General features: G+C 39.8%; 1 protein-coding gene and 1 non-coding gene across 2 annotated transcripts; one reads left to right on the top strand and one right to left on the bottom strand.

Moving 5' to 3' along the window:
- Positions 1-8610: 8610 nt before the first annotated feature.
- On the top strand, positions 8611-89057 carry LOC128697694 (osteoclast-stimulating factor 1; the record flags this gene model as incomplete). The annotated part of the gene is given in 4 exon segments (XM_070080327.1): positions 8611-8725; positions 14396-14601; positions 63912-64015; positions 87227-89057. Coding segments are annotated over 4 exon segments (564 nt in total), but the record flags the coding sequence as incomplete, so codon positions are not given.
- A 28409-nt stretch (positions 89058-117466) lies between these two features.
- LOC128697695 (E3 ubiquitin-protein ligase pellino) lies at positions 117467-126297 on the bottom strand. The gene is made up of 2 exons (XR_011391142.1): positions 126177-126297; positions 117467-119184 (listed from the first exon to the last, which is right to left on the bottom strand). It is a non-coding gene; the product is annotated as an E3 ubiquitin-protein ligase pellino (transcript).
- Positions 126298-127002: the final 705 nt, after the last annotated feature.

Raw genomic sequence — 127002 nt, 5'->3', positions numbered from 1 at the left:
AAAAAAAGGAAAAAAAAAAACAACTAAAACAACAAAAAAAATATAATCGTATGTTTTCGATGTTCCCCAAACCCATCATTTTCTCAAATTTTGGCACTGTATCTCTGAAGTACTGATCAGATTCTTTTTTTTTGTTTTATTACCTTCACAAAAATATGCTTTTTAATTCTTGAAAAAAAAAATTTTTTTTTTAAAATTTCTTGGACACTTGTGCAGATTTTTTTGGCCCCTAAAAGGGGTTTAAAACTTTTATTCCCCCAATCCCGGGGTTTTCCTGGTGCCAAAATTTAAAAAAAAAAAAAATTTTTTTTTAAAAAAATTTTTCCCCGATTAATGACCCCAAAAAACTTTGATGGAAAACTGGGAATTGCTCCGAAGTTAGCCCGGGCTGTTTACAAATTGGCGTTTTCCCCCTTTGACCCTTTTTTACTAACCCCTTTTCCGTCCCAAACTCTGCTATTTCTTTAGAACTCCATTTTTTCTATCATTGATACAAGAAACTGCCCATTCCGTTTAATACCAAATTTGTGGTCAGAAATTTTCAATTTGGCCAATTTCACGAAAACTAAAAAATATGACAATTTCAAAATAAGGTCCAGAATGAACAATGCAGACATTTCTGGCTCTAAAATAACATTTTCTTTGTTCATCAGTCACGTCTCCAGGCCCCTCTGATATTACTCTTGCTTTCTATTTTGAATTTTTATTCAAACAAAAAATAGAAGACTTACTATTATGCAGACTACTGCAATACTGTAATGATTGTATAAATAACATCAACCAATTCATGACTGCATATTAGAATGGCTAGTTGGACATTTGTTGGACAATGGCATCATTTGTTTACTTTTGAACATTGGCAAAAATCAAACATTTCCCCTATTTTGCGCTCCATTTCTAGGTTCTTTTTATAGTAAAATCAATCAAAATCACCTCTATTTCTATAATATGTTTTCCATTCTATCAAATGAGACCAAGAAAGCGAGAATACAACCATAAATACTATACGAAAATAGACCACAAAGTCTGCATTTTAATTAAAAAAAACGGTCGGAGTTTTTTTTTTCTCATTATGCACTGCGTGCTTCAGGATTTGTTTTATATAGTGCACACTGACCACACAGACCCATTCTCTCACATGTGGGCCTACCAGCTTTCTCCTGCTTGATTTGAAGCCGCTAGAATTTATGAGTATATATACGTCAAACACGGCACCTCGTAAGACGTATATATACGGCCGCGGCAGTCAAAGGGTTAATGTGTACCTGTATGCCAGCACAGTGTGTAAGTTTATTTAGGTACAGGTACACATAAGTATAATTATCAGAGTATGTATATATAAAACATGAAATAACTCTAAATCATTTGAAATTTTGGAAAGTTTCCAAACATAATGGAGAGACGTGGTGCTCACAGAGCTCACAGAGAATGTAAATAAACCAGGTGGGGTGCAGTGACCATATTAGCAACTCAGGTGGGGGAGCCATATTTCAAATTACGGTCATAATTTGAAATGTCTGTATTAGCGGAACATTGTAAGGCAAAATGCCATAAAGTGGGGCCCAACTGTACTGTATATCTTGGCAGAGCAATTTGATGCTTTTACAGCAGGCCTTCCTGTCCTGAGACTGACGAAAACAAAGGCACTGAAGTCTCTTGAAGCAGTGTAATCACACAAGCTTAGATTTTAGCACAGGTGCTTGCTTCCCAAAAGTGGCAAGCCAGGAATAAATGTCTTGAATCCGGCTCAGCATGTTCACTAGGGTGACCCAGCATTGAAATATTTCCTAATAAATCACTTGTATGCCAGAGGGGCAATGGTTCATGGTAACACATTTATGGAAGGTCCCTCTACATTCTTATAATTATTGTATGCATACTGAAAATAACATTGCAATATTTTGAATGCTTTGCACTATATTGGGTTTTAGTAGTGTGCATATTTTGTTCTGGATGTTTGAGGATTATGAAGATTAATTTTTGAAAACAAGACCTGAATAAAATGTTATCTTCAGAGCTCTCCTATAACGCTGCAAACTAGAGCAGTATTATAAGCATAAATTGTTAGCTTATACTAGTACTGTTAGGTTGTAGTACCGAGTATTGTAAAATACACCTTATAATCCTGTCAGATTTTTTTTTTATATTCATATAGTACGTTGGTAGACAGCAACCACCCAGGGAAGTACTACCGTCCTGCCAGATGACTGTGAAACAGAAACCTGTAACTGTTTTGCATGATGGTAGGATTGCTGGTTTCATTTTCTGTCTCATAAACACGCTAGATAACAGGGATATCTTGCTACTCCTACTTACACTTTGGTCACACTTCACAGACACGCACATGCATATATATATACATACATCTAGGTTTTTCTCCTTTTTCTAAATAGCTCTTGTTCTTCTTTATTTCTTCTATTGTCCATGGGGAAGTGGAAAAGAATCTTTCCTCCGTAAGCCATGCGTGTCGTATGAGGCGACTAAAATGCCGGGAGCAATGGGCTAGTAACCCCTTCTCCTGTAGACATATACTAAAAAAGAGAAGAAGAAAAACTTTATAAAACTGGGATGCTTAAATGTGCGTGGATGTAGTGCGGATGACAAGAAACAGACGATTGCTGATGTTATGAATGAAAAGAAGTTGGATGTCCTGGCCCTAAGCGAAACAAAGCTGAAGGGGGTAGGGGAGTTTCAGTGGGGGGAAATAAATGGCATTAAATCTGGAGTATCTGAGAGAGTTAGAGCAAAGGAAGGGGTAGCAGTAATGTTGAATGATCAGTTATGGAAGGAGAAAAGAGAATATGAATGTGTAAATTCAAGAATTATGTGGATTAAAGTAAATGTTGGATGCGAGAAGTGGGCCATAATAAGCGTGTATGCACCTGGAGAAGAGAGGAATGCAGAGGAGAGAGAGAGATTTTGGGAGTAATTGTGGTAGGGGACCTGAATGCTAAAGTAGGAGAAACTTAGAGAGGGTGTGGTAGGTAAGTTTGGGGTGCCAGGTGTAAATGATAATGGGAGCCATTTGATTGAACTTTGTATAGAAAGGGGTTTAGTTATAGGTAATACATATTTTAAGAAAAAGAGGATAAATAAGTATACAAGATATGATGTAGGGCGAAATGACAGTAGTTTGTTGGATTATGTATTGGTAGATAAAAGACTGTTGAGTAGACTTCAGGATGTACATGTTTATAGAGGGGCCACAGATATATCAGATCACTTTCTAGTTGTAGCTACACTGAGAGTAAAAGGTAGATGGGATACAAGAAGAATAGAAGCATCAGGGAAGAGAGAGGTGAAGGTTTATAAACTAAAAGAGGAGGCAGTTAGGGTAAGATATAAACAGCTATTGGAGGATAGATGGGCTAATGAGAGCATAGGCAATGGGGTCGAAGAGGTATGGGGTAGGTTTAAAAATGTAGTGTTAGTGTTCAGCAGAAGTTTGTGGTTACAGGAAAGTGGGTGCAGGAGGGAAGAGGAGCGATTGGTGGAATGATGATGTAAAGAGAGTAGTAAGGGAGAAAAAGTTAGCATATGAGAAGTTTTTACAAAGTAGAAGTGATGCAAGGAGGGAAGAGTATATGGAGAAAAAGAGAGAGGTTAAGAGAGTGGTGAAGCAATGTAAAAAGAGAGCAAATGAGAGAGTGGGTGAGATGTTATCAACAAATTTTGTTGAAAATAAGAAAAAGTTTTGGAGTGAGATTAACAAGTTAAGAAAGCCTAGAGAACAAATGGATTTGTCAGTTGAAAATAGGAGAGGAGAGTTATTAAATGGAGAGTTAGAGGTATTGGGAAGATGGAGGGAATATTTTGAGGAATTGTTAAATGTTGATGAAGATAGGGAAGCTGTGATTTCATGTATAGGACAAGGAGGAATAACATCTTGTAGGAGTGAGGAAGAGCCAGTTGTGAGTGTGGGGTAAGTTCGTGAGGCAGTAGGTAAAATGAAAGGGGGTAAGGCAGCCGGGATTGATGGGATAAAGATAGAAATGTTAAAAGCAGGTGGGGATATAGTTTTGGAGTGGTTGGTGCAATTATTTAATAAATGTATGGAAGAGGGTAAGGTACCTAGGGATTGGCAGAGAGCATGCATAGTTCCTTTGTATAAAGGCAAAGGGGATAAAAGAGAGTGCAAAAATTATAGGGGGATAAGTCTGCTGAGTATACCTGGTAAAGTGTATGGTAGAGTTATTATTGAAAGAATTAAGAGTAAGACGGAGAATAGGATAGCAGATGAACAAGGAGGCTTTAGGAAAGGTAGGGGGTGTGTGGACCAGGTGTTTACAGTGAAACATATAAGTGAACAGTATTTAGATAAGGCTAAAGAGGTCTTTGTGGCATTTATGGATTTGGAAAAGGCGTGTGACAGGGTGGATACCTGGAGCTTACCTGGAGAGAGTTCCGGGGGTCAATGCCCCCGCGGCCCGGTCTGTGACCAGGCCTCCTTAGGTCAGTGTCCCAGGATGCGACCCACACCAGTCGACTAACACCCAAGTACCCATTTTACTGATGGGGAACATAGACAACAGGTGGAAAGAAACACGTCCAATGTTTCTACTCTGGCTGGGAATCGAACCCAGGCCCTCACCGTGTGAAGCGAGAGCGTTAACCACCAGGCCATCAGAGGGGGGCAATGTGGCAGATGTTGCAAGTGTATGGTGTAGGAGGTAGGTTACTGAAAGCAGTGAAGAGTTTTTACGAGGATAGTGAGGCTCAAGTTAGAGTATGTAGGAAAGAGGGAAATTATTTCCCAGTAAAAGTAGGCCTTAGACAAGGATGTGTGATGTCACCATGGTTGTTTAATATATTTATAGATGGGGTTGTAAGAGAAGTAAATGTGAGGGTCTTGGCAAGAGGCGTGGAGTTAAAAGATAAAGAATCACACACAAAGTGGGAGTTGTCACAGCTGCTCTTTGCTGATGACACTGTGCTCTTGGGAGATTCTGAAGAGAAGTTGCAGAGATTGGTGGATGAATTTGGTAGGGTGTGCAAAAGAAGAAAATTGAAAGTGAATACAGGAAAGAGTAAGGTTATGAGGAAAACAAAAAGATTAGGTGATGAAAGATTGAATATCAGATTGGAGGGAGAGAGTATGGAGGAGGTGAATGTATTCAGATATTTGGGAGTGGACGTGTCAGCGGATGGGTCTATGAAAGATGAGGTGAATCATAGAATTGATGAGGGGAAAAGGGTGAGTGGTGCACTTAGGAGTCTGTGGAGACAAAGAACTTTGTCCTTGGAGGCAAAGAGGGGAATGTATGAGAGTATAGTTTTACCAACGCTCTTATATGGGTGTGAAGCATGGGTGATGAATGTTGCAGCGAGGAGAAGGCTGGAGGCAGTGGAGATGTCATGTCTGAGGGCAATGTGTGGTGTGAATATAATGCAGAGAATTCGTAGTTTGGAAGTTAGGAGGAGGTGCGGGATTACCAAAACTGTTGTCCAGAGGGCTGAGGAAGGGTTGTTGAGGTGGTTCGGACATGTAGAGAGAATGGAGCGAAACAGAATGACTTTAAGAGTGTATCAGTCTGTAGTGGAAGGAAGGCGGGGTAGGGGTCGGCCTAGGAAAGGTTGGAGGGAGGGGGTAAAGGAGGTTTTGTGTGCGAGGGGCTTGGACTTCCAGCAGGCATGCGTGAGCGTGTTTGATAGGAGTGAATGGAGACAAATGGTTTTTAATACTTGACGTGCTGTTGGAGTGTGAGCAAAGTAACATTTATGAAGGGATTCAGGGAAACTGGCAGGCCGGACTTGAGTCCTGGAGATGGGAAGTACAGTGCCTGCACTCTGAAGGAGGGGTGTTAATGTTGCAGTTTAAAAACTGTAGTGTAAAGCACCCTTCTGGCAAGACAGTGATGGAGTGAATGATGGTGAAAGTTTTTCTTTTTCGGGCCACCCTGCCTTGGTGGGAATCGGCCATTGTGATAATAAAAAATATTGAAGTTTTGTAAGCAATATAATGATAAACAAATTAGTGCAGTTATTGTGTTGAATACAATGAGTGTACACTTATACAATATACATTATATTGGTCTTACAGACCACAAATGTTACTAGAAAAAGAAAAAAAATAGAATAGAAAAAAAAGTATAAAAAACTAAAAAAAAAAAAAAAAAGTGATTTTGCGGAAGTCGCTGATGTTGCCGCCACCCGATCATATTGGGTCAACTTCCCACCACTTTATCTTGGTAAGTATTGTTCAGAATTTTTTGTTTTTGTTTTATTACCTTCACAAAAATATTATCTTAACCCCTTGACTGTCGCAACCCCCAATACAGTGGACCCCCGCATAACGATGGCATCACATAGCGATTATTTCGCATACCGCTTACTTTAATCGCAAAAATTTTGCCTCACATACCGCTTAAAAACCCGCTTACCGATTTTCATCCGAGACGCGGCCTGAGCCACGCTCACATGTTCCGCCGGTGGCATTGTTTACCAGCCAGCCTCCGCGGTAACATCCAAGCATACAATCGGAATATTTCGTATTATTACAGTGTTTTCGGTGCTTTTTCTGGAAAATAAGTGACCATGGGCCCCAAGAAAGCTTCTAGTGCCAACCCTACAGCAATAAGGGTGAGAATTACAATAGAGATGAAGAAAAAGATCATTGATAAGTATGAAAGTGGAGTGCATGTCTCCGAGCTGGCCAGGTTGTATAATAAACCCCAATCAACCATCGCTACTATTGGTGGTACAGCTGCTGCTGCTGCTGCACTGTCAGCTGCTGCTGCTGCTGTAGCACCGTTGTTGGTGTGGCTTATTGAGAATACCAAGAAACAATTAACCCCAGAGGATTTGCCACCCAGGATAACCCAAAAAAGTCAGTGTCATCGAAGACTGTCTAACTTATTTCCATTGGGGTCCTTAATCTTGTCTCCCAGGATGCAACCCACACAAGTCGACTAACACCCAGGTGAACAGGGAAAAATGCCTGGAACTAGTGCTCATATTGGTGAACTTAAAGCCAGCAAAGGTTGGTTTGAGAGATTTAAGAATCGTAGTGGCATACACAGTGTGATAAGGCCTGTTCTGGAAGAAAATGCCAAACAGGACCTACAGTACTCAGGAGGAAAAGGCACTCCCAGGACACAGTGTCTCATCAGTCATTGCTGCATCTTCAATAAAGGTAAGTGTCATTTATTCTTCATTTAGTAGACTAGTACATGCACAATACATACTGTGCATGTACTACTCTACTATTGTGCATGTATCCTTCTCTTTGTGTGTGGGAAAATGTATATTTCATGGTGTCTCCTGGTGTCGCAAAATTTAAAAAAAAAAAACATAGCGATATTTTTTCTTATGAAATGATAGAGAATCTTTTCCCAATTGTAAAGACACCAAAAAAAAAAAAAAATTTGATGGAAAGCTGACGGAATTACGCTCTCGCGAAGTTAGCGACCTCGGCGATATTTACAAATCGGCGATTTCGCCCACTTTGAGCCCTATTTTCGGCTAATTCCATTATTCCAGTCAACCAAACTCATAGCTATTTCTTCAGAACTCCATTTTTTTATCGATTGAGTACAAGAAACTGCCCATTTACCGATTTCAACTGCTCAATAACATGGTCAGAAATTTGCAATTTGGCCAATTTCATGAAAATTAAAAAAATATGACAATTTCAAAATAAGGACCAGAATGAACAATGCAGACATTCCTGGCTCTAAAATAACATTTTCTTTGTTCATCAGTCATGTCTCCAGGCCCCTCTGATATTAGTCTTGCTTTCTATTTTGAATTTTTATTCAAACAAAAAATAGAAGATTTACTGTTATGCAGACTACTGCAATACTGTAATAATTGTATAAATAACATCAACCCATTCATGACTGCATATTGGACAATGACATCATTTGTTTACTTTTGAACATTGGCAAAAATAAAACATTTCCCGTACTTTGTGCTCCATTTTCAGGTTCTTTTTATAGTAAAATTAATCAAAATCACCTCTATTTCTATAATATAGTTTCCATTCTATCAAATGAGACCAAGAAAACGAGAATACAACCACAAATACTATACGAAAATAGACCACAAAGTCGGCATTTTAATTAACCCTTAAACGGTCCAAACAAATCGACGTTCAAATTCGTAGTGCTACAAAAGTAGATCTACTTTTTTCTAACATATTTTCAAATGTAACAAAAAAAAATATAGATAAAAGTTTTTTTTTACACGTTTTCAAATGTAAAACAAAAAAGATCTACATTTTTTTACATACTTTCGGATGTTGAAAAAACGTATATATACGTTTTTACCATTTAAGGGTTAAGAAAAAACGGTTGGAGTTTTTTTTTTCTCATTATGCACTGCGTGCTCCAGGATTTTTTTTATATGGTGCACACTGACCACACAGACCCATTCTCTTACATGTGGGCCTACCAGCTTTCTCCTGCCTGATTTGAAGCCGCTAGAATTTATGAGTATATATACGTCAAACACGGTACCTCGTAAACGTATATATACGGTCGTGACAGTCAAAGGGTTAAAGCAGCATTAGCTTATGTACAGTTCTGTATCAGGATGTTAATGCTAGTTCATTGTGCTTTAATGGAAATGCAGATACACAGTTTTGTATCTTGTGTTCTAAATGTGTTTCAGGACTGTGAGTTGTCCTTTGAGGAGGGTGACCTGCTCTTTGTTGTGGACCGAAGTGACCCAAACTGGTGGCTGGCAAACCTGGATAACAAGAAGGGTTATATCCCTAGTAAATATGGTAGGATAACTTTGGGGTGTTAATGTTGCAGTTTTATAACTGTCGTGTAAACATGCCTCTGGCAAGACAGTGATGGAGTGAATGATGATGAAAGTTTTTTTCTTTTTCAGGCCACTCTACCTTGATGGGAAGCAGCTGATTTGTTAATAAAAAAAATAATAACTTCAGACCTTGCACTTTGTGTTATACTTAAGAACATCTAGTGTGTTATGCTTAACAATGTGTTATACTTGTGCAGTATAACATGTGGAGAACATTTAGTGTGTTACTGAAAATCTTTAGATAGTTATTCTTTAGCAGTGTAGAAAACCTTGCTATAACAGCCACATATATAATGGATTTTGGATACAATGAACAGAAAATTTGTTTGTACTTAAATTCGATACAATGGGCTAAGTTTGTTCTACCAAGGTTGTGTCTGTTAGTGAGAGAGAGAGAGAATGAGAGTATGAGAGAGAATATTAGAGAGACTGAGAGAGAAAGAGACTGAGACATTCTATCAGTCTCTGTCTTACTGTCTCTGTCTCCATCTGTCTAGCAGGCTTTCCATACAATGGAGCAAGACCTTAGCCCTTTCAAGGTCTGTGCCATAGTACAATAGCTTTGAGGTCAGGATCAGTGCCAGAAAACTACATGATAAGAAGAGAACATAAGAAAGAAGGAACACTGCAACAGGCCTACTGGCCTGTGTGAGGCAGGTCCAATTCTCCCACCGGCTTAAGCCAATGCCTTGACCTAGTGAGGTCAGACACGTCACTTAAGGGAGGAGCACGGCATCCAACCTAGTAGCACAAGCTAGTCAGGTCCAACTCACACCCACCCACACCCACTCATGTATTTATCGAAACTATTTTTAAAACTACACAACGTCTTAGCTTCTATGACGGTACTCCGGAGTTTGTTAAACTCATCCACAACTCTATTACCAAACCAGTGCTTTCCTATATCCTTCCTGAATCTGAATTTTTTCAGTTTAAAGCCATTGCTGCGAGTCCTGTCTATGTTAGATATTTTTAGCACGCTGTTTACATCCCCTTTATTTATTCCTGTTTTCCATTTATACAAGTCAATTATATCCCCCCTAATTCTACGTCTTTCTAGAGAGTGCAGATTCAGGGCTCTCAGTCTATCCTCATAGGGAAGATTTCTGATACATGGGATTAACTTTGTCATCCCCTTTGTACATTTTCCAGTGCGTTTATATCCATTCTGTAATACGGTGACCAAAACTGCGTAGCATGATCTAAATGAGGCTTAACCAAAGATATATAGAGTTAAAGGACAACCTGAGGACTTCTATTATTTATATTTCTTGCTATGAAGCCAAGGATTCTGTTCGCTTTATTGCGAACACTAATGCACTGTTATCTTGGTTTTAGATTACTGCTAACCAGGATTCCTAAATCCTTTTCACAATCTGTAATATTAAGAGCTACATTATTTATTATTTGTGTGTGAGTGAGGTGAAAGTGTTGAATGATGATGAAAGTATTTTCTTTTTGGGGATTTTCTTTCTTTTTGGGTCACTGTGCTTTGGTGGGAGACGGCCAACTTGTTAAAAAAAAAAATGTGGCATGGTTATTTTCCTGTCCAACATTTAGAACTTTGCATTTGTCTATATTAAACTGCATCTGCCACTTCTCCGACCACTGCATCAGTCTATTCAAATCATCCTGGAGTGCTCTAATGTCCTCATTAGAATGAATTGGACGGCCTATGTTGGTGTCATCAGCAAATTTGCTTATGTCGCTATTTATTCCCTCATCTATGTCGTTTATGTAGATTGTGAACAACAAGGGGCCCAACACTGACCCCTGTGGAACACTGCTTGTGACGTGCCCCCATTCTGATTTCTCCCCATTTATGCAAACTCTCTGCTGCCTATTTGTCAACCATACCTCTACCCAGGAAAAAAATTCTCCTCCTATTCTGTGTGCCTTAAGTTTCCTCAGTAGCCTCTGATGTGGAACTCTATCGAAAGCCTTACTGAAGTCCATATACACAGTATCATATTCAATACCATGATCTACCTCCTCAGATACCTTAGTGAAGAAAGTTAGTAAATTCATAAGGCAGGAATGCCCCTTTGTAAAACTGTGCTGAGATTCATTAACCCTTTCAGGGTCCAAGGCCCAAATCTGGAGTCACGCACCAGTGTCCAAGAATTTTCAAAAAAAAAATTTGTTATTTTTTCTTATGAAATCGTAGAGAATCTTTTTGTGAAGGTAATAAAACAAAAAGTACGAAATTTGGTGGAAAATTGACGAAATTATGCTCTCGTGAATTTTGATGTGTCAGCGATATTCTATCGATTGAGCACAAGAAATCGCCAAGTCAACTGTTTCAACTACAAAATAAAGTGATCGGAAATTGTTAATTTGGCCAATTTAACACAAAGTTCAAAATATTCCAATTTCAAAATAGGGTCCATAATAAACAATGTAGGCATTCCTGGCACTAAACTAACATTTCCTCTGTTCATTAGTTATGTTTTGAGGCTTTACAAATAAATTCCATTTTGATTTTTTATTCACATAATGAATTTTTATTCACACCAAAAAATAGAAGATTTACTGTTATGCAATACTGTAATAATTGTATAAATATCACCATATTTGTGAATGTATATTAGACCCACCAGCTGACGTGTATTAGATGTGTGAGGTCGTTTGTTTACTCTTGAATATCGGCAAAAATTTAACATTTCCGCTACTTTGAGCTCAGTTTCAAGCCATTTCCAGTGCTAAAACCAATCAAAATCATCTCTATTTCTGTAATATGTCTTCCATTCTATCAAATGAGACCAAGAAATCGCAAATACAACTATAAAAAACATACGAAAAAACACTGCAAAGTTGCTGTTTTAATCGAAAAATCATGATTTCAGTTTTTTTCTCTCATTATACACATTGTGCTGCAGGATCTGTTTTATGTGGTGCACACATACCACATAGATGTATTCTCTCATATCTAGGCCCAAATGTACCACTCACAGTTTATCAGAGTGAGCTGAGCTCATGGCGTAGATCTACGGTTTGGACACTCACCGTAAAGCCGTAGATCTACGGGACGGACCCTGAAAGGGTTAATCAATTTATGCCTGTTAAGATGGCTATGAATTCCTTTGGCAATTATTGATTCCATTAATTTTCCTACTGTGGAGGTAAGGCTTAATGGTCTATAGTTCAAAGCTAAGGACCTGTCACCTGCCTTGTTAATAGGTATTACATTTGCCATTTTCCACTTTATCAGGCGCTATGCTGTCTTTCTTGATCTGATCCGCCTCTGTGTGGACTCTAACTCCTTTTCCTTCCAAGGGAAATATTATTCCCAAACCTTCGGTGCCGCTATGGGCTCTCCTCTCTCTCCTGTCCTTGCTAATCTTTACATGGAATACTTCGAGACTGTTCTTCTTCCTACCCTCGATGTGCAACCTTCACTCTGGCTCCGCTATGTGGATGACATCTTTGCTCTGTGGCCTCATGACTCCAGTCTCTTCCAACCTTTTCTTGAAGCTCTTAACAATCTTGCCCCTTCCATTAAGTTTAAAGCTGAATGGGAATCTAATTCCTTACTTCCTTTCCTTGATGTCCATGTCCACCGCTCAGATACGGGTTTTTCCTTTTCCGTTTACCGTAAACCTATGCACAGTGGCATGTACATTCACTACTTTTCCTATCATGCTTCCCCTGTCAAGAAAAGTGTTCTTATCTCCCTCTTTCTCCGTGCCCTCCGCATCTGTGATCCTCAGTTCCTTCCAGCAGAAATTTCCACTCTTTATAATTCGTTCTCCCGTCTTGGCTACCCTTCCCATTTCATAGACTCTGCCCTCTCACGTGCTAAACGCAATTTCTTCTCTCCCAAACTCTCTACTCATGGGAACTCTTCTATCCTCTGCCTTCCCTACATTTCCGGTCTTTCTAATCTCAACAATTCTCTCCGTCCCTTAGACATCAAGCTTACCTTCCGCCAGACTAACACTCTTCGCACTAATCTCGTTCATACCTCTCCTCCCTCTACAGATGTTCCTGGTGTCTACTCTATTTCTTGCTCCTCCTGTCCTCTTCAATACTTTGGAGAAACTGGTCGATCTCTTTCTGACAGACTTAGGGAGCACAAAAATAGTGTTAGGCTTGCCGACACTAACAATGCTCTTTTCTGTCACGTCAGAGATCATAGCCATCCTATTGACTGGTCTTCTGCTAAAACTGTCTTCCCTACTTCCAACTCGAACAGTCGCCGTTTAGTTGAATCCTCTCTTATACACAACTTTCCTTGTATGAACCTTAGCCCTGGCTTCGTCTCTGTAGATGCCTTCCTCTCCCACTACATTGTAAAATGCTCCAAACTTCAGAACACCCGTGACTTAACCTGAATCCTCATTTTTTCTTCTTCTTCTTCTTTTTCTTCTTCCTCTTCCCCTTTCCTCTCTCCTTTTCTCCTCTGGGTTGTCTTTCTCTCTCCTGTCTCGTGTTTCTGTTCCTTCTTTATTTTATTTCACCACTTCCCCTTTCACGCACCTCGGTGTGCTTGCTCTCCCTCTGTGGGTTTCTAGCTCTCTTGCAGTGCTCCCCTTCCTTTGTATTTGACTGGCTCGTCTTCCTTATTTCCCACTTCTACCACTACCACTACTACTACCTCTTCTTCTTCTACTACATCTACTGATGAAATTAGACACATGTGCGGCGTCTGGTTGTCTTTGTTGTGGACGTTTCGCCATCCAGTGGCTGGCTGGATGGCGAAACGTCTACGGTGGGGATGCCCGGGTGTTGTGCATGTGTCATTTCATCCTGTCGGTATTATATACAATTCTTGTACTACTACTACTACTACTACTACTACCACTACTACTACCTCCACCTCTTCCTGCCTATATATAGCCGTCCTGCTCCTCCTCTGTTAGTGTGACTTTGTCAATGGTCCAAGTCGGACCGAAACGTCGTCGTAAGCTTCTTTTATGTGCGGGTTATTTGTGTATCATTCCAGTCACGGTATTGTGCCTTTTTGTTATTTACCTGGATAAGCTGTGCAAAAGTATCACTACCATTGGCTATTGCCTAATTTTGATAGTATCAAAATTGGCCTAAAATTGAGTATCAGTATCAGCAAAAATTTTGGTACTGTCCCATCTTTAAACATAATAATAGCTACAAAGTTACAAACAAACCCACTTAAAGAACGTGACACACAAGATCAGAGTACAGTACTGTACTGTATATTTTAATCTTTAACTAAGGCTTCCAGTCTGCTAAACAAGATAGTGATGGGTTCTTGAGACAAAGAATTGGGGATACCCTGTCTTTCCTTGGATTGAATCTGATTGCTTCCCATTCTCCAATGTGTTGTTTGACCCCTGTGGGTTTAGTGTTACCCCATAAAATAAATTTTGATGACATTTTGCTGTTTGAAGCTTTATCAAGTTAGTGACGATAAAGCTCTGCATAGAACTGAAAGTCACAATAAACCTGCCTCTGTACTTGTGATGTGATGTTCCATAATATTGGCATTACAGTATGTTTTTTGTATCTGGGACCTGAGTTGTGGTTCAAGAAATACAGTACTTCCTCCTAACTTCTGTGTCATTTGCTCCATGTGGTTTTGCTTGTTCCAGTGACCAGTGTTTATTATACTCTTGTATATAGCTTCAGAATTTCTTATTTTTCTTTGCAGTTAGTCTTGACAATGTAAAGGTGCCTATTATTGATGCTGCAAGACGTGGGAATCTGGCATTGCTGGAAGAATGCCTGGCAGCTGGTGTGTCAGTCAATGCCTTAGACAAGTCTGGTGCATCATCTCTGCATGCAGCAGCGCAAGGTGGACACATAGACTGTGTTCTAAGGCTGCTGAAAGAGCCCAAACTGGAGATTGACCTGCAGGTAAATGTCATTCTCAGTATCTTTGTAGCTGGTGGTAACCTGGTGTATTATACCAACAATGGACATAAATGGTATAAAATACAGACATGAAGGAAAAGTAGACAGAAATGCAGTACAGTATAATGCAATCCTTTATTGACTACGTCAAGTCATGAACAGATCTGTTTGTGACTTGATGAAAGGCCACTGTGTGGGCAAAACATAGTCAATAAAGGATTTCATTACAGGTACTCCTCACCTAACGACCTACCTATTTAACCCTTAAACTGTCCAAACAAATTTACGTTCGCATGCGTAGTGCTCCAAAAGTAGATCTATGTTTTTTTACATATTTTCAAATATAACAAAGAAAAAAAATTAGATCAAAGTTTTTTACACGTTTTCCAATGTAAAAAAAAAAAAAAAAAGATTGTTTTTTACATACTACAGGTCCTCCATCACAAATCCGGCATCATTGGGACCTGTAGTGTGCCGGATTACTGAGTTTGCCGAATTACAGAGTGGTTAGTTAGAATACACTTAATAAAATTAACCAGCTTGACTTACACAGTTCATTGAACATCGGCAAAAATCAAACATTTCCGCTACTTTGAGCTCAATTTCAAGGTACTTTTCGTCATGAAAGCAATCAAAATCATGTCTATTTCTGTAATATATCTTCCATCATAGTAGTAGGTTGGTAGACAGCAACCACCCAGGGAGGTACTACCGTCCTGCCAAGTGAGTGTAAAACGAAAGCCTGTAATTGTTTTACATGATGGTAGGATTGCTGGTGTCTTTTGCCTGTCTCATAAATATACAAGATTACAGGTATGTCTTGCTACTTCTACTTACACTTAGGTCACACTACACATACATGAACACATTTATTTATACACACTCATCTGAGTTTTCTTTGATTTTATCTTAATAGTTCTTGGTCTTATTACTTTTCCTTTTATATCCATGGGGAAGTGGAATAAGAATCTTTCCTCCGTAAGCCATGCGTGTTGTAAAAGTCAACTAAAATGCCGGGAACAATGGGCTAGTAACCCCTTTTCCTGTAAAGATTACTAAAAAGAATAAGAAGAAGAAAATTATCAAAGTGGGAAGTCTGAATGTGCATGGATGTTGTGCAGATGATAAGAAAGAGATGATGGTGGATGTTATGAATGAGAAGAAGCTGGATGTCCTGGCTTTAAGTGAAACAAAGCTGAAGGGGGTGGGAGAGTTTCAGTGGAGAGGAATAAATGGGATTAGGTCAGGGGTTTGAAATAGAGTTAGAGCTAAAGAAGGAGTAGCAATAATGTTGAAGGATAAGCTATGGCAGGAAAAGAGGGACTATTAATGTATTAATTCAAGGATTATGTGGAGTAAAATAAAGATTGGATGTGAAGTGGGTTATAATAAGCGTGTATGCACCTGGAGAAGAGAGAAGTGTAGAGGAGAGAGAGATTTTGGGAAATGTTGAGTGAATGCATGGGGAGTTTTGAATCAAGTGTGAGAGTAATGGTGGTTGGGGATTTCAATGCTAAAGTGGGTAAAAATGTTATGGAGGGAGTAGTAGGTAAATTTGGGGTGCCAGGGGTAAATGTAAATGGGGAGCCTTTAATTGAGCTATGTGTAGAAAGAGATTTGGTAATAAGTAATACATATTTTATGAAAAAAAGGATAAATAAATATACAAGGTATGATGTAGCACGTAATGAAAGTAGTTTATTAGATTATGTATTGGTGGATAAAAGGTTGATGGGTAGGCTCCAGGATGTACATGTTTATAGAGGGGCAACTGATATATCGGATCATTATTTAGTTGTAGCTACAGTTAGAGTAAGAGTTAGATGGGAAAAGAGGAAGGTGGCAACAACAAGTAAGAGGGAGGTGAAAGTGTATAAACTAAGGGAGGAGGAAGTTCGGGTGAGATATAAGCAATTATTGGCAGAAAGGTGGGCTAGTGCAAAGATGAGTAGTGGGGGGGTTGAAGAGGGTTGGAATAGTTTTAAAAATGCAGTATTAGAATGTGGGGCAGAAGTTTGTGGTTATAGGAAGGTGGGGGCAGGAGGAAATTGGAGTGATTGGTGGAATGATGAAGTAAAGGGTGTGATAAAAGAGAAAAAGGTAGCTTATGAGAGGTTTTTACAAAGCAGAAGTGTTATAAGAAGAGCAGAGTATATGGAGAGTAAAAGAAAGGTAAAGAGAGTGGTGAGAGAGTGCAAAAGGAGAGCAGATGAAAGAGTGGAAGAGGCACTGTCAAGAAATTTTAATGAAAATAAGAAAAAATTTTGGAGTGAGTTAAACAAGTTAAGAAAGCCTAGGGAAAGTATGGATTTGTCAGTTAAAAACAGAGTAGGGAAGTTAGTAGATGGGGAGATGGAGGTATTAGGTAGATGGCGAGAATATTTTGAGGAACTTTTAAATGTTAAGGAAGAAACAGAGGCAGTAATTTCATGCACTGGTCAGGGAGGTATACCATCTTTTAGGAGTGAAGAAGAGCAGAATGTAAGTGTGGGGAAGGTACGTGAGGCATTACGTAAAATGAAAGGGGGTAAAGCAGCTGGAACTGATGGGATCATGACAGAAATGTTAAAAGCAGGGGGGGATATAGTGTTGGAGTGGTTGGTACTTTTGTTTAATAAATGTATGAAAGAGGGGAAGGTACCTAGGGATTGGCGGAGAGCATGTATAGTCCCTTTATATAAAGGGAAAGGGGACAAAAGAGACTGTAAAAATTATAGAGAAATAAGTTTACTGAGTATACCAGGAAAAGTGTACGGTAGGGTTATAATTGAAAGAATTAGAGATAAGACAGAATGTAGGATTGCGGATGAGCAAGGAGGTTTCAGAGTGGGTAGGGGATGTGTAGATCAAGTGTTTACATTGAAGCATATATGTGAACAGTATTTAGATAAAGGTAGGGAAGTTTTTATTGCATTTATGGATTTAGAAAAGGCATATGATAGAGTGGATAGAGGAGCAATGTGGCAGATGTTGCAAGTATATGGAATAGGTGGTAAGTTATTAAATGCTGTAAAGAGTTTTTATGAGGATAGTGAGGCTCAGGTTAGGGTGTGTAGAAGAGAGGGAGACTACTTCCCGGTAAAAGTAGGTCTTAGACAGGGATGTGTAATGTCACCATGGTTGTTTAATATATTTATAGATGGGGTTGTAAAGGAAGTAAATGCTAGGGTGTTCGGGAGAGGGGCGGGATTAAATTTTGGGGAATCAAATTCAAAATGGGAATTGACACAGTTACTTTTTGCTGATGATACTGTGCTTATGGGAGATTCTAAAGAAAAATTGCAAAGGTTAGTGGATGAGTTTGGGAATGTGTGTAAAGGTAGAAAGTTGAAAGTGAACATAGAAAAGAGTAAGGTGATGAGGGTATCAAATGAATTAGATAAAGAAAAATTGGATATCAAATTGGGGAGGAGGAGTATGGAAGAAGTGAATGTTTTCAGATACTTGGGAGTTGACGTGTCGGCGGATGGATTTATGAAGGATGAGGTTAATCATAGAATTGATGAGGGGAAAAAAGGTGAGTGGTGCGTTAAGGTATATGTGGAGTCAAAAAACATTATCTATGGAGGCAAGGAAGGGAATGTATGAAAGTATAGTAGTACCAACACTCTTATATGGGTTTGAAGCTTGGGTGGTAAATGCAGCAGTGAGGAGACGGTTGGAGGCAGTGGAGGTGTCCTGTTTAAGGGCAATATGTGGTGTAAATATTATGCAGAAAATTCGGAGTGTGGAAATTAGGAAAAGGTGTGGAGTTAATAAAAGTATTAGTTAGAGAGCAGAAGAGGGGTTGTTGAGGTGGTTTGGTCATTTAGAGAGAATGGATCAAAGTAGAATGACATGGAAAGCATATAAATCCATAGGGAGAGAGGGGGTAAAGGAGGTTTTGTGGGCAAGGGGTTTGGACTTCCAGCAAGCGTGCATGAGCGTGTTAGATAGGAGTGAATGGAGACTAATGGTACTTGGGACCTGACGATCTGTTGGAGTGTGAGGAGGGTAATATTTAGTGAAGGGATTCAGGGAAACCGGTTATTTTCATATAGTCGGACTTGAGTCCTGGAAATGGGAAGTACAATGCCTGCACTTCAAAGGAGTGGTTTGGGATATTGGCAGTTTGGAGGGATATGTTGTGTATCTTTATATGTGTATGCTTCTAAACTGTTGTATTCTGAGCACCTCTGCAAAAACAGTGATAATGTGTGAGTGTGGTGAAAGTGTTGAATGATGATGAAAGTATTTTCTTTTTGGGGATTTTCTTTCTTTTTTGGGTCACCCTGCCTTGGTGGGAGACGGCCGACTTGTTAAAAAAAAAAAAAACACAAGTACAGTTACATAGAATTATCATACATAGCAGCATATGTGTAGAGAACCTAGGATAACCCAAAAAAAGTCAGACAGTGACTTATTTCCATTGGGGTCCTTTTACCTTATTATAATATAAATGTTATAATATTTTCTTATTATTCTATAATGAAGATAACATCTTATTATCATACTAAAAAGACTATCTACTACACGAGGGTCATTAACCCCTTCAGGGTCCAAGGCCCAAATCTGAAGTGGTGCCCCAGTGTCCAAGAATTTAAAAAAAAAAATTTTGTTATTTTTTCTTATGAAATGGCAGAGAATCTTTTTGTGAAGGTAATAAAACAAAAAGTACGAAATTTGATGGAAAATTGACGAAATTATGCTCTCGCGAATTTTGATGTGTCAGCGATATTTACGAATCGGTGATTTTGCCGACTTTGACTTCCATTTTAGGCCAATTACATTACTCCAGTCAACCAAATTCTTAGCTATTTCACTAGTATTACTTCTATTCTATCGATTGAGCACGAGAAATCGCCAAGTCAACTGTTTCAACTACAAATTAAAGTGATCGGAAATTGTTAATTTGGCTAATTTAACACAAAGTTCAAAATATTCCAATTTCAAAATAGGGTCCAGAATAAACAATGTAGGTATTCCTGGAACTAAACTAACATTTCCTCTGTTCATTAGTTACATTTTGAGGCTTTACAAATAAATTCCATTTTTATTTTTTATTCACATAATGAATTTTTATTCACACCAAAAAATAGAAGATTTACTGTTATGCAATACTGTAATAATTGTATAAATATCATCACCATATTTGTGAATGCATATTAGACCCACCAGCTGGCGTGTATTAGACGTGTGAGGTCGTTTGTTTACTCTTGAATATCGGCAAAATTTTAACATTTCTGCTACTTTGAGATCAGTTTTAAGCCATTTCCAGTGCTAAAACCAATCAAAATCATCTCCATTTCTGTAATATGTCTTCCATTCTATCAAATGAGACCAAGAAATCGCAAATAGAACTATAAAAAACATACGAAAAAACACTGCAAAGTCGCTGTTTTAATTGAAAAATCATGATTTCATTTTTTTTCTCTCATTATACATAGTGTGCTGCAGGATCTGTTTTATGTGGTGCACACATACCACATAGATGTATTCTCTCATATCTAGGCCCAAATGTACCACTCACAGTTTATCAGAGTGAGCTGAGCTCATGGCGTAGATCTACGGTTTGGACCCTGAACGTAAAGCCGTAGATCTACGGGACGGACCCTGAAAGGGTTAAGACTATCTACAATACGAGGGTCACTATCTACAATACGAGTGACATACTACTGTATAGAAAGGCACTTGTTATGCTGAGTATTTCAAGAAAATTAGGTCAGTGTCCCAGGATAACACCCACACTAGTCGACTAACACCCAGGTACCCATTTACTGATGGGTAAACATAGACAACAGGTGTAAAGAAACACGCCTAATGTTTCTACCCTGCCTGGGAATCGAATATTTACCAAAAATCATGTATGGCTAATCCAAGCCAGGTACTAAAAATAAGCCACGTTGACTTTTTTTGGGTTATCCTAGGTTCTCTACACATATGCTGCTATGTGTGATAATCTATAGAGAGAAAATAACTTTTTTGTTTCATGTTTATGGTGGAGTACGAGTGTATATCACAGTTAGCCCTGTGCTACACTCCGTTTTCTCTAATATAAGCCCCCAAGACAAGGATAGGAGAATGGTATTTGTTTACCATATCCTCTTCATACCTCCGTCGAACTGCTCAGTGTTATGCCAAATATTATTCATTCTGGAGTATTTAACATGTTTTATGTTATTTATATTGTTTATTATGTCATATTAAATCAATTGTGATAGGCAAATAAGCTGTAGTGTTGATATTAGCATAATAATAAAGCATATTCTTCTGCTTCATGAGACTGAGCTCATAGTAACCGACAGAGGCTTCAAAGCCACCTTACTTTTTATGAACAATGTACGGTGTATGTGCTTTACACAACGAGAAGGATTTCTTTTATTCATTGGAACTATGGGTAGGGCTAAAAGTAAGCAGGTTATAACAATAAATGGAGAAAAATAAATTGGAATGACTTATGCAGCAAGTAGCACCACCAAACAGTACCAGCAGGTTGGTGTGGCGACCCTGGAAATTTGAAATTATGCTAGCCAAAATTAGTGCCGAATAACTGATTGCCAGATTTGTGATGGCGGACCTGCACTTTCAAATGTTGAAAAAATGTAGATCTACGTTTGGACAGTTTAAGGGTTAACGACCGCTCGAACTTACAATCAGCCCTCCGTCCAGTGTACTGTATGTGTATTTTACCTTTTTATTGTTTTTAATGCCTAGTTCTGTTTTTAACCCTTTGACTGTCGCAGCCGTATATATACGTCTTACGAGGTACCGTGTTTGACGTATATATAAATTCTGGCAGCTTCAAATCAAGAAGGAGAAAGCTGGTAGGCCCACATGTGAATGAATGGGTCTGTGTGGTCAGTGTGCACTACATAAAAAAAATCCTGGAGCACGCAGTGCATAATGAGAAAAAAAAAACTCCGACCGTTTTTTTTTAATTAAAATGCCGACTTTGTGGTCTATTTTTGTATAGTATTTATGGTTGTATTCTCGTTTTCTTGGTCTCATTTGATAGAATGGAAAACATATTATGGAAATAGAGGTGATTTTGATTGATTTTGCTATAAAAAGAACCTAGAAATAGAGCTCAAAGTAAGGGAAATGTTTGATTTTTGCCAATGTTCAAAAGTAAACAAATGATGCCATTGTCCAATAAATGTCCAACTAGCCATATATGCAGTCATAAATGGGTTGATGTTATTTATACAATTATTACAGTATTGCAGTAGTCTGCATAAGAGTAAATCTTGTATTTTTTGTTTGAATAAAAATTAAAAATAGAAAGCAAGAGTAATATCAGAGGGGCCTCGAGACATGACTGATGAACAAAGAAAATGGTATTTTAGAGCCAGGAATGTCTGCATTGTTCATTCTGTACCTTATTTTGAAATTGTCATATTTTTTAGTTTTCGTGAAATTGGCCAAATTGCAAATTTCTGACCATATTATTACTTGACTTAAGAAATCGTAATGACACGATTGCAAATAAACCATACCCCCGGCCGGGATTGAACCCGCGGTCATAGAGGGGCTGGAGTTTTGAGACTCTATGACCGCGGGTTCAATCCCGGCCGGGGGTATGGACCATATTATTAGTTAGTTGAAATCGGTAAACGGGCAGTTTTTTGTACTCAATCGATAGAAAAAATGGAGTTCTAAAGAAATGGCTATGAGTTTGGTTGACTGGAACAATGGAATTAGCCGAAAATAGGGCTCAAAGTGGGCGAAATCGCCGATTTGTAAACAGCGCTGAGGTCGCTAACTTCGCGAGAGCATAATTCCATCAGTTTTCCATCAAATTTCGTTTTTTTGGTGTCATTACAATCGGGAAAAGATTCTCTATCATTTCATAAGAAAAAATAATTTTTTTTTTTTTGAAATTTTGCGACACCAGGAGACACTTCAGGATTGGGGATTGCGACAGTCAAAGGGTTAATATACAGTGGAACCTCTGCTTGCGAGTTTAATCCGTTCTGTGACCTACCTCGTAACTTGATCTGCTCGTATGCTTAGTCAATTTTCCTCATTTAAATTAATTGAAATGCCTTTAATTCATTCCAGCAGAATTCCTGCTATCTGGAGGCATGACAAAATACTTGAATATGATGATAATATCAACTCTACAGCTATATTTATCTATCACAATTAATCTAATATGACATGATAAACAATATAATTAACATAGAAACCTGATATATACTCTAGAATGATTAAAATGTGTCATTATGTGACAAGCGGTGGCGGCCATTCCCACTCCTGTTGTTGTGGTGTTCACTTTGCCATCTTGTGGCGGCATTTGTTGTTTTGTTGCGTTCTGAAGCTCACTTGTTATTATAGCACTATTACTATTATAATTATGAAGGGATTCAGGGAAACCAGCAGGCCGGACTTGAGTCCTGGAGATGGGAAGTACAGTGCCTGCACTCTGAAGGAGGGGTGTTAATGTTGCAGTTTAAAAACTGTAGTGTAAAGCACCCTTCTGGCAAGACAGTGATGGAGTGAATGATGGTGAAAGTTTTTCTTTTTCGGGCCACCCTGCCTTGGTGGGAATCGGCCAGTGTGTTAATAATAAAAATATTATAATTATTATTATAGTATTATTGTATTTCTGTTATACGTATTTTTTTTTTTTTTTTTTTAAACAAGTCGGCCATCTCCCACCGAGGCAGGGTGACCCAAAAAGAAAGAAAATCCCCACTTTCACCTCACTCACACATAATCACTGTTTTTTGCAGAAGTGCTCAGAACACAACAGTTTAGAAGCATATACGTATAAAGATACACAACATATCCCTCCAAACTGCTAATATCCCAAAACCCCTCCTTTAGAGTGCAGGCATTGTACTTCCCATTTCCAGGACTCAAGTCCAGCTATATAAAAATAACCGGTTTCCCTGAATCCCTTCACTAAATATTACCCTGCTCACACTCCAACAGATCGCCAGGTCCCAAATACCATTCGTCTCAATTCACTCCTATCGAACATGCTCATGCACGCCTGCTGGAAGTCCAAACCCCTCGCCCACAAAACCTCCCTTACCCCTTCCTTCCAACCTTTTTGAGGACGACCCCTACCCTGCCTTCCTTCTCCTACAGATTTAAATGCTCTCCATGTCATTCTACTTTGATCCATTCTCTCTAAATGACCAAACCACCTCAACAACCCCTCTTCAGCCCTCTCACTAATACTTTTATTAACTCCACACCTTCTCCTAATTTCCACACTCTGAATTTTCTGCATAATATTTACACCACACATTGCCCTTAGACAGGACATATCCACTGCCTCCAACCGCCTCCTCGCTGTTGCATTCACAACCCAAGCTTCACACCCATATAAGAGTGTTGGTACTACTATACTTTCATACATTTCCTTCTTTGCCTCCATAGATAACGTTTTTTGACTCCACATATACCTCAATGTACCACTCACCTTTTTTCCCTCATCAATTCTATGATTAGCCTCATCCTTCATAAATCCATCTGCCGACACGTCAACTCCCGAGTATCTAAAAACATTCACTTCTTCCATATTTCTCCTCCCCAATTTGATATCCAATTTTTCTTTATCTGAATCATTTGATACCCTCATCACCTTACTCTTTTCTATGTTCACTTTCAACTTTCTACCTTTACACACACTCCCAAACTCATCCACTAACCTTTGCAATTTTTCTTTAGAATCTCCCATAAGCACAGTATCATCAGCAAAAAGTAACTGTGTCAATTTCCATTTTGTATTTGATTCCCCATAATTTAATCTCACCCCTCTCCCAAACACCCTAGCATTTACTTCTTTTACAACCCCATCTATAAATATATTAAACAACCATGGTGACATTACACATCCCTGTCTAAGACCTACTTTTACTGGGAAGCAGTCTCCCTCTCTTCTACATACCCTAACCTGAGCCTCACTATCCTCATAAAAACTCTTTACAGCATTTAGTAACTTACCACCTATTCCATATACAGTGGACCCCCGGTTAACGATATTTTTTCACTCCAGAAGTATGTTCAGGTGCCAGTACTGACCGAATTTGTTCCCATAAGGAATATTGTGAAGTAGATTAGTCCATTTCAGACCCCCAAACATACACGTACAAACGCACTTATATAAATACACTTACATAATTGGTCGCATTCGGAGGTTATCGTTATGCGGGGGTCCACTGTACTTGCAACATCTGCCACATTGCTCCCCTATCCACTATATCATATGCCTTTTCTAAATCCATAAATGCAATAAAAACTTCCCTACCTTTATCTAAATACTGTTCACATTTATGCTTCAATGTAAACACTTGCTCTACACATCCCCTACCCACTCTGAAACCTCCTTGCTCATCCGCAATCCTACATTCTGTCTTGCCTCTAATTCTTTCAATAATAACCCTACCGTACACTTTTCCTTGTATACTCAGTAAACTTTTTTTATTTATTTTTTTTATTATCACACCGGCCGATTCCCACCAAGGCAGGGTGGCCCGAAAAAGAAAAACTTTCACCATCATTCACTCCATCACTGTCTTGCCAGAAGGGTGCTTTACACTACAGTTTTTAAACTGCAACATTAACACCCCTCCTTCAGAGTGCAGGCACTGTACTTCCCATCTCCAGGACTCAAGTCCGGCCTGCCGGTTTCCCTGAATCCCTTCATAAATGTTACTTTGCTCACACTCCAACAGCACGTCAAGTATTAAAAACCATTTGTCTCCATTCACTCCTATCAAACACGCTCACGCATGCCTGCTGGAAGTCCAAGCCCCTCGCACACAAAACCTCCTTTACCCCCTCCCTCCAACCCTTCCTAGGCCGACCCCTACCCCGCCTTCCTTCCACTACAGACTGATACACTCTTGAAGTCATTCTGTTTCGCTCCATTCTCTCCACATGTCCGAACCACCTCAACAACCCTTCCTCAGCCCTCTGGACAACAGTTTTGGTAATCCCGCACCTCCTCCTAACTTCCAAACTACGAATTCTCTGCATTATATTCACACCACACATTGCCCTCAGACATGACATCTCCACTGCCTCCAGCCTTCTCCTCGCTGCAACATTCATCACCCACGCTTCACACCCATATAAGAGCGTTGGTAAAACTATACTCTCATACATTCCCCTCTTTGCCTCCAAGGACAAAGTTCTTTGTCTCCACAGACTCCTAAGTGCACCACTCACTCTTTTTCCCTCATCAATTCTATGATTCACCTCATCTTTCATAGACCCATCCGCTGACACGTCCACTCCCAAATATCTGAATACGTTCACCTCCTCCATACTCTCTCCCTCCAATCTGATATTCAATCTTTCATCACCTAATCTTTTTGTTATCCTCATAACCTTACTCTTTCCTGTATTCACCTTTAATTTTCTTCTTTTGCACACCCTACCAAATTCATCCACCAATCTCTGCAACTTCTCTTCAGAATCTCCCAAGAGCACAGTGTCATCAGCAAAGAGCAGCTGTGACAACTCCCACTTTGTGTGTGATTCTTTATCTTTTAACTCCACGCCTGTTGCCAAGACCCTCGCATTTACTTCTCTTACAACCCCATCTATAAATATATTAAACAACCACGGTGACATCACACATCCTTGTCTAAGGCCTACTTTTACTGGGAAAAAATTTCCCTCTTTCCTACATACTCTAACTTGAGCCTCACTATCCTCGTAAAAACTCTTCACTGCTTTCAGTAACCTACCTCCTACACCATACACTTGCAACATCTGCCACATTGCCCCCCTATCCACCCTGTCATACGCCTTTTCCAAATCCATAAATGCCACAAAGACCTCTTTAGCCTTATCTAAATACTGTTCACTTATATGTTTCACTGTAAACACCTGGTCCACACACCCCCTACCTTTCCTAAAGCCTCCTTGTTCATCTGCTATCCTATTCTCCGTCTTACTCTTAATTCTTTCAATTATAACTCTACCATACACTTTACCAGGTACACTCAACAGACTTATCCCCCTATAATTTTTGCACTCTCTTTTATCCCCTTTGCCTTTATACAAAGGAACTATGCATGCTCTCTGCCAATCCCTAGGTACCTTACCCTCTTCCATACATTTATTAAATAATTGCACCAACCACTCCAAAACTATATCCCCACCTGCTTTTAACATTTCTATCTTTATCCCATCAATCCCGGCTGCCTTACCCTCTTTCATTTTACCTACTGCCTCACGAACTTCCCCCACACTCACAACTGGCTCTTCCTCACTCCTACAAGATGTTATTCCTCCTTGCCCTATACACGAAATCACAGCTTCCCTATCTTCATCAACATTTAACAATTTCTCAAAATATTCCTTCCATCTTCCCAATACCTCTAACTCTCCATTTAATAACTCTCCTCTCCTATTTTTAACTGACAAATCCATTTGTTCTCTAGGCTTTCTTAACTTGTTAATCTCACTCCAAAACTTTTTCTTATTTTCAACAAAATTTGTTGATAACATCTCACCCACTCTCTCATTTGCTCTCTTTTTACATTGCTTCACCACTCTCTTAACTTCTCTCTTTTTCTCCATATACTCTTCCCTCCTTGCATCACTTCTACTTTGTAAAAACTTCTCATATGCTAACTTTTTCTCCCTTACTACTCTCTTTACATCATCATTGCACCAATCGCTCCTCTTCCCTCCTGCACCCACTTTCCTGTAACCACAAACTTCTGCTGAACACTCTAACACTACATTTTTAAACCTACCCCATACCTCTTCGACCCCATTTCCTATGCTCTCATTAGCCCATCTATCCTCCAATAGCTGTTTATATCTTACCCTAACTGCCTCCTCTTTTAGTTTATAAACCTTCACCTCTCTCTTCCCTGATGCTTCTATTCTCCTTGTATCCCATCTACTTATTTCTCTATAATTTTTACAATCTCTTTTGTCCCCCTCCCCATTATATAGAGGGACTATACATGCTCTCCGCCAATCCCTAGGTACCTTCCCCTCTTTCATACATTTATTAAACAAAAGTACCAACCACTCCAACACTATATCCCCCCTGCTTTTAACATTTCTGTCATGATCCCATCAGTTCCAGCTGCTTTACCCCCTTTCATTCTACATAATGCCTCACGTACCTCCCCCACACTTACAATCTTTTCTTCTTCACTCCTAAAAGATGGTATACCTCCACGGACGGGATTTGAACCCGCGGTCAGAGAGTCTCAAAACTCCAGACCATCTCGTTAGCCACTGGACCAGCTAGCCACAATAAGATTCGTCCAACTTGGTATATTTCTACACCATAGGAAGGTTAGCATACGCACCACTGTGACCACAAGTGCAAGTTTTTACAGACGAATCTCCAGCTAGCGTGGCCGTGATGGAACTCTAGCTCAAGTCCCCTCAAAGCTGTTAACATGACTCACAAAGTCTCTCTGACCGCGGGTTCAAATCCTGTCTGTGGTATGGTTTGTTTGCAATCGTGTCATTACAATTTCATGAGTCATGTTAACGGCTTTGAGGGGATTTGAGCTAGAGTTCGTCACGGCCACGCTAGCTGGAGATTCGTCTCTAAAAACTTGCACTTGTGGTCAGAGTGGTGCCTATGCTAACCTTCCTATGGTGTAGAAATATACTTAGTTGGACGAATCTTATTGTGACTAGCTGGTCCAGTGGCTAACGCGACGGTCTGAAGTTTTGAGACTCTGACCGTGGGTTCAAATCCCGCCCGTGGTATGGTTTGTTTGCAATCGTGTCATTACGATTTCGTGAGTCATGGTATACCTCCCTGGCCAGTGCATGAAATTACTGCCTCCCTTTCTTCCTCAACATTTAGAAGTTTCTCAAAATATTCTCGCCATCTACCTAATATCTCCCTCTCCCCATCTACCACTCCCCTACTCTGTTTTTAACTGACAAATCCATACGTTCCCTAGGCTTTCTTAACTTCTTTAACTCACTCCAAAATTTTTTCTTATTTTCATTAAAATTTCTTGACAGTGCCTCTCCCACTCTATCATCTGCTCTCCTTTTGCACTCTTTCACCACTCTCTTCACCTTTCTTTTACTCTCCATATACTCTGCTCTTCTTATAACACTTCTGCTTTGTAAAAACCTCTCATAAGCTAACTTTTTCTCTTTTATCACACCCTTTACTTCATCATTCCACCAATCACTCGTCATTCCTCCTGCCCCCACCCTCCTATAACCACAAACTACTTCCCCCACATTCTAATACTGCATTTTTAAAACTCATCCAACCCTCTTAAAACCCCCCCCCCCCCCCACTACTTATCTTTATACTAGCCCACCTTTCTGCCAATAGTCGCTTATATCTCACCCGAACTTCCTCCTCACTTAGTTTATACACTTTCACCTTCCCTCCTACTTGTTGTTGCCACCTTCCTCTTGTCCCATCTACCTCTTACTCTAACTGTAGCTACAACTAAATAATGATCTGATATATCAGTTGCCCCTCTATAAACATGTACATCCTGGAGCCTACCCATTAACCTTTTATCCACCAATACATAATCTAACAAACTTTCATTATGTGCTACATCATACCTTGTATATTTATCCTCTTTTTCATAAAATAAGTATTACTTGTTACCAAATCTCTTTCTACACATAGCTCAATTAAAGGTTCCCCATTTACATTTACCCCTGGTACCCCAAATTTACCTACTACTCCCTCCACAACATTTTTACCCACTTTAGCATTGAAATCTCCAACCACAAGTACTCTCACACTTGGTTCAAAACTCCCCACGCATTCACTCAACATTTCCCAAAATCTCTCTCTCTCGTCTACACTTCTCTCTTGTCCAGGTGCATATACGCTTACTATAACCCACTTTTCACATCCAACCTTTATTTTACTCTATATAATCCTTGAATTAATACATTTATAGTCCCTCTTTTCCTGCCATATCTTATCCTTCAACATTATTACTACTCCTTCTTTAGCTCTAACTATATTTGAAACCCCTGACCTAATTCCATTTATTCCTCTCCACTGAAACTCTCCCACCCCCTTCAGCTTTGTTTCACTTAAAGCCAGGACATCCAGCTTCTTCTCATTCATAACATCCACAATCATCTCTTTCTTATCATTTGCACAACATCCACGCACATTCAAACTTCCCACTTTGACAATTTTCTTCTTATTCTTTTTAGTAATCTTTACAGGAAAAGGGGTTACTAGCCTATTGTTCCTGGCATTTTAGTTGACTTTTACAACACGCATGGCTTACGGAGGAAAGATTCTTATTCCACTTCCCCATGGATATAAAAGGAAAAGTAATAAGACCAAGAACTATTAAGATAAAATCAAAGAAAACTCAGATGAGTGTGTATAAATAAACATGTACATGTATGTGTAGTGTGACCTAAGTGTAAGTAGGAGTAGCAAGACATACCTGTAATCTTGTATATTTATGAGACAGACAAAAGACACCAACAATCCTACCATCGTGTAAAACAATTACAAGCTTTCGTTTTACACTCACTTGGCAGGACGATAGTACCTCCCTGGGTGGTTGCTGTCTACCAACCTACTACCTACATATTATTATATTACTATATTATATTATTATACACCTACCATCCGACTTATGACCGAGCTTGGTTCCGACCAACTGGTCGTAAGTCAGAATGGACGTAAGTCGAACCTTAGATGATTGTCGATGTACTGGGTAGTAGTAGTAGTTATACATGTGGTGGAAATGTCAGCAGGTACATGAGAAAGGTAGATTACAAAAGCTATGGCTTGGGTAGCATAAAAAAATAGGTTGGGCAAATGTATATGGATATATTTGAGAAGGCATGTTTCAGTGTCCCTTATAGAAAAGGTAGCTTGTCATTGGACTCTTAATTCAGCATTAATAAGAACATAAGAAAGGAGGAACACTGCAGCAGGCATAATGGCCTATACTAGGCAGGTCCTTCACAAATACATACCACTAACAGAACATTTGTCCAACCCACCTTCAACGCTACCCAAACAATAAGCTTTGATAATTCTATTTACTAACGTGCAAGTCCCACTCAAATCCAACCCCTCTCACTCGTATTTATCCATCCTAATTTGGAAACTACTCAAGGTTATAGCTTCAATAACCCTACTAAGCAGGTCCTTCTTAAACACATCCTATTAACAGAACATCTGCCCAATAACCCTACTAGGCAGGTCTTTCACAAATACATCCCACTAACTGAACATTTGCCCAACCCACTTTCAATGCTACCCAAGCAATAAGAATATAAAGGAGGAAGAGGTAGTGGTATAATGATACCGCCAAGATGTGGAAAAACACACTTATGTACAGTTCAGGACATTTATTAAAGGAAACGTTTTGCCACGAGTGGCTTCTTCAGTCCTAATACAGAGAAAACTAAGAAAACGCGATTATATACTGGCAGGAGTCAGGTGAAGTATCATGTGGGTAGAGGTGGTAGTAGTAGTAGTAGCAGTGGAACAGAGGAGGCGAGACGGATGGCTACAGAGGGACCTGTTGTCATCATGTAACAGGAGTTTCCAGAATGGGTAATATCCTGTTGATTAGCAATTTTGAGATACTGTGACTACCGGACTTTTGCTTTATAGTGTTACTGACAGCAATTAGTGCAGCTTCTATGCATTTTCTCCGTCTTAAGTCGTCGTCTTTAATCACTAGTTTAGCCTCACTGAATTTCATGAGGTGCCAAACATCATCTCTATGTTGAACACATGAGTTTTTGCGGTCATCATTTCTGCAAGCATTTTTGTGTTCAGTGATCCTAATGTCCAGAGATCTGGCTATTTCCCCTACATATACCTTGTCACACCCCCCACCATGGTATAGTGTAAATTCCTGCACTTGTGCCAGAATCATGGTTGGGTCTTTGTATCAGGTTCTTAATAGTAGTTGAAGAGCTGGTAGATATTTTAGCCAGTTTTCTGTCAAACATTTTTGAAACGCTAGTGGCAACATTGCTGACCGGTAAAATGATGTAACTTGGAGACTTTTCTTCAACTTGATTGGTGTTGCTCTTGTTGAGAATATGTGCCGCACGTTTCCTGCAGTCACGTATGAAGTGTAGGGGAAAGTGTAGTGAACTAAAAGAATTGATGTATGTGCATTCTTCTTCGAGGAACTGCGGACTGGAAATTCTGTAGGCTCTCAGACACACGGTCATAAGTCGAGTTTACATATGTCGAGCAGGTCGTAAGTCGGATGGTGGGTGTATTTATATTATATATTATTATTATTATAATGGGGAAGTGCTAAACCTGTAGGATTATACAATGCCTGTAGGGGGGATGGAAGGTATTCAGGCTTAATTTAGGGAACTGGAGCACAGATACAATTCCCTAGATCAAGAGCCCCTCCAGCGTTAAGGAACCTCCCTTGATGGGGAAGCTTGCAACCTGAATTTTGGCTCGTATCCAGGAGTAAAAAATCAACCGAGCGACAGCTCGTATCCTGAAAAACTCGTGTGGTGGGGCACACGTAAGCAGAGGTTCCACTGTACTAAAAATGTTATAAATGGTGCGGAGGTGACATTGAAACAATATCTGAAGATGGTTGACACAGACTACCAGTACAGTATGCTTGAAATATCAGTAAGGGGCAGCTCTTCGCTTAGTGACCAATTCGCTTACCAACCTGCTCTTAGGAACAGAACTCGGTCATTAAGTGAGGAGTACCTGTATTCTTCAATTTTGCCTACTTTTCCATAATACCAACAAGTTGTCATTGAAGATACATGATCAAATGCTTAGGACACTTTATTATGTAAATGTATGTAGTAAACAAGATCCCAGGACTGAAATGTTTGATGATAGTGTCCTAAGTGTTTGCTCATGTGTTTATAATCACATCTTTGTAGCTGTTAGTGTGCAGAACTTTTGTAATAATAAGAGTACATCTAACTATTGATTTAACTAATGGGAAACTGCAAGTGGGCAGTAATGGCAGTTGTGGTGGACACACACAAAATTGTTTTGCTGAGATTTTAACAATAACTAACAGTTCTAGACTTTGTCCATTTTTTCCTAATCAGTTGACCCTGTAGATTTTGTTTCTTTTCCCCCTTTTCACTTAGTGAAACATAAGTGTCAGCAAAAAGTGGATGGAACAGTTCACAGGTAACCCAAATGAAGAATAAAAGTCAGAGTATCATGGCTAAAACAATTCACAACTAACCTATAGTTTGAAAAGAGTGTAAGAATTATAGGGAAATAAGCCTGTTGAGTATACCAGGTAAAGTGTATGGTGGAGTTATTAACCCTGTGAGGGTCCATCCCGTAGTTCCACGGCTTCGAAGCCAGGGTCCAAGCTGTAGTACTACGTTATGAGCTCAGCTCACTCAGATAAGCTGTGAGCTGTAAATTTGGGCCTAGATATGAGAGAATGCATCTACGTGGTAAGTGTGCACCATATAAAAGAAATCCTGCAGCACGCAGTGTATAATGAGAAAAAATGCGACTGTTTTTGGATTAAAATAGTGACTTTTCAGTGTGTTTTCGTATGGTTTTTACAGTTGTATTTGCTGTTTCATTTGATAGAATGGAAGATATATTACAGAAATAGAGATGATTTTGATTGGTTATAGTACTCAAAATTTTAAGCTTGAAATTGAGGTCAAAGTAGCAGAAATGTTTGATTTTTGCCGATGTTCATGGGTAAAAAAAATCACATCACACATCCGATACACGTCAGCTGGTGGGTCTGATGTGCATTCGTGAATGTGCCAATATTATTTATATAATTATTACAATATTGCATAACAGTAAATCTTCTATTTTTTGGTCTGAATAAAAATTCTTCATGTGAATAAAAAAATCTAAATGGAATTCACATGTAAAGCCTGGAAACATAACTAATAAACATAGGAAATGTTATTTTAGTGCCAGGAGTGCCTGCATTGTTTATTCTGGACCCTCTTTTGAAATTGGAATAGTTTGTGTGACATTGGCCAAATTACCAATTTCCAATCACTTTATTGGGTAGTCAAAATAGTTGATTGGGCAATTTCTTGTGCTCAGTAGATAAATTGGAACATATACTAGTGAAATAGCTAAGAATTTAGTCTAATGGAACAATGTAATTGACCAAAAATAGGACTCGGTGGCCAAAATCTCTGATGCATAAATATCGCTGACACAGCAAAATTTGTGAGAGTGTAATTTCGTCAGTTTTTGATCAAATTTCATACTTTTTGTTTTAATACCTTCAGAAAAAGATTCTCGACCATTTCATAAGGAAAAAATTTTTTTTTTTTTTTTAAATTCTTGGACCCTGTGGGGAATTTGCAGATTAGGGGTCTGGACCCTCAAAGGGTTAATGAAAGGGTAAGACAGAAACCAGGATCGCAAATGAACAAGGAGGCTTTAGAAAAGGTAGGGGATGTGTAGACCAAATGTTTACATTGAGGCATATAAATGAACAGTATTTATATAAGGGTAAAGAAGCCTTTGTTGTATTCATGGATTTGAAAAATGCATATAATAGGGTGGAAAGGGAAGCAATGTTGCACATGTTGCAAGTGTATGGAATAAGTGGTAGATTACTGAATGAGTGAATGCTATTAAGATTTTTTATAATAATAGTGAGGCTCAGGTAAGGATATTTAGGAGAGAGTGAGATTATTTCCCAGTTAAAAGTAGGCTTTAGCCAGGTATACGTGATGTCACCATGGCTGTTTAACATCTTTATAGAAGGGGGTTTGTAAAAGAGGTGAATACTAGGGTGTTGGGGAGAGAGATGGAATTAAAATGTGCACTCTAATACAAATTGGGAATTGACACAGTTGCTTTTTGCTGATTTTGAAGAGAAGTTGCAATGGTTGCTGCACAAATTTGGAAGGGTATGTAAAAGAAGGAAATTAACCCTTTCAGGGTCCAAGGCCAAAATCTGAAGTGGTGCCCCAGTGTCCAAGAATTTTCCAAAAAAAAAAATTGTTATTTTTTCTTAGGAAATGGTAGAGAATCTTTTTGTGAATGTAATAAAACAAAAAGTACGAAATTTGATGGAAAACTGACAAAATTATGCTCTCGTGAATTTTGATGTGTCAGCGATATTTACGAATCGGCGATTTTGCCGACTTTGACTCCCATTTTAGGCCAATTACATTATTCCAGTCGACCAAATTCTTAGCTATTTCACTAGTATTACTTCTATTCTATCGATTGAGCACAAGAAATCGCCAAGTCAACTGTTTCAACTACAAAATAAAGTGACCGGAAATTGGTAATTTGGCCAATTTAACACAAAGTTCAAAATATTCCAATTTCAAAATAGGGTCCAGAATAAACAATGTAGGTATTCCTGGCACTAAACTAACATTAACTCTGTTCATTAGTTACGTTTTGAGGCTTTACAAATAAATTCCATTTTGATTTTTTATTCACATAATGAATTTTTATTCACACCAAAAAATAGAAGATTTACTGTTATGCAATATTGTAATAATTGTATAAATATCATCACCACATTTGTAAATGTATATTAGACCCACCAGCTGGCGTGTATTAGACGTGTGAGGTCGTTTGTTTACTCTTGAACATCGGCAAAAATTTAACATTTCCGCCACTTTGAGCTCAGTTTCAAGCCATTTCCAGTGCTAACACCAATCAAAATTATCTCTATTTCTGTAATATGTCTTCCATTCTATCAAATGAGACCAAGAAATCACAAATACAACTATAAAAAACATACGAAAAAACACTGCAAAGTCGCTGTTTTAATCGAAAATCATGGTCTGTTTTTTTTCTCTCATTATACACAGTGTGCTGTAGGATTTGTTTTATGTGGTGCACACATACCACATAGATGTATTCTCTCATATCTAGGCCCAAATTTACCACTCACAGTTTATCAGAGTGAGCTGAGCTCATGACGTAGATCTACGGTTTGGACCCTGAACATAAAGCCGTAGATCTACGGGACGGACCCTGAAAGGGTTAAAAGGAATATAGGAAAGAGTAAGGTGATGTGGATAACAAAACACAGTGGAACCTTGACTTACGAGTTTAATCCATTCCAGGAGCTAGCTCGTAACTCAGTTTACTCGTATATCAAATTAATTATCCTCATTTAAATTAATTGAAAAGCCATTAATTCATTTCTGGACTCTAGAGAGACAAGAAAAAATACTTGAATATGACGCTATTATCAACTGTATGGCTTATTTATCTATCACAATTCATCTAACATGACATAATAAACAATATAATTAGTACAGAAACATGATATATACTCTAGAATGAATAAAATAGGCCATAATATGGTGGCAGAGGCAGCGGCAGAAGCGTCCGCCATTTCTGTCCCAATTTGACTATAGTATCTTCCCATGTTCTTACTGTAAGAGAAAACAAAGTATTTTTGAGGCTAACTGCAGTAGATTACTAGTTTTCTAAGGAAAACACTGAAACTATTTATAAATAAGAAATATCATATAAAAACTGTTTATATAAAGTGTGGGTGGGGGATGCTGAGGATGGGGGATGTTGATGGAAATCATCGTCCTTTTCTTCTTAGCACTGTCCTTTACACTTATTTTCGTAGGACCCATGGTTAGAAAAAAAAAAATTGGCCAAATGACTGTAAAAAATGCAAACAAGCATGAGAGAACTGCCCCCACAGGGATGTAAACATGTATACTACTTACCAGCTGTGCCAACTAGGAGAAGCAATCTGAATTATTATTACGTACGTATTATGCATTATTATTATTAATTTAGGGAACAAGCTCTATTGTTACTATAATTATTATTAATTTAGGGAACTGAAGCTCTATCGTTATTATAATAATACGGTAGACCGACATTGAAGAATTGCAGCACAATTTTATGTAACATGTTGTATAATTAATTTAACATGGTTCAGTTTGTGCGAAGGAAAAAAAAATTCTCATTTGCTCAAGCTGCTGCCGTGTTGTGGAGCAGCTGGGGAGACCTCCCACCATCCTCTACCACTCCCCGACACAACCCCACCATTCCAGCGTTCATAATTCATACGTGCCCTGTCCAGTCTTTCTCTGCTACAAGGCAGCTGTGTTTATGAATTGTGTTATGATATTTTATTTACTGTATCTTGTATCTGCCAAGCAATCATGACACCCAGTAGCCATACCACTGTTGCTGAAAGTGGCAAGAAGTGGTATAAGCACTTAAGTCTTAGAATTAACAAGAAACAAAGATATTAGACAAGAGATAACCTGTAGCCATAATGAAGTGTTACTTTGCACACGGAAAAAGAGGTAAACATGAGTTTTGTGTGACTGACTTACTGAATGATTTGACTGACTTACTGAAATACTTGATTGACTTACTGAAAGACTTGACTGATTGACTGAATGACTTGGCTGACTTACTGAGTGACCTGACTGACTTACCACTGCATTAGGTAACGAAAGATTGGATATCAAATTGGAGGGAGGGAGTATAGAGGAAGTGAATGTGTTCATATATTTGGAGTAGACTTGTCAGTAGATGGGTCTATAAAAGGCAAGGTAAACCATAGAATTGATGAAGGGAAAAAGGTGAATAGTGCACTGAAGAGTCTGTGGAGACAAGGTGTTTTGGACATTTAGAGAAGTTAGAGCAAAATAGGATGACTTGGAGGGTGTATAAATTTGTGGTGGAGGGAAGGTGGGGTAGGGGTCACTCTAGGAAAGGTTGGAGGGAGGGGGCAAAGGAGGTTTTGTACAGGCATGTGTGAGTATGTTAGATAGGAGTGAGTGGAGGCAAATGGTTTTTGGGATTTGACGTGCTGTTGGAGTGTGAGAGAAGGTAACATTTTGTGGAAGGATTCAGGGAAATCAGTTAGCCAGACTTGAGTCCTTGAGGTGGGTAGTACAGTGCCTGCACTCTGAAGGAGGGGTGGAGATATTTGCTTTTTGGAGGAGCATCAAAACTGTAGTATCAGTGCACCTCTGGCAAGATAGTGATGGAGTGAATGAGATGGCCAGTGCGTTAAAAAAATATATTTATAAATAGAGAAAATCCTCTCATAATACTACCCTACATAGTGAAATTTTGATTCAGTGTCTTTGAAAAAAGCAACGTTTCTTTCATAATACCATAAAACTCTTGATATTACACTACATAAATCTAAAAAATTTAAATATGAAATTTGTGCAGTAACTTCACAACTTGCACCTGTGCTGGCATGCAGGAACACATTAAAATCATTAAGAGTTTGTTATTAGTCATGAAGATGCCATATTAATTAATTAATAATAATAACACGATAATAATCACTCTGAGGTGCATTAAATGCATACGACATTAATATGGACATTTTGCTTAATCCAGCTATGATATTTTTTCAAAATTATTTAATAAACATGCTATGTAACATATAAACATATAAATTAACATAAATATGAGATGTTTTTCCAGTCGGCTTGAGGAAGTGAACAAAAACCATTCGTGTCCAGGTTGGTATCAACAACAAAAACTGGTTTGTTTACAAAACTCACGAACATGGGGGTTACATACCTACCACACTTTTCAAATTCAAATTCAAAGTTTATTCTCTATAAGGATTACAATGCTGAGTTTACAGAATTTCGTTATTGTGTGGTTTACATGTAGTAAAATACTAATTACAGAGGGGGCCACTAGAACACCTAGCATGGCTAGGCATTTCGGGCAGACTTGGATTAATTCTTAACTTTAAAAAATTACAAATTATGAGGTAAGTTGGTATTATGGCTAAGTGACTAAATACTTGTTTGTGAGTTTAGCAATGTGAATGCTTTTGTTTTGGCACAATACATAGTTTCAGTATTGGAGTATCACAGGCCAACTTATGACTAGTTGGGATTCATTATTTTAAGATTGAGATTGGTATTTCTGTTTATTATTCACCTTATTCACCTTATTCTGCCTTATTATTCACCTTGCACCCTATATTAAGACCTTTAAGACTACAAATATTTTAAGTAATGAATGTACTGTATATGCATTTTATCGCTCTGGGGCACTTTAACCCCTTGACTGTCGCAACCCCCAATTCTGCAAAATTTAAAAAAAAAAATATTTTTTCTTATGAAATGATAGAGAATCTTTTCCCGATTCTAATGACACCAAAAGATCGAAATTTGATGGAAAACTGACGGAATTACGCTCTTGCGAAGTTAGCGACCTCTGCGATATTTACAAATCCGCAATTTCGCCCACTTTGAGCCCTATTTTCAACTAATTCCATTGTTCCAGTCGACCAAACTCATAGCTATTTCTTTAGAACTCCATTTTTTCTATTGATTGAGTACAAGAAACTGCCCATTTACCAATTTCAACTACCCAATAACGTGGTCAGAAATTTGCAATTTGCCCAATTTCACAAAAATTAAAAAATATGACAATTTCAAAATAAGGTTCAGAATGAACAATGCAGACATTCCTGGCTCTAAAATAACATTTTCTTTGTTCATCAATCATGTCTCCAGGCCCCTCTGATATTACTCTTGCTTTCTGTTTTGAATTTTTATTCAAACAAAAATTAGAAGATTTACTGTTATGCAGACTACTGCAATACTGTAATAATTGTATAAATAACATCAACCCATTCGTGACTGCATATTAGAATGGCTAGTTGGACATTTATTGGACAATGACATCATTTGTTTACTTTTGAACATCGGCAAAAATCAAACATTTCCCCTATTTTGAGCTCTATTTCCAGGTTCATTTTATAGGAAAACCAATCAAAATCACCTCTATTTCTATAATATGTTTTCCATTCTATCAAATGAGAACAAGAAAATGAGAATGCAACTATAAATACTAAACGAAAATAGATCACAATGTCGGCATTTTAATTAAAACAAATGATCGGAGTTTTTTTTTTTTCTCATTATGCACTGTGTGCTCCAGGATTTTTTTTATATGGTGCACACTGACCACACAGACCCATTCTCTCACACGTGGGCCTCCCAGCTTTCTCCTGCTTGATTTGAAGCCGCTAGAATTTGAGTATATATACATGAAACACGGTGGCTTGTAAGACGTATATATACGACCAAAACAGTCAAAGGGTTAAATGCCTACTATATAATGTGTGGGGTGGGGTGGCCAGATCACACTTTTATACCTACCTACTTTACTGTTCACCTTGCACCCTATATTAAGACCATTAAGGCTACAAATATTTTAAGGTAAGTAATGCATGTACTGTATGTGCATTTTATTGCCTTAGGGCACTTTAACCCTTTCAGGGTGGACAGGCTCTCTCCCAAACTTGTTCTCAGGATCAAAAATTAAAAAAAAAAAAAAATAGTTTTTTTCTCATGAAATGATAGAGCATATTTTTGTGAGTATTATAGGCCCATATTTTTTTTTTTTTTTTTTTTTTTTTTTTTGTGAGCAATACCTATCGAGATATGGAGGCTTGAAGTTGACAAAGTGAGTCACTTATGGCAACATCGCTGACTGCTGGTCATGCGGAAATATTCTTTTTTTCTATGTTTTTCTTTTATTTTTTAACTTTTTATTTTTTCAAGTAACTTTTATGGCCTGTGAGACCAATATAAGCCATGTTTTGGATATATACACTCATTGTATGCTACACATGGAGCAGGGAGAGTGAGGACCTTGTAGCAATCAATGAAAAGGTGGGGCCAGGAGCTGAGTCTCGACCCCTGCAACCACAATTAGGTGAGTACAATAACTGCACAAACATTGACAGGTGAATATTTTCATCTATTGCAGTCACATATTATTGCCTAGAAATATATACATAGTATTTATAGGTCCCAGCAATGTTTGGTGGGGGAAAGTAGCGTGGGTTTGTGTAAACAACATGACCTGCTGGCCGGCTGACCAGCTGGCCGGCTCTGGCCAGCAGGCTGGCTGGTTGGCTGTCTGTCTGTCTGTCTGACAGGTACACATAAATACAATTATACATAGTGTAAATTACAGTGGAACCTATACTTACGAGTTTAATCCGTTCCATGACCTTGCTCACGACTGGATTTGCTCGTTTGCAGAGTAAATTTTCCTCATTTAAATGAATTGAAATGGAATGAATTCGTTCCAGTGGAATTCCAGGCATGAGAAAATACTTTAATAATTTCCCTAATATCAACTTTACAGCTTATTTATCTATCACAATTCATGTAATATGACATAATAAACAACATTAATAACATAGAAACATGATATATACACTAGAATGAATAAAATACATGTCATTGGGTATGTGGCTAGTGGTGGTGACAGCAGCCATTAGGGGCTCTGGTGGCCTGGTGGCTAACGCTCTCGCTTCACATGGCGAGGGCCTGGGTTTGATTCCCAGCCAGAGTAGAAACATTGGGCGTGTTTCTTTCCACTTGTTGTCTATGTTCCCCATCAGTAAAATGGGTACCTGGGTGTTAGTCGACTGGTGTGAGTCGCATCCTGGGACACTGACCTAATTTGCCCAACATGCGGAGCATAACAAGGGGCTTTATATATAGTAGTATGTCATTGTTGTCAGCTAGGCCTGTATACCATGTACATGTACGTGTAGTAAATAAAGATATTATTATTTCTTCTTTCTTTCAATGCACCAGCTGTATCCCACTGAGGCGGGGTGGCCCAAAAGGAAAAACAAAAGTTTCTCCTTTTAAATTTAGTAACATATACAGGAGAAGAGGCTACTAGCCCCTTGCTCCCGGCATTTTAGTCCCCTCTTACGACACGCATGGCTTACGGAGGAAGAATGCTGTTCCACTTCCCCATGGAGATAAGAGGAAATAAACAAGAACAAGAAGTAGTAAGAAAATAGAAGAAAACCAAGAGGGGTGTGTATATATATGCTTGTATGTACATGTATGTGTAGTGTGACCTAAGTGTAAGTAGAAGTAGCAAGACATACCTGAAATCTTGCATGTTCATGAGACAGAAAAAAAGGACACCAGCAATCCTACCATCATGTAAAACAATTACAGGCTTGCGTTTTACGCTCGCTTGGCAGGACGGTAGTACCTCCCTGGGCGGTTGCTGTCTACCAACCTACTGCCTAGGGATATTATTATTATTATTATTATTATTATTATTATTATTATAGGGCCACCACAGCGGCCATTCCTGCTCCTGACTACATGTGTGGAGAACCTAGGATAACCCAAAAAAGTCAGACAGAGTGACTTATAAGTGCTACACTCTTAATGCTTCCCTTAATTACTACACTCTTAATACTACACTTAATTACTACACTCTTAATGCTACACTTAATTGCTACACTCTTAATGCTACACTTAATTGCTACACTCTTAATGCTACACTTTGCCTCTGCTGCTTCATGTTGTCTGCCACTGCTGCTTCATGTCTGTCACTGTTGCTTCATGTTGTCTGCCACTGCTGCTTCATGTTGTCTGCCACTGCTGCTTCATGTTGTCTGCCACTGCTGCTTCATGTCTGTCACTGTTGCTTCATGTCTGTCACTGCTGCTTCATGTCTGTCACTGTTGCTTCATGTTGTCTGCCACTGCTGCTTCATGTTGTCTGCCACTGCTGCTTCATGTTGTCTGCCACTGCTGCTTCATGTTGTCTGTCACTGCTGCTTCATGTCTGTCACTGTTGCTTCATGTTGTCTGCCACTGCTGCTTCATGTCTGTCACTGCTGCTTCATGCTGTCTGTCACTGCTGCTTCATGTTGTCTGTCACTGCTGCTTCATGTCTGTCACTGCTGCTTCATGTTGTCTGTCACTGCTGCTTCATGTTGTCTGCCACTGTTGCTTCATGCTGCCTGTCACTGCTGCTTCATGCTGTCTGCCACTGCTGCTTCATGTTGTCTGTCACTGCTGCTTCATGCTGTCTGTCACTGCTGCTTCATGTCTGTCACTGCTGCTTCATGCTGTCTGCCACTGTTGCTTCATGCTGCCTGTCACTGCTGCTTCATGCTGTCTGTCACTGCTGCTTCATGTTGTCTGCCACTGCTGCTTCATGTTGTCTGCCACTGTTGCTTCATGCTGTCTGTCACTGCTGCTTCATGCTGTCTGTCACTGCTGCTTCATGCTGTCTGTCACTGCTGCTTCATGCTGTCTGTCACTGCTGCTTCATGTTGTCTGCCACTGTTGCTTCATGCTGTCTGTCACTGCTGCTTCATGTTGTCTGCCACTGTTGCTTCATGCTGTCTGTCACTGCTGCTTCATGTTGTCTGCCACTGTTGATTCATGTTGTCTGCCACTGTTGATTCATGTTGTCTGCCACTGCTGCTTCATGTTGTCTGCCACTGCTGCTTCATGTTGTCTGCCACTGCTGCTTCATGTTGTCTGCCACTTGCTTCATGTTGTCTGCCACTGCTGCTTCATGTTGTCTGCCACTGCTGCTTCATGTTGTCTGCCACTGCTGCTTCATGTCTGCCACTGTTGCTTCATGTTGTCTGCCACTGCTGCTTCATGTTGTCTGTCACTGCTGCTTCATGTTGTCTGCCACTGTTGCTTCATGTTGTCTGCCACTGCTGCTTCATGTTGTCTGCCACTGCTGCTTCATGTTGTCTGCCACTGCTGCTTCATGTTGTCTGCCACTGCTGCTTCATGTTGTCTGCCACTGCTACTTCATGTTGTCTGCCACTGCTGCTTCATGTTGTCTGCCACTGTTGCTTCATGTTGTCTGCCACTGCTGCTTCATGTTGTCTGCCACTGTTGCTTCATGTTGTCTGCCACTGCTGCTTCATGTTGTCTGCCACTGCTGCTTCATGTTGTCTGCCACTGTTGCTCCATGATGTCTGCCACTGCTGCTTCATGTTGTCTGCCACTATCATGTGGGAGTTAGAACACGTGGATTGGGTAAAAATACTCACGTAGGCTGGTAGTACGTATAATTACAGATAATGTGGGGAGCGCCCAAACAGCCTGCCTATCTCCTTGCTCACTCTCGTATAACTGACTGGCCGCCCACAGTACCCATATGTGAGGGGGTCTTTGAATACTGCTGTGGTCAGCACAATATGAATACAGACAGTGACTCAGGCAGAGACGGTTGGTAGTGAGTCATCTACTGGTACACTGGTTACTGAAAACAATTACTTGCAACTAGTAATGCCATCTCTTGTTGATGTCACATGCCGTCTGCAGAAAGACGTTTCTGTCGCAGCTAGTGCCCTCACTAGAGTGTCTGTAGTTGTTCCTAGTGTTCCAGATGGTGATAACGTCCTAGTTGACAGTGATTCTTGCAAAGTAAAAGGCCTATTTGTTGAACCATCCTTACATGTTGTAAGAGATAGTAAGATCCATTTCTTCCTAGCCAACACTTCTGGTCACAGTGTTCGCCTCAGAGGAAATACCAATCTTGTTGACCTTGTTCACTATCCTTACCCTGTTCAGGTAGAGGATGAGTTGTCACCTGACCAGTGGGTCGGTGCTATTTCTGCCGGGGAGACCTCATCCACTTCACTGGATCAATCTGTTCCACCAGTTGAGGAGAAAGACTTAGCTCCCACTGACTTCCCAGATGAAGTCAAGCGTTTGTTGACTCTGTTGAACAAACGTCGTAAAGCCATTGCCTTACCAGGTGAGAAGATGGGTATAACGAACTTATTGTCCCATCGTATTCCACTTGAACCTGGTACTAGACCTATCTACATACCTGCGTACAGAATGCCTCATTCACAAGTTGCTGTCGCAGAAGAATTGATCAATCAAATGCTCGATGATGGAGTTATTGCACCTAGCAATTCACCTTGGAATGCACCCTTGATCCTAGTACCTAAGAAGGATGGTACTTGGCGCCCAGTAATTGACTTTAGGAAGTTAAATGCGAAAACCATTCCAGATCGCTTCCCACTTCCTGTACTGGGTGATCTTTTACGTAACATCGGAGATAACAAAGTCTTTTCAACCCTGGATTTGTTACAAGGGTTTTGGCAAGTCCCTCTTCACGAGGACAGCCAAGAGCTAACTGCGTTCTCCACTCCTACAGGTCATTATCACTTCCTCCGTATGGCGTTTGGATTACGATCTTCCCCTATCACGTTCTCAAGGCTCATGACTAATATCTTTAGAGGTCTCATAGGTAATGCACTTATGGTGTACTTAGATGACGTAATCGTCATGTCTAAAGACGTGGATACACACTTGAAAAGACTTGATGTAGTACTTGGTAAGCTTGAAGAAGCCAATTTAAAGATCAAACTGTCTAAATGTCAATTTTTCAGATCAGAAATTAAGTTTCTTGGTCACGTAGTCACTCCTAGAGGGGTTACGACTGACCAAAGTAAAGTAACTGCAGTACTAAATTTTCCAACACCCAAAACTGCTGATGCCGTAAGATCCTTTGTGGGCTTAGCAGGTTTTTATAGATCTTTCATTGCCAATTTTTCTTCCATAGCTGCTCCTCTAACTGAGTTGCTTAAGAAAGATGCTCCTTTTGTTTGGACCTTCCGTCAAGAAAGAGCATTCCAAACTCTAAAAGAAAAGCTAACATCTGCTCCAATTTTGAAATTTCCAGATTTTTCTAAGCCCTTCTATCTGACAACTGATGCTAGTTCCATTGGCATAGGTGCCGTACTAGCTCAGAAGACCGATGGCAAGTACAACGCAGTTGCATTTGCTAGCCGAGTCCTTATGAAGGCTGAACGTAATTATACAGTAACTGAGCAAGAAGCTTTAGTAATAGTATGGTCTTTAAAGCACTTCCGAGACATTATTTATCAGTACTCTGTTCATGTCTTGACAGACCATGCTCCACTGATACCTTTATTCCAGAATAAACAACCTACTGGAAGGTTAGCCAGATGGACCTTGACTATCTAAGAGTTCAATCCCACCGCTGCCACCATTTATCATGTGGGAGTTCGAACACGTGGATTGGGTAAAAATACTCACGTAGGCTGGTAGTACATATAATTACAGATAATGTGGGGAGCGCCCAAACAGCCTGCCTATCTCCTTGCTCACTCTCGTATAACTGACTGGCCGCCCACAGTACCCATATGTGAGGGGGTCTTTGAATACTGCTGTGGTCAGCACAATATGAATACAGACAGTGACTCAGGCAGAGACGGTTGGTAGTGAGTCATCTACTGGTACACTGGTTACTGGTAACTGGTTACTACTACTGAGACCACTTCTGCTTCATGTTGTCTGCCACTGTTGCTTCATGTTGTCTGCCACTGCTGCTTCATGTTGTCTGCCACTGCTGCTTCATGTTGTCTGCCACTGCTGCTTCATGTTGTCTGCCACTGCTGCTTCATGTTGTCTGCCACTGCTGCTTCATGTTGTCTGCCACTGCTATGTTGTCTGCATGATGTCTACCACTGATGTCGCCAAAGAATTGAACATTTCTGCTATTTTGAGCTCAATTTCAAGGTACTCTTCATTATGAAGCCAATTAAAATCATATTTATTTTTGTAGTACAGTGGACCCCCAGTTTGCTATATTAATCTGTTCCTGAGAGCTCATCGTAAACCAAAACTATTGCAAACCAAATCAATTTTCCCCATAAGAAATAATGGGAAATCATATTAATCCGTGCAAGACACCCAAAAGTATGAAAAAAAAAATTTTTACCACATGAAATATTAATTTTAATACACGCAAACTGACACCTTTATTGAAGATCTGGTGATGATTGATGGGATGGGAGGAGGGGAGAGTGTTGCTGGTGTTAGTGTTTAGAAGGGGAATCCCCTTCCAATAGGACTTGAGGTGTCAAGTCCTTTTCCGGGGTTACTTCCCTTCTTCTTTTAATGCCACTAGGACCAGTTTGAGAGTCATTGGACTTCTGTCGCACAACATATCTGTCCATAGAGGCCTGTACCTCTCGTTCCTTAATGACTTTCCTAAAGTGGTTCACAACATTGTCATTGTACAGGTTGCCAATACGGCTTGCAGTAGCTGTGTCAGGGTGATTTTCATCAAAAAAGGTTTGCACGTCAAGCCACTTTTCACACATTTCCTTAATCTTTGAAGTAGGCAACTTCCTCAGTTTCTCTCTCCCCTCCTCCGAAGCAGTTTCCTCAGGTCTGGCCTCTTGCTGTTGAAGATGATCTAGCAGCTCATCAGTGGTTAGTTCATCATTGTCCTCCTCCACCAACTCTTCCACATCCTCCCCACTAACCTCCAACCCCAAGGACTTCCCCAATGCCACAATGGATTCCTCAACTGGCATACACTTCTCAGGGTTAGCCTCAAAATCCCTTTTGTCTACACATTCTGGCCACAGTTTTTTCCAAGCAGAGTTCAATGTCCTCTTAGTCACTTCCTCCCATGCCTTACCTATAATGTTTACACAATTGAGGATATTAAAGTGATCCTTCCAAAACTCTTTTAGAGTCAATCGAGTGTCTGTGGTCACTTCAAAGCACTTTTGAAACATAGCTTTTGTGCACAGTTTCTTGAAGTTGGAAATGACCTGCTGGTCCATGGGCTGCAGGAGAGGAGTGGTATTAGGAGGCAAAAACTTGACTTGAATGAAGCTCATGTCCATAGAAAGTCGCTCTGCCAAGTCTGAAGGATGACCAGGGGCATTGTCTAATACCAGGAGGCGCTTAAGGTCTAATTTCTTTTCAACTAGGTAATTTTTCAAATGCATGGTGTAACCAGTCATAGAAAAAGTCCCTAGTGACCCATGCCTTACTGTTTGCCCTCCACAGCACACACAAATTAGCCTTGAGGACATTCTTTTGCTTGAACGCTCTGGGAGTTTCTGAGTGATACACCAATAAAGGCTTCACTTTGCAATCACCACTAGCATTAGCACAATAAAAGAGTAAGCCTGTCTTTCATAGGCTTATGTCCTGGGAGTGCCTTTTCCTCCTGAGTAATGTAGGTCCTGCTTGGCAATTTCTTCCAAAACAGGCCTGTTTCATCGCAATTAAACACTTGTTCAGGTTTCAAGAATTCACTGTCTATGTAATCCTTGAATTCCTTCACATATGTTTCAGCTGCTTTATGTTCTGAACTGGCAGCCTCGCCATGCCTAATCACACTATGTATGCCACTATGAATCTTAAATCTTTCAAACCAACCTTTTCTGGCCTTAAATTCACTCACATCACTAGTTGCAGACATTTTTCTAATTAAATCGTCATGCAACTTCCTAGCCTTTTCACATATGATCGCTTGAGAGATTCTATCTCCTGCTATCTGTTTTTCATTTATCCACACCAATAACAGTCTCTCAACATCATCTAACACTTGCGGTCGCTGTTTTGTAATCACAGTTGCACCTTTTGCAACAACAGCTTCCTTGATTGTCGTTTTCCTGGCCACTATAGTAGCGATGGTTGATTGGGGTTTCGTATACAACCTGGCCAGCTCCGACACACGCACTCCACTCTCGTACTTTTCAATTATCTCTTTCTTCATTTCAATAGTTATTAGCACCCTTTTTGTCGAAGGGTTGGCACTAGAAGCTTTCTTGGGGCCCATGGTGACTTATTTTGCATAAATAAGCAAAAACACTAATATGGAATGTACCAAATGTATGCTTAGATGCTAGCACACTGGCTGGCTCACTTGTAAACACTGGCATGCACGGGGCAGTTCAGACCACATGTGGACGCGTCCCGGACGAATCGCGTATACCGGGTTTTTTAACGCGAACCAAGGCAAAATTTTTGCGTTAAAATGTATCATATACCGGATTTAGCGTATACCGATGCCTTCGTATACCGGGGGTCCACTGTATATCTTCCATTCTATCACATGACACCAAATAAAACGAGAATACAACCATAAAAACCATACGAAAATATACCGCTAAGGGGAAGCTAATGACTGAGAAGTGAACCCTGTTATTTATGGTCCGATTTCTTTCATTTTTGGTGTACATTAAGAAACATCTTTTCATCATACATTGCCCAAGTTTCAATAAGATAGTCCAACAAGCAACTGAGATCCAATTCCCTAGATCAAGAGCAAGAGCCCCCTCACCCGTCTCAATTAACTCCCTTGAGGCCAGCTCGCATCTGGAAATTTTGCTCGCGTCTAGAAGCAAAAAATCAACTGAGCAGCTGCTCGTATCTGGAAAAACTCGCACGTGGACGCACTCATAAGTAGGCAGCCGCACATACGCATACATAGAGGTGTCAGAGTGGGCACCTGTGACCAGCAGGGTTCCACATGGGTCAGTCCTAGGACCAGTGCTGTTTCTGGTATTTGTGGACGACATGACAGAAGGAATAGACTCCGAAGTGTCCCTGTTTGCAGATGACGTGAAGTTGATGAGAAGAATTCATTCAATCGAAGACCAGGCAAAACTAGAAAGGGATCTGGACAGGCTGCAGACCTGGTCCAGCAATTGGCTCCTGGAGTTCAACCCCACCAAGTGCAAAATCATGACGATTGGGGAAGGGCAAAGAAGACCACAGACGGAATACAGTCTAGGGGGCCAGAGACTACAAACCTCACTCAAGGAAAAAGATGAAAATAAATGGTATAAAATACCGACACAATGGAAACATAAACACACATGCAGTTTAATGTGATCCTTTATTGACAACGTTTCGCCCACACAGTGGGCTTTTTCAAGTCACACACAGATCTACCAGGGGTGGAAGGTACGAGAGTATTTATAGTCAGGTTCAGAATGTTGAGGTCAGGTGGAGAATGCTGCATCTGATGATCTACCGGGTGGGGTTATAGAGTCTTGGGTAGCTTGGCAGGGGTATTGGACAAGTTGTCAGTAGACCTTCTGCAGTGTTCTTTGTTCTTATGTGGGATAGCGATGAAGAAGTTTCTTGGCGAGTGGTTCAGCTATGTTATAGAAGCCGTTGTTCTGATTGAAATTGTTGATTATAGAGATGAACGATGATTCCAGGATTCTTCGGTATTGAGTGTTGTCTTCTGTGGCGATAAGTCTTGAGTTTCTGTAGTTAATTAAATGGTTGTGTGAATTGCGATGTTGTACACAGGCATTCCTTGTATCGTCAGTCCTGTGTGCGTATTGGTGTTCTGAAATACGTGTTTGGAGGTCTCTTGATGTTTCGCCCACATAATTTGTTGCAGTCATTACAAGGGATTATGTATACTCCTGCAGAGGATGGAAGCTTGTCCTGTCTACTACTGGTGATGTCCTTGATGGTCGTGGTTGTGGGTGTAGATACTTGGAATGATGCATTGGAAAAGATGTTGGAAACATGTTTGGCAATGGAGTTGGTGGGGAGGACTATGTATCTCTTCTCGGCAGTGTCTTCTCTGGGTGTGTTGAAGATGTTTAATGCCCGCCGTCTGCAGTCTGATGAAGTGACGAGGATAGTCGAGCCCTCAATCCAGTTCACACTTGAAGTCGACAACACTCTTCCTTTCTTTGATGTTCTTCTCTGCAAAACTGACCATGAACTTCGTTTTAAAGTCTATCGAAAACCAACCAACCAAAACGATCTTCTCCACTTCTACTCACACCATGATACCAAAACTAAACGTGGTGTAATTATAGGCTTCTTCCTGCGCGCACTCAGAATCTGAAGCAATGAGTTCCTTGAGGAAGAATGCACTATAATTGAACAAGTATTTTCTAAACTCCACTATCCTTGTCATTTCATCAGAGACTGCAGATGGCGGGCATTAAACATCTTCAACACACCCAGAGAAGACACTGCCGAGAAGAGATACATAGTCCTCCCCACCAACTCCATTGCCAAACGTGTTTCCAACATCTTTTCCAGTACATCATTCCAAGTATCTACCTCCACAACCACAACCATCAAGGACATCACCAGTAGTAGACAGGACAAGCTTCCATCCTCTGCAGAAGTATACATAATCCCTTGTGGGCGAAACATCAAGAGACCTCCAAACACGTATTTCAGAACACCAATACGCAAGCAGGACTGACGATACAAGGAATGCCTGTGTACAACATCGCAATTCACACAACCATTTAATTTACAGAAACTCAAGACTTATCGCCACAGAAGACAACACTCAATACCGAAGAATCCTGGAATCATCGCTTATCTCTATAACCAACAATTTCAACCAGAACAACGGCTTCTATAACATAGCTGAACCACTCGCCAAGAAACTTCTTCATCGCTGTCCCACATAAGAACATAGAACGCTGCAGAAGGTCTACTCACAACTTGTCCAATACCCCTGCCAAGCTACCCAAGATTCTATAACGCCACCCAGTAGATCATCAGGTGCAGCATTCTCCACCTGACCTCAACATTTTGAACCTGACTATAAATACTCCCGTACATTCCACCCCAGGTAGATCTGTGTGTGACTTGAAAAAGCCCACTGTGTGGGCGAAACGTTGTCAATAAAGGATCACATTAAACTGCATATGTGTTTATGTTTACAAGGAAAAAGATCTTGGGGTGAGTATAACAACAGGCACATCAACCAAATAACTGCTGCAGCATATGGGCGCCTAGCAAACCTCAGAACAGCATTCCAACATCTTAATAAGGAATCGTTCAGGACCCTGTACATCGTGTATGTTAGGCCCATATTGGAGTATGTGGCACCAGTCTGGAGCCCACACCTAACCAAGCACGTAAAGAAACTTGAGAAAGTGTAAAGGTTTGCAACAAGACTAGCCCCAGAGCTAAGGGGTATGTCCTACAAGGAGAGGTTAAGGGAAATCAACCTGACAACACTGGAGGACAGGAGAGATAAGGGGGACATGATAACGACATACAAAATACTGAGAGGAATTGAGAAGGTGGACAAAGACAGGATGTTCCAGAGATGGGAAACAGCAACAAGGGGACACAGTTGGAAATTGAAGACACAGATGAATCACAGGGATGTTAGGAAGTATTTCTTCAGCCACAGAGTAGTCAGGAAGTGGAATAGTTTGGGAAGCGATGTAGTGGAGGCAGGATCCATACATAGCTTTAAGCAGAGGTACGATAAAGCTCATGGTTCAGGGAGAGTGACCTAGTAGCGATCAGTGAAGAGGCGGGGCCAGGAGCTTGGACTCGACCCCTGCAACCTCAACTAGGTGAGTACGTACACACACACACACACACACACACACACACACACACACATACAGAGAGAGAGAGACAGAGACAGAACACAAACAGAACGACAGCAGCTGAGGGAGAGGACAAAAAAGTGAAAGGAGCTAAGAAAGGAGACAAGGACAGAACCAGCAGAGGTCAATCAGAGCAGGACAGAGCAGCAAGGGCAAGCACACACAGAACCATCCTCAGAACCCCACAACCTATCACACCATCCCAACACTACAATCTACAATCCATACAGCTTCCACCCAACACCCAGCTATAGAATCCCACAGTATGCTACCAGGTTTCCCACCCTCACAGGCTCCCCAAACCACAAAGTTGGAGAGGAAACTGAAGGTATGGTACACAAACGCTGATGGAATAACAAATAAGTGGGAGGAGTGTCACGAAAGAGTCAAAGAGGCATCACCAGACATCATAGCTCTCACAGAAACCAAGCTTACAGGTATGATAACAGATGCCATCTTTCCAACAGGATACCAGATCCTGAGGAAAGACAGAGGGAATGGGGGGGGGGTGGAGGAGTGGCACTGCTGATCAAAAACCGATGGAATTTTGATGAGCTGGAGAGAGGTGACAGCGGAGAAGCTAGTGATTACATAGCAGGAACACTTCACTCTGGAGGTCCCAAAGTGGTAATTGCAGTGATGTATAACCCACCACAGAACAGCAGGAGGCCAAGGCAAGAGTATGATGAGAGCAATAGAGCGATGGTTGACACACTGGCTGCAGTGGCCAGAAGAGCTCATGCATGCAGGGCAAAGCTCCTGATCATGGGTGACTTTAACCACAAGGAAATCGATTAGGAGAACTTGGAGCCACATGGGGGCCAAGATACATGGAGGGCTAAGATGATGGAGGTGGTACTGGAAAACTTCATGTACCAACACATAAGGGACACTACAAGAGAGGAGAGGTGAACCAGCAAGACTGGACCTAGCATTCACCTTGAGTAGTGCACATATTGAAGACATCACATATGAAAGACCCCTTGGGGCCAGCAATCATGTGGTTTTAAGCTTCGAATATACAGTAGAGCTACAAGTGGAGGGGGAAGCAGGAAGGCCAGGGCGAATGAAGCCAAACTACAAGAAAGGGGACTACACGGGAATGAGGAACTTCCTGAACGAGGTTCAGTGGGACAGAGAACTGGCAGGGAAGCCAGTTAATGAGATAATGGAATATGTAACAATCATGTGCAAGGAGGCTGAGGAGAGGTTTGTACCCAAGGGTAACAGGAATAATGAAAAAGCCAGGATGAGCCCATGGTTCACCCAAAGGTGCAGGGAGGCAAAAGCCAAGTGTGGTAGGGAATAGAAGAAATATAGAAGGCAAAGGACCCAGGAGAATAAGGAGAGCAGTCATAGAGCCAGAAATGAATATGCACAGATAAGAAGGGAGGCCCAACGACAATGAAAACGTCATAGCGGCAAAAGCCAAATCTGACTCTACAGCCACATCAGGAGGAAAACAATAGTCAAGGACCAGGTAATCGGGCTAAGGAAGGAAGGAGGAGAGACAAGAAATGACCGTGAAGTATGTGAGGAACTCAACAAGAGATTCAAAGAAATGTTCACAGAGGAGACAGAAGATGCTCCAGAAAGACGAAGAGGTGGGGTACACCACCAAGTGCTGGACACAGTACACACAACTGAGGAAGAAGTGAAGAGGCTTCTGAGTGAGCTAGATACCTCCAAGGCAATGGGGCCAGATAACATCTCTCCATGGGTCCTGAGAGAGGGAACAGAGATGCTATGTGTACCCCTAACAACAATATTCAATACATCTATCGAAACAGGGAGATTGCCTGAGGCATGGAAGACAGCAAATGTAGTCCCAATCTTTAAAAAAGGAGACAGACATGAAACACTAAACTACAGACCAGTGTCACTGACATGTATAGTATGCAAAGTCATGGAGAAGATTGTCAGAAGAGTGGTGGAACACCTAGAAAGGAATGATCTCATCAACAGCAGCCAACATGGTTTCAGGGATGGGAAATCCTGTGTCACAAACCTACTGGAGTTCTATGACATGGTGACAGCAGTAAGACAAGAGAGAGAGAGGGGTGGGTGGATTGCATTTTCTTGGACTGCAAGAAGGCGTTTAACAGAGTTCCACACAGCTTTAAGCAGAGGTATGACAAAGCTCATGGTTCAGGGAGTGACCTAGTAGCGACCAGTGAAGAGGCGGGGCCAGGAGCTTGGACTCGACCCCTGCAACCTCAACTAGGTGAGTACAACTAGGCGAGTACATACATATACAGAGCCAGCCAGCCAGTTAACCAGCCAGCCAGCCAGCCAGTCAGTCAGTTAGCCAGCTAGCCTGCCTGCCAGCCAGCCAGTTAGCCAGCCAACCAGCCAGTTAGCCAGCCAACCAGCCAGTTAGCCAGCCAGCCAACCAGCCAGCCAGTTAGCCAGCCAGCCAACCAGCCAGCCAGTTAGCCAGCCAGCCAGGCAGTTAGCCAGCCAGCCAGCCAGCCAGCCAGCCAGCCAGCCAGCCAGCCAGTCTGTTTGCCAGCCAGTTAACCAACCAGCCAGCCAGCCAGCCAGTCAGTTAGCCAGCCAGTCAGTCAGTTAGCCAGCCAGTCAGTTAGCCAGCCAGCCAGCCAGTCAGTTAGCCAGCCAGCCAGCCAGTCAGTTAGCCAGCCAGCCAGTCAGTCAGTTAGCCAGCCAGCCAGTTAGCCAGCCAGCCAGTCAGTCAGTTAGCCAGCCAGTCAGTAAGCCAGCCAGTCAGTCAGTAAGCCAACCAGTCAGTCAGTAAGCCAGCCAGTCAGTCAGTAAGCCAACCAGTCAGTCAGTAAGCCAGCCAGTCAGTTAGCCAGCCAGCCAGCCAGTCAGTTAGCCAGCCAGCCAGCCACTCAGTTAGCCAGCCAGCCAGTCAGTCAGCCAGCCAGCCAGTCAGTCAGCCAGCCAGCCAGCCAGCCAGTCAGTTAGCCAGCCAGCCAGTCAGTTAGCCAGCCAGCCAGTCAGTTAGCCAGCCAGCCAGTCAGTTAGCCAGCCAGCCAGTCAGTTAGCCAGCCAGCCAGCCACTCAGTTAGCCAGCCAGCCAGTCAGTTAGCCAGCCAGTCAGTTAGCCAGCCAGCCAGTCAGTCAGTTAGCCAGCCAGTCAGTTAGCCAGCCAGCCAGTCAGTTAGCCAGCCAGTCAGTCAGTTAGCCAGCCAGTCAGTTAGCCAGCCAGCCAGTCTGTTAGCCAACCAGCCAGCCAGTCTGTTAGCCAGCCAGTCTGTTAGCCAGCCAGCCAGTCTGTTAGCCAGCCAGCCAGCCAGCCAGCCAGCCAGCCAGCCAGCCAGTCTGTTAGCCAGCCAGCCAGCCAGCCAGTCTGTTAGCCAGCCAGCCAGCCAGCCAGTCTGTTAGCCAGCCAGCCAGCCAGTCTGTTAGCCAGCCAGCCAGCCAGCCTGTCTGCCAGCCAGCCAGCCAGCCAGCCTGTCTGCCAGCCAGCCAGCCAGCCAGCCTGTCTGCCAGCCAGCCAGCCTGTCTGCCAGCCGGCCAGCCTACCAGCCTGTCTGCCAGCCAGCCAGCCAGCCAGCCTGTCTGCCAGCCAGCCAGCCAGCCAGCCTGTCTGCCAGCCAGCCAGCCAGCCAGCCTGTCTGCCAGCCAGCCAGCCAGCCAGCCTGTCTGCCAGCCAGCCAGCCAGCCAGCCTGTCTGTCTGTCTGTCTGTCTGTCTGTCTGCTACCACCACCACCACCACCACCACCACCACCACCACCACTGCCTCCCACCCCATCCTTACTGCCTATCCCTACCACTCAGACTGCTGGAGAGTGAGGTATTCCTTAGCTTGGCGTAGTTGCAAAGGTGCACTGAATTACTACTCCCACAATGCAATACGCGTGTATAGATTTTTTTTCTACTGCGCACACTTACCACATAGACCCATTCTATCACATGTACGCTTATCAGCTCTCTCCTGCTCAATTTGAAGGCGCTAGAATTTGTGCGTACTAGTACGTCAATAACCCTGGCACGTACCCTGTACTAGTATGTTGGAAATCCTGAAAGGGTTAAATGCCTAGTATGTAATCTTCACTTGATAAACAAAGCCAGACTGACTCATGACACCTGTGCGGGGAGGCGCGCAGGCGTGGGGCAAGCGGACGTGTCTGGTTCATGGTTCGAAAAACGGGGCACGTTCGATACCCGGGACAAAATTGGTACAAAAAAAAGCAGTTGAAACTCAGTGTTCCACTGTACTCTAGAATGAATAAAATATGGCATTAAGTATGTCACAAGTTGTTACGGTTCAAATCTTAATCTTTAGCCAGGTTAGTGCACTCCGTAACAACACACTTCATAGAATGAGAGGATATGGTTCCAAACTTAGAAATGTAAGGCACAAATAATAGTTACTCAGTCTTTTCAAGTTTCTTTTTATTTAAAAGCTTAAGTACTTTAGATATTCATAAATATCTATTAAATATCAATGTCAGAAACTTTCCTTCACACAAGAAAACTCTTAAATAGAATGTACATGTCAATATGGTCACTACACTTGATAATGATCAGAGGAATATTACCGCTTCCTCAATAGTAACATTACTTGTGTGCAAGTACATATATTGAGAATTAACACTTCCACTGAGTAACTCCCTGGCATAAGGAATATATCACAAAGTTCTAAGCTTGACACTGGTCGTCACATCGTAACCTGAAGATAACAGTATATGATTGTCAGAAGACTTCACAATAAACCACAAGCTGGATCAGGAGTTTCTATAACCCAATTCTCTATCCAAGTGAGAATAAGGCGGAGTACTAGGAGGGTAGCTCAGTCAATGCACACTGAGTCAGCAGAGAGAGTGAACTGCCATATACAGTAAATTCCTTCATGACATCAACTCATCAAAAGGGGGAGAGGGTAGAGCGGTGCAAACTACCCACCAATGGAGATACCTTGTTATAAACCTTAGCCAGGTGTACCTACCTAACACATTACTCAAGATATATATATATATACATCATACCCGGGTATATTCCTAAATCAGATAATATTATAAACTAGTGGAATCTTTAATTTAGCTAATATTAAAGAAACCCAGAGTATAATATTAAGTGGATAATACATATAAATTAATCACATTATGACCTTGGTCATAACACAAGTGTTGTTGAGTTGTTGTTGTTGTTGGGTGTATAAGAGCCACTGAGAGCATAAGCCATATATAGTGGTGGTGGAGGCGGCAGCAGAGGTGGCAGAGAAGGCAGTATTGTCAATCGCCGTACATAATTCCAACAACATTGGAGGAGTTAGGTTTGTGCTGTCCTTTTTCTATTAATTAAATGTTTAACTTACTTGATACACTGTTAATGCTACACTTTATCACTGGCTGGCACTATAGCCATTATTGACTCACGCTGCTTTAGTATCGTACATATCGTAGAATCACTGAAGAAGGCACGTTCTCCCCTTTCTTCCTCTTCCACTTTGGTACCCTGCTACAAGTTCTTTCTTGAATTCTATGGTCTTTCTCACCTTCTTTACCAAAAGGCTGGCACTAGTACAATATTTTATGATGTTTTCATGTGTTTTATGATTATTTATGGTTCAATAGGTTAACCCTTTGACTGTTTCAGTCACATATATATGCCTTACGAGCAATGTGTTTGACATGTATATACTCAAAAATTCTAGCAGCTTCAAATCAAGAGGGAGAAAGCTGGTAGGCCCACATGTGAGAGAATGGGTCTGTGTGGTCAGTGTGTGCAGTTTAAAAAAAATCCTGCAGCACGCAGTGCATAATGAGAAAAAAAACTGATCATGTTTTTGGATTAAAACACTGACTTTGAGGTGTATCTTCATATAGTTTTTATGGTTATTTTCTCATTTTTGTAGTCAGATTTAATAGAATAGAAAACAAGTTATAGAAATGGTAGTGATTTTGATTGGTTTTACTATGAAAAGACCCTTGAAAGGGAGCTCAAAGTAGGGGAAATGCTTGATTTTTGCCGATGTTCAAGAGTAAATAAATGACGTCATTGTCCAATAAATGTCCAACTAGCCATTCTGATATACAGTCATGAATGGGTTGACATTATTTATACAATTATTACAATAGTCTGCATAAAAGTAAATCCTCTATTTTTTGTTTGAATAAAAATTCAAAATAGAAAGCAAGAGTAATATCAGAGGGGCCTGGAGATGTGACTGATAAAGAAAATGTTATTTTAGAGCCAGGAATGTCTGCATTGTTCATTCTGGACCCTATTTTGAAATTGGCATATTTTTTAATTTGCATGAAATTGGCCAAATTGCCAATTTCTGACCACTTTATTGGGTAGTTGAAATCAGTAAATGGGGAGTTTCTTGTACTCAGTCGATAGAACAAATGGAGTTCTAAAGAAATAGCAATGAGTTTGGTCGACTGGAACAATGGAATTAGCCAAAAATAGGGCTCAAAGTGGGCGAAATCGCCGATTCGTAAATATCGCTGAGGTCGCTGACTTCGTGAGTGTAATTTTGTGTTTTTCATCAAATTTCATGCTTTTGGTGTCATTACCACCGGGAAAAGATTCTCTAACATTTCATAAGAAAAAAATTTTTTTTTTTTTTTTTCAAATATTTTGCGACACCAGGAGACATCTCAGGATTTGGGGTTGCGACATTCAAAGGGTATTATTAGGCTAAGTATTATTAGGCTAGGCAGTATTATTAGGCTAAGTAAATGCTATTATTATATTTCCCCGCAATATATTTGTGCACCAAATATTCGCAATTTTTCAACATTCTTGAGGTTGTGACGAATGGTTTGAAAAACCGACAAGTTGAAGATTGAGACACTTATGCAGCATATGGGAATATTTATTCAGGAAACGTTTCGCCACACAGTGGCTTCTTCAGTCCAATACAAAGAGGAAGGCATAAGGAGAGGAGGAGAATGAGGTAATCAGTCCCTCAACCTGGAGTCGATTGATGGACTGAACACATCGACTCCAGGTTGAGGGACTGATTACCTCATTCTCCTCCTCTCCTTATGCCTTCCTCTTTGTATTGGACTGAAGAAGCCACTGTGTGGCGAAACGTTTCCTGAATAAAGATTCCCATATGCTGCATAAGTGTCTCAATCTTCATTCTTGAGGTTCTTGATCCCCTAACCCTCGCAAATGTGGAGGGAGACCTGTACAGTGTGCCCTCGGGTAACGATTTTAATCCATTCCAGAGAGTTTGTCCTTAACCGATTTTATCGTTAGCTGAATTAATTTTCCCCATAAGAAATAATGGAAATCCCATTAATCCGTTCCAGACACCCCAAAGTATTATTATTATCACACTGGCCGATTCCCACCAAGGCAGGGTGGCCAGAAAAAGAAAAACTTTCACCATCATTCACTCCATCACTGTCTTGCCAGAAGGGTGCTTTACACTACAGTTTTTAAACTGCAACATTAACACCCCTCCTTCAGAGTGCATGCACTGTACTTCCCATCTCCAGGACTCAAGTCCGGCCTGCCGGTTTCCCTGAACCCCTTCATAAATGTTACTTTGCTCACACTCCAACAGCACGTCAAGTATTAAAAACCATTTGTCTCCATTCACTCCTATCAAACACGCTCACGCACTCCTGCTGGAAGTCCAAGCCCCTCGCACACAAAACCTCCTTTACCCCCTCCCTCCAACCTTTCCTAGGCCGACCCCTACCCCGCCTTCCTTCCACTACAGACTGATACACTCTTGAAGTCATTCTGTTTCGCTCCATTCTCTCTACATGTCCGAACCACCTCAACAACCCTTCCTCAGCCCTCTGGACAACAGTTTTGGTAATCCCGCACCTCCTCCTAACTTCCAAACTACGAATTCTCTGCATTATATTCACACCACACATTGCCCTCAGACATGACATCTCCACTGCCTCCAGCCTTCTCCTCGCTGCAACATTCATCACCCATGCTTCACACCCATATAAGAGCGTTGGTAAAACTATGCTCTCATACATTCCCCTCTTTGCCTCCAAGGACAAAGTTCTTTGTCTCCACAGACTCCTAAGTGCACCACTCACTCTTTTTCCCTCATCAATTCTATGATTCACCTCATCTTTCATAGACCCATCCGCTGACACGTCCACTCCCAAATATCTGAATACATTCACCTCCTCCATACTCTCTCCCTCCAATCTGATATTCAATCTTTCATCACCTAATCTTTTTGTTATCCTCATAACCTTACTCTTTCCTGTATTCACCTTTAATTTTCTTCTTTTGCACACCCTACCAAATTCATCCACCAATCTCTGCAACTTCTCTTCAGAATCTCCCAAGAGCACAGTGTCATCAGCAAAGAGCAGCTGTGACAACTCCCACTTTGTGTGTGATTCTTTATCTTTTAACTCCACGCCTCTTGTCAAGACCCTCGCATTTACTTCTCTTACAACCCCATCTATAAATATATTAAACAACCACGGTGACATCACACATCCTTGTCTAAGGCCTACTTTTACTGGGAAATAATTTCCCTCTTTCCTACATACTCTAACTTGAGCCTCACTATCCTCGTAAAAACAAAATAATTTTTTTACATGAAATATACATTTCCCTACACAAAAAACAATGATACATGCACAATAAACAATACTGAAATGACACTTACCTTTATTGTGGACTTGTTGATGAGTGATGAGACGGGACATTGTTTTTCTTGAACACTCTGGGACGTGCAGGGAGTGTAGCAGGCATGCAGGGAGTGTAGCAGGCATGCAGGGAGTGTAGTGGGCATGCAGGGAGTGTAGCAGGCATTCTACACTCATTGTAAGCATACTTTCACCTTTTGCAACAACAGCTTCCTTGATTGCCTTTCTGTTGGCCAGGATAGTAGCGATGGTTGATTGGGGTTTGTTATGCAACTTGGGCCAGCTCGGAGGCACACACTCCACTTTCGTACTTGGCGATTATCTCTTTCTGCAGTTTGATAGTATTTCTCACCCTGTTTACCACAGGGTGGCTTATTTAGCAGTTACAAGCACTAAAAACAATGAAATAATACAAAATGTATCGAATGTATGCGTGGAACTGTCTGCCCTGGCTTGTAAACAGTGGCATACTGGCTCTACATAGTGGCCCGGCAGCCCAGGTCATGCGGACGCGTTCAGGATGAATGTCCTTAACTGAATTTTTCATCGTTGGCCGAGCCATTATTTTTACGCAAAAACGCATTGGTATCCGATTTTATCGCTATCTGATGGCATAGTTACCCGAGGGTCCACTGTATTAGTATTACATTATGTTTCCTCTCCACCTGGCAACCTCACCTCCATGTAATGTTTCTTTTGTAATTTGGAAGAAAATATCGAAGTTGGATTAATGAAAATGTCTATAGTGACATAGTGGGACATTTAATGTGCCCAAGAGTTATTATTATTACTTAGTATTACTATGCCATTAAGACTAGAGGGACACTTCTAGTGATTTTAATGTGCACCTGCACGCTAACACAGTGTGTAAGTATATTTAGGTACAGATACACAAATATTATTATCAGAACACACATAAAATATGCAATAACTTTAAAACACTTGAAATTTTGGAAAGTTTCCAGACATAATAGAGAGATGTGCTCACGGAGAATGTAAACAAACCAGGTGGCACGCACCGTATATGAAAGACTGCTCGCCATATAGAAAGTTTTGGTCATAATTTGAAATTGCCATATTAGCAGAAAGCCATAAAGCGGGGCCCTACTGTACAAACATGCATCATGCTGAAATAAAATATTATTATTACAGTGGTACCTTGACTTAAGAGTGCCCCAGTTTACGAATTTTCTGAGTTACGAGCCATTGCTCGGTCGATTTTTTACTTTGAGCTGCGAACCAGAATCTGAGTTACGAGTGAGCTTCAGATACACTACCACTAGTTGGCGGTGTATCTGAAGTCAAATCCAACTCTCTACCCAGAGGAATGTCAGGTACTTCGTCCCATCCCACATGCTCTTCCAAGACATAACTGGAAGGATAATACTCTCGCAATAATCCCAGATTGTAGTGAGGCACCTCGTCCCTTGTTAGATTCTCGTATAAATCCGGGGAAGAGGGTTTAGTACTGATAGTGGTGGGTGGAGTACTCATGGTGGTCGGTGGAGTAGTGATGGAGGTGGGTGGAGTAGTGATAGTGGTGGGTGGAGTAGTGAGGGTGGTGGGTGGAGTAGTGAGGGTGGTGGGTGGAGTAGTGAGGGTGGTGGGTGGAGTAGAGATGGTGGGTGGAATAGTGAGGGTGGTGGGTGGAGTAGAGAAGGTGGTGAATGGAGTAATGATAATGGTGGGTGGAGTAGATATGGTGGTGGGTGGTGTAGTGAAGGTGGTGGGTGTAGTATTCAATATTTCTTAATTATAAATACATTTTTCTTATTTAAAAACCTGTAACAAAAAAACTGGAGTGGTTTTTTGGGGGCTGGAACAGATTAATAACATTTCAGTTAATTTCAATGTGGAAATTTGATTTGATATATGAGCAAATTGAGTTACGAGCTCGGTCACGGAACGAATTAAACTTGTAAGTCAAGGTACCACTGTATTATTATTATAATTGTGACCCAAGTAGATATTTCAGCAAGTTCAACATTTACTAAGTTGTTGATTGCTGCCAGATCTGCATTTGCAATGGCAAAAGTTGTCATAAGCAAACAGAATTGGTTTAGGTTCCGTGAAACATTTGAAACTTCTTAATGTAGAAAAGGAATAGCAGAGTGGAGCCCCTTTGTTGATCAGTCAGGTTGCTGAGAAAGTCATTAATGGTTACATGTTGGTGTCTGCCACTCAGGTAATATTTCATGTATGAGACAACATGCCCCCTAATTTCATAATGTTCTAATTTAAACACTAGAATGTTATGGTCTCCTGTATGGAAGTTTTTTTCATATATCAACAAAGAGGTCCATTGGATATTCATTATTTTCATAAGAGTAGATCGAGTTGATCATTTTCATTATCTCATCATTGGTACATCGTCCCAGCCAAAGCCAAACTGATGTGGGTCAAGGATATTGTGTTTGGTTATGAAATCATATGCAATATTTGTTTGAACTATATTATTTTTGCAAAGATATTAGACAGTAAAGGCAAGTTTGAAATTTGCCTGTTATTATTGACTTATGTTGGGTTACCACTTTTGTAGACTTGTTACTTGCTGGTTTAACCCTTTCAGGATTGAGACCCCAGCTCGCAAACTTGCTCTCAGAGTCACAAAATCCCCCCCCCCCCCCCAATCTCAAGAAATGGTAGAGAATCTTTTTGTGAAGGTAATAAAAGAAAAAGTTCAAGATTTGATGGAAAACATGAAATTACACTTTTGCAAATTTTGGTGTGTCAGTGATATTTATGCATCAGCAATTTCGTCCACTTTTGAATCCGATTTTAGGCCATTTCCATTGTTACAGTTGACCAAATTCTTAGCTATTTCACTAGTATGTCTTCCTTTCTATTGACTGAGTGCAAGAAACTGCCCGTTCAACTATTTAAACTACCCAGTACAGTGATCAGAATTAGGTAATTTGGCCAATTTCACACAAAATTCAAGAAATGCCAGTTTCAAAATAGGGTTCAGAATACACAGTGCAGATATTACTGGCACTAAAATAACATTTTCTTTGTTCATTTGTCATGTCTCCAGGCCCCTATTATATTATGCTTGCTTTCCATTTTGAATTTTTATTCACAAAAAATAGATATGTTATTGTTATGCAGACTATTGTATTTTTGTAATAATTGTATAAATAATATCACTGCATTCCTAAATGCACATTAGACTGGCCAGTTGGACACGTATTGGACAAGTGACATCATTTGCGTACTCTGGAATATTGGGAGAAATTAAACATTTTTGCTACTTTCAGTCCTGAAGCCAATCAAAATCATCTCTATTTCTGTAATATATCGTCCATTCTATCAAATGAGACCAAAAAACAGAGACTACATCCACAAAATCATACAAAAATACATCACAGATTTGCTGTTTTAAACCAAAAACATGGTCCCATTTTTTTTCTCATGCACTGCATGCTGCAGGATTTTTTATATGGTGCACGCTTACTGCATAAATCCATTCTCTCATATCTAGGCCCAGATTTACTGCTCACAGCTTATCTGAGTGAGCTGAGCTCACTGGCTTCAAAGCTGTGATACAATGGCACTGACACTGAAAGGGGTTAAATGAGATTTTACCACTTTCATGGGGTAATTTTGATAAGCTAGTTACTAGGAAGGTTGAGTAGTGATCAGTAGTATTGTTTGTGATGAAGCCTGCTCTTTGAGGAGCTGGAATATTTGTCCATATGTGGTCAAGTGATGTTGCAGTTATTCTTGTAGGCCTGGTTATCAAGTGTATTAGTAAGCAGTTGTACATATTATTCAGGAAGTCTGTAAATTGTTCCACCTTTGGTAATGTGGGTTGTGAATTGTTCCAGCTATGGTATTGACTTCCATTATTCTTTGGGTCAGAATAAAATGGTTTTAATTTATTTTTATTGGATCTCCACAGAACAAGCTCGGGGACACACCGTTGCACTGTGCGGCATACAGAGGTCACGGTGAAGTGGTGCAACTGCTCCTCAAACATGGAGCAAATACAAAAATTGTCAACAGGTGAGAGACTGTCATCTTCTTAACTAACATACAGAGTAATACAGGTACCTTTTTTTTTTTTTTTACCGAAAAATTTTCAACCCCGAGAACAAGTTTAGGAGAGGGCCTCTCGACCCTGAAAGGGGTTAACACCATAGTAATACTACTAATACAGTAGACCCCCGCCTTACGATATTAATCCATTCTTGAGAGCTCATTGTAAGCTGAAATTATCATTAGCCGAATTAATTTTCCCCACAAGAAATAATGTAAATCAAATTAATCCGTTCCTGACACCCCAAAGTATGAAAAAAAAAATTTTTTACCACATGAAATATTTTAATACACACAAACTGAAGAAGACATGCACAGTTACTACTCTACTAAGAATAGAATACATGACACTTACCTTTATTGAAGATCTGGTGATAATTGATGGGATGGGAGGAGGGGAGAGTGTGGAAGTTATTGTTTAGAAGGGAAATCCCCTTCCATTAGGACTTGAGGTAGCAAGTCCTTTTCCGGAGTTACTTCCCTTCTCCTTTTAATGCCACTAGGACCAGCTTGAGAGTCGCTGGACCTCTGTCGCACAACAAATCTGTCCATAGAGCTCTATACCTCCCGTTCCTTTAAGACTTTCCTAAAATGGCCATAACATTGTCATTGTACAGGTTGCCAACATGGCTTGCAGTAGCTGTGTCAGGGTGATTTTCATCTGTAAAGGTTTGCAGTTCAACCCACTTTGCACACATTTCCTTAATCTCTTTTTTCAATAACATACTAATTCTTGCCCTTTTTACCACAGGGATGGCACTAGAAGCTTTCTTGGGGTCCATAGTGACTTATTTTGCAGTTTCAAGCACCAAAAACACTGGGATAATGTGAAATGTACCGAATGAATGTGTAGATGCGACCACATTGGCTGGCTTGTAAACACTGGCGCTGAGGCCACACATGGGACGAATCACGTAAGGCGAGTTTTTTATCGTGAGGTGAAGCAAAATTTTTGCGTTCAAATGCTTCGTATGGCGGATTTAACATAACGCGATGCGTTCGTAAGGCGGTGGTCCACTGTACGTAATAATAATCACTCTTGGATCCAACACATTAGCCCTTTGAGGGTCGAGAGGCCCCATTGTAAACTCGTTCATAGGGTCGCAAAATATTCGAACAAAAAATGATTTTTTCTTATGAAATGATAGAAAATGTTTTTACTTGTGCTTTAGGCCAAACAAAAAATTTTTGTGATCAATACTTACCGAGATATGGAGGCGTGAAGTTGACAGAAAATGAACCGCTTATGGCAACATCACTGACTGCCAGTAACGTGGTAATGTTTTATTTTTTCTACTTACTTTTTTATTTTTTTTTTCCAAGTAACTTTTATAGCCTGTGAGACCAATATAAGGCATATTGTTGTATGCTACACAATAACTGCACAAACAATGTTGTCATTATATTGTTTTACAAAACATGTTTACACAAACCAACAATAGAAATTTTTTTTATTACTATTTTTCCATATTATATATACACATAGTCACTGGACATGTTCCTAGAAGTTCTGAAGCTTATGGAACTCTTTGAAACATGGTTTCAGGCACAATGGTGTTTTACACTCCTCACACATAAAACAAGTGTCTGTGTTTTTGTAGGAGTTTTTTTGTATGTGCATAGATAAAACACCTCTTCTGAGCAGTTTTCTTCAAAGTAGTAGCAGGCAGTTGTGTTAGGTAGTGATCACCAGGCCTCAGAAGAGAGGGTAGTTGTTGATCAGTTCGCAGGTGGTGTTCTATTGCAGGTGTTGTTACTTGGTACTTGAATAATATTCGTCTGATGACAGAAGGAAAATTTGCCATGTGGTGGTTTTTCTGGTTCTCACCTTATAAGCATTGAGCATGAAAATGTCCAGAAGATGGAAAAAGAGTTTTATGTACCACTTACAACTCTTGCAAATACAATCAGCAAACCCAATTTTCATGTCACATTTGTCCACTGAGCGCATATTGAGGGTGTACTCCATCACAGCTGTAGGTTTTAGAATGGGTTCATTGGTCTCTGTTCTGCCTGCCAGTGTCTGTCATTTCGTTACGGTGAACTGATGACAACAGTGTGACATCTTGTTTGTCATGCCCCCAAAATGCCATGATGTCATTGGGAGCAAACACCTGGACCTAACCTATACGTGTGCCTGCGTTGAACGAAGGCATATGTTTACGATTTGCACACACTGTACCACACACATCTGTTGTGTTCACTCGCAAAAAATCACTGAGTAAGGGGCTTGTGTACCAGTTATCAGTATACGTATAATATATGCCCCTTACCAAGATATGGTTCCATCATTGTTTTAACCACATCACCAGAGATACCCAATAACTTTCTGGTATCTTGCAGTGTATTAGTTCCAGTGCACACAGTACTATCCAATACAAGACTGCTGTAGCAATCACAAAGTACAAACAACTTTATACCAAAGCGTTTCCTCTTGCTTGGTATATACTGCTTGAACAACAGTCTACCTTTGAACAACATCAAAGACTCCTCAATAATAAGCTTCCTGAAGGGATAAAAATACATATTGAATATCTGTTTCAGACACTGGTTTCAGGCCTGGTTTTGTCTGAGAAGTGTAGCATACGTAATAGTAGCACAAATCGATTCACTGGTATATCACTGACAGCTGGGGTTGAAATCAGGAGGTCTCTTTACCAGTATGATTTGACACTGTGCTTATACACATATGGCATAAGCATTATTCTTTCTTTCTCTCAACACACCGGCCGTATCCCACCGAGGCGGGGTGGCCCTAAAAGAAAAACAAAAGTTTCTCTTTTTAAATTTAGTAATTTATACAGGAGAAGGGGTTACTAGCCCCTTGCTCCCGGCATTTTAGTCGCCTCTTACAACACGCATGGCTTACGGAGGAAGAATTCTGTTCCACTTCCCCATGGAGATAAGAGGAAATAAACAAGAACTAGAAAGAAAATAGCAGAAAACCCAGAGGGGTGTGTATATATATCCTTGTACATGTATGTGTAGTGTGACCTAAGTGTAAGTGGAAGTAGCAAGACATACCTGAAATCTTGCATGTTTATGAGACAGACAAAAAAAGGACACCAGCAATCCTACCATCATGTAAAACAATTACAGGCTTTCGTTTTGCACTCACTTGGCAGGACGGTTGTACCTCCCTGGGTGGTTGCTGTCTACCAACCTACTACCTAGGATAAGCATTATTGTGGCAAACAAAAGATACATCTCAGCCACAGTTCTCTCTCTCCACTGATGTAGGCGTGATCAATGGTGAGAGAATTGTGTTTGCCATTGTGTACTCATAGTATGTGTTGCTTTCCCTGACAATGTCCATCAGGGGTTTGTCAATGAATAACTCGAAACATTCCAGTTCAGTAGCATTGTTCCCAAGTGTACAAGATGGCTGTATTCCACTTTGACTTTCATCAAAGTAATGGGAATTGGGAACAAAATTGGCAGCTTCTTGCCAATCCCAGGTGTGGTCTGCTGGTAGATACTGGATATTGATAGGTGGTTGTGGTTGTGAAGGTTGTTGTTGTTGAGCTTGGTGTGGTGGGTGGGTGAGGGTGGGCTCTGTTGTAGCTGAGCTGACTCAGCTGTGTGGGTACCAGCATGGCCTGCTGCTGGTGCCTCATGGCGCATGGCACTGCTACTATCTAATGATGCGTGCCCATTTTTCATCCCCATTGTAACATTATTATCTTCATTTCCACTATCTGTTTCTGTTGTATGGCCACTGGATGTACTCTGCAATGTACTCCTTACCCTTGGAATAGCACATGGCACACTACCAGAGCGCATATAGTGTCGTATATACTGACGCCTCACTGGAGAACATTTCACTTCACTCTTGCTACTGGAACTGTTTTCAAGAGCTTGAAGCTCATATTCACTATCACTATCATCAGTATTGCTCACATCTGAGTCCAGGACATGGGAAAATACGAGTTTCCTCTTTTGCTCTGGTACAACTGGACGTGAACAAGACTGCCCAGCACCAGAGGTGGAAAGTTTAGGGTCGTCTGGGTTTTCATAACTATTACCACTATTATGTTCATTATTTTCAGTCACAAATTTCTCAGAACCCTGAAATTCTTCTTCACTGACACTTTCATCTGAGTTTGAACTGTCACCTGGGAACAAGAGAGTCCCAATTCACCGAGGAGTGAGGTGTTTCTTACCGCGAGGCATGGTGAACAAGGCTTACTAACGTGGCGTTCCCACAATGCACCACTGCTCCACGATTTTTTTTTTTTATACTGCACACACTGACTGCGTAGACCCATTCTCTCTCATGTAGGCCTACCAACTTTCTCTTGCTTGATTTGAAGGTGCTAGAATTTACGCATATAAGTTTGTGACCGACCCCAGGTGTAATGGTGTACATGTACATAACTGACCCTGAAAGAGTTAAATGTCTTATTTTACGTTAATACAATGGACCCTCCCTTTTCGTCGATCGTTATCGCTGATTTCCGTTTTCGCCGAGTTTTATTGTCAAAATATTGGTTCCGTTTTTTTGTCGATTTCCTTTGTTTACATCGATGGTATGGAACCTGTCCAGTGCCCAGCGCGCGCACAAAGCCGCATCCCACACACATTCTCAGGCAGTGTCATGTTGTTTTTCAGTGAGTAAACATATCCTGTGAGGTCATACGGAACATTTTGTAATAATGCATTGTTTTTGGCACTTGTTTATTGTGTGTGACTGCTAAATAAGCCACCATGGGCCCAAAAAAAAAGCTCCTAGTGCCAGTCCTGTGGTAAAGAAAGTGAGGAACATGATAGACTTAAAGAAAGAAATTGTAGCACAGCACCAAAGTGGAGGAGGAAGTGAGAAGAGAGAATGTGTCTTCTTCAGTGATTCTACAATATGTACAATACTAAAGCAGCACGAGTCGATAAAGGCTATAGCACCAGCCAGCGATAAAGTGTAGCATTAACAGTGTAGCAAGTAAGTTAAACAATTAATCGATGGAAAAAGGACACCATGAACCTAACTCCTCCAGTGTTGTTGGAGTTATATAGGGCTACTGACAACACCTCTGCCTCCACCACCACTATGTGCGGCTTTATGCTCTCATTGGCCTTTATACACCCAACAACAACACAACACCACTTGTGACATACGTAATGACATATTTTATTCATTCGAGAGTATATATAATGTTTGTGTGTTATTAATATTGTTTATTATGTCATATTAGATGAATTGTGATAGATAAATAAGCCGTAGAGTTGATAGTGTCATATTGAAGCATATCGTCCTGTCTCCAACAATAAGCTCACCTTCGTCCCATCTGCCATACACCAACGAGAGTCTTCAGTAAAGATAAGTGTGATGTTAAATGTTCATTTATACATTTTATTAATGCTTTATATTTATTTGTCATTCTTTTCTGCATGTAAATCTATATTTATGCTAATAAAAATTTTTTTGTTAATACTTCTGGGTGTCTGAAATGGATTAATTGGATTTATGTTACAGTAGGGCGCCGCTTTACAGTGTTTCGCCTTACAGCATTCTGCTAATATGGCGATGTCAAATTATGACCAAAATTTGCTATACGGCAAGCAGTCTTTCAAATACGGCACACCCCACCCGGTTTGTTTACATTATCCGTGAGCACGTCTATTATGTCTGGAAACTTTCCAAAATTTCAAGTGTTTTAAAGTTATTGCGTATTTTATATGTACTCTGATAATTATACTTGTGTGTACCTGTACCTAAATATACTTACACAATGTGCTGGTGTGCAGGTACACATTAAAATCGCTAAGTCTCTCTCTACTCTTGACACCAACACTATGTAATAATAATCACTCTTGGGCACACTAAATGTCTTATTTTACATTAATATAGGCATTTTCATTAATCCATCTATGATATTTTCCTCAAAATTATATATGAAACTTGTTACATAGCATATAAACATGATATATACACTCAAAGAATAAAAATTGATGTAAATATGAGATTTGTTTACAAAGCAGCTGTGTAGGGAGTCGGAAGAATTACGTTTTCTCTAGTCAAACAGGAAATAACTGTAGAAAAATATTCTTTTTGTGTGCCTTTACTCTATATATAGCAATTCATGACAGTTGTGGGTTTAGTGCTTTTTATAATAATATTATTATTATTATCTTCACTCTAAAAATGGTGTGTTGCTGTTTGTTTACTCTGTACTAACTTCTACACTATGTAAGAGTATTTGTATTGTGAGGTAATTATTATTATAATAAAAAAATATTGAGGTAAATGTTTCAAACTCTTACAAACGTACATGAATGAAATAAAAGTAGACACATGTTAATACGCATTTATTTCGCCTGACCGAGTGATCGCCCACTACCTGTTCAGTTGTGTTCTTACATTGTCTGAACTCTGTATCTCGTTCTCTCTCTCATTTACTCTTTCGTTAACTAGTTGGCTCTCATTGACGATGGCGTCTAAGGTTAGCTGTGATAAAAAGAGAAGTCGTAAGCCTCTTGCTTTAAGTGCCAAGTTAGAGGATGATGGTGTGCCATTCTGATTTTATTCAATAAACACCCTGCCACTCACCTCTCACACATTAATATTAATATTTTAAGGTAAGTAATAAGTGTACTCTGTGTGTATCTTACCTTTTATTCTGTTTTAATGCCTATTTCTATTGCTAACTTAATATAAGTTAGTGTAAACTTGTTGTCTGGCATTTATTGCATATTTTATATTTTATTTTTTTATTATCACACTGGCCGATTCCCACCAAGGCAGGGTGGCCCAAAAGAGAAAAATTTTCACCATCATTCACTCCATCACTGTCTTGCCAGAAGGGTGCTTTACACTACAGTTTTTAAACTGCAACATTAACACCCTCCTTCAGAGTGCAGGCACTGTACTTCCCATCTCCAGGACTCAAGTCCGGCCTGCCGGTTTCCCTGAACCCCTTCATAAATGTTACTTTGCTCACACTCCAACAGCACGTCAAGTATTAAAAACCATTCGTCTCCATTCACTCCTATCAAACACGCTCACGCACGCCTGCTGGAAGTCCAAGCCCCTCGCACACAAAACCTCCTTTACCCCCTCCCTCCAACCTTTCCTAGACCGACCCCTACCCCGCCTTCCTTCCACTACAGACTGATACACTCTTGAAGTCATTCTATTTCGCTCCATTCTCTCTACATGTCCGAACCACCTCAACAACCCTTCCTCAGCCCACTGGACAACAGTTTTGGTAATCCCGCACCTCCTCCTAACCCATGCTTCACACCCATATAAGAGTGTTGGTAAAACTATACTCTCATACATTCCCCTCTTTGCCTCCAAGGACAAAGTTCTTTGTCTGCACAGACTCCTAAGTGCACCACTCACCTTTTTCCCCTCATCAATTCTATGATTCACCTCATCCTTCATAGACCCATCCGCTGACACGTCCACTCCCAAATATCTGAATACATTCACCTCCTCCATACTCTCTCCCTCCAATCTGATATCCAATCTTTCATCACCTAATATTTTTGTTATCCTCATAACCTTACTCTTTCCTGTATTCACTTTTAATTTTCCTCTTTTGCACACCCTACCAAATTCATCCACCAATCTCTGCAACTTCTCTTCAGAATCTCCCAAGAGCACAGTGTCATCAGCAAAGAGCAACTGTGACAACTCCCACTTTGTGTGATTCTTTATCTTTTAACTCCACGCCTCTTGTCAAGACCCTCGCATTTACTTCTCTTACAACCCCATCTATAAATATATTAAACAACCACGGTGACATCACACATCCTTGTCTAAGGCCTACTTTTACTGGGAAATAATTTCCCTCTTTCCTATGTACTCTAACTTGAGCCTCACTATCCTCATAAAAACTCTTCACTGCTTTCAGTAACCTACCTCCTACACCATACACCTGCAACATCTGCCACATTGCCCCCCTATCCACCCTGTCATATGCCTTTTCCAAATCCATAAATGCCACAAAGATCTCTTTAGCCTTATCTAAATACTGTTCACTTATGTTTCACTGTAAACACCTGGTCCACACACCCCCTACCTTTCCTAAAGCCTCCTTGTTCATCTGCTATCCTATTCTCAGTCTTACTTTTAATTCTTTCAATAATAACTCTACCATACACTTTACCAGGTATACTCAACAGACTTATCCCCCTATAATTTTTGCACTCTCTTTTGTCCACTTTGCCTTTATACAAAGGAACTATGCATGCTCTCTGCCAATCCCTAGGTACCTTACCCTCTTCCATACATTTATTAAATAATTGCACCAACCACTCCAAAACTATATCCCCACCTGCTTTTAACATTTCTATCTTTATCCCATCAATCCCGGCTGCCTTATTCCCTTTCATTTTACCTACTGCCTCACGAACTTCCCCCACACTCACAACTGGCTCTTCCTCACTCCTACAAGATGTTATTCCTCCTTGCCCTATACACGAAATCACAGCTTCCCTATCTTCATCAACATTTAACAATTCCTCAAAATATTCCCTCCATCTTCCCAGTACCTCTAACTCTCCATTTAATAACTCTCCTCTCCTATTTTTAACTGACAAATCCATTTGTTCTCTAGGCTTCCTTAACTTGTTAATCTCACTCCAAAACTTTTTTTTATTTTCAACAAAATTTGTTGATAACATCTCACCCACTCTCTCATTTGCTCTCTTTTTACATTGCTTCACCACTCTCTTAACCTTTCTCTTTTTCTCCATATACTCTTCCCTCCTTGCATCACTTCTACTTTGTAAAAACCTCTCATATGCTAACTTTTTCTCCCTTACTACTCTCTTTACATCATCATTCCACCAATCGCTCCTCTTCCCTCCCGCACCCACTTTCCTGTAACCACAAACTTCTGCTGAACACTCTAACACTACATTTTTAAACCTACCCCATACCTCTTCAACCCCATTGCCTATGCTCTCATTAGCCCATCTATCCTCCAATAGCTGTTTATATCTTTCCCTAACTGCTGCCTCTTTTAGTTTATAAATGTTCACCTCTCTCTTCCCTGATGCTTCTATTCTCCTTGTATCCCATCTACCTTTTACTCTCAGTGTAGCTACAACTAGAAAGTGATCTGGTATATCTGTGGCCCCTCTATAAACATGTACATCCTGAAGTCTACTCAACAGTCTTTTATCTACCAATACATAATCCAACAAACTACTGTCATTTCGCCCTATATCATATCTTGTATACTTATTTATCCTCTTTTTCTTAAAATATGTATTACCTATAACTAAACCCCTTTCTATACAAAGTTCAATCAAAGGGCTCCCATTATCATTTACACCTGGCACCCCAAACTTACCTACCACACCCTCTCTAAAAGTTTCTCCTACTTCAGCATTCAGGTCCCCTACCACAATTACTCTCTCACTTGGTTCAAAGGCTCCTATACATTCACTTAACATCTCCCAAAATCTCTCTCTCTCTCCTCTGCATTCCTCTCTTCTCCAGGTGCATACACGCTTATTATGACCCACTTCTCGCATCCAACCTTTACTTTAATCCACATAATTCTTGCATTTACACATTCATATTCTCATTTATGTGCTCTGATAATAATACTTGTAGAGCTGTGTGGTAGCCGGGTGGAGGGACAACATTACGTTTTCTCTGCTCAGCCATCAGAGAAAACGTGTATGAATCTACGTTTGGCCCAGCCACTCCCCCACTCCGCTTTTGTTTACAATTTTCGGCATGAATTATTCATTACGTCTCCCTTCGTTTATGATGGCATCTAAAGGTAGTTGTTAGAAATGATTAAATTCAGTGAACAAGGTATGTCGATGTTAATAATATGGCTCTGGGCCACAGTGTAGGTAGCCTGTAGGTGTAGCCCAGACGGGGTACACCTACCAGCTACCTACACTGGCTTCCTACAAATAAATACTACTCGCCTCTCTTCCTATATTAAGACTACACATATTTTAAGGTAAATAATGAGTGTACTGTATGTGTATTTTACCTCTGGGATGTTTTAAATATCATATATTAAGCATGAGACGGGGAGCCAGGGCTACCTACACCTGACTTCCTACAAATAAGTACTACTCACCTCTCTCCCTACATTAAGATTACAAATACTTTAAGATGAGTAATGAATGTACTGTGAATGTATTTTACTTTGTGTGTTTTTAATGCCTAGTTCTATTACTAACTTAATATAATTTAGTGTAAACTTGTTGTCTGGCATTATATGCATTTATAAATGGAAAAAATGGCGTTCTGCCTTCCGGCGATGTTTGCTTTCTGGCGACAGCCTGGAACCTAACCTGCTGTATAAGTGGGGCCCTACTGTATACACAGACTTTGCAAAAGCCTTTGACAAGTGCAATCAGAGTGTAATAGTGCACAAAATGTGTTCTAAAGGTATTATAATCTGCTAAACCTGCAAGGATCATACAGCGCAGCGGGGCAGGGAGGGATACAGGGGTATTGGGTGACAAGAGGGAGAGGTATTACAGTGGACCCCCGGTTAACGATATTTTTTCACCCCAGAAGTATGCTCAGGTGCCAGTACTGACCGAATTTGTTCCCATAAGAAATATTGTGAAGTAGATTAGTCCATTTCAGACCCCCAAACATACACGTACAAACGCACTTACATAAATACACTTACATAATTGGTCACATTCGGAGGTAATCGTTATGCGGGAGTCCACTGTATTATTAGGGTCATATAGTACAGCAGGGCAGGGGAAAGTGCAGGGGTATAGGGTGCTCTGATGGCTAAAGCTCTCGCTTCACACACACAGGGCCAGGGCTTGATTCCTGGGGGGCTGAAAACATTTAGACGTGTTTCCTTACACCTGTTGTCATGTTCACCTAGCAGCAAATAGCTACCTGGGTGTTAGTCAACTGGTGTGGGTCGCATCCTGGGGGACAAGATTGAGGACCCCAATGGAAATAAGTTAGACAGTCCTCGATGACACACTGACTTTCTTGGGGTATCCTGGGTGGCTAACCCTCCGGGGTTAAAAATCCAAAGAAAATCTCATCTTAGCAAGAGGGAGAGGTAGAAAAGGCTTTGAGGAGTGTTAAAGACAGCATCATCAAAGTTTGTGCAGTAAATCAGTTGGTCTCAAAAAGTCAACAAGAGTGTTTGAATTAAAGGTGGGTCCATCAGTAAGGAGGGAAGATAAAGTAAAGGCATTAAAGTGGTGATGACATCAGAGATAAATTCTGCATGCTCGTTGATAGAGTGGACAGTCCAACAGAATATGGCTAACGGAAACTGGAACCTGACAAGTCTCAGAGTGGAACAGGTATGTGTGTGTGTGTCTTTTGTGAAGACAGGAGAGAGTAGTTTCCCAGCCATGGTATCAATGGCAAGATGGCCAGAAACCTATACTTTGTTTAATAGAATGTAATTATGTAACAAATCAGGCCAGTGTTGTTGCCAACGCTTGCGAAAGTGAGTAGCAATTAAAGTAAAATAATCTGTGAATGGAACACCTCTATATGAAACTGGGATGTCATGTATTGTTGACTGCACAGCCATTTCTGCCTGTTCATTGCCCTGTATGTCAACATCACTGGGGACCCAACAAAAAACTATCTTTGTGCTTGCTAGAGACATGGCATAACCAAAGTTGAATACAAAGAACCAGGGGATGAGGCGAATCTAATTTTCTTATAGCCTGTAAAGCACTAAGGGAGTGACACAGGCATAGATGCAATACGGACAAGTGCTACAAGGATGGCATACAATTCAGCCATAAAAATGCTAGCCGAGGATAATAAATGCCCTCGCACAATGCTGTCCGGAAATGCTGCTGTGAATCTGACGCTGTCAGAAGACTTGGAACCATTGGTGTACACTGCGATGGTATGAGAATGAGATCGGAAGTGGTTAAGAAAAGTAGAGCGAGAAGCCACCATAGGCAGTTAGGATTTCACGCATGGCAGTGGGGAAGAACAGACATGAACTGTTGAAATTTCCCAAGGGGAAAGGGAAAAGTTAGATGCTACATGAACATAGAAAGGTGGCAATTGAAGAGAAGGCAAGACGTGCTAAAGGAATAACTTACAAAGTGGGGAGATGGATCTTCAGCTTTCTAACCATTCGAACACAGTAGTGGTAAACAAAGTTAAATCGGAAGCTGCCACAGTGAAAAGCTCTATCCCACAAAGCACAGTACTTGCCCCCATCCTGTTCCTCATCCTCATATCAGACAGAGATGTAATCCACAGCACCGTGTCATCCTTTACAGATGTTACTAGGATCTGCATGAGACTGTCATCTATTGCGGACATGGTTAACTTCCTAGAAGGTATAAACCAGGTTTTCCAGTGGGCAACGGAAAACAATATGATGGTAAGTAAAGACAAATTCCAACTACTCTGTTATGGAAACCTGGAAGAGATAATCAGAACTGAGTATACTACAAACTCTAATCGTAAAATAGAGCAAAAAAATAATGTGAGGGACCTGGGAATGGTAATATCTGAGGATCTTACTTTCAAGGATCACAACTGCGAAGAAAATAATAGGATGGATTATGAGAACGTTCAAAACAAGAGATACCAAGCAAGTGATGATCCTTTTCAAATCGCTTATTCTTTCTAGGCTGGAATATTGCTGTGCATTACCATCTCCATTCAAGGCAAGTGAAATTGCAGATCTAGAGAATGTATGGAGAACCTTTACTGCACATATAAGTTCCATCAAACACCTTAACTACTGGGAACGCTTGGAAGCACTTGTACTCACTGGAACGCAGGTGAGAGAGAGAGAGAGAGAGAGAGACAGATCATAATCTAGACTTGGAAAATCCTAGAAGGAATGGTCCTGAATCTGCACACAAAAATTACTCCCTACAAAAATAAGACTGGGCAGGCAGTGCAAAATACCCCCAGTGAAAAGTAGGGGCACCATTGGTACACTAAGAGAAAACACAAGTGTGTGGGGCCTAAGACTGTTCAGCAGCCTCCCACCATGCATAAGGGGAATTACAAATAGACCCCTGGCTGCCTTCAAGAGGGAGCTGGACAGATACTTAGTGCTGGATCAGCTGGGCTGTGGTTTGTATGTTGGACTACATGCAGCTAGCAGTAACAGCCTGGTTGATCAGGCCAATTTACTGGCATTCATCCCCAGAATACCCTCCAGATTTATTTTATTTACCAAAAAATAGAAGATTTCTCTTATTCATTATTGCAATGATAGTATAAATATCAATGCATTCATGAATGCACATTAGACCCACCAATTGACGTGTATTGGACGACGTGTGATGTGATTTGTTTACTCTTGAACATGGGCAAAAATTGAACATTTCTGCTACTTTGAGCTCAATTTCAAGCTGTTTTCATTCCTAAAACCAATCAAACTCGTCTCTTTTTCTGTAATATGTTTTCCAATCTATAAAATGCGACTAAGAAATCACAAATACAACCATAAAACCATACAAAAATACACTGCAAAGTCGCTGTTTTAATCCAAAAACACATGCACTGTGCTGCAGGATTCTTTTCATATTTTGCATACTTACCACATAGACCCATTCTCTCATACCTGGGCTCAAATTTACTGCTCACAGCTTATCTGAGTGAACTGAGCTCATGACATAGTACTACAGCACTGATCCTGGCTTCAAAGCTGTAGAACTACAGCACAATCCCTCAAGGGGTTAATTACTGGCAATGCTCAGTCACTTTACCTGTACTCGGAGTGTAGGCGAGAGAGATACATCATAATCTACACCTCAAAGCAAAAGACTGGGCATTATTATTATTGTAATCAAAAAGAATCACTAAACCACAAGGGCTTTACAGCACAGCAAGGCAGGGAAGCATGCAGGGGTAATGGGTAGCAAGAGGGAGAGGGATGATTATTAGGTTATGAAGTGCAGCAGGGCAGTGGATATTGCAGGGGTAGAGGGTAGCTAGAGATTAAGGTAGAAAGGATTGAGGAGAGTGGTAGAGACATCAGAGGTTTTGTAGTAAATCAGTTGCTGTCAAAAAGTTAGTGAGAGTGTCTGGATTAAAGGAGGGTCCGTCACCAAGAAGGGAAGGTAAGGAAAGGGCAGCAGAGCGGAGACGACGTTGGAGGTAAATTCTGCATGCTCAGTGATAGTGGGCAGTCCAACAGAATGTGGCTAACAGATACTGGAACTTGACAATTCTCAGAGAGAGGAACAGGGCACCTCTCCATGAGATTATTATAATCGGAAAGAAGCGCTAAACCACAAGGGTTATACAGTGCAGCAGGGCAGGGAAGAATGTAGGGGTAATGGGTAGTAAGAGGGAAAGGGATGATTATTAGGTTATGAACTGCAGTGGGGCAATGGATAGTGCATAAGTAGAGGGTAGCTAGAGATTAAGGTGTAAACAGCTGAGAAGTGCCAGAGACATCATCAGAGTTTGTGTAGTAAATCAGTTGCTGTCAAAAAGGCAATGAGAGAGTCTGGATTAAAGGAGGGTCCATCACCAAGAAGGGAAGGTAAGGAAAGAGCAGCAGAGCAGAGACGACAACGGAGGTAAATTCTGCATGCTCGTTGATAGTGGGCAGTCCAACAGAATGTGGCTAACAGAAACTGGAACTTGACAATTCTCAGAGAGGAACAGGGTGCCTCTCCATGAGATACCCATGAGTAAGATGAGTGTGGCTGATGCGAAGACAGGAGAGAGTAGTCTCCCAACCTTGACACCGATGACAAAAAGACGGCCAGAAACCTACACTCGGCTTAACAGAATGAAGCTTATTGAGCAGATCAGACCAGTGTTGTTGCCAACGGGTGTGAAGATGGGTAGCATTTATAGCAAAATAGTCTGTGAATGAAACACCTCTACATGAAACTGGGAGGTCATGTACTGCTGACCGCGCAGCAGTGTCTGCCTGTTCATTGCCCTGTACGTCAAATGACCAGGGACCCAACAAAAAACAACATCTCTGTGTTTGCTAGAGATACGGCATAACCAGAGTTGGATACAAAGAACTAGTGGGTGAGGTGTATCAAATTTCTGTATAGCCTGTAAAGCACTAAGAGAGTCTGAAACGACCACAAATGGTGACACAGGCATAGATGCAATATGGATAAGTGCTACAAGAATGGCATACAATTCAGCCATAAAAATGCTAGCCAAGGATAATAAATGCCCTCACACGACACTGTCCGGAAACCTTGCTGTGAATCCGACGCCATCAGAAGACTTAGAACCATTGGTGTACACCGCAATGACATGAGAATGAGAGCGGAAGTGGTCAAGAAAATGAGCGGGAAGCCACCGTAGGTAGTTGGGCTTAGAATCATTGGTGTACACTGCAATGGCATGAGAATGAGAGCAGAAGTGGTCAAGAAAAAGAGCAGGAAGCCACCATAGGTAGTAGGAAAAAAGACTGGGCAAATGGTGCAGTGTACCCCCAATAAAAGGTAGGAGCGCTATTCGTACACTGAGAGAAAACACTGTCCACGGCCCAAGACTTTTCAACAGCCTCCCACCAGGCATAAGGGGAATTACCAATAGACCCCTGATTGTTTTCGAGAGAGCTGGACAGGTACCTAAATTCAGTAACTGATCAGCTGAGCTGTTGTTTGTACGTTGGACTACGTGCGACCAGCAGTAGCATCCGGGTTGATCAAACTGATCCTTCGGGAGGCGTGGTCAGGGACTGGGCTGCAGGGGCATCGACTCCCCCAGACACCCTCCAGGTATACAAAATTTGTTTGGCTTGGGGAGAGGCCTAATGAAAGTAACCCCATTTTTCCTACATGTTCTTCTTCAGTTCAGTTTGCACTCATTTTTATTACAAGCCATTTTCAGGAATGTAATTTCCTTGTTATTCTATCAACTGTACTTGTGTATTAGATTTGGCTCTGCTAAAACATATTGAATTTGTTCATTAACGCTTTCAGGGTCCAAAGGCAAAATCTGAAAGGGTGCCTCAGTGTCCAAGAAATTTTGAAAAAAAAAAGAAAAAAGTGTTTTCTTATAGAATTAACCCTTTGACTGTCGCGGCCGTATATATACGTCTTACGAGGTACCGTGTTTGACGTATTACCTGGAGTTTACCTGGAGAGAGTTCCTGGGGTCAACGCCCCCGCGGCCCGGTCTGTGACCAGGCCTCCTGGTGGATCAGAGCCTGATCAACCAGGCTCTTACTGCTGGCTGCACGCAAACCAACGTACGAGCCACAGCCCGGCTGGTCAGGAACCGACTTTAGGTGCTTGTCCAGTGCCAGCTTGAAGACTGCCAGGGGTCTGTTGGTAATCCCCCTTATGTATGCTGGGAGGCAGTTGAACAGTCTTGGGCCCCTGACACTTATTGTATGGTCTCTTAACGTGCTAGTGACACCCCTGCTTTTCATTGGGGGGATGGTGCATCGTCTGCCAAGTCTTTTGCTTTCGTAGTGAGTGATTTTCGTGTGCAAGTTCGGTACTAGTCCCTCTAGGATTTTCCAGGTGTATATAATCATGTATCTCTCCTGCCTGCGTTCCAGGGAATAGAGGTTCAGGAACCTCAAGCGCTCCCAGTAATTGAGGTGTTTTATCTCCGTTATGAGCGCCGTTAAGGTTCTCTGTACATTTTCTAGGTCAGCAATTTCACCTGCCTTGAAAGGTGCTGTTAGTGTGCAGCAATATTCCAGCCTAGATAGAACAAGTGACCTGAAGAGTGTCATCATGGGCTTAGCATCCCTAGTTTTGAAGGTTCTCATTATCCATCCTGTCATTTTTCTAGCAGATGCGATTGATACAATGTTATGGTCCTTGAAGGTGAGATCCTCCGACATGATCACTCCCAGGTCTTTGACATTGGTGTTACGCTCTATTTTGTGGCCAGAATTGAGCGTAACACCAACGTCAAAGACCTGCGAGTGATCATGTCGGAGGATATATACTCATAAATATATACTCATAAATTCTAGCGGCTTCAAATCGAGAAGGAGAAAGCTGGTAGGCCCACATGTGAGAGAATGGGTTTGTGTGGTCAGTGTGCACTATATAAAAAAAAAATCCTGGAGGAGCACGCAGTGCATAATGAGAAAAAAAAAACTCGGACCGTGTTTTTTTTTTTTTTTTTTAATTAAAATGCCGACTTTGTGATCTATTTTCGTATAGTATTTATGGTTGTATTCTCGTTTTCTTGGTCTCACTTGATAGAATGGAAAACGTATTATAGAAATAGTGGTGATTTTGATTGATTTTACTATAAAAAGAACCTGGAAATAGAGCTCAAAGTAGGGGAAATGTTTGATTTTTGCCAATGTTCAAAAGTAAACATATGATGTCATTGTCCAATAAATGTCCAACTAGCCATTCTAATATGCAGTCATGAATGGGTTGACGTTATTTACACAATTATTACAGTATTGCAGTAGTATGCATAATAGTAAATCTTCTATTTTTTGTTTGAATAAAAATTCAAAATAGAAAGCAAGAGTAATATCAGTGGGGCCTCGAGACATGACTGATGAACAAAGAAAATGTTATTTTAGAGCCAGGAATGTCTGCATTGTTCATTCTGGACCTTATTTTGAAATTGTCATATTTTTTAATTTTCGTGAAATTGGGCAAATTGCAAATTTCTGACCACGTTATTGGGTAGTTGAAATTGGTAAATGGGCAGTTTCTTGTACTCAATCGATAGAAAAAACGATGTTCTAAAGAAATAGCTATGAGTTTGGTCGACTGGAACAATGGAATTAGCTGAAAATAGGGCTCAAAGTGGGCGAAATCGCTGATTTGTAAATATCGCTGAGGTCGCTAACTTCGTGAGAGCGTAATTCCGTCAGTTTTCCATCAAATTTCATTTTTTTGGTGTCATTACAATCGGGAAAAAGATTCTCTATCATTTCATAAGAATTTTTTTTTTTTTTTTTTTTAAATTTTGCGACACCAGGAGACACCTCAGGATTGGGGGTTGCGACAGTTAAGGGTTTAAAGATTATATTTTTGTGAAGGTAATAAAACAAACAAGAAAATTTTCTGATTAGTACTTACCGAGATACAGAGGCGAGAAGTTGACCCAAAATGACCGGGTGGTGGCAACATCACTGATTTCCACAAACTCTCATTTCATTATTTTACGTTTTTAATACTTTTTTCTTTTCTAATTTTTTTCTTTTTTCAGTAACTTTTGTGGCCTGAGAACAATACTGTATATATATATATATATATATATATATATATATATATATATATATATATATATATATATATATATATATACATACTGGTCTCCCTCAACATTCACGTTTTCAGCTTTCGCGGGCTTCACACATTCGCGAATTCCCAACCTCCAAATTCCCAGCCACCAAATTCCCAGCCGCCAAATCATATTCAAGTTTCCCGCCACCTGCGAGTCCCTACTACCCTCCCTCCGACCCCCGCAACTGGCAGCCAGCCCTCCCACCACTCAGTGTGGTGAGTGTTTTGTTTGTTCATTATTTGCTATTAAACTACAGTATAAATAATGTAAACACATTCATGACTGCATATTGGAATGGCTATTTGGACAGGTATTAGACGGTGACATCATGTGTTTACTCTTGAACACAGCAAAGAATCAAACATTTCTGCTACTGCTAATAATAACAGTAGTAATAATAATAATAATAATAATAATAATACGATATAATTGAAGAAGGAAATTGTACAAAAATACGAGGGAGTGGTTGACACATCGTCAGTGTGGCTTTGTTTATGCTGGAGTGAACATTAGTCTCCCTGCTCTTCCAAACATTTCACAATAATTCATTGTTTGGTGCTTGTAGATTGAGTGCGACTGGAGTGGTAGAGGCAGTGGTAGAGGCAGTGATATTTACTAACATATATGTTATAAATAATAATAGTACATTATGAATAACATTTATTATTATTATAAATGTTATTAATATTAACATGTACTATTATTATTTATAACATACGTATATGTTAGTAAATACCACTGCCTCAACCGCTGAATTATTGTGAAATGTTTGGAAGAGCAGGGAGACTAATGTTCACTCCAGCATAAACAAAGCCACACTGACGATGTGTCAACTACTCCCTCGTATTTTTGTACAATTTCCTCCTTCAATTATATCGTATTATTATTATTATTACTATTATTGTTATTATTAGCAGTAGCAGAAATGTTTGAGTCTTTGCTGTGTTCAAGATTAAACACATGATGTCACCGTCCAATACCTGTTCAAATAGCCATTCCAATATGCAGTCATGAATGTGTTTACATTATTTATAGTGTAGTTTAATAGCAAATAATGAACAAACAAAACACTCACCACACTGAGTGGGGGGAGGGCTGGCTGCCAGTTGCGGGGGTCGGAGGGAGGGTAGTAGGGACTCGAAGTGGTGGAGGCAGTGGTGGAGTCTGTGGTATTTAATAACATACATGTTATTAAAGCATGACATGTATATATTTAGTACAATTTATGACGTTTTCATGTATTTTATGATCATGGTTCAACAAGTTAAGCAGTATTGTATTATATTTCCCTACAATATATTGGGGCACCAAACATTCACGGTTTTTCAACATTCGCGAGGATCTTGATCCCCTAACCCTCGCGAATGTTGAGGGACACCTGTAGTATGTTTGTTGAAATCTCCTGTTAGTCGTAGGTGGTCTTTATTCATGTGTGCATCAGTAATCGTGTTTCCTGGTTTTTCACTAAAGTGGTAAATGTTTGACTGTGGTACTCTGTAGATGTTTATAACTGTGAGGGTAAAAAATTGCAGGTCTTTTGATTTAAATTTGGCTATGATATATTCTCCATGTTCGTCCCTTGTGCAAGATTTATTGATACATTCGAGTTGATTTGAGTAGTACATAGCTGTTCCTCCCCCTTGCTGGTCTGTTCTACAGTTGTGTATGGCCATGTAGCCAGGAATGGTATAGACTTCTGTAATATCAGGCTTAAGCCAGGTTGACCCAAAATGACCGGGTGGCGGGAACATCGGTGATTTCCACAAACTCGCATTTCTTTATTTTACATTTTTTATATTTCTTTCTTTTCTTTTGTAATTTTCTTCTTTTTTTTCTAGTAACATTTGTGGCCTGTGAGACCAATACTGTATATAATGTATATATATATATATACACTCACTGTATTGAACACAATAACTGCACTAAAGTTATTATTATAATATTGTTTACCACTTTTGTTTATTACAGTAAACATGCACAAATCTTGTATAATACTAATGTTCTATTATATATTTATGTATGTACAATCACTGGACATGTTTTTAGAACTGCTGCAACTTCTGGAACTCCTTGAAACAAGGTATCATGCACAGAGGTACCTTACATTCCTCGCACATAAACTGAGTGTCTGTCTTATTTGCTGTCGTTTTGTACACAGACAACACATCTCTTTTGAGTAAATTTCTTCTTAGTTGCAGGAAGCTGTATTATGAAGTGATCACCTTCCCTCCTCAAATGCTTGGGTATTTCCCGAGGAGTTTGAGGATGGTTTTGTATAGCAGGTGTTGTTACCTGGTTCTTCATTATGAGTTGTCTGGCAACAGACAAACAAAATTCACCATACAGTGGTCTGTTGCCAGTCTTCATTTGGCACATATATGCATTGAGCATTGAAATGCCCATGAGATGGAAGAAAAGTTTCATGTACCACTTGTAACTCTTACGAATACGGCGTATGCTGTCAGTGGCCCTGAAACCCAACAGAAGAAGAAGAACTCTTACTAACACAGTCAACAAAGCCAATCTGCATGTCACATTTGTCAACCAAGCGCATGTTTTGTGTAAAAGCAATCACTGTCACTGGTTTTCGAATACGTTCATTAGTCACTATCAACTTTACCACTGTCTTGCATTTCGTTACGGTGAATAGTTGTCAACAATGTGACATCTCGCTTGTCATGCCACCATAATGCCATGATGTCGTTGGCAGTAAACACCTGCACCTCACCACTACGAGTGCCTACGTTGAACCTGGGCATATGTTTACAATTAGAGCGCACTGTGTCACATGTCATGTTCACTTGCAAAAAATCACTGAGTAAAGGGCTTGTGTACCATTTATCAGTACATAATGTATAACTCTTACCAAGATAAGGTGCCATCATGCTTCTCACTACGTCACATGAGATACCCAGTAACATCCTGGTATCTTTGTGTTTTACTTCCCGTGTATACAGTAATATCCAATACCAGGTCACAGTCACAGAGTACAAACAGTTTTATACCAAAGCATTTCCTCTTGCTCAGTATATACTGCTTGAATGACAGTCTACCTTTGAACAAAATCAAAGACCTGTCAATTAAAAGATTCTTGAATGGATAAAAGTACATGTTGAACTTTTGTTTTAGATACATAAAAACATTTCTAATCTTGTTTAACCTGTCACTTCTGTCAGACCTGGTTTTGTCAGAGAAGTGCAACAACGTAACAGTAAGATAAACCTGTTCACTGGGATGATTTCACTTAAGGCCGGGGTACAAAGTAGCTGATCTGTGGACCAGTGCGATTTTATATTATGCTTATAGACAGGCATAAGCATTATTGTTGCAAAAAGCAAATACATTTCTGCAACAGTGTAGTCCACCAGTGTAGTCTTGACTATGGTGATATGATCGTATTTGCCATGGTGTACTCAAAATACTTGTTACTTTCCCTGACAATAGTTTCCATCAAGGGCTGGTCAGAGAATAGTTCAAAGAATTCCAGTTCATTTGCAATGTTTCCAAGGGGACAAGTAGGTAAAATTCCACCGAGAGTCATCAAACTGGTGAGGCTTGGGAACAAAATTGGGATTTTGCTGCCAATCCCAGATACAGTTTGCTGGTGGATACTGGACATCATAAGCTGGTTGTGGTGGGCTGGTGGCTGACGCTCCACTTAGTCCTTGAGCTGAGGAGTCAGCGGCATGGGTCCCAGCCTGGGCTGGCGAGTCATGCATGGCCATGGCACTACCATCACCAATACCACCACCTACTGATGCCTGTGGTCTATCCATGCCAAGTGTAGTCACATCATCCTCACTTTCACTGTCTATTCCTGGTGTAGGGCCACAGGATGTACTCCGTCCCCTGGGCACTGCATAGGGAACACTACCCGAGTGCATGTGGCAGCGTATATACCAACACTTCACTGGTGAATGAGATTCCTCACTATCACTACTCGAATGATCGTCAAGAGCAATAAAATCACAATCATCACTATCATCATCATTACTGAAGTCAGAGGCCTGGCCACGTGAAAATACGTATTAGTTTTCTCTTATGACGAGGTACAACTGAATGTGACTGAGACGTGCCCACACCAGAGGTATAAGGTTGAGGATCGTCAGGATTTTCGATATCCAGGTCATTCCATTCAGTCATTAATTGATCAGAGCCATAGAATCCATCTTCATTTCCACTTCCATCAGATTCAGAACTATCAGATAGGAAGAGGAGAGTTCCAATTCGCCTTGGAGCGAGAGCTGCCTTGCCACGAGGCATAGTGACCAAAGGTAACTGAGCCGGCGTTCCCACAATGCTCTGCGGGCGCCTAGAATTTTTCTTCATAGCGCGCGCACACCACACACCCATTCTCTCACATGTAGGCCTACCAGCCTTCTTGCGCTAAATTTGACACCGCTATAATTTTGGCATAGATCTATGGTTTGGACCCTCAGCGTATAGCCATAGATCTATGGCACGGACCCTCAAAGGGTTAATTATTAAGATGCTCATTTGGCATTTGTGTTATTAATTTTGGTAAGTCTCTGGCATTTTTTTTGTTTTTCATTTAATTTTATAAAATATTGACTCAGTGCAGTATCAGTACTGACACTGAATACAGTGGTACCCTGAGTTTCGGCCATAATTCGTTCCAGAAGGCTATTTGAGTGCCGTTACCAAAGGAATTTGTTCCTATGAGGAATAATGTAAATTGATTAGTCTGTTTCACTCCCAAAAATACACGTACAAAAGCACTTACAATAATACACTTACATAATTGTTCGAGTTGGGAGCTGTACAAAACTCGGGGTACCACTGTATTAATCAATGTGCGTGATTAAAAAAAAATATTCTTTCTAGTGTTTAATAAATTAGTGTGCAAATATGCTGTAATAATACAGCAACATGCAGTATGGCATTTTATTGACACGTTTCATCCACCAGAAACTATATTCTCAATAAAATGCCATAAACCACATATTGTGTCTTATTAACATGTCAACATTTAAGACCATTGATATGCCTGTAAATACTGATGTTTGCAACAGGGAGCAGTGCACACCAAGGAACCTTGCACGGAGACCAACCATCATCTCACTCTTAGAAGAAGAGATCCATACAGGGGATAGAAAATCTGGCTTTGATGACAAAGAATATGGCGCTAATGATTCTGAAGATTCTGATTGATTTACATATACATACAGTATAGTTGTGCCTTATATATCACGTTTGACATATGTTTCCTATCAGGAAAATTATGTAATGAATATTGGGTAGTGTTATTAAGTAAAGGTGATAGGTATTTGATAAATTGTGATAAATACCTAATAAGATTACATAGGTATAGTTAAGGAAATAAAAGTTGCATCTTATTCCACTTTTTTTATGTACACACTTATACTGCAGTGCCATCATTTACTACAGTTAGAGAGCTTTTGCATTAACATTTTTTTTTTTTTGTAAATGTTTACATATTGTTTGTAGTTTAGTATGTGCTGTGAGTTTGAGAGGGTTTATATTTTCACATTTTTATATACCTGAGGTTCTATTAGTTCTCTGAACATATTTGCTTTACTTATAATTAAACCATAGTACTGCTTGTGGAATCCTTAGAATCTGCATCAGGACATCACCTTTCAATGAAGGGGAGCTTTAAGATTAAGAATTATTTTTATATCAAATATATAGAAACATGCAAATCATAGGAATACTTTCCAAGACTTTGCAAATTCCATATTTCTTGACAAATGTTTGTTCCTAAAATCATTATGCTATACAATACATATATTTTCCAGCATATAAGGTGCACGACAGAAGTATTATAATGATCAATCAGTAATATTCAAGGGTTAATTATACACTTACCTTATGTTAGTGTAATCCAGTGCCTACCCTTGACCCTGACATTGAGCATACAAGGTGCAGGGTGATTTTCAAAGAGTTTGCAATTGTGTCATTATGATTTTGTGAGTCAAGGGCATACCTTATATGCCAGAAAATACTGTACGTACATATATCTAATGGTAAGGCAGCATCAGCTGTTCTAGACCCCAGACAGTACTTTGACCCTGGTGGGTTTAGTGCTTAATTTTTATTATAATAATCTAGACCCTAGAAGAACGTGTGGGAAAAAGGTTATATTCATTACCCCTCTCCAAAAAAGCCAACCAATTCTTTTTTCAGAGCTTTGTAATTCAAAAATAAAACCTGGTTTTCTGTTCACAGTAGTTATTACTTGTCGATGTGGAAATGTGGGGATGGTTGATATGACCCTATACAGTACATGTATCTGTACAAACATATGACAGGCAGTCCCACAGCTATTGTCACTATCGATAATCTGCAAACATCAATAAAAAAAAAAAAATTTACCATATTTTACCAGCCAAGACAAGAGTCTTGGCTGGTAAAATATGTGAGGTATCCAAGACAAAAAAAAAAAAAAATGAAGCTTCTCAAGTCTTGGCTAATATTGTTATTGTTGGGTTAAGGTCTATGACAGTCCAAGGCTCATTGTGTCCATCTCACTGCTGTTAAATTAACTACCAGAATGCTTTTGCAAATATAAACCCTACCATCCGACTTACGACCGAGTTCAGTCGAAATGGTCGTAAGTCGAACTTTACTACTGAATATCAACAAAACATTTTTGTAATGGCTTTATTTTATTGTTTTATTTTGGCATTTCATGTTTTACTTTACTTTTTATGATGTTAGTACTGTATTTTATACTGTAAGGTTTAGGATAAACACTGTGTACAACACAAATAGTTGTTTATTTCCCAGAAATTTGGCATAAAAAACACGGTCGTAAGTCAGATGGTAGGTGTATTTTAGTATATACTAATAAATTTATTACAATAAAGGAATAAAATAAAATCATTTCTCTTGTATTTTCAACAATAAAGACTATGGTGATAAATTACACACGTGCAACTCTTGGGTATCTTTATTGAGGAAACGTTTCGCCACACAGTGGCTTCATCAGTCCATACAAAGGAGAATCTTGAAGAACAGGAGGAGAATGAGGTAATCAGTCCCTCAACCTTGAGTCAATGTGGTCAGTCCATCAGTCTTGAATAGATTGATGGACTGACCACATCGACTCAAGGTTGAGGGACTGATTACCTCATTCTCCTCCTGTTCAAGATTCTCCTTTGTATGGACTGATGAAGCCACTGTGTGGCGAAACGTTTCCTCAATAAAGATACCCAAGAGTTGCACATGTGTCTAATTTATCAACATGTCGGTTCTCTGAACCATTCATCTACAAATAAAGACTATGTAGAAGAGGGTGGGCGAAGGCTTCAGCATTGGGAGCCCTCAACACCACCCCCCAATAAAACTTGTCCTCTAACATATCCTTGTTAATCACAATATACGAGTATACCAACTAAACTGATGCACAAATATGTATGAAGTACTGTACACGCATTACATTATTCTAATGAAAAAGTGCTAAACCCACAAGGGTCATACAGCACTGCAAGGAGGGGGGGAGTTGGAGCAGAAAATAACTAGGGATGGAGAGGATAATAGAGGTAGAGTTAGAAAGGGCTATGAGGAGTGCCGAAGGAAGTGTTAAAGTTTGTGTGATAAATCGGTTGCTGTCAAAGGGAATCTGAGTCAGAGGTGGGGCCGTTGGCAAGGATGATGACGGAGGTAAATCCAATGTGCTCAGTGAAAGACAGGACAGGTCTATAGAATATGGCAAACGGAAATTCGAATCAGACAATTTTCAGAGTGGAACAGGGGCGATACCCATAAGATGGGTGTGCCCGATGTGAAGACGGGAGAGCGTTGTCTCCCAACCTAAGCATCGATAAGGCCAGAAACCTAAACTTGGCATGATGGAATATAATTTGTTGAGTCATATCGGTCTAATGGGGTTGCAAAGGCGGTTAGAGATTACAGCAAAATAGTCATTTTGGTATCTCTGTGAAACTGGAAAGTAATGTGCCACTGACCACACAGCAATCTGCTTGCTCATTACCCTGAACATTCAGATGATTCCGATTGATTTACATATACAGTATAGTTGTGCCTTGTATATCACATGTTTGACGTATGTTTCCCATCAGGAAAATTATGTAATGAATATTGGGTTGTAGGCGAATCAAATTTTTTAATAGATTGCAAAGCACTAAAGGAGTCTGAGACTACTACAAATGTTGAGGTAGGCATAGATGCAATACAGATAATTGCAATTAGAACTGCATACAATTCAGCTGTGAAATTATAATAAAAAAGAAGCGCTAAGCCACAAGGGCTATACAGCGCTGCAGGGTAGGGAAGGAAGCGAGGGTATCGGGTGGCGGGATGAATAGTAGGTTACAGAAAACAGCGGGGCAGGGGATAGTGCGGGGGTAGAGGGTAGCAAGAGATTAAGGTAGAAAGGGCTGAAGGTATCAGTTTGTGGAGTAAGTCAGTTGTTGTCAAAAAGTCAATGAGAGAGTCCGGATGAAAGGTGGGTCCATCAGCGAGAAGGAAAGGTAAAGAGAGCAGCGGAGCGAAGACGACAGAGATAAATTCTGCGTGCTCGTTGATAAAGTGGGCAGTCTAACAGAATGTGGCTGACCGATAATGGAACCTGACAATTCTCAGAGAGAGGAGCAGGGTGCCTCTCCATGAGATATCCATGAGCAAGACGAGTATGGCCAATATGAAGGCGGGAGTAGTCTCCCAACCCCGACACTGGTGACAAGAAAACTGCCAGTAACCTATACTCGGTTTAATAGAACAAAGTTTGTTATTGAGCAGAGCAGACCAACGTTGTTGCCAACGGGTGTGAAGGTGGGTAGCTATTACAGCAAAATAGTCCGGAAATGGAACACCTCTTTATGAAATTGGTAATGTACTGCTGACCGCGCAGCAGTGTCTGCCTGTTCATTGCCCTGTACGTCAACATGACCAGGGACCCAACAAAAAAACAATATCTTTACGCTTGGTAGATTATTATTATAATCAAAAAGAAGCGCTAAGCCACAAGGGCTATACAGCGCTGCAGGGTAGGGAAGGAAGCGAGGGTATTGGATGGCAGAAGGGAGGAGGGATGATCAGCAGGTTAAAGAAAACAGCGGGGCAGGGGATAGTAGAGGGTAGTAAGAGATTGAAGTAGAAAGGGCTGAAGGTATCAGAATTTGTGAAGTCAGTCAGTTGTTGTCAAAAAGTCAATGAGAGAGTCCGGATGAAAGGTGGGTCCATCAGCGAGAAGGGAAGGTAAAGAGAGAGCAGCGGAGCGAAGACGACGACAGAGGTAAATTCTGCGTGCTCGTTGATAAAGTGGGCAGTCCAACAGAATGTGGCTGACTGATAATGGAGCTTGGCAATTCTCACAGAGGAGCAAGACGCCTCTCCATGAGTAAGACGAGTATGGCCAATGCGAAGACGGGAGAGTAGTCTCCCAACCTCGACACTGGTGATAAGACGGCCAGTAACCTATACTCGGTTTAATAGATTGAAGTTTGTTGCCGAGCATAGTAGACCAACGTTGTTGCCAACGGGTGTGAAGGTGGGAAGATATTGCAGCAAAATAGTCCGTAAATGGAATACCTCTAAGAAACTGGTAGGTCATGTACTGCTGACCGCGCAGCAGTGTCTGCCTGTTCATTGCCCTGTACGTCAACATGACCAGGGACCCAACAAAAAACAATATCTTTATGCTTGGTAAAGATGCGGCGTAGCCAAAGTTGGATACGGAGGACTAAGGGTTGAGGTGTATCAAATTTCCGTATAGCCTGTAGAGCACTAAGGAAGTCTGAGACAACCACAAATGATGACACAGGTATAGATGCGATACGAATAAGTGCTGCAAGAATGGCATACAATTCAGCTGTAAAAATGCTAGCCGAAGATAGTAAATGCCCTCACACGATGCTGTCCGGAAACACTGCTGCGAATCCGACGCCATCAGAAGATTTAGAGCCATCTGTGTACACGGTGATGGCATGAGAAAGAGTGGAAGTGGTCAAGAAAAAGAGCGGGAAGCCACTGTAGGCAGTTGGGCTTTCGAGCAAGGGAGTGAGAAAGAACAGACCCGAACAGCTGGAACTTCCCAGGGGGGTAGGGAAAAGTGAGATGACATGAACATATAAAGGCGGTAACTGAAGGGAAGACGAGCGAATGTAGGCAAAGAGAGAAGGGACGGAGCAAACGGGCGGCGAACAAATAATGTCTACTAATAACAGTGACCATTCTATAAATGGAAGGATTGCGGAGATCAGGTGTGAAAATGCCAGCCAAGTCTAGTAAATGACCTCACTACATTGTCAGTGTCGGGTTTACATAGTCCAAAAAGTGAAATTGAAGCAGTGTACACTGTTCAAGCTCACATTGTTCTAGATTATGGAGCAAAAAAACCTCTCCAAGCTGAGGGACTGACCACCTCAAAACTATACCCTCAATGGTGATGGACTGATGACATCATCTTCACATCTCTACTGCTTCTGCTAACTCTACTTGACTGAAGAAGCCTACTGTGTAGGCCAAACATTTCGGATTAAGATACCTAACTGTTGCATACATTCCTTATCAAGGTACCGGGATGTTAGAGGTGTCCGAAAAATGGTCTAAGGATGAGGCAGGGTTGCGAGAGGGTGCCACAGGAGAAAGGGGTCCTAGAGGAAGAATTTCGTAGACATGCGACTCCATGGTTTTTTTCTTAGTCTTTTAATAAAAAAAAGGGGGGAGAGGGGGGTACATGGAAGGGATCATATATCCCACTCTCCGTCAAAGAGGGCCTTCTATGCAGTCAGTACTGCAGATGTGGCATGGAACCCATGCTGTACCCTACTCTTCATGCTGGTAAACTGACAATCCAGGATGGCAACCTCACAACTACCGAGTCACCCCTGTGGACAAAAAAAGAGGGTGGTTGGAAGCCTGCCACAAGGCATACCTCCTTCAGCCAGAACCGACACGAAGCCTCCAGAGATACACCCATCACTCAAAGGACACCATAAGCCGCCCTCAAGGACTCTGGAGGGTGGATTGGAGCATCCCCAGATGATCCAGGTTCCATGGCAACCTGCACCACCAAGAACCTCAACAGAATTTTGGAGGGGAGGATGCCAAAGGCAGGAAAGAAGGGAGGGGAGGGGGGATGGGGCAGGGAAGGGAGTATTTAGGTTTGGTCAGAGGACCAGGTGGTCCAATTCCTCAGACCAAAAGCCTCTTAACCACAACAAGGAGACCCCCCCCCCCCAAAGAGGATGGCACTTCACAAATTAACTTTAGACTTTTGTTGAGTAAATGAAAAATGGCCTTTACTGAAACCTTTATTACAGATTATTTACAGCTACTAGCTTGACTGGCCAGCCAGCCCCCCCGGGTAACCTGACAACACTATGCCAGGCATAAACACCTTTATATACTCAGCAATGTCTTCCACTAACATTACTTGTAACTAAATATTTCAAGAGCTGTGTATTGCTGTGAAAATTACATACAATCGACTTTGCTGCTAAATGTCCACAGGGACAAATATTCATTGTTGAACACCTAAGCCATGCTTCAGCTATACTTATATTAATGCCCATATCCTATCTTTGTCAAATTCTCCAGAATGTTTCATATGGATACCACATTAAGTGACACCACCTTAAGCTGGCATCACACAGCATACTATGATTATATAAAATAAACAATGAAAATGAGAACTGCATCAAACTTAAGGGCTACAAGTTTTTACACCTTTCATTTCATACACAAAAATTATGGGAAAAGCCTGAATTCACAAAGAATGCAATATATTACAACAGAGTAAGCAATGGAGTAACTTATGTAGATCTTGATTTTACATTTTACAAGATTTACTGACAATGACTAAATAAAATTTAATGTGCTCCATCAAAACATAACTCCTCGAAGGTCAACCTTGAACACAAAAATTACACCGCTTTAAAGTACTGCTTTGAGAATACAAGATATTCAAACTCCATCATTTAATGTGTAATAAAATCCTAAATCATTACTAAGCATTTCCTTTATCATGAAAATACCATATCCAATTTTATTATATATATATATATATATATATATATATATATATATATATATATATATATATATATATATATATATATATATATATATATATATATATATATATGGGAGACGGTCGACTTGTTGAAAAAAAAAAAAAAAATATATATATATATATATATATATATATATATATATTGTGTGTATCAAATTAGTCACCTGCATTTTCTACAGAATGGAGCTTTGTATAAAATGCATGCTACATGATAATGTCAATAATGAAAAACTATAGAACTGAACATATATAAACAGAGCTGACAACAACTGATAATTGAGGAATCAAGTCCACTGCTCAATCCAGGAAAATGTCATCTAAATTAAGTTTTCATACATCATAAGTCAATGTAAAAATGCACTACATTAAATGTGAAAATGAAACTAAATTTCAGTGCACAATTCAAAGTGTAAAATATATTTTATTTTACTCATGGGAGGGGGGTTAAAGCATTAAACCTGTAAGGGTCATAGTGCCTGAAGACTCTGAAACAAGTATAGCCCAAGGAAGGGGAGGACAAGTCCACTTCCTTGGATCAAGAGCCCCCACTGGCATCACAGCACCTCCCTAGAGGGGAGTGTAATAAATTCATTAATATAAAACAAGCAAACAAGTTTTTTCAAAACACATACGGCAGAGACCACGTAATTCATGGTGTTAAGGTGTGGAGTCTACAGTGAATTAACCACAAATTACTGCAAAATCTGTTTGTTAGAACTTGTGGGGGAAAAAACTGTTCAAGACCTCGTACCTTAAAAAATACAAAAATTATATACAGTATATACTTCTAAATATTGGTGTATTTGAAAACAATAGGGAAAAAAATGGCTGCTGCTCTTTTTAAAAAGCTTTGTAATCTTCAGCTTCACGAGTTTACTTTTTAAACCTTTAGAATTCTGTTGTACAGAGCCCTGGGAGTTCATTATAAATTTCCTAAGCCTATCTGATTACCATTCAGAGGAAGATACAATCTACTTCAGCTTCCATATTGTCTGATCATAACTGCCACTTCCTAAATAAAACATTCTTTAGCTTTGCTTCCTTCCTTTTCAAAAATCTTTTTAATATATATAAACCCAACTTGCCTATATTATTTTATAAAGGCTTTCACTAGTAAATGTACAAGAGAGAGCTGAGAAGCTGGTCAAGATGGACATGTACTGTACATGACCCAAGGCCTGATCATAACAGCGTACAATTCTGTAACGAAGACTATTTTCCGAAATCAATTTACCCAGTGAATTTTGTTTACAAAATTCATTAAACTGACTATTGAAGTGTGCAAAATACATAGACTAAAGCCCAAAAAATACACTTACTGCACAAGAGTAAAGGCCTGAAATGCATACTGTACTTTATATAATCAAAGGCCTGAAAGGTAACTAAGAACATGTTGCACTGGTTGTTTGCTCATGCATTATAAATGAAACACTGTTACCCAAAATTGTGATGGTACTGTAGAACTTAAATGGTGTCTACTGTGTTTAATATCACCATGATCAAAAAATAAACACATCATTTTTTAAATTAAGGACAAAACAATGTACAAAACAAAAAATTTAAGCATTTTTATTCAGGTTATAATTAAACATGACTATATGTCTTAAATGAAACCAAACTACTTTCAATAATGTTTATAGCTGATTGTTCATTAACTTACCTGTATTACAGTACCTCACATTCTCTGTAATTGTCTTAAAACTTCAGCAACTGTTTATTTTTGAAATACAAACAAAAAATAACATTAATTTGGTTGCTACACTGACATTTTAACAGTCCTTAATAAATGCACTTACTAAGACTTAAATATATAAATGAAGTTGAGAGGAAACAATTTGAATTTAAGGATATTGGAAGTATTTTTAACACAGTGTACAATAACTTCACCTTCAACTACCACAACAAACTGGAATGTCAGCACACTGTTGTAGTTTTGCTATAATTTTTTATGAGTATTGTTAGAATCATGCAATCTGATTAGGAAAAGGCTGAAAATATTAAGCTTCATAAAACATGGTAAGGTTATAACTACTCAGTACTTCAATAAACTTCTCTTATGGTATACCAGGCATCATTCATACAGGTATTATTTCTGCAGCATTTGGTTCCTCAAACTACCCGGGGAGACTTAATGCTGTGGCTGGACGGGGTCTGGGGTGCGGCAACTTGCTTCAATCCCTATGAAACATTTATATATATATGCATTAAAATCCGAGCTTATAAAACACATACAAGGTACCACTCGAGATTAATGTACCTTAATGCATCACAGCTGCATGTGGAGAATATAAATTTGATTTCAGATTAAATATTTGTGTACATATTGTACTATAATGTCCATGTCAGGATGTATTGAGAGCTGAAATGCAATAAGCTGTAGAAGTGTAGAAAAGGTCTGCAACATGACTACCAATACAACTGTGTCCCCATCATACACACACAACTAACATTGTATGCTACAGAAAAATCTGAAGATATAAAGATTCTCATATTTTTAATTAGTACAGTATTATTATGTAAATTAGATATATTAATTAGAATATGCACTTTTACACTATTTTTGGAGGGACAAGCTAATCTGAGATTTTATGAAACTTAATTATAAAATTTTTATTTAGCAAGCAGTTTCAGGTTTGTTTCTTTAAAGTCAAATTCACAATTAAATTTTTAAATCCTGTACAACTACTTAGTGAAATGATCATTTTCCTCATTTGATAAGGCATGTTTTGGAATAAAAGAAAAATGATATTCAGTAAAGCAAACACATCTGATGTGAAATCTCTGCAAATTTATCTTTAAGCTGGGTTACTGGATGACCCAAAACATTTCTATATTAGTGTCTCAACCCTCGAGTGAGAGAAAACTTCATAATGTGATCGTTTGAAATTTGCAATAATTCTGAAAAAGCATGAAAGGTAACATGCTCAGTTTATAGGTTAATGTTAATGCTGTACAATAGCATTTTGATGCTGTGCAGCTTAAAAAAGTAAAGCAACAGGACTTTAGCATGTGTACTATAAGGAACAAGAAATATGCGACTTTACAAGGTTTCCCAAGGCCAAGGATGAGTGAGCAATTCCAGACTTGTTATTAACTGTACTTAAAGGGGTAAATCTGTTTGTGATGCCTTGCTTCAGTGTTTACATTGACATATAATTTCCTGAATGTTTCCAGTGTGTGAGAGATTAATCTATATAAAAATTTTAGACTGATTTAAAGACTTACAGTGAAGATTAACCATGACATAGTACAGTAATGATATTCAATTATAACAAATATTAATATGTAAATTCTATTACTGATGACTATACAGAGTATAGAATAAAACATTCCATCGAGGCAGGAGCGAGTGTTTCCACTGGCATAGTCTGCTTCTATGGTAATGTGTAATGCATGTAACACCATGCTTGTGCAACTTTCACCCTCCAACTAAAAACTTAATAAATTCAGACCTTTTAAGCAATAGCAGCACAATACCATTCATAGTTTCTTTTATAAACTTTCAATGTCAATAGCTATATAAATCATGACAATGATGGCATTTTATTTGTTAGATGCTGCTGCTGAAACATCAGTAATGCAGTAAATGTGATGGGTAACTTAATAAACCTATTCATTGCCCAGGGTGGCATATATATCACTTTCCTGGTGACTATTAGACAATATCACATTGGGATTCAGCTGTAAAAGCTGTGTGTTGTCTGTCAAACTTAAGAAAGATTAAGAAGATATAGCATCTTTAAATTAAATAAAAAATGTAAACCATAAAATTGTCACCAAGATCAAAATAAAATTATGTATTCAAGGCTACTTTACAATACACAAACTAACAAAAAATGGAGTGGTAATTCATCATGTAATTATGTCTTGGGAAGTAATGAATCAGCTGAGAGGACCAAGCACCCTTATCTTAACCATCATAATAGTGTGTATATTGCCCAAAAAATTCACATTATATCTTGCATATTGGATAAAAAGAAGAAAATACATAAAAACCTCTTCCTCTAAGAAACTTGGTCTGAACATGTTTTATCCAAATATAAACACAATTATTATTATAATCAAAAAGAAGTGCTAAACCACAAGGGCTATACAGCGCTGCAGGGCAAGAAGCGAGGGTATCAAGTGGCAAAAGGGAGATGGACGAGTAATAGGTTACGGAGAACAGCGGGGCAGCGGATGGTGAAAGGGTAGAGGGCAGCAAGAGATTGAGGTAGAAAGGGCTGAGGGGAGTGCAAAAGGTATCATCAGAGTTTGTGGAGTAAATCAGTCATTGTCAAGAAGTCAATGAGAGAGTCAGGATTAAAGGAGGGCCCATCAGCAAGAAGGGAAGGTAAAGAGAGAGTAGTAGAGCGGAGACGATGTTGGAGGTAAATTCTGCGTGCTTGTTGATAGAGGGGGCAGTCTAACAGAATGTGGCTAATCGACACTGGAACTTGACACTTCTCACAGAGAGGAACAGGGTGCCTCTCCATGAGATACCCACGAGTAAGACGAGTGTGGCCAATGCGAAGGCGGGAGAGAGTAGTCTCCCAACCTCGGCACTGATGACAAGAAGACGGCCAGTAACCTATGCTCGGTTTAATAGAATGAAGTTTGTTACCAAGCAGAGTTGACCAACATTGTTGCCAACGGGTGTGAAGGTGGGTAGCTATTGCAGCAAAATAGTCCAGAAATGGAACACCTCTATAGGAAATTGGTAGGTCATGTACTGCTGACCGCGCAGCAGTGTCTGCCTGTTCATTGCCCTGTATGTCGACATGACCAGGGACCCAACAAAAAATAATATCTTTATGCTTCGTAGAGATACGGCGTAGCCAAAGTTGGATACAGAGAACTAGGGGGTGAGATGTATCAAATTTTCGTATAGCCTGTAGAGCACTAAGGGAGTCTGAGACTACCACAAATGATGACACAGGCATAGATGCAATACGAATAAGTGCTGCAAGAATGGCATACAATTCAGCAGTAAAAATGTTAGCCGAAGATAGTAAATGCCCCCGCACGACGCTGTGTGGAAACACTGCTGTGAATCCGACGCCGTCTGAAGACTTAGAGCCATCTGTGTACACAGCGGTGGCATGAGAATGGGAGTGGAAGTGGTCAAGAAAAAGAGAGCGGGAAGCCACCATAGGCAGTTGAGCTTTCGAGCAAGGGAGTGAGAAAGAACAGACCCGAACAGCTGGAACTTCCCAGGGGGGTAGGGAAAAGTGAGATGCTATATGAACATATAAAGGTGGTAACTGAAGGGAAGACAAGAGTGAATGTAGGCGAATAGAAAAGGGACGGAGCAAACAGGGGCGGCAAACAAATAATGTCTACGAATATCGGTGACCATTCTATAAATGGAAGGATTGTGGAGATCGTGAGAGCATACATAGTAGCGAAGGCAATGGGCATCACGGCGATCAGACAAGGATGGAACATTCGCTTCTGCATAGAGGCTCTCAACAGGGGAAGAGCGAAAAGCACCAAGGCACAAACGTAATCCTTGGTGATGGATAGGGTTAAGGCTAGAGAGAGTAGCATGAGAGGCCGCAGAATAAATCTGGTCACCATAATCGAGTTTCGATAAAACGAGGGCTGAATGTAGGCGAAGCAGAGTTGGACAATCAGCTCCCCAGGAAAGATGAGCAAGGGTTTTAAGAAGGTTTAGCCGGCTGTGACAAGTTGCCTTCAGAGAGGTAATGTGAGGTTTCCAGGATAACCTACGGTCAAAGAGAAGGCCTAGAAACCTGACTATCACGTTCGGGGATACGGGAGCCATAGAGATACAAAGGATGATCGGAGATGACAGAGCGTCTAGTGAAAGTAATTTGGCGAGTTTTGGTACTGGAAAATTTAAACCCATGCGTGGTGGCCCAAGTGGAAACACGGTCGACCGCATGCTGGAGAGAAACTGCAATGAGATGACAGTCAGCGCCTGCACAAGCAATAGCAAAGTCATCAACATAGAGTGATGACCAAATATTGGGTGGAAGAACAGAGGCCAAATCATTTATAGCAAGAAGAAAAAGTGTTGTGCTTAGAACACATCCCTGAGGGACACCTTCAGCTTGGACGAAGTCCGGGGAAAGAACATTATTGACTCGAACACGGAAATGTCTGTCAGTTAAAAAGTTCTTAAGGAAGGATGGTAGATTGACTCGGAGGCCTAAGGAGTAGGCCTGGGCCAAAATATTATACCTCCAAGTTGTGTCATATGCCTTCTCAAGGTCAAAAAATATGGCAATAACCGAGTGATTATTCGCAAAGGCATTACGAACATACGTATCCAAGCATAGTAAGGGGTCTATGGTAGAACGGCCCTTACGAAAGCCATATTGACTAGCGGAGAGACTGTTGTGTGTCTCTAAATACCACATTAAACGTCGATTTACGAGACGTTCCATCACTTTGCAAACTGCACTAGTAAGAGCAATGGGACGATAGTGGGAGGCATCATGTCCTGTAGTACCCGGTTTGCGGAAAGGGAGAACAATGGCAGATTTCCACAGCTGGGGAAGAACTCCTTGTGCCCAAATAAGATTGAAGAGGTGTAAGAGGACTACAAGGGCTGACTGATGTAAATGTTGTAACATACGAATATGAATATCGTCAGGCCCAGCTGCCGATGATCGGCAAGCTGAGAGCGTTGCCTCCAGTTCTTGAAGTGTAAAAGGCACATTATACTGTTCTTCTCTGAGAGGAGGAGTGTCCAAAGAGTGGTCAAAATATGAGGTGAGGTCAGAACGGGGTGCGGTAACAAGAAGGGGCCCGGGGGTAGCGGGGTCATGGGTTGGGAACTCCATGGTTAGGTTACTTCTTACTTTTTGTTTTTAAGAAAAAAAAAATAAAATAAAATAAAAATAAAAAAGAAAAAAAAAGGGGGGGACCGGGGAGGGATAGTTCCTAGGAGTAATGAAAGGGCCAGAAATCTCCCTCCGCGCCCAAGAGGACCTCAGCACCGCAAGTAGCACAGATGCAGCATGGAACCCGTGCCATACCCTTCATGCCAGTAAACCAGCAATCCGGGATAGCAACTTCACATCTGCCGAGTTACCTTGGTGGACAAAAGAGAGGGCGGCCAGATATCGGCCACAAAGCATACCTCCTTTGGCCACCATCCCCGGAATCCGAAAGGTGGCTTCCAGAGATACACCCATCGCCCGAAAGACACCCAAAGTCACCCTCCGGGATACCTGAGAGAGATTGGGACATCCCCAAGTGATCCAGATTCCACAGCAAACTATGCCACCACCAAGAACCTCAACGGAATGGGATGGACCCCGGTACCCTTTCCCTTACCTAGGAACTAGTGCACCTGTGGGAAAAATCCCAAAGGCCAAAAAGAGGAAGGGCAAAAGGGAGGGGTGGAGAGGAAAGGAAAAAGGGGAAGATGGGATAGGGAAGGGGGGATTGGGGGGTAATCAGGTTCGGTCTGAGGAAGGAGACCAACAGGTCCAATTCCTAAGACCAAGAGCCTCTTCACCACGACAAGGAGCCCCCCTTGAAGAGGCGTATAAACACAAGCATATCACCATGTTATCCCTTGTCACTATGCCCTTTTGAATTGATGGGGATAGATGCTAACTTTCCTCTGACCCTTACTCATGTTCATCTGCCCTACTGACTCAGTACAGCAACCCAATTGAATTAATGACCATTTTCCATGGTTTGGTACAAAAAAACCCTTAAATTAAAAAAACAAAAATTTTCTTCTCAAATGTACTCCTCGGAGGACAATGCCCTTTTTTCTTTTTTTTTTTTTTTAATAATGGTGTTATATATATATAATCTGGTTGATATTGTATTTCATATATATATATATATATATATATATATATATATATATATATATATATATATATATATATATATATATATATATATATATATATATATATATATATAAATAAAAAAGAGAGAGAGAGAGTCCAGGCCTATGATTATGTTTGAGGATCTACCACAAACTATTTCTCACCCATGTAGCTCTTTTCTCTAGTTCATACTTCTAATGAATATGAATTTGAATGTAATTATAAAGATATGTACTTAACAAATACAACCCCTTTTCTTATGTGCTGAGTTCACAGTTCAATATTTTTTCGTAAGTTGTTTGGTGCCCATGTGATATGTTCATATTGTTTTGGTACAAACTAATAAGACTCAATATAAATATAAGACTCAATTTTTACATCCTGTTTCTTTTAGCTGAGAACGGGACATTAATTGAAGTCCATTGAGCATATTCTGAATGTAATTCTATGGTATTATTTTAATTTAGGGAACATGCATCAAAACAAAAGGAGCACGGTGAAAAAAATCTAATTGAGGATAATTAGCATATAACGAAAAGTGCTCCAGTGACTGACCAAAACTGGGTTGATACAAAGCTATAATTCTGTATGGTGCAAGAAGGGCTCTGTTATTTGCTGGCATTTCAAGGACGAACACAAACCAAGAACTGATTCGAGGTCACTAGAATGCAAAAGGCAGAGAGGTTAAGCATAAGAAAACACAGTACTCTGCATCATCTTAAATCTCCCATGCTATTATAAACAAGTTTTAGAGAACAACACACTATGGGAGTGAGTAAAACAAAGGAAGAAAGATTATTTGTAGTACATTCATGGGAAAACACTAAATATGTATGGGTCATATAGTCCTTGTAAGAGAAGAAAGCAATCAGGTTCAATCCAAGGAATGGAAGGTCAGGACTAATTCCTTGGATCAAGAGCCCCTCACAGGCACCAAAATACCTCCCTCTCACTAGTGCACCTGCCAAAAAGAAGTGGCAGATATCTTGAAAGTGGGAAATCCACTGAGTACACATCTAATTTGTAAATAGAACTACATTAACGAATATTAGGAAAAGGTTGCATTCTTGAGTAGGAAGTTACAACAATGCCAGTGGCTGCAGAGGTAGTGAACCCAACCAAAATGTGTGACTGACTTCCAGGATGATCCACAGTGCATGTTTTAATATCTCCAGTTTCCTCACCTTTACCTTACTGATGTGTCTGGTAACACATCCATGTACCAGGCCCTAGGCAGTTGTGCTAAGTTTGATCAGATTATTAACCTTTAAACTGTCCAAACAAATTTACGTTCACATGTGTAATGCTCTAAAAGTAGATTACGTTTTTTTTACATATTATCAAAATAAAAAAAAAGTAGATCAACTTTTTTTTTACACTTTTTCAAATGTAAAAAAAAAAGATCTACTTTTTTTTTTACATACTATCAAATGTTGAAAAAACGCAGATCTACGTTTGGACAGTTTAAGAGTTAATGCTTAAATATGTGTAATAAAAAATTTCAATACATTTTGGGAACTGCAAATGTATAATGCAGATATGGAATTACCTAAAGATACGAGACATCACACAGTAACAAATTCATAAACTGAACAAGTTTATGAATTTGTTCATGAAGTTTTTCCTACCTTCGGGGCCCAACATGAGGACAGGTTTCCTTGCTGATCGTCTTTCAACCAGCCTATTGCTGTTAATTGCCTTCTGGCCCACATACTCCTTCACAATCCGGTAGTGGTCCAGTTTCTTCTTGAAGATGTCTACCAATGTTCCAGCAATATTTCTGATATATGATGGTAGCAGAGTCATGCACAATGGATGTTGACAGTGTTCTTGCATGCGTGCATGAGTTACACACTTTTTTTCAACAAATTGGCCGTATCCCACCAAGGCAGGGTGGTCCAAAAAGAAAAACTAAAGACACTCGCGCGCGCACACACACACAATATATATATATATATATATATATATATATATATATATATATATATATATATATATATATATATATATATATATATATATATATATATATATATATATTTTTTTTTTTTTTTTTTTTTTTTCAACAAGTCGGCCGTCTCCCACCGAGGCAGGGTGACCCAAAAAAGAAAGAAAATCCCCAAAAAGAAAATACTTTCATCATCATTCAACACTTTCACCACACTCGCACATTATCACTGTTTTTGCAGAGGTGCTCAGAATACAACAGTCTAGAAGCATACACATAAAGATACACAACATATCCCTCCAAACTGCCAATATCCCAAACCCCTCCTTTAAAGTGCAGGCATTGTACTTCCCATTTCCAGGACTCAAGTCCGACTATATGAAAATAACCGGTTTCCCTGAATGATGGTGAAAGTTTTTCTTATATATATATATATATATATATATATATATATATATATATATATATATATATATATATATATATATATATATATATATATATACACACATACATACATACACACACACATACATACACATACATATATATATATATATGCACATACACACATACATACATTAAGAAATTAGAGAAAGTGCAAAGGTTTGCAACAAGGTTAGTTCCAGAGCTAAGGGGAATGTCCTACAAAGAAAAGATGAGGGAAATTGGCCTGACGACACTAGAGGACAGGAGGGCTAGGGAAGACATGATAATGACATACAAAATACTGAGTGGAATAGACAAGGTGGACAGAGACAGGATGTTCCAGAGAGGGGACACAGAAACAAGGGGTCACTCTTGGAAGCTGAAGACTCAGATGAGTCACAGGGATGTATTTCTTCAGTCACGGAGTGGTCAGGAAGTGGAACAGTCTGGCGAGTGATGTGGTGGAAGCAGGAACCATACATAGCTTTAAGATGAGGTATGATAAAGCTCATGGAGCAGGGAGAGAGAGGACCTAGTAGTGTTCAGTGAAGAGGTGGGGCCAGGAGCCGAGTCTCTACCCCTGCAACCACAATTAGGCACGCGCGCGCACACACGGAGTAGACCCTCGGTTTTCATAATTAATCCATTCCAAGTTGGCCTAAATTCAAAATGGCTGAAAACAGAAGTAATATTTTGTACAAGAAATCCAATTAATCCGTTTGACACCCAAAAATATTAACAAAAAATAAATTTTATCGAGAATAACTCTAGTGTTCCAGCTCTTCAGTGGTTAGTACATTCATTACTTACCTTAAAATATTTGTAGTCTTAATGTAGGGCGAGAGGCAAGTAGTATTTATTTGTAGGAAGTCAGTGTAGGTAGCCAGTAGATGCAGGTACACGTATGTAGTCTTGGGCTTCCTACACTGCATACCACAGCCATATTATTACCATCAACAAACCATGTTCACTGAGTTTGATTGTTTCTAACAACTACCTTTAGATGCCATCATAAACAAAGCTAGAAGTAATGAATAATTCATGACGAGAGTTGTAAGCAAACATGTTAAGGGCGGTGACTGGGCCAGATGCCAGATTCACAGTTTTCTCTAACGTTTGACCAGAGAAAACGTAATGCTTACCCTCCATAATTTTGAAGAAAATATCATAGATGAAGTAATGAAAATGTCTATTAACCTAAAATAAGACATTTAATGTGCCCAAGAGTGAGTCACGAACGTATGAGTGCTCCAGGTGAATGCGTCTTGTACCAACGATTTCCAAGCGGATGCATGAAATCCAAGGGGGGGTGATTATGCATGAAATCCAAGGGGGGATATTATGCAAAAAAAAAAAAAAAAAAAAAAAAAAAATTTATTTCCGAATTGGCCAATTTCCTCATCGGCTGAAAACCAGGGGCCCACTATATATATGTCAACACATATATATACTATACACTTCTAACAAAAGTGGTCATTTATACCAGCTCCCACAACTGTGTTATATCTAAAGAATATTAATAAATGAATAGAGACAGTTTTGATATAATATATATTACACTAACTTGTATAGTGTGTATCACAGAAACAAATACTGTACCCAAATGCCATAATCACAAATCCATGAAGCTATTGCATATACATGCAACAACACTGTCATGAAATACACAATAATGTTGTGTACAGAGTGAAGAGTGAGGGCAGCAGGACATACATAGTTACACAGGTAATACAACAACAACACACAATTGAGGTAATGACAAACTCTTGTAGCCCCACTTCATGTGCCGCACCCCAGACCAAGACAAACGGTTACCTCTGGACCTATAAAAAAGAATCACAGTCTCTTTAGGGCATTAAACTATGTACAGAGGTGGTGGCATGAGAGGTAAAACAATGACCGCACACTGACTAGACCACTTGCTCACACTCCACACACAACTGCTCCACATGATGATGATAATACTTTACATTCTCTTGAAAACAAGGATACTGGCTAACTAATTTTCAGGGGCAGCTCCAGAAGTTGTACATAGCAAGAGCTTGGAGGGTGGCAGTCTGGTTGGAAGAGGGGGAGGGTGGGGGGCTGGGGAACTTTGAACAGCTTTATTATTATTAAATAGGGAGGGGCTTTGGGAAATGCTACTGAAATGTTCAGAGAGGCTTTTGCCCTCCCTTGGCACTACCCCTGATTAATTTATTGTATACTCTGACAGTCTGCAAAAAAGAATAGTATGTAGTGCATCTCAAAGAGTGTATCAAAAGCCAATGCAGCCTCAGTTACTTTGATGGGAAGAGTTAATTCAGGTAAGAACAAGCCATTTTCACTAAAGTGACAACCATATGTAAGAAAAAATACCTCAAGTTCTCTTGGTATTCCTTCATGTGACTTCTCAAGAACCTTTCCTTAATCATATCCACTTTTCTAAATAAATCTAAATACCTAAATATTCCAATCCCTGCTGTATCAAACCTTACACTAAGTCTTAGAATATATTATATGTATAGGTATTTGTATATACACACAAATTTTACTGAACTGCAATGTAATGTGTTGCCATTCATACTTTATGATTATGAAATAACTGAAGTGTTAACACCTGATCTCCATGTTGTGTACACACTTTCTGCCTCTACCAATATATTTTTCTGTTCAATTCAGATGTAGCAGGCAGCAAAATAAATTAGATATCTAAACTGTATACCATCTATTACCAGTGTCAAATAGGTTAATCTAATTTAATTTTCACTAAAAATAATACACTTTCATTTATGGATCTGAAGCTTCACCTGAAGACAATATACTCTGAATACAGGAAAGAACTGTTCTTTATTACCAATATACAAATGTACATACTCATTTTTGCAAGTTGAGAACATTACTTTCCTACTATATATTGTCTATAACTATCAATCTTCCTGCTGAATAACCATGAAATGGACTAAACACTAGCAAAAGATATTTCTCCAATACAATAGTCAAGTGACATGCCAGGTGAGAGCCTGCAATACCTGATGAGTCTGATTAACCCTATAGAAGGCTCTACAAGCTGTAGTAGTAGCAGTAATAGTATATGAAGCCATTTTCTTTTCAACCTTCCCATGCTATATCAGTCATATTTTACCTAAGAGGATCAAAGCCACCTTTCCAGCCACACTTATGTGCCTCAAATCTCGAATTTTGTATCCAATTACTGCAACAGTGCCACTCAATACTATTAACCATGCTGGATGCATTGCAACATTTTATGAAGTTTTAAACCAGGTTACTAACAACTTTCAGTATTATACTTGTTACCTTCCTCAATCTGTTGAACATTATACTGTGTTGTAGATTATTACAGTGTGTTGTAGATCCTCACACTGTTGTAGATCATCACACTATGTTGTAATCATTACACTATGTTGTAGATCCTCACACTGTATTGTAGATCCTCACACTGTGTTGTAGATCCTCACACTGTGTTGTAGATCCTCACACTGTGTTGTAGATCCTCACAGTGTTGTAGATCCTCACACTGTGTTGTAGATCCTCACACTGTGTTGTAGATCCTCACACTGTACTACTCATCAATACAAATACACAACAGTTCCACACATCTTACTAGTGCAAGGTATCCCCAGTGTACACCAGCTCCAGGTTTTACTATGTTCGTTACATTATTCATAGTACAATAACAAATTCTGACTTATAATGAAGAAGTATAGGTAAGATAATACAAGTTGTATAGTACATTATCATAGCAATATCTATTTCTAAGTTTTCACATCTGAGTACAAAAATAGCTCATCAGTACAAAGGGACACTATTTTATATACAGCCTAACTGGGTCACTCAAGAGCTCCCCACTGACACAATACAGATACATGTACTACAACTCAAATTTTTGTTTACCCCATGCTCATTTATTTATATGTATGCGATGACCTATCAAGAATATCTCTGGATTAGGCAACACACATTTAGTATAGTACTGTACATGCCTCAAGTACCCTAAAATCTTCAGACACAAAGATCCAGGCTACCCAATATGAATTGTAATTCACCTATTTTTACTTCACTCTCCAATATGCTATCTACAAATATAAATGTTAGTCTCCCTTCACTACTGTATGTTGCCTCTGGTTCACCCTTCAATACCAGACATATCTGCCAACTGGCAAACACTTTAACCATTATATTAGCTGTTTCATATGACTCTTCCTCATGGACATACAAGAGTGTGGTAACCACAGAAAGGCTGAATTACTTTGTAAAAGATAACTGCTGCTTTTAGTCATATGAATAAAGTTTAGAGATGAAAAGTGCACAGCATTCCAATGTCCTCACCCAAGTCAACAAGTTTTATTACATTTCCTTAAGAGACTGTATTTGACACAAACATATATGCACAAGTGAATGAAAAAACATGCACACATGCATTCACGCACACACGCACATGCACCAAATAGAGACCAAAAGCGGACATTATTACAGCACGCAAAATGTTGTACATACATTCGAGTTACAGACAAGGATTAACCATTTGGTACACAAGGGTCCAGGATGAAGGAGGATGGGACAGGGAGGGGTGGTGGTTGGGGGGTAAAGATAGAACTAAGTTAAATGTCCAAATAATCCACAACAAAATATTTTTTATAGTGTAAAAGTGGAGGAAAGTAAGAAATGATACTGTTGATGCTGACTCCATACACCAAGTAAAATTAAAGGTGGAAGAAATAAATCTTATTAACTGATTAAAGCTTGAGAAACTAGCCCAGGAGCTCAATCCTTACAAACTTTGCTAAATAAATATAGCTGAGAAAACAAAGATAATGGAAGCAGACAAACATCAATATACAGGAGGGCCCCACACCCTCTTTTCAGCAGTGTTTCTGTTGGCTTTCAACTGAGCCATTGCTCATCATGTTCAGTGCTTTTACCACTTTTCCACTATTTTTGCACAGCAATCGTGTAAGGGAAGGGCAACCAGCTCCACATTTTAAGGTAAATATTGTGTGTACTGTGTATTTTACATTTTTATCTTTTTTCATGCCTAGCTGTATTGAGCACTTAATGTGTGATTGTGTAACATGTTATCAGGAATTTTAGACACATTCGATAATGAAGAAATGCTCTTTTCCACCTGCTGAAGATTTTTGCTTATTGTACGGGGTTGAGAACCTAGGAGCCATATGAACGGGGCCCTCCTGTCAAATGCATACACCATACACAATACAAGAAATTCCCGATTTAACAGACTAACCCTCCACAACTGCCAGTAATGGTAACTGTGAAAAATAGTGCGGGGGATTGTTTTCCATGATCATAACAGAATTCTGCAACTTTGTTCCTGAATCAACTGATCCACCCAATTTTATCCCACACAGTAGGACCCCAGCTTGATGTTAATGGGTTCCAGATAATTCATCTTGACCATTCGGTACTCAGAACCTATTTTCCCATAAGAAACAATGTAAATTTAATTAATGAATTCCTGAGCCACAATATTCCCCATCTAATTCTGATTAATTTCCACTAAAGAATTTTTATCCAATAACTTACACACAGTATTCTTCCTTTTCCTGTACGAATAGTCATGTGTCTCTTAATGATGGGGATACATTCTCAGAATTGCATGGTTAGGCAATTTCATTGTGTGAATGTCATAGTGTGTATTTACACAAACCTAGATGGTATAGCTTACTACACGCCTAGGCTATATTTTTTTTTTAAACATGGATTTGCTTGTAAACAGATAATGCACCACGAACAGTCCTCTATTAACCCTTTGAGGGTTTTCGTCGTACTAGTACGTCTTACGCGTAGGGGTTTTTGACGTACTAGTACTCATAAATTCTAGCGACCTCAAATCTAGTGGGAGAAAGCTGGTAGGCCTTCATATGAAAGAATGGGTCTATGTGGTCAGTGTGCACAGTCTAAAAAAAATCCTGCAGCACACAGTGCATAATGAGAAAAAAAAACTTTCCATTTTTTTTTAATAAATCAGCGACTTTGCAGTGTATTTTCGTATGGTATTTATTGTTGTATTCTAGTTTTCTTGGTCTCATTTTATAGAATGGAAGACATATTACTGAAATTGAGATGATTTTGACTGGTTTTACAATGAAAGGTGCCTTGAAATTGAGCTCAAAGTAGCAGAAATGTTCGATTTTTACCAAACTTCAAAAGTAAACAAATCGTGCCAAGCGTGCAATACACGTCAACTGGTGAGTCTAATATTCTTTCACAAGTGCACCAATAATATTTATACCATTTTTTACACTAATGCAGTAGTCTGCATAACAGTAAATCTTATATTTTTTGTGAGAATAAAAATTCAAAGTGGAAAGCAAAAGAATATAAGAGGGGCCTTGAGACGTGACTAATGACTAGAGGAAATGTCATTTTAGTGCCAGGAATGTCTTTCTTGTTTATTCTGGACCCTATTCCGAAATTGGCATCTTTTGAAATTTGTGTGAAATTGGCAAAATTGCTAAATTCTGACCACTGTACTGGATAGTTGAATTTATAAATGGGTGGTTTCTTGCACCCATTCGATAGAAAAAATGGAGTTCTAGCGAAATATTCATGTTTTTTGTCGACTAGTACAGTGAAATTGGCCGAAAATGGGGCTCAAAGTGGGCAAAATCGCCGATCCGTAAACATCGCCGTGACCGCTAAATTTGCGAGAGCATAATTCCGTAAGTTTTCTATCAAATTTCAAACTTTTGGTGTCGTTATGATCGGGAAAAGATTCTCTATCTTTTCATAAGAGAAAATAATTTTTTTTTTTTTTTAACCCTTTGACTGTTTTCGACGTATAAATACGTCTTACGAGCCAATGTTTCTGACGTATATATACTCAATAATTCTAGCGGCTTCAAATCAAGTGGGAGAAAGCTGGTAGGCCCACATGTGAGAGAATGGGTCTGTGTGGTCAGTGTGCACCACATAAAAAAAATCCTGCAGCACACATTGCGTAATGAGAAAAAAAAAACTCTGATCGTTTTTTTTGGAATAAAACGCCGACTGAGGTGTATTTTCGTATAGTATTTATCGTTGTATTCGCGTTTTCATGGTCTTAGTTGATAAAATGGAAAACATATTACAGAAATAGAGACGATTTTCATTACTTTTACGATGAAAACGACCTTGAAACTGAGCTCAAAGTAGCGGAAATGTTCGATTTTTACCAATGTTCAAGAGTAAATAAATCACACCACACGTCCAATACACGTCAACTGGGGAGTCTAATATTCTTTCACTAGTGCACTGATATTATTTATACCATTTTTACAATAATGCAGTCGTCTGCATAACAGTAAATTTTGTATTTTTTTGTATGAATAAAAAATCAAAATAGAAAGCAATAATAATATAAGAGGGGCCTAGAGATGTGACTAATGAACAGAGCATATGTTATTTTAGTGCCACGAATGTCTACCTTGTTTATTCTGGACCCTATTTTGAAATTGGCATCTTTTTTATTTTGCGTGAAATTGGCCAAATTGCCAATTTCTGACCACCATATTGGGTAGTCCAAATTAGTAAATGGGAGGTTTCTTGTGCTCAGCTGATAGATAAAATGGAGTTCTAAAGAAATAGCTATGAGTTTGGTCAACTGGAACAATGGAATTGGCTGAAAATTGGGCTCAAAGTCGGCGAAATCGCCGATACGCATATGTCGCCGAGACCGCTAACTTCGCGGGAGCATAATTCCACGAGTTTTCGATCAAATTTCGAACTTTTGGTGTCATTACCATCGGGAAAAGATTCTCTATCATTTCATAAGAAAAAATAATTTTTTTTTTTTTCAAAAATTGAGCGACATAGAATGACAGTTTCAGAGAGGGGCCTGAAACAGTCAAAGGGTTAAATTTGGCCGACCCTGAGAACGAGTTTCGGAGAGGGCCTGTCGACCCTCAAAGGGTTAATAAAAACATGAGATTACATCAAGCACAAGGGAAAATGAGGCTATCAAGATACACGATAAACACCAGATGTATGAGGCTACTGCCGGTGTAACACCCCATACTGTTTTACAGTAAACTTTTTTATATCAGTAGAAAGAGTACACTCTAGAATAACAATCAAAAGTACAGTATAGTAAATACATAAACCAGTAACTTAGTTGTCTATTATCATTATCAAGTATTATGTACTGTACATAATTGCATGTGCTATACTTTTATATGACTGGCAGTGCAGTAGGTTTGTTTACACTACCATCGTATATCCAGTCTGTCGTTGACCAAAAAGTCATCATGCGGCACACAACTATCAAGGGTAAGAGTGGGCTAGTAAACAGTAAATAGCAGCAAGTTAGATTAGGTAGTGCAAAAAAGAGGAGGCAAACCCAAAGTTAAAAAGTGATGCAAAAAATCTGGATGATAGTTGGAATGGGAACACACAAGTGGGAATATGCACCACAACCATAGTAAGCTGCAAAAAAAAAAGTTATCATACATTAAATAAGACTGAACACCACAAATATATTTATTCAGAATTACAAACAGGTAAATGCACACAAATGTATGAACTGTGTATATGAAAACATGCACACACTTTTATACAACATACACACAACACACACTACTGTTACACCAGTGAACACAAAAATTAGAGATAAATTAACTGCCAACTGTGGTGGTGGAAGAGGAGGTAGAGGTGGTGGTAGTAGTAATAGTAATAGTAGTAATAGTAATAGTAGTAATAGTAATAGTAATAGTAGTAATAGTAATACTAGTAGTACTAGTAGTACTAGTAGTAGTACTAGTAGTACTAGTAGTACTAGTAGTAGTACTAGTAGTACTAGTACTAGTACTAGTAGTACTAGTAGTAGTAGTACTAGTACTAGTAGTAGTAGTACTAGTAGTGCTAGTAGTAGTAGTAGTACTAGTACTAGTATTACTAGTAGTAGTACTAGTATTACTAGTAGTACTAGTATTACTAGTAGTAGTACTAGTACTAGTATTACTAGTAGTAGTACTAGTAGTAGTAGTAGTAGAAGATTGGGATCACTTTCAAGTTTAGAGTCGTCATCTCTGTTGCAGTTACCTAAATAATAAAGGAGGGTTATTAGTGAGGAACTTGTTAGCTTGTATTATGTCACTGCTCTCTCACTATACTTGATTTCTGTAAAATATTTTTCACTGGAATTTTATTGTACCATTGCTGGTACAGTACCTACGTTACTGTATATAGGAATCTTCTTCAGTTGACTCGCTCAATTTATATCTCCTTGCCATGGTTCCAGACCTGTAACTGGACTCGCACCAGACCACTAAAGTAGTTTTAAGAGCTAATCTGAGAGATCCCAGGAAACATGAGTGTTATGAACTTACTCGTGCATTTGGGCATGCATGTAATAAACAGATAGATTGATAGCATGTAAGTGTGAATGATGGTGAAAGTGTTTCTTTTTTGGGTCACCCTGCCTTTATGGAAGATGGCCAGCATGTATAAAAAAAATTATATATCATTAAATCAGAAAAGCATAAAAAAAAAAATCCAAAAAAAGCACTGAAGTACTCTACCATACACCTAATACTGTACACACAATTTACAGATATACTACAATAAACATTAAAAATAAAGGAGTTAAAAGTCCAATTTAACCAGTGGATTTTGCCCATAATTTTAAAAGTCCATTATACTGCACACACTAATTCTTAAATATTTAACCAAAAACATTTGCCATTCTTGGTAAGCTTGAAGTCACTGTAATGGTGACATAAGTAAGGCAGCTCTTGGGCTTTAGCTCATAACATCCTGCCCTGTGCACTGAATGATGGCAACAACTAACCTCTGATGCTATGTTTGGGTTAAAATAGCAACTTTAGGGTATTTTCCAGGGTGGTGTTTTAATGGACTGAAATAGATATCAAGTTGACAAAATGGTTGATTTGGGAGATTTTCCTGTTTTAGTTCTTTATTACTAGGTTAGGTTCAGTTACTAAAACAACCTGAATCATGAGCATGCATTCTTGATCACGCTTATCTGAGAAATAGGGAAAACTTAGATTTTTGCTGTGTGATGGATTGAAAATGGATGGCAAATATTATATAGAAACACCTGGGGATGCAATTAATGAACACAGGAGAGAATGCTTTAGTGGATGGAATATCCGAGTTTTATTTTAGACTTGGGAAATTGTTGAAAAGTATAAAATTGGACAAATGACTCGACTCTTGAGTATTTAATAGGATGGCTGATTGAACAGCTTCTTGAGATCAATAAATAGTAGAGAAAATAAATTAGCAAAACAGCAGAGAATTGGATCAGTTGAAGCACTTGAACTGGCTTACAAGAGACCTCAACGAAGGTAAAATTACTGTTGTGTAAAGTTCTCCACGACCTTTAACTTCACACCTGCATAATTCTGTAACTACCAATTTTTTTTAAATTTGGGAGGGAGGGGGGGATCTTTCCCTTTAGTAAAACATTCTCTACACTGATTTTTTTTTAAATTTCAACACAATTGGGGCATTTAATTTAGGGGCTTTCAATAGTTCAAGACATTAAGTTGGATGTATTGGAAACTACCCTATCAAGTGCCCAGAATTCAGTAATTTAGCCACTTACACAATTTTCAACAAATTCCAAAATGAAAACTATGCATTTCAGCCACTAAAGCCACCTTCCCTCTCTTCACTAATCATGTCACCAATCTGCCCCTATAAAACTCTTACCTTCCATTTTGAATCACACAAGTCAAATTTTTCCATTTTTCGACTAATAAATAATAGCCTAGAATGCTCTGTCATGGTTTAAGTCATCCCACATAACTGAAGCAGACTTAGTAAAAACCCAGAAAAAAAATCACTAAAAATTTACCATTTCTGGCTTGAAACTGTCCAGGATCATCTTCATTTCACTGGTATGTCTCGTGCTCTATCAAGTGTCAATAAAACCGTGAAACCACTCTTGAAAATACCTCAAAGTCACTATTTTAATCCAAACAAGATCAAAAGTTAACTGTTCTTATCATGCACTGTGTAGCTAGGTTTTTTTTTTTATACTATGCCCACCCATTGTGCAGACCCATTCTTTCATGTCCAAGCCAAAATTTACCAGTCACAGCATATCTGAGTGTGCTAGGAGTATCACAAAGATCTACACAAGCGCCACTGGCCCCAATCACAAAGATCTACACAAGCGCCACTGACCCCAATAATGGATCTACAAAAGTGACATTTTAAGGGTTAATAGTTAAAATGCCTTTTTTCTTTTTCTTTTTTTAAATCTGAAAAAATACATTAAAGACTAATTTCAATGTGCATATATATGATTTTCATACAAGGCAACTATCAAACTCGAGAAAATGGCCATTTTTAAGCAACTGTGAACTGTTTTCAATTCTGAGACTGAGATCCATATGCACACAGTCATACATGTACGTATACATCCATACATTATGAGTAGGCACTAAACCCACAGGGGTAATAACACCTGGGGAATGAAAGGAAATCAGATTTGATCTCCAGAACAAGTAGTTCAGTGTCTTGGATCAAGAGTCTCTCACTGACATTAAGTTACTCTTATACAGCATAAGCAGGAATGATCAGGAATACACAACCTTAAAAACAAAAATCAATTATGTATAAATAAAAATATGAAGGTCATTTATGTAATAATGTGATAGTAGTATCAATAGACATTTCCATTAGCAATATTTCTGACCACTTGATGTATTCCAACTCTTACCTAAACTGCTATTACCGCTTCAAATATAACTGTGAACTTTCCGTTAACGCTCTCGCTTCACACGGTGAGGGCCTGGGTTCGATTCCCAGCCAGAGTAGAAACATTGGACGTGTTTCTTTCCACCTGTTGTCTATGTTCCCCATCAGTAAAATGGGTACCTGGGTGTTAGTCGACTGGTGTGGGTCGCATCCTGGGACACTGACCTAAGGAGGCCTGGTCACAGACCGGGCCGCGGGGGCGTTGACCCCCGGAACTCTCTCCAGATAAACTCCAGATACAAGACTAACACTGACTTACTACTAAAAGGATTTCCTGAGTGCACTCTACAAATGTGGGCATAACACACACAATTCACTCAACATATAGATCTTTTTTAGCATAAATATTTTATTAAAAACTTGCTATTTAAATGAACGTCAAGTGGTCTGCCCGTACACATAAATTAAGTGGAAGTGCTAAACCCATACGGGTTATGCAGTGCCTTGGAAAAGGGAAGTAATCAGGTTTGATATGAAGAATAGGAAGGTAGTTTTAACTTACAGCATTAAGTGTGCTTCAGCAGCATCAAGGCATCTTGCCTTAAGGGTGAAGGTGACCTGTGAAGGTAATATAATACTTCACGGCATCAAGCTGCTATATCAGTGGTATACCTTTATGGAACTAAAGTATCATAATATTGGGATCACAATATGAGATACACATTGTCGTCGTCTTAGCGTTGAAAATTCCATAACTACAATAAAATAAACTCTTGGTTTATTTCTAGTGGAGCAATTTATTCTAGTTTGACATTTCAAGGCAATGTAAACAGCCTAAAACTTGTTTTATAGAATAAGTATATTAATGCAATAAGTATTTAATGCATAACACTGGTGAGAAGTGATGCCTACAAATTACTATGTGAATCTTAAGTCAAAATGGCAATAAAAAGTAAGGCAGAACCATCAGACATTGCTACACTTGGTTTACTATACAGTTCCAGTGTATTTAATTAAGGATAAATACTTATTGGAATAAGATGTGCACTGCATGCTAATTCATCTTGTCAGCCTTGTTGTTTCCTCCATTTCCATTTATGTACCAATCTTCAAGCACAGTAAATTATCCCTAAAAAGACTAATTTTTGACTATACAGTATTCCGTTGCATCAATTTTAAACTTTACTCGCATTTCTATGGAAAAATTATTTCATTAAAGTTTGTCATCAAATAAAATATGTCCTTTCTTGCAGGCCTACTGGCCTATGCTAGGCAGATAACTCTCACCCACCTGGGAGTTTGGTCCACCCAGCCAAACTAGTGCTCTCCCATATGCTTTCTAAACTTAAATTTGTCCAACCTGAATCCACTGCTGAAAATCATGGCTTGGTTAAATATTTTTCAGCACTTTATTTATATCCCATTTATTTATTTGTACATATTATATTTAACTGAAAAGTATTTGTCTGAATTACACAGTTTAAATAAAAGACCTCAACATATTCTACACAGATTACATTTTCATTATAATTACCATACTTTGTTAAACAAATACCAATACTTTCAGGCTCAAGAAATTCACATAATATTTATTAGTAAGCAGTCAGTCATGAACAAAACATTAAATAGAATCACTGCCTGGTTTCACTTCCCTCCTGGAAAACTGCACAGTTTGTACAGTACAATAACTGTACTATACAGTAAAACCTCATTTATCAAGATCCACCATAAAATGAAAGCTAAAAAGTGATTCTTAAAGTGTAACCTAAACTTTCCTCGATGTGTAAAAACCTTATTGTAATGTGCACCAGAGTAACCACGACCAGAGATTTACAACTGTCAAAAACCTTGACACCAGTTGGGCCATAGGTATTGTATTCTTAGTTGTTGCATATAGAAGGCACCCATACCTTCACTTTACATCCCCTCCCCACACCACGCAGCAAGCGATATATACATGCTCACATGCATATATACACTTAATATACACATACATTTATATACATACATACACATACACAAGAGGAAAATATATAACTCTTCATTTATACTTTCCAATCATCATTTTCACAGTGTGTTGTTGTACCTCACACAGTCTGCTATATGTTTCTGACTCTCAAATACAGTCACCAAGTGAAAGATGGCACAGTACAAGTTCAGATCAGCTGTAATTAGTTATGCTATTGAAGACTGTCAAGTTTACTTATACTTATCCCTTTAAAAATTGACAAATCCAGTACACGAAATGCAATTTTCCAATTGTAGATATTATTACAATGCTGCCCCCAAGGTGAGGATAATGAACCCAGTGACACCTACTTATATTTAATGATTTTTTTTTTAACCAAGTAACTATATTCTCAATGATATTATGTTTAAAGCTTCATCTCACCTCCATGAGATATACACAAGACAATGTCTGCACTTATAAGGCACTTAGCCCCAACCAATGAACTAAACACACATTCTAATAGTACCATGATACAACTTACCCATTTTATCTAATGTATTTAAATGTATCAGACGTCTTCAAAATATAAATGTGATATCAGTAAATCGATCCAGTGCATTAGTTTTTACTCTGTGCTCCTGGAGTGGGAGAGAGTTCCGAGTGCACTCCATCGACCAGTGAGTGAGAAGCAGCGTGTAAGGTGTCTGGGTGGCCATCAAGTCCATTGTATCGTCTGCATAGTTACGAGTGCTGGCCTTGCTCATTTTAGCAGTCACAAAAATCACTCAAAACCAATGCACACATCTTCCAGGGGCTAGTGCAACCCAATAAACTGGGCTGTATTATTAATTTCATTTTGTAAAAATTTAACAAGCAATGTCCTAGTTGCATAAAAACACAGATTTAATGATATTAAGTGGCATTTAAGATTCACTCTTTTTAACCGGCTTGATTAACATAATACGTTGAGTGCAAATTAAACTCGAGGGTGGAGATATATTTCCAGAGGTTGTCTATACATAATACTACAATGTATAAAGGGAGGGAATTAATCGCAATTGTCTTGAAATATGAGTCGAACAAACCCTGGATCACCTTCAAGTGGAGAGGCGCAAAATGGACATGCTGCATGGAACCCATTAGTTCCATGTGGTATTGGTACCGCAGCCCAGTACCTGTTGGTTAACACTCACAATTAATGGAGTATGTGACAAGAATAATTAAAATACTTTATATAAGTGTAGAAAAGTGAAGACGGGTATGGGTATGAAGACAGTATGCACAACAAGCTTATATTTTACATTTTTCTCAAGACTGACCTTTATAATATCTTGAAAAAGCTAAGAGACTAACTTTATTAAGTTACGACACTCAGGGTAAATGTTGTTTTGCATATTGTCTTCATATCAGTACACGTACCATATTTATCTATAATAGGAATCATATTTTTTAATTTGCTTTTCTGCAATATAGCTTTACATCTAACATGACAACCAAAATAAAGTGTAATTATAAAAGTATTTCTGTCACTATCATTGTCTTTTCTTTCAAATTCCAGTTGTTATTATTGGAAAAAAAAAATTAAAAAAAAAAAAAAAAAAAAAATTTACACATCAGCCATTTCCCACCAAGGCAGGGTGACCCAAAAAGAAAAAAACTTTCATCATCGTTCAACACTTTCACCATCACTCGTACATAATCACTGTCTTTGCAGAGGTGCTCAGATACGACAGTTTAGATGTCACTCCAAACAGAAAATATCCCAATCCTCTCCTTGACATTGCAGGCATTATACTTCCCATATCCAGGACTCGAGTCCGGCTAACCAGTTTCCTTGAATCCCTTCACAAAATATTACCCTGCTCACACTCCAGCAGCTCATCAGGTCCCAAAAACCATTCATTCTCATTTATTCCTATCTAACACGTTCACGCATGCTTGCTTGCCCACAAAACCTTGACCTCCCTCCCTCCAACCTTTTCTAGGATGACCCCTACCATGCCTTCCTTCCACTACAGATTTGTACATTCTCCAAGTCATTCTACTTTGTTCCATTCTCTCTAAATGATCAAACCACCTCAACAACCCCTCTTTAGCCCTCTGACTAATATTTTTAGTAACTCCACACCACCTAATTTCTGCACTACAAATTCTCTGCATAATATTTACACCACACAATGCCCTTTAACACATCTCCAAGGCCTCCAGCCTCCTCCTTGCTGCAGCATTCACAACCCAAAAAATGTTTTAATAACCATTTTAATATAAATTTATTAAAAAAAAAAAATAGATCTCTAGAAATTCCTATGTACTGTACAATGTGGCTTTATCTATTCAAGAAATCTTAAAAATTGCAACTTACATATAACTGTTACTTTTATTACAATACAACTTGATATATTGAATAATCTTAAGGCATTACCTTATTAAATAGGTAGAAATGCTACTATGAACACAGTCCAGAGTTATAATCTCACAGCATCAGTTTGTTGCTTAATACTTGTGAATTTACTTTGGTGATGCTGACAAGTCATAGACCTTTCTTACTAACTTTATGAGAATAATTCCCACCCACTTACTCAAACATAACCTCAATGCCTCAAACACTGGCCAACACCCCTCCCAACTATAATGTGTAAATCTTGCTACTGGCTTCTCAGTTTCTATTATGGAACCAAGTTACTCAGTTCCTCACATGTCTGTTTTCTAACACTCACCAACTGGCATGATAAACTTTTCAAGTGCTGCTCAGCATAACTTATAATTTATTAGTAATGGAGGTTGCTAATCCGGCAATCAGTAATCTGGCACTAGTTTTGGCTAGCATAATTTCAAATTTCTGGGGTCGCCACACCAACCTACCAATACTGTTTGGTGGCGCTACTTGCTGCACAAGTCATTCTAATGTCTTTTTCTATATTTATTGTTATAACCTTCTCACTTTTAGCCCTAGTCATGGTTCCAATGAATAAAAGAAATGCTTCTCAATATGTAATGCACAAACACCGCACATTGTCCATAAAAGATAAGGTGGCTTTGAAGCCAATGTCGGTTGCCATCAGCTCAGTTCACTCAGATAAGCTGTGACAAGTAAATTTGAGCCTAAATATGAGAGAATAGGTCTGTGTGGTAAGTGTGCGCTATATAAAAAATCCTACAGCATGCAGTGTACGAGAAAAAACAGATCATGATTTTGGTGTAAATCAGTGAATTTGCGGTGTATTTTCATATGGTTTTTATGGTTGTATTCTCGTTTTTTTGGTCTCATTTAAGAGAATGATAGATATATTACAGAAATAGACATGATTTTGATTGGTTTCATGATGGAAAATAGTACCTTGAAATTGAGCTCTAAGTAGCAGAAATGTTTGATTTTTGCTGATGTTCAAGAGTAAACAAATGTCATCGTCCAATACATATCCAACTGGCCAGTCTAATATAAAATCATGAATGGGTAGACATTATTTATACAATTATTACAATAATGTAGTAGTCTGTATAACAGTAAATCTTCTATTTTTTGTGTGACTAAAAATTTAAAATACAAAGCAAGTGTAATATAAGATGGGCCAGGAGATGTGATTAATGAACAGAGAAAATGTTATTTTAGTGCCAGGAATGTCTGCATTGTTTATTCTGGATCCTATTTTGAAATTGGCATCTCTTGAAATTTGTGTGAAATTGGCCAATTACCAATTTCTGGCCACTTTATTGGGTAGCTGAAATAGGTAAATGGGCAGTTTCTTGTACTCAATCGACAGAATAGACGGAATACTAGCAAAACAGCTATGAGTTTGGTAGACTGGAACAATGGAATGGGCCAAAAATAGGGCATAAAGTGAAACTGCCAATGCATAAATATCACTGTTAGGTTGTATATTCTAACCTAACCACTCTGTAACCAGCAAAATCACTAATCCGGCACCCTACAGGTACCAATGATGCCGTATTAGTGATGGTCAACCTGTACTTAAAAATGCTACCACCACTTTACCATATACAGTGGCCACAAAATAAAATCTATACATTAATAATTTTTGGACAATAAAATGAAAAATGCAACTTAATGTATGTACATGTATTATATTTTCACTTTTTAGCTTCCAACTAGTACAGTGGACCCTCGAGTTTCGGCAGCCTCGACTTTCGTGAAATTCGACCTTCGGCAAGTTTTTTTGGAAAAATTTGGCCTCGAGTTTCGTGATTAGACTCGTGTTTCGGCGACCGTCTGGTACCCGTCCGCCCATCACCACGCACACCAAGCCAGTCTCCCACGTGATTCACGCTCGGTGTGCCATTGTTTACCAACACGTGACCATCACCCCGAGGGTTCATACGTAATAATCCATTGTTTTTTGCAATTACAACTGCTAAATAAGTCACCATGAGCCCAAGGAAAGCTAGTGCAAGCCCTTTGGTAAAGAAAGTGAGGAACACGATCGAATTCAAGAAGGAAATCATTGAAAAATATGAGAGTGGAGTGCGTGTTACAGAGCTTGCCAGGATGTATGGCAAACCCCATTCAACCATCACTTTGGTCGTGGCGAAAGGAAAGGAAATAAAGTGTGCTGTTGTTGCAAAAGGGGTAGATATGCTGACAAAAAGGAGATTACAAATCCCTGAAGAAGTGGAGAGGTTATTGTTGGTGTGGATTACCGAAAAACAGTTAGCAGGAGATAGTGTTCGCAGTTGATAATATGTGAAAAGGCAAGGCAAGGCAGTTGCACGGTGATCTCCTAAAGAAAATACCTGCAACAAGTGGTGATGCTTGCGATTTTAAAGCCAGCAAAGGTTGGTTTGAGAGATTTAAGAAGCGTAGTGGCATTCACAGTGTGATAAGGCATGGTGAGGCTGCCAGTTCTAACAAAATTGCAGCTGAGAAGTTTGTACAGGAGTTTAAGGAGTGCTTAGACACTGGAGAATTCAAACCCCAACAAGTGTTTAATTGTGACGAAACAGGCCTCTTTTGGAAGAAAATGCCAAAGAGGACCTACATCACGCAGGAGGAAGCGGCACTCCCAGGACACAAGCCTATGAAGGATAGGCTTACTCTCATATTTTGTAGTAATGCTAGTGGGGATTTTAAAGTGACGCCTTTACTGGTGTATCACTCTGAAAATTCCAGTGTTCAAGAAATACAGTGTCGCCAAGAGTAATTTGTGTGTGATGTGGAAGGCTAACAGTAAGGCATGGGTCACAAGGGATATTTTCCTAGACTTGTTTAATGAAGTGTTTGGCCCCAGTGTGAAGAAATACCTCCTGGAAAATGAACTGTCACTCAAGTGCCTCCTGTTACTGGACAATGCTCCTGCTCATCCTCCAGACTTGGAAGAGCAAATAGTGGAGGAGTTTAGTTTCATCACGGTGAAGTTCTTGCCCCCTAATACAACAACTCTCCTCCAGCCTATGGACCAGCAGGTCATTTCAAACTTCAAAAAACTCTACACAAAAGCAGTGTTTCAAAAGTGCTTTGAAGTGACCTCAGACACTGAATTGACCCTAAGAGAGTTCTGGAAAGATCACTTTAATATCCTCCATTGCATAAACCTTATAGGTAAGTCTTGGGAGGGAGTGACTTCCAGGACTTTGAACTCTGCCTGGAGAAAACTGTATCCAGATTGTGTAAAAGAGGGATTTTAAAGGGTTTGGGGCTGACCCTAAGGAGCCTATGCCAGTTGTGGAAACTATTGTGGCATTGGGGATATCCCTGGGGTTGGAGGGGAGTGGTGAGGATGTGGAAGAGTTGGTGGAGGACCACGGGGAAGAACTAACCACTGAAGAGCTGCAAGAGCTTCATCTGCAACAGCAAGAGATCACAGCTCAGGAAACTGCTGCAGAGGAGGAGGAAGAGAGATGGAGGAAGATGCCTTCTTCAAAAATTAAGGAAATTTGTGCAAAGTGGACTGAAGTGCAAACATTTATGGATGAACTTCACCCTAACAAAGCTGTTGCAGGCCATATTGGCAACATGTACAATGACAGTGTTGTGTCCCACTTCAGGGAAATCTTAAAGAAACGCCAGAAACAGACCTCTCTGGACAGATATTTTGTGCGACAGGGGTCCAGTGACTCAAGTTGTTCCCAGTGGCATTAAAAGAAGACGGGAAGTAACCCCAGATATGGACTTCATACCAAAGTCCTAATGGAAGGAGATTCTCCTTCCAAAAAACAGTGTACACCTTCCTCCCGTCTTCCATCCATGCAGAAGTCTTCAGTAAAGGTAAGTGTAATGTTGTTATTATTTTTTTAAATGCATGTACTTGATTTCTGATTGTTTTCATGAAGTCTTCAGTAAAGGTAAGTGTAATGTTGTTATTATTTTTTTAAATGCATGTACTTGATTTCTGATTGTTTTCATTATGTAAATCTTTATTTAATTTGAAAAAAAAAAAATTTATTTTAATATTTTTGGGTGTCTGGAATGGATTAATTTTATTTCCATTATTTCTTATGGGGAAAATGGTTTTGAGTTTTGTGAATTTTGACTTTAGGCAAGCTCTCTGGAACGGATTAATCACGAAACTCGGGGGTCCACTGTACTTGGTCATGCTACCATTGTTCTTTATCACCATCTGAAGTCACCTGGGCATCGAAGTGGCGACGGTGGAGAAGAGGGAGGCATCCATGCTGAGCCAGAGCTTTTTCAGTGCCTCCTTCAGGTCTGTGATATTGGTGGGTTGAGCTTCTGCAATCTCATTTTTCATCACATGCCAGGCATTCTCAATAGGATTTAGGTCAGGAATTGCCTGGCCACTCCAAAACACTGATATTATTGTCCTTGAGGAACTTTTTCACTCCTTTTGACTTATGGGCAGGGGCACCATCATGAATAAAAAATCACACTCGTGCATGTTCCAAAATGTCAGCATGTGGTCCCTTAACACCTCGATATAATTACTTCCTTTCATCATAATGTTCCACCTCTGCCCTTATAACCACTAAAAGCACCGCAGACCATAACACTGTCAGGGTGCTTTACTGTCTTCACAGCATACCACGAGTCATAACAGGACACACCACTGGGACGACAGACGGTCTTGGAGCCACTCCTGATGAGCTTGAAGGTACTCTCGCTGCCGAACATCGCCTTCTGCCACTGATCTGAGGGCCAATCCTTGAACTTCTTGCAGAACTGAAGCTGTTTCTTCTTCATGGCTTCAGTTAGCATGGGCTTCTTGGCGGCACATCGAGGACACATTTTCAGGTCCTTTTGCAGTCGGTGCTAAATGGTTTGCATTGCCATGTCTTTCAGGAGTGCAGGATGCTTTTTCTTGAGGTCTCCGGCTGTTATGGCAGGATCTGATAACACTGTCTGTGCAAAAAGAAGTCTTTTTAGGGGCTCCAGACCCCCACCTTCCTAGGTGGTACAGTGCCAGGTGGGAGTGAGGCAGCTGCTTTCTAGAGATGGTAAACTGCTATCCTAGTCGTCTTCAGGACTGCAGCTACTCATATACATAGGGCGAGTGCTCGAGTCTTATCTACATCTGAAAGTTTAGTTCAACCCATTCTGGGAACCTGGAGCAGAGATACAGCATGGCAAAGTTCGTGGTCTAGTGAAAAAATGGGCAATGAGTAACAACGTAGCAATCCTTCCTATTCATTGAGCTCTGGAAGAGCACTGAAGAGTGGGGTTACCTGGAGTTTACCTGGAGAGAGTTCCGGGGGTCAATGCCCCCGCAGCCCAGTCTGTGACCAGGTGGTGGGGAATGTTGGAGCAAGACCAGCTCCAGTACACTAAGCCATCACAAGCTCTGCCACTTTCTTATGGTGGAAATTGAAGTGAAATGTATACACCAAAATCTAGTGTTTAGATTTTTTTTGCATTAGAAATTTCTAGATTATTTTTGTGGCCACTGTATAATAATGATGCACTGACAAAGTGGAACTATGTAACTGATAATTTTAGTTAATCTATGCAAGTGTAGTGCATGAAGATGTACATGCACACTTCCTGCATTTTCATGTAAATCTAGTTAAACAAGATATTTGATTTCTAAAATTTTATGGTATATATTTAGTAACATCAGTTTTGCATTAATAAATTAGTGGGTGATGGAGTCATAGGTTATACTGTCCTTTTGCCACTGCCAGAAACAACCCTTCACAATAACTACACGTTGCTAACAAACTACTGCTCAGGAAAAATACTTAGACTGTAATGACTCACCTGACGGTTTTTTCTGATGCCATATGTCCACATGGATTGAAACAGAAAGTTGGGGGGCCACTGTCAACATAAAATGCTGGCTCATTGCCCATACAAAGTTTAACTACTGGCCCAACCTGAAAGAATATTAACAGGTTAGAAGTAGACTATCACAATGTTACTATAATGCATCAAAAACAACAGTTTAACTATGTCTTTATAATGTAAAAAAGGCAAAAGGTCATAAACATAAAAATTTTCCCCTCTATATGCAATTATGCATCTGAATTTGAGGTGGGGATGAGTTCTTGATCTTCAAACTCATTCTACACTTTATACTGACAAGACAAACATTTGTCATTTCTAGTTTGAAACACCTGTAAAGTGTGTTTCCATCAAGTCACTGTGCAGTTCCTTTCACTTTACAACTCTTATTGTTCTTAATACATTCTCTCTCTCTGGGGCTCACGCACAATTTTCACTTGCCCTCTTCATTTATTCTTGGTAAAGAGCCAATTTTACCTACCCTCTCTATGCCCCAAAATATTTTGTATATTATGATCATATCTTTTCTCTCCATTCTTCCTTATCCAAGATACAGAATGAGTCTTACTGATTTTGTAAGATTCCTTCACACTTCAGATGGTGCTATCTTCAGTCTCCTTTCCCATTTATTAGATTAAAAACTTTGCTTGCATTAGGGTTAGACAAAGACTACTTTACCATTCCTGAAATCTGTCCAGGTTTTCTTGCACACCTATCCTCTACCATTTTTATTCATATAATATTGTCATCATGTACAAACTGTAGTTAATTTATTTATGTATACTAGGAACAATACAAGGCC

Source organism: Cherax quadricarinatus, unplaced genomic scaffold (assembly GCF_038502225.1).
Source record: "Cherax quadricarinatus isolate ZL_2023a unplaced genomic scaffold, ASM3850222v1 Contig323, whole genome shotgun sequence".
Lineage (NCBI taxonomy): Eukaryota > Metazoa > Arthropoda > Malacostraca > Decapoda > Parastacidae > Cherax > Cherax quadricarinatus.
The sequence above is the reverse complement of the archived record's forward strand: the minus strand, read 5'-3'. Positions and strand labels throughout refer to the sequence as shown.